Source organism: Babylonia areolata, chromosome 3 (genome assembly GCF_041734735.1).
Source record: "Babylonia areolata isolate BAREFJ2019XMU chromosome 3, ASM4173473v1, whole genome shotgun sequence".
NCBI classification, from domain to species: domain Eukaryota; kingdom Metazoa; phylum Mollusca; class Gastropoda; order Neogastropoda; family Buccinidae; genus Babylonia; species Babylonia areolata.
In genome coordinates this window covers 51,229,991-51,342,380 of record NC_134878.1, presented here as the reverse complement: position 1 = coordinate 51,342,380, position 112,390 = coordinate 51,229,991, and the positions used below count along the sequence as shown (strand labels likewise).

The 112,390-nt window shown below is 42.8% G+C and overlaps 2 protein-coding genes and 1 pseudogene across 2 annotated transcripts in view; 2 read left to right on the top strand and 1 right to left on the bottom strand.

Moving 5' to 3' along the window:
• Positions 1–9,261, top strand: part of LOC143280372 (uncharacterized) — a 43,242-nt gene extending 33,981 nt beyond the window's left edge. The window contains exon 16 of the mRNA XM_076585009.1: positions 5,440–9,261. Coding sequence (XP_076441124.1) covers positions 5,440–8,430 — 2,991 coding nt within the window. The 3' untranslated portion in view covers positions 8,431–9,261. The remainder of the gene's footprint in view (positions 1–5,439) is intronic.
• A 5,689-nt stretch (positions 9,262–14,950) lies between these two features.
• LOC143280371 (sodium channel protein 1 brain-like) lies at positions 14,951–90,162 on the bottom strand. The gene is made up of 26 exons (XM_076585008.1): positions 90,120–90,162; positions 86,810–86,910; positions 80,861–81,052; positions 79,839–80,029; positions 71,317–71,476; positions 61,990–62,263; positions 58,695–58,807; positions 58,344–58,471; positions 56,819–56,960; positions 56,037–56,216; positions 52,612–52,743; positions 47,178–47,351; positions 46,337–46,426; positions 45,793–45,846; positions 41,016–41,153; positions 38,455–38,565; positions 37,902–38,039; positions 30,340–30,478; positions 29,608–29,670; positions 28,108–28,211; positions 27,506–27,768; positions 26,401–26,569; positions 22,999–23,106; positions 21,640–21,777; positions 19,992–20,180; positions 14,951–15,178 (listed from the first exon to the last, which is right to left on the bottom strand). The coding sequence occupies exons 1-26, from the start codon at positions 90,160–90,162 to the stop codon at positions 14,951–14,953; spliced, it is 3,762 nt and encodes a 1,253-aa protein (XP_076441123.1).
• LOC143280221 (uncharacterized) lies at positions 23,474–26,011 on the top strand (annotated as a pseudogene).
• Positions 90,163–112,390: the final 22,228 nt, after the last annotated feature.

Sequence of the window (112,390 nt, the reverse complement as noted above, 5' to 3'; positions counted from 1 at the left end):
TCAGTGAGATAAGATTTGAACCAGTTGAGAACAGCGCCATTGACGACAAAAGTAAAATGAAGACGGGAAAGAAGGATTGAATGGTCTATCGTGTCAAAGGCGGCTGACAAGTTGAGAAGAGTGAGAAGGGAAATTTTTCCTGAGTCGGACGCTAGCAGTAGATTGTTCAGGATATGAAGAAGAATGGTTTCGGTGCTGTGGTCAGCACGATATGCAGACTGAAAACGGTGAAGGAGATTGTTGAAACAAAGGTGGTTGTTGAGCTGCTTCAGGACAGATTTTTCAAGGAGTTTGGACAGGAAAGGAAGGTTAGAAACTGGGTGATAATTTTTCAAAATGTTTGCATCAAAGGTTGGGTTTTTTTCAGAAGAGGCCGGACGATTGCAGTTTTGAAAGTGGATGGAAACAATCCAGTAAGAAGGGATGAGTTGACAATATTGGTGATTGTGGGGAGAAGCTGTGAGACACACTGGGAAAAGACCGAGGCTGGTATAGGATCGAGTTCACAGGATTTTACTGTCATTTCTTTCAGGATTTCATGAACTTCTGTTTCAGTCAATGGATTGAAGGAATGAAGAGGAGTGCCATTGAATTGAGGATCAGGATGAACAGGTTGGAAAGGCATCTGGTCCAAGCTCGTACGAGTATTTTGGACTTTGTTGAAAAAGAAAGAGGAGAAGACATTAGGGAGTTCAGATAAATTGTAGGCAGAAGGAAGAGGAGTCTTTTTTGCAGTACCAAGAAGATTTGACATGATAGAATAAAGAGATTTGGTGGATATGGCATCGAGAACTTGAGAAGAAAAGAAGTTTGTCTTCGCTTATGAGAGCATATGTTTGACTTCATTTATTTGTTTCCGGAAGAGCTGATTGTGGACTTTCAGTTTTGTTGATCGCCATCACCGTTCCAACTGGTGATGTTTGTGTTTTGCAAGTCGAATGTCTTGTGTGTACCATGGGGCGGAAGGCCTATCAGGCAGCATGTGGGTAGTGGGGGTACATGTTCATCCAGCATTTCAGAGAGAACAGTGTTGTAATGTGTGGAGACGTTGGTACAGGAAGAAAGTTTGGAAAGACGTTCAGCAGCTTGAGAATAAAAAGTGTTGATGTTGATGGATTTAAGGTTGCGATGAGTAACAGATTTTTTGGTTCTGGTAGGTTTTGAAATATTAAGCGAGAATACAATAGCAGAATGGTCAGAAGAAAGTTCGTCAGTTACAGTCACTGACGCAATCATGGCATCAGAGTCATGTGTGATGAGCCAGTCCAACGTATGGCCAGATCTGTGTGTCGGTTCTGTAACGAGCTGAGAGAGAGAATGATTGGACAGAGATTGAGATAGGCATTTGACATCAGTGGAGGTTTGGTTGTCGAAATGAAAGTTGAAATCTCCAAGGATGATAAGTTTGCCAGTGGATTTTTCCACAGAATTTTGCCAGGAACGACCTTTTTGTTGCCGTGGGTTCTTTTACATGTGACAAGTGCATGCTGCACTCAGGACCTCAGTTTGTCATCTCATCCAAATGACTAATGTCTAGACCACCATTCAAGGTGTTGTGGATGGAGAGAAAAAAAAATACTGGCGAGTGTGGATTGGAACCAGTACACACAGATGCTCTCACTTCCTAGGCCACCACTCCACTGGTATTGAATGTTTGCAGCTACGTCTTCCAGCTGTGTTGGACATTTTTTTGGGGTCTGTTTCTGTTCACTTGGTTGTACTGTTGTCCAGTCCTGTATCCACTATTCCTCCATACTGTTGTCCATTCCTCTATCCTCATTACTGTTGTCGATTCCTCTATCCTCAGTACTGTTGTCCATTCCTCTATCCTCATTACTGTTGTCCATTCCTCTATCCTCATTACTGTTGTCGATTCCTCTATCCTCAGTACTGTTGTCGATTCCTCTATCCTCAATACTGTTGTCCATTCCTCTATCCTCTATACTGTTGTCAATTTCTCTCCTCTATTCCTTTATGCTGTTGTCCATTCCTCTATCCTCTATACTGTTGTCCATTTCTCTCCTCTATTCCTTTATACTGTTGTCCATTCCTCTATCCTCTATACTGTTGTCAATTTCTCTCCTCTATTCCTTTATACTGTTTGTCCATTCCTCTATCCTCTATACTGTTGTCAATTTTTCTCCTCTATTCCTTTATACTGTTGTCCATTCCTCTATCCTCTATACTGTTGTCCATTTCTCTCCTCTATTCCTTTATACTGTTGTCCATTCCTCTATCCTCTATACTGTTGTCAATTTCTCTCCTCTATTCCTTTATACTGTTTGTCCATTCCTCTATCCTCTATACTGTTGTCAATTTTTCTCCTCTATTCCTTTATACTGTTGTCCATTCCTCTATCCTCTATACTGTTGTCCATTTCTCTCCTCTATTCGTTTATACTGTTGTCCATTCCTCTATCCTCTATACTGTTGTCAATTTCTCTCCTCTGTTCCTTTATACTGTTGTCCATTCCTCTATCCTCTATACTGCTGTCAATTTCTCTCCTCTATTCCTTTATACTGTTGTCCATTCCTCTATCCTCTATACTGTTGTCAATTTCTCTCCTCTATTCCTTTATACTGTTTGTCCATTCCTCTATCCTCTATACTGTTGTCAATTTTTCTCCTCTATTCCTTTATACTGTTGTCCATTCCTCTATCCTCTATACTGTTGTCCATTTCTCTCCTCTATTCGTTTATACTGTTGTCCATTCCTCTATCCTCTATACTGTTGTCAATTTCTCTCCTCTGTTCCTTTATACTGTTGTCCATTCCTCTATCCTCTATACTGTTGTCAATTTCTCTCCTCTATTCCTTTATACTGTTGTCCATTCCTCTATCCTCTATACTGTTGTCCATTTCTCTCCTCTATTCCTTTATACTGTTGTCCATTCCTCTATCCTCTATACTGTTGTCAATTTCTCTCCTCTATTCCTTTATACTGTTTGTCCATTCCTCTATCCTCTATACTGTTGTCAATTTCTCTCCTCTATTCCTTTATACTGTTGTCCATTCCTCTATCCTCTATACTGTTGTCCATTTCTCTCCTCTATTCGTTTATACTGTTGTCCATTCCTCTATCCTCTATACTGTTGTCAATTTCTCTCCTCTATTCGTTTATACTGTTGTCCATTCCTCTATCCTCTATACTGTTGTCAATTTCTCTCCTCTATTCCTTTATACTGTTGTCCATTCCTCTATCCTCTATACTGTTGTCAATTTCTCTCCTCTATTCCTTTATACTGTTGTCCATTCCTCTATCCTCTATACTGTTGTCCATTTCTCTCCTCTATTCCTTTATACTGTTGTCCATTCCTCTATCCTCTATACTGTTGTCCATTTCTCTCCTCTATTCCTTTATACTGTTGTCCATTCCTCTATCCTCTATACTGTTGTCCATTTCTCTCCTCTATTCGTTTATACTGTTGTCCATTCCTCTATCCTCTATACTGTTGTCAATTTCTCTCCTCTGTTCCTTTATACTGTTGTCCATTCCTCTATCCTCTATACTGTTGTCAATTTCTCTCCTCTATTCCTTTATACTGTTGTCCATTCCTCTATCCTCTATACTGTTGTCCATTTCTCTCCTCTATTCCTTTATACTGTTGTCCATTCCTCTATCCTCTATACTGTTGTCAATTTCTCTCCTCTATTCCTTTATACTGTTTGTCCATTCCTCTATCCTCTATACTGTTGTCAATTTCTCTCCTCTATTCCTTTATACTGTTGTCCATTCCTCTATCCTCTATACTGTTGTCCATTTCTCTCCTCTATTCGTTTATACTGTTGTCCATTCCTCTATCCTCTATACTGTTGTCAATTTCTCTCCTCTATTCGTTTATACTGTTGTCCATTCCTCTATCCTCTATACTGTTGTCAATTTCTCTCCTCTATTCCTTTATACTGTTGTCCATTCCTCTATCCTCTATACTGTTGTCAATTTCTCTCCTCTATTCCTTTATACTGTTGTCCATTCCTCTATCCTCTATACTGTTGTCAGTTTCTCTCCTCTATTCCTTTATACTGTTGTCCATTCCTCTATCCTTGATACTGTTGTCCAGATCTCTATCCTCTATACTGTTGTCAATTTCTCTCCTCTATTCCTTTATACTGTTGTCCATTCCTCTATCCTCGATACTGTTGTCCAGATCTCTATCCTCTATACTGTTGTCAATTTCTCTCCTCTATTCCTTTATACTGTTGTCCATTCCTCTATCCTCGATACTGTTGTCCAGATCTCTATCCTCTATACTGTTGTCAATTTCTCTCCTCTATTCCTTTATACTTTTGTATATTCCTCTATCCTCGATACTGTTGTCCAGATCTCTATCCTCTATACTGTTGTCAATTGTTCTCCTCTATTCCTTTATACTGTTGTCCATTCCTCTATCCTCGATACTGTTGTCCAAATCTCTATCCTCTATACTGTTGTCAATTTCTCTCCTCTATTCCTTTATACTGTTGTCCATTCCTCTATCCTCGATACTGTTGTCCAGATCTCTATCCTCTATACTGTTGTCAATTTCTCTCCTCTGTTCCTTTATACTGTTGTCCATTCCTCTATCCTCGATACTGTTGTCCAGATCTCTATCCTCTATACTGTTGTCAGTTTCTCTCCTCTGTTCCTTTATACTGTTGTCCATTCCTCTATCCTTGATACTGTTGTCCAGATCTCTATCCTCTATACTGTTGTTGAGTCCTCTATCCTCTAGACCATTGTCCATTCCTCTATACTGTTGTCCATTCCTCTATCCTATATTCCGCAATACTGTTGTCGAGTCCTCTGTTCCTCTATACTGTTGTCCATTCCTCTATCCTATATTCCGCAATACTGTTGTCAAGTCCTCTGTTTCTCTATACTGTTGTCCATTCCTCTATCCTGTATTCTGCAATACTGTTGTCGAGTCCTCTATCCTCTACACTATTGTCCATGCATTCCTCTATACTGTTGTCCATTCCTCTATACTATTGTCCATTCCTCTTTACTGTTGTCCATTCCTCTATCCTGTATTTTGTGATACTGTTGTCGAGTCCTCTATCCCCTATACTGTTGTCCAGTTCTTAATTCTTCATATTGTTGGCCATTCCTCTATCCTCTATTCTTCAGTGCTGTTGTCCACTCCTCGACCCTCTGTGCCGCCTCATTGCACATTGTGTTCCTTCAACATCCTTTGTGTGATCTGTTCTTCACGTTACTCTCTGTTTTTTGTTTGTTTTGTTTGTTTTTTGTCCACCCTTGACCCTTTTGGGAAGGAGTCTGTGTAATTTGCACAACTGGTTGAGCCAATAAAAAGTAATAAAAGTTCGTCAAGAAACTCAGCTTGAAAGAGTGAGAATTTGAATTGTCTAAATGTGTGTAGTTCTTTTGAAACAACCCCCCAAAAAAACAACAAAAAGCAACGGACTACACAGGCCAAAAAGTGATGTTGAAATGTGACAGGTGCAGACTGGTGGAGAAAGCAGTGCGGTGCCCACCAGTCATGTCTCTGCTGACCTGCTGAAGGCCACAGGGGACCTGACCACCAGGCAGTGCTGCATCACCATGGCTGTGGACTGCCTCCCACTGGTGGTCACTTCCTCCGTCACAGACACCAGGTCCGCAGACACCCCACAGGTGGAGAGCGCTCACAGCAGACCCACGGTGGACATGTCTGTGGCCATGCTGGGGGCCCCACAGGAGAGTGTGGTTAGCGTGGTGGATGGGGGGGTGGGAGAAGATGGGTGTGGGAGTGATGGTGAGTCTGTGAACGAGGAAGACGAGGAGGGGGAGGGTGGTGTTCTGCAGGTGTCGATGGTGGAGAGGAACTACATCGAGAGATACACAGCTGTGGGTCATCAGTGGGACGCCTCCACACCCTGTTGTCCTGGGCCTGCCAGTGTGGGGCTTCACTTGTCAGACTCCCTCACTCCTGTACAGCAACTGGGCAGAGACAGTTCCAGTGCGGCAGGTTTAAACAACCCCAGTGTTGGCAGTGACTCACAGATGACAGCAGGAGACACTCTCCGTTTTGCCCACCATTCAGGTAGTGTTGCTTTGGTGAGGAACCACCCCTGGTCTGGTGCAGACGTGAAGACGGAGGTTGATGGTGGCCAGTGTGCACAGGCAGGGTGTACAGCACAGAGTGAGGCTGAGGCAGCTGTGGTCAGCAGTGTTCCAGAGGAAGGCAACAAAAGTAAGGAACAAAGTGCTGGTGAAGATGGTCATGCAGTGAAGCCAGACAGCAGTGAGAGCCTTCTCCACCGAGGCTTACTTACTCCACCACACAGTTCACAGCTGGAACCAAGCACAGCAACAGGTTCAGCATCCTATGTTCTTCTGCCACCTTCTCCTGGACTTTCTCAACCAAGCTTTACAGCTGAAGATTGCCAGATGGACTGGAGAGAAGAGGAAGATGACCTTGACTTCACAGACGAAATGGATGATAATCCATGTGAAGATGTTGATGAAAGACCTGTGGATGCCCATGCATTGGCCTGCCCTGGTCTACAGCCTTCCCTGAAGTCGGAGTCACATGCTGAAGCTTTCTCTGCTTCAGTGGTGGACAGTGCTACATGTGTCACAGACACAGATGTTGAAGAAACTCCACTGACAGCGTTGGACAGTGCTACATGTGTCACAGACACAGATGTTGAAGAAACTCCACTGACAGCGTTGGACAGTGCTACATGTGTCACAGACACAGATGTTGAAGAAACTCCACTGACCGCGGTGGACCAGGGAGGTGGTGCCGTGGATGACTTGGGACCTGAACGCCCAGAAGACTCCGTAAGTCCAGCAGATGAAGGGGGTCCTGCAAGGGGCGGCCTCAGCCAGGCAACAGTGTCACCAGCTGTTTCTCAGCCCCTGTGTTCAGCGTACCTTCCCCTGACCGGGTGCATGGAAACCAAGGGTCAGGGGCCACAGCAGGGGCTTGAACCACACAGAGCTGAAGGGGATCCCCCCCAGTCCTCACTGACTCCACACAGCCATGGACCCAGGGCTGAACCTGTGCCTAGCGATTTTTCTATTCCCCACAGTCTGTGTACAAGCCCTCCCACTGGAACCACAAGTTATGTGTCTCATCTAAGTCTAGAACGACAGGATAATTCTCTGCCTTCAGATTCTAAGTCTGGAATGACAGACCATTCTTCTAAGTCTGGAACAACAGGCTATGTGTTTCATTCTTCTCTGCCTTCAGATTCTAAGTCTGGAACAACAGGTTATTCTTCTCAGCCTTCAGATTCTAAGTCTGGAACAACAGGTTATTCTTCTCAGCCTTCAGATTCTAAGTCTGGAACAACAGGTTATTCTTGTCTGCCTTCAGATTCTAAGTCTGGAACAACAGGCTATTCTTCTCTGCCTTCAGATTCTAAGTCTGGAACAGGCTATGTGTCTCATTCTTGTCTGCCTTCAGATTCTAAGTCTGGAACAACAGGCTATTCTTCTCTGCCTTCAGATTCTAAGTCTGGAACAACAGGTTATTCTTCTCTGCCTTCAGATTCTAAGTCTGGAACAACAGGCTATTCTTCTCTGCCTTCAGATTCTAAGTCTGGAACAACAGGCTATTCTTCTCTGCCTTCAGATTCTAAGTCTGGAACAACAGGCTATTCTTCTCTGCCTTCAGATTTTAAGTCTGGAACAACAGGCTGTGTGTCTCATTCTTCTCTGCCTTCATATTCTAAATCTGGAACAACAGGCTATGTGTCTCATTCTTGTCTGCCTTCAGATTCTAAGTCTGGAACAACAGGCTATTCTTCTCTGCCTTCAGATTCTAAGTCTGGAACAACAGGCTATTCTTCTCTGCCTTCAGATTCTAAGTCTGGAATGACAGGCTATGTGTCTCATTCTTCTCAGCCTTCAGACAGCCTCCAGGACAGTAGTTTTCCTCACTGTTCTGTTCTCACCAGCACCACGGCTCAAACCAACAACCCTGTCCCACAGAATCTTCCAAAGGACAGAAACAGCATGGAGTTGCAACATGCAGACAGTGCTGCCCTGCCTGCAGCACAGGACAGTGCCATTTGCAGCACTGGTGTCAGTCAGTCCCCCTCACGGACCCCGGCCCATGTGATGACCACACCAGGTCGTCACGGCCCACAGGAAACGAACGGTTTGGATGTTGGACAGAATGAGGATGAACAAAACCCCGATTGGGTGAGGCTAGATTCTGGATACTGTTCATCACCATCTTTTGACAGCATACACCCCAACTTCCACAAACTCAAACTGTGGGAATCTGATGGTGACTGCATGTTCACTTTGGACAAGACAACTGTTGACACTGATAGTGACGAAACTGCAGAGGATGATCAAAGTCCAGAAGACTTGCAGTTCACTGGAACATCGATGTCACCCTTGGGGTATGTCACACTGAAGAACTCTAATCTCACCTCACCTATGCCTGTTGCTCCATCTGCGACATCACCAACAAGCATTTTCCAGCCATCCTGATCCTGTGGCAGTCCCTCCACCTGTCCCCCATGTGCAGCCTGTCCACTTCATGTCTGCCTCCAGGTCATGGCGTCTTGTATTTCTTTGATGGCATTTTTTACTCCATCCCCCCACCCCTTTTAGTTTTCAGTGGAGCATGCTGGGAATGTTTGTGTTCTAATAACCCACTGATTGCCGACATGGTTTAGGGGATCTTTGGCTTGCATGTCTGATTTTCTTCAGAGTGTAGTTGCTGCTGGTATATATATTATGAATCTATTTCCTTGGTGGCAGGCACACTACTTACCCCAGAATTGTTTGTTTGGAAACTGTCTTCCATACTGACGTGTGTATTATATGATGTATGTATGCTGTGCATGAACATTTTCCAGTGCAGGGTGCTTGTATTCTTCAAAACAGATGTTTGGTTGCTGTCCCAGGAGTGTTTACACATGGATGTATTGACTAGTCAGTATTTATGGTGCCATCAAATTAAAATGTTTGATGAGGGTGAAAAACAAAGTTAAATGACGTCACACATATCTGTTATAATATCATGATACTTGAAAATGTTCATTCTGAGGTGATTTTGTGTTCCGAGTTCTTTGCATCACATACCGTTGACTTGAATGCACAGGCACTAGAACTTGATTATTTTTCTTTGAATCACATTTTTTTGGGGGCCACTGTTGTGCCTCCTTCATCAACTGTTCATATTTTTTTCTTTGCTAAAGCACTGAACTATATATATATATATATATATATATATATGTATATACATATACATACATATATATATATATATATGTGTGTGTGTGTGTGTGTGTGTGTGTGTGTGTGTGTGTGTGTGTGTGTGAAATAAAATGATGTAAATAATGCATGTGTGTGAGACAGAGAGAGAGAGAGTAAAATGGTGTTGATTTTTTTAAATGATGTCATTTGTATTTTTTTTCACATTTCTTGATTGACAGTGTAATATATATATATGTGTGTTTCAATTAAAAAAAACTGTTTCTCATTTTTTTAAGCATTGGAATTACCTTATCTTTTTTTCTTATTTCTTATTCATATCTTGACTTACCGTTTCTTCTGTGAATGTGCAATGTTTCCAATTGAGTGATTCAAAGCTATGCATTATATTTTAGTTTTCCATGTAATTATTTGGTTTCATGCACACACAAAACAATATCCAGAATATTTATCACTAAAAATAAACATTTTTATGTTCCTTTTTTATATGATAGATGAGAATCATGGCCTCCTTTGTGAAACCTTAAAGACTAGATGAGGAATGCCAAAATAGCTCTTCCTCCCTACACACACAGACACATAAAACACACACAAAGATGCGTACCCGTGCATGCATAGACACACACACACACATACACACACAGGCGCAAGAACACTCGCACATACACACAACATGCTGCTCACTTGGTATAAACACAGATATACTGATACTGGCCACTGTTCCATCATAAGCAATTATGTCATTTGCTGTAGAATGATGGAAATCCACATTTAAACAACACCTACTTTACTGTGACCCACTAGTGCAGACTCTGGCAGGGAGTCCGATTCCTGTTCTGTGCAAACTACTACCTGCCAGTATGGAGAAAAGTAGCTACGGCCGATAACTTCCTTTTCCTTTTTATATCATGATCATCATGCATTTTTATGAAGGTGTCTTTGTTACTCAGGTCTTCTGTTACTTTTATTTTGATTTTAGTGTTATTTTTTTGTTTTGTTTTTGTTAGCTTGCATAGATCACAGCTCTCTTGTTACCTCAGGGTGGCCTTTAATGTTCATGACCTTTTTTTTACCCAGCCATTTGGGTAGCCATATTCTATTTCAAAGTGTTCACCTGTTCTGCATCTAGTTTGGTAATTTCTCTTCCTCACCATGTAATATGAAGCAGTATTATAAGTATGTACATTACTTGTCTTTTTTTTTTTTTAATCCTTGAAGTAACTTTGTTGATGGCTGTTGTGGTGGTGGTGCTATTATCATAGACTTTATTGGTGATCCTTCTGCTTTGTCCTTGTTTGTTTGTCTGATGGTTTCTTATTGTCCCCCCCCCCCCTCTTTTGGTGGTGCTGTTTTTTCAACATGTAATGTTAACTCTGACTATACTGAATTAAAATAGATAATAAGATTGTTCTGTCATTCAGAGCCGATTCTGGGCATTGTGCTTTTGTGGACTGTCGTGTTGGCTGTTTGCATTTATTATACATTTTCTTTTTTGTGTGCAGCTGACATTTGATGTTGAATTGTTTCTTTTGCACTAGAGTGGAGGGCAGCTGTTTGATCTGGTGTCTTGAACTGTATTGCTGTGCAGGTTTTTAGAACATTGTTATTTATTTATTTATTTATTTTATGGTTGGACAGTGTTTTGTGTTTAATGCAGTTGATTTTTTTTTTCTTATAAGTTGGGCATTCCTGATAATGCACTGACTGTACAGTAAAACGGAAAAAAAACAATCAGAGAAGAGAATGCTGCGTACAAAGTCACAAATTCCAGCTTGACAATAGAAGTTGAGGCAGTGACACATGCTCTCTAGTGGCTATCGTCAATCCATACGCCTGGGAAAGTGGAATGGGGAGCAAAGAGTGACATGAGGTTTCAGATTCAAAAGCTGACATGGCTATACTGCTACAGACATGCAGGTGGTAAGGGAAATGAGCCAGCTGACAGGCTTTCTGGTAGCGCAACAATGAGCAGTCTACATCTGGGAAAATAAGAAATCCTAAAAAAAAAGAGTACCAGGAAAACCAGGTACAAGTACATCACACCACCTTACAGAAAGAGAGGTAGAGAGAGGGAGTGGTCATAAGTCTAGCATGAAAGGTATCATTTCCAAACCAACATTGCTCAGATATCTTCAAAACGAACAGTTTCTCTGGGCATTCCCAAATGCATTAGACTGAGCAATGTGCAAGACGCCATGTTCAAGGCATCAGAGATCTTTTCCCACCCCTCTTGTGTCAAATCAGAGGCAGTGAGTGAGTGTGTGTGTGTGTGTGTGTGTGTGTGTGTGTGTGTGTTAATGTGGGAGATGGGGAATGCAGATGTCTGTGTGTGTGTGTGTGTGTGTGTGGGGGGGGGGGGGGGGTGGTGGTTGGGGGGTGGGGGGGGGGGTGCATGTGTGCGTGTGTCGAGGCTCGTGTGTTTTTATGTGTAGTGTTGGGCCTGTGAACATTTGTTCCTGCTGTTATATCTGGGAGACTGCATATATGTTGCATATCTGTTGTGCATGTGTGTGTGTGTGTGTGTGTGTGTGTGTGTGCGCGCGCGCGCGCGCACCTTTATTTACACATATTTTTATATTTATTTATCGATTAATTTAACTATTTTGTTATTCATATTATTATTTTTTTGTCATTTATATATGTTTCTTTCGTTTTAATTTCTTATTTTAGTTTTTATTTACTATTTTGATTTAACAGTTCAATAATCTAATTATTTATTTACTTTTGTATTTTTTTTTATACTTAATTTCTTTTTATTTGCCCTCAAGGCCTGACTAAGCACGTTGGGTTACACTGCTGGTCAGGCATCTACTTAGCAGATGTGTTGTAGCGTATATGGACTTGTCTGAACTCAGTGACACCTCCTTGAGTAACTGAACTGAATCAAACTGTAATAGGTCCTGTCGCTCCGTGCGTCTCTTGGTGTTCAGTTTAATCTGGTATATTTTCCCTGATATATAAAATAAAGTGTAGTCCATGAACATGAACTGATTTGTTGATTTCCATGTATACTTTTGTTTGTTTTTTGTTGTTGTTGTTGTGAATCTGGTTTCCCCCATGTTATACACAACATTGAACAGTTCGTGTGTGTGTGTGTGTGTGTGTGTGTGTGTGTGTGTGCGCGCACGCGCACGTGTGTTCAAGTGTAAAAGGACCTCCGCCCCCCCCGCCCCCCATCACCTCCCAAAGAAAAACAACAACAAACAAAAAACATACACTGTGACGATCTGTAGGTAGGATTACTGTAGGATTTTTACACGTTCTTAATTTTAGTTTTGTTAAACGGTTCACTACACACATTGTGCAACATCAACGTAACGTTGTTCCATTACACAATGCGTGTTTAATGAATCAGTCTTCAAACTTTTTCAGATAGACAAAAAGATAGCTATCGCTATGTACAGCTGCTATGTTATATCACAAAAATCACGATCAATAGATATAAAACAGAAATGAAATTGATTCGATTTCTAAAATAGCATTCCATGAAACACATGCTCAATTGTGCTGTCAGCGTGTAAAACATGCATTCATTCAAACACTAAAACGAGAACTTGCATGCATAACCCTGCACAAACATCCAGCCACACACGCAAACTCTAATTTACACACACACACACACACACACACACACACACAATATCACATACAACACAAGACTCATCATACGTATCAAACAATTTATTTCTGTTCTGACCATCCCTATATGTGGGATGATCCCGATGATAACGTCGACGTCTCCTCTGCAGACGCATAGTTCTGTTTGTCTTACGATGATTGATATTGGGCAGAAGATGAGTTTATTTTGATTTCCCTGTCAACTCACGTAAAGGAATGATGACTCAACATAAATATCAGCGCACAAAAGGTGCTTGAAACGCCACTGAAGATACAGGCTGATTTCTTGGCTCAGATGCAGCTGTTCGGTTATTGCATTGTAAAGATGTCAGTTTCATATTCCACCCACTGGAACCTCAGCAATGCTGTCACCGAAATGTTAATCAACTCAGAACAGGAGCTGCAGAGTTGGTGGTGCGCAAAGGTTTACTGACGCGTGTATCTGATATTTAATGCTTTCCAACCGTATAAACTACCCTCGCAAAATAGCACCGTTTTATATTCTTAGTTCTTACAAGGATAACATATGGGAATACATTCTTTTATGAATGTACACTCACTCATAGTGAGAACACTTTACAGAGAGAGACAGAGACAGAGAGAGCGAGCGGTTTTATTAAATAGGGTATATATGAATGTTATCCATTACAAGGCCAAAGCCCCATCTGAAGGGGTTGTGAACTTTTATTCAGTACAAATTTGCAACAATAAAACGAAATCGCAATTACAAACACGAGTAAACTGTGAGCCAACTATCTTGAGAACTCCCCTCTCTTTCTCTCTGTTACACACACACACACACACATACACACACACACAGAGTAACGGGAAATAACAAAACGATACAATCATTCAGTATATTAAAAACTTTCATGATCTCAAATGTTCTGTATATGTAGATAGCGATGTTCCAAATTGTGTGTTCGTTTCTGGAAGCCAAGAGAAGACTTCATCTAAAACCAGTAGGCTATCTATAATTGGATTGTATGAACTGGTATCTTCAAAAGCAAGACGACCAAATGTACTAGGAATAAACTGGTATCTTAAGTCCTCGAAAGCATGACACCCAACCACGAAATGCACTTTATCCCCATTTACGGTATTACACACTGGACATTTACTTTTATTTTCAGTATATTACTTATCTCAAAGGCGATGTGCAGCGAAGTCTGATGTACCGAAACGAAATTATTTTGTGAGAGCCTATCTGATTAAATCCATAGTCAAGTACGGTTATGTCCCCTATATTAAACAAACATGTCGCTATTGATTTCACTGGAATTCTAGTTCCGCCACCAAGAGTGAACTAATCTTTGTTGTAATATAATAAAATGATCGTATGCGCCCACGCATTGGTTCTTCCATACCTTAAGTCCCCAGTGTATGACGAACATTTGAAATCCAATTTATTCTTCTTTTATCAGCTAAATTCAACAACATTTCTATGCCTTGAAAGATCATGTTTGGTCTTCCATTCTTGACGATTTTAACCAGTACATAATGCAAGAAATAGAGAAATCACTATCGGAGGGAATAATCAAAACCGTTTGGTGTTTTAATACTCTCATCAAGGTTTTCTTTTCAGACAAAAAAAAAAAAAAAAAAAAAAGTGCTAAAGTTTAGTGAAAAAGAAATGTAACAGTAAAATGACTGCGGAACCTTTTGTTGCTCCGTCACAATTTCTTGTGCCTTTCCTGGAAAGACACTGACATTATAGTTGCTGTGTGTGGAAAGAACTGATTTTCTGGGGGTCTAATTTTGAAGCAAGATTTGATATTGACAGATTGTGCATTTCCAGACAAAATGAATCTGTTAAAAGTTTACCACACGCACACAGACACACACACACACTGACAACTGGAATAGGAGTTCGTTTTCACACGTTATCCCAAAACTGAACACAATCCATTATTTCCATGCATAAACTGATTGGCGTGTATAACGCGTAGACGTTTCTGTATACATCACACAACCACACAAGTGTGTTAACATGTGTAGGTGGATAAGAGCATGCACATATTCAAGTACATGCCTGTGCGCGCGCGTGCAGAGGAACACACAGACAGACTCAGAGACACGCAAACATGCACACACACACACACGCACACAAACACACACACACACACACACACGCGCGCGCGCGCACACAAACACACACACACGCGCGCCTATTTCAAGAGGGTAGATCGGAGGCCCCAGCATGAGTTTTGGGCAGCCTGAGAGAGAACTGGGTTCCCCGCGGCTCCTTGTTGCCGCTCCCTTTGAGCAGCTTCTGAAAGTATCTGGCGTAGGCCAGCGACATGTTGTTGGTCAGCTCTTCCACCGAGCTCGGGTTGCGGCCCACCAGGCTGCCCCTGCGGTGACTGGCCTTCACCGTGATCTTCATGATGGATTGGATCGCCTGGCGGCACGGCCACAGCAACGAGAACAAACAAAAAAAAAAAAACACACACACAAAAAAAAAGGCGCGGGTGGTGGGGGTTGGCGGGGGGATGGGTGGGGATAGGGGAGGAAGAGGGAGTAAGGGGAGGGGTGCATGGTGTGGAGTGAGCAGTTTGCATTTGCATTCTGTTTTGCACTGTTTTGTGTTGTTGTTGTAGCTGTATTTTGTGTTTTTTTTGTGTTGTGTTGTGTTGAACTGTATTGAATCATACTATAATTGTATTGGGGTTAGGGGGTGCACGGGAGGGGTAGTACCTCTAGAGGGGGGGCTTGTCACGCTCTTCCGGGAGTGGTTCGTCCTCTGTTGGTCCCCACCGGCACCCAGCTCTCACCTATGGGTCATAGAAGCTGCTAGCATGCGGCAGCGCCCAACCCCCGGGCAACGGCTTTGACAGGCTGGCTAAACTAGGTGAGGGTAGCCGACGGGTCTCAAACCCTCGGTGAGTTAGGGCTTGTCTACCCAAGCATGTGAAGACTGGATCCGGCGGACTCTGCGGAAGAAACCTTCATGGTTCAACGGAGAGAAAGGCGGTTGCAGCAGAGCACTGTGGAGTGCTGAGGGCAGGATGAGGCACATAGGACATCCTGGTCATCCACTGCATCCGTTTCCATCTCCAGTCGTCTTGACCTCGTCTTGCCACTGCATACAGACGGTCTCGGACAAGAAAGTGAGGTCGACGGTGCGCAACTCCTCACTATAAACAAAGTCATCGCGCAAATCATCAGTCATCCTTCATCCCATACCATCATTTTCCCCAAGCCCTGTGGCGACAGGCGAGCGACGAAGCGACAGGTGTGGGTACACTGGCAGTCGTAGCCGCGGACCTGCACACAGACGGCTCAGGCCATAGGGTCGTTTTTCACCGACTGGAGCAGCGGTGGAGATCGGCAGCCCCCTGAGCGACTGAGCAGCCCTCTTCAGGACAGCACTGCTCACCTCCATGGCATACGGAAGGGGCTAGAAAAGGTGCCCTAAACATTGCCTATTCAACACCACTGATCGACTTTGTCATCGTCAGGGAGAGGGACAGGCAGGACGTACGAGTCACGAGGGCCATGTGCGGCGCCGAGTGCTGGACAGACCACCCCCTTATCGTCTCCAAGCTCAATCTCCGCATCCAGCCCAAGAGACGGCCTCAGGGCATGAAAGCATTCAAACGCCTGAATGTCAACAAGCTGGAGCTAGGCAACATCAAGCAGAGCTTTGCTGACACCCTCGAGGAACGCCTTAAGTCCACCGTGCCGGACAACCAGAATGTGGAGGCAGCATGGGGCGCACTGCATGAGACGGTGTACAACACTGCCATGGAGTACCTGGGGCCTTCTGTCAGGAAGCACAAAGACTGGTTTGATGAGAACTGCACTGAGATCAAGTAGCTGCTAGAAGACAAACGCCAAGCCTACAGAGCCCACATTGAAGATCCCAAGTCACAGTCAAAGAAAGACATACTGAAGAGCGCACGCAGCACCATCCAGCTGAAGTTGCGGCAGATGCAGGATTCCTGGTTGAGCAACAAAGCTGATGAGATCCAGGGCTTTGCAGACAGGAACGACATGAAGAACTTCTATAACGGCCTGAAAGAAGTCTACGGTCCCACCACCTCCGGATCTGCTCCACTCATCAGTGCTGATGGTTCTACCCTGATCACTGACAAGGACGGGATCCTTGAGAGATGGGCTGAACACTTTGACAGCGTACTGAACCGCCCCTCCACCATCAATGATGAAGCCATCGACCGACTCCCCCAGGTGCCAGTCAGTGAGTCGTTGGATGCCATTCCAACTTTGGAGGAGACCCAGAAAGCTATCCGTCTGCTATCCAATGGCAAAGCCCCTGGCTCAGACTCCATTCCAGCTGAGGTCTACAAAGAAGGTGGTATGGCACTGACTGAGAAGCTTCATCAGCTGTTCCAGCTCATCTGGCAGCATGAGGCAGTTCCACAGGACTTCAAAGACGCTTCCATCATACACCTGTACAAGCGCAAAGGAAATCGTCAGGCCTGTGACAACCATCGTGGAATATCCCTGCTGTCCGTCGCAGGCAAGACTCTGGCCAGAGTGCTACTCAACCGTCTCTTAGCGCACCTTGAGCAAGGTCTCCTACCAGAGAGCCAGAGTGGCTTCCGGAAAGAACGCGGGACTATCGACATGGTGTTTGGTGCCAGGCAGCTCCAGGAGAAGTGTCAGGAACAGAACGCCGACCTTTACTCCACCTATGTCGATCTGACCAAGGCCTTTGATACTGTTAGCAGAGATGGCCTTTGGAGAATCATGGCGAAGTACGGATGTCCCAGAAAGTTCATCACCATCATACGGCAACTACACGATGGGATGCTGGCCCGAGTCCAAGACAACGGAGAGACTTCAGAACCATTCCCTGTCTCCAACGGAGTCAAGCAAGGGTGTGTTCTTGCCCCCACCCTGTTCAGTCTCATGTTTTCAGCCATGCTGACAGATGCCTTCAGAGACGCTGACGTAGGCATTGGCATCAGATACCACACAGATGGCTCACTCTTTAACCTCAGAAGGCTTCAAGCAAAAACCAAGGTGAGGACAGACACCGTCAACGACTTCCTGTTTGCTGATGACTGCGCTCTCAACGCTGCCTCCGAAGCTGACATGCAACACAGTGTCGACAAGTTCTCTGCTGCCTGTGACAACTTTGGCCTCACAATCAGCACAAAGAAGACTGAGGTGATGCACCAGCCAGCTCCAGGAAAGCCCTACGTTGAACCAAACATCTTCATCAACGGGCAACGACTGAACGCGGTGGACAAGTTCACATACCTGGGCAGTACACTCTCTCGCACAGTTGTCATCGACGACGAGGTGAATCCCAGACTCGCCAAAGCCAGCGCTGCCTTCGGCAGACTCCATAAGAACGTTTGGAACAGGAGAAGCATCACCCTGGAGACGAAGCTCAAAGTATACAAGGCCATAGTTCTCACCACACTGCTCTATGGATGTGAATCATGGACGGTCTACATACGCCACGCCAAAAAGCTGAACCACTTCCACACCACCAGCCTCAGAAAACTTCTCGGCATAAAGTGGCACGAGAAGATCCCTGACACAGAGGTGCTCACTCGTGCAAACTTGCCCAGCATCTAAACCATCTTGATGCAGGCCCAGCTGCGCTGGGCAGGCCATGTAGTTCGAATGTCAGACCACCGGCTCCCCAAGAAACTGCTGTACGGCGAACTCCAACATGGTAAGCGCTCCAAAAGGCCAAAAGAAGCGCTTCAAAGACACTCTGAAAGCTTCTCTGAAGGCCTTCAACATCAGCCACGACACATGGGAGCTGAATGCAATGGACAGACCAAAGTGGCGTTCAGCTGTCCACAAAGGCGCCAAATCATGTGAGGCCAACAGAATCGCTGCAGCAGAGCAACGCAGACATGCCAGGAAAAGCAGTGCCAGCAAGTCCCCGACAGCCGCTACCATCCCCTGTCCACACTGCGTCAGAACCTTCCGGGCGCGGATTGGCCTGACCAGTCATCTACGCACCCACAGAGCCCAACCCACCCACCCCCAGGATGACTAGATGGTCCTCGTCGATTCCGACGGAAGAACCACACAATTGTATTGTATTACATGGCATTGTATTGTGTCGTAGTGTACTGCATTGTATTGTGTTCTATTATGCTGTATTGTATTGTATTATTTGGTGTTTTTGTGTGTCAGTTGTATTGTATCGTATTGTAGGAGAACGGTGACAGAATGGTAAAGAGGCTCATCTGCCAATACAATGTCCGTGATGGTCTGAGAACGAATCCCGCCCGGACTCGTCTTTTATCCCAAGTTTGACTGGAAAATCAAACTGACCGTCTAGTCACTCGGATGAGACGATAAACCGAGGTCCCATGTGCAGCACGCACTTGGCGCACTGAAAAAAGAATCCGTGGCAACATAAGTGTTACCCTCAGGCAAATTCTGCAGTAGACATCCACTCTGATAGGTACACAAAATTAATGTGCACTCAAGGCCTAACTAAGCGCTGCTGCTGGTCAGGCATCTGCCTAACAAATGTGGCATGGCGTATATGGATTTTTCTGAACGCAGTGACCCCTCCTCGAGAAACTGAAACAGCATTGTATTGCACTACTTTTTGGTTGTGGTGAAGTTTCAGTTCTACAGACACATTTTGGTGGGAGAAATTTTGTCGCGTTTATGAAGGTAACTGGTATGGAGACAGAGACAGAGACACACACACACACATACACACACATACAGACAGACAGAAACAGACAGACAGAGACAGAGACTGAGAGACCGAGAGAGACAGAGAGACTGTGATAGAGAGACCGAAAGAGACAGAGACACCGTGAGACATAGAGGGAGACACAGAGTCAGAGACACTGAGAGGGGCGGAGACAGACAATGAGGCATATAGAAACAGCGAGAAATGACAGAGAATGAGAGTTTTCGAGGAAGACACTGAGAGACAGACAGACAGACAGAAAGACAGACAGACACAGTCAGTTACCGAGAAATGGAGAGGAGACACCATTGCTTTTAGTATTGTATTGCATTACTCTTTTTGTCACAACAGATTTTTGTGTGAAATTTGGGCTGCTGTCCCCAGAAACAGCAACTCACTATAGTGAGATCACTACCGTTTTTTTTTGTTTTGTTTTTTGTTGTTGTTGTTGTTGTTATTTTAGTTTTTGGGTTGTCGCTTTTTTGTTTCTGCCTGCAAGTGTACTTGGTTCTATCAAAGTGGGGGATGGGGGGGCGGGGGGGGGGGGGGGGGGGGTGGTAGTTAGGTGTACCTGTTGTGTCTTGAAGACCTGCCAGGCCCTCTGCAGGGTGCGCGCCGCCACGTCCTGCTTCTTGCGGTAGATGGTGCAGGAGATCTGTGTCATCTTGGTGCGCAATGGGAAGCGGGCCATGAACCGGGTGTTGATCTGCTGCTTCATGGACTGCAGCTCGTCACTCTCGTCTATCTCCGGCAGCACGTTCTGTGAACACACACACACACACACACACACACACACACACACACATACACACACATGTACACATACAGACATGCGGATACAGACACACATATAGACACACAGAGAGGAACACACTCTCACAAAACACATAAATACACACACACACACACACACACACACACACACACACACACACACACACCACACACACACAGATACAGGCATACGGATACAGACATACATAGAGACACACACACACACAGAAAGACACTCTCACAAACACATAAACACACTCATACACACACGCGCACAAAAAAACACCCACACATGTGTGTGCGCGCACACACACACACACACACACACACACACACACACACACACACATACCGGTCACTGTCAGTCCGATTCAGCGATTGTCGATTTCCGCATCTTGGATTTTACCACGTCAACAACTAAACTGTTTGGCTCCAACACATTTTGCAATTTAGCTGAGTGTACTCTCTCTACAGGGTTAGAAATTTAAGCAATCGTTAAACATAACTGAGCCTTCCTTTTCATATGCTTTTTTTTCACGCATGGAGCGGATCTTGGATTCAAACTAATCTGATGTTGGAGCTGAGAGGAGTGACTGACCGCATTATCGCAAGAAAATCTCTTCGTTGATATGTACGTGATGTACAAACACACACATAGGGAGGTTCGATGGCTTCAGAGCCTTGGATCTGAATCCCGGCTAAAATTGTCTCGAGGTGCATGTCGTCGATTTGTTGATACCGCTGGTAAAGCGCTCTTTTACATGTAAACATTTTGCCATCTTCCGGCCGTGAAATGGTTTACACGTCGGGAATTGTGTATCTAAACGTGTTTTAGGAACATGCCAAGACAGTTTTCTGTCGGCTAAAAACATCATGATAAGAAATGAATCATATTCAAAGAAACATATATAGGCAAGTTTTCACACACACACACAAGCACAGAAACAAATACAAATACAGACACACATGCACTGATACACTTGTTGTCGAGTTCAAAAACTTCATTTCCAATAAACAAACCAGTATGCGTACACAAACACACACACATACACGCACACACACACGCGCGCGCGTAGCTCATGGGTTGTTCAGCACAGATAACTAAATTATTCCCTTCTTTCCCTCAGACTGTTCCTGCTCATGTTTTTCCACGAAACTAAAGGCCAGGCACCTGTTTGTTTACATCATAAAAAAACCCCAACAACTTGGATGTGGTGTAGCGTAAGTGGATCAGTCCGTACATTTTGACACCTCGTTGAAACCGAAAGTCCCTCTGCCCCCCCCCCCCTGCCCCATCCGCCTCCCTCCCCCAACCCGCTCCCCTCTCGCCTCTGACCCCCCCCCCCCCCTGCCCCCCGGAACCTCTCCAATGCCCGCCCTGTCCCCCAAAACCCCAGCCCACAAGTCTTGGCCTCGTCACGAGTGGTGTGGTGTGGAACACAGACCCTGACGAGGCCGAGGAGGATGTCCAGGCAGTGGATCCTGTCGCCTTGCAGGATGGGCAGGTTGATGGACACCAGGGCGATTTCGTTCGGCTTCGGGATTCCCAGGGGTGGGTCCAGGTCAGCCACAAAGTTCGACAGCTGAAACAATCAGGTACAGGAATACATGCACGTACGCGCAGAATCACATAACGACACACACACATACACATACATACACAGAAAAAGAGACTAAAAAGAAAAAGAAGAAGAGGAGGAACGAGAGAGAGAGAGAGAGAGAGAGAGAGAGAGAGAGAGAGAGAGAGAGAGAGAACAAGCTATTTTATTGAGGGATAAAGGAATAAGGCTTGTTTTCATCCTGCCCTCAGAAAGGGGAAAATACAGCAGACTCGCAATACAAGAGGGAAAGACGGGGGGTGGGCGGGGAAGGGGGAGGGAGAGAGAGAGAGAGAGAGAGAGAGAGAGAGAGAGAGAGAGAGAGAGAGAGAGAGATTGAAACTTTGTTACTGAGGGTAAAGGAACATTAACACGCACTTACTGGCCTGTTTCCATCCTACTCTCGTTCGGAAAAAGTACAAATTCATCTAGGAAATACACGAGATAAAAAAAAGGAGGAAATGATACATACACATCGCCTGGCAACAACAATAACAACAATAATCATAATAAATAAAAACAAACAAACAAACAAACAAATCAAATGGCACAGAAAATACATAACTCTCCACACACAAAAAAACACAGTGTGCACATGCATGAAAGAGAGAGGGAAGGAAGAAAGGAAGGAAGCGCCAGAGTATGTGAGACTTGTTTTATAAAGATCAATTCTTGGCCGAGGCAAAGTTATATTATATGTGTGACGGTGATTATTTACTGAAACATTAGAGAGAAAGACAGAGACAGAGGGAGAGAGAGACAGACAGAGAGAGGTTGAACAGAACAGAACAGACCTGCAATGACTCGCGAGTGTACACACAATGTGAGCCTGCAGTGTAACACTGTGTTTCGGTTGTGTGTGTGTGTGTGTGTGTGTGTGTGTGTTAAACTTTAAGAAATTCATTTTCGCTGGAAAAATTTTTTTTGTCTATCGACATTAAACATGGTTTAAAAACAAGGAAAACAACAGTTCATTCCACACATACAAAATAATGACAATGCACTTTTGGGAAGGGCATGAAAAATGTCAAGAAGTCCCTTAAAAATCTTTTTCACAAAACATCACTTTTATCTGAAAGAGAGAGAGAGAGAGAGAGAGAGAGAGAGAGAGAGAGAGAGAGGAACAGAGACAGTGACAGACAATGAGAAAGACAATAGTCAGAGACAGAGAGGAGTGCACAGGGTGATGTGGTGGTAGCTTCTTACCTGTGTGTAGGGGATGTACTGGGAGGCGTTGGGATCGTAGCGCTGCCACACGCTGTAGAACATGTCAAAGTCGTCCTCCGTCACTCCGACCTCGTCTTGTTGGTGAGCCTGCACAGCACGCCCACCTCTGTCAGGTGACTCCGCTCTGTCATGTTACACTGTTCTGACATGCAACACCGCTCTGTCATGTTACATCACCTGTCATATTTTACACCGCTGTTGTATCCACACCGCTCTGTCATGTTACACCACTCTTGTCATGTAACACTGCTCCGTCATCTTTCACCGCTCTGTCATGTTACACCCCTCTGTCATGTTACACTGATCCGTCCTGTTACATCACCTGACTCATATCTACACCGCTGTTGGATCCACACCGCTCTGTCATGTTACACCACTCTTGTCATGTAACACTGCTCTGTCATGTTTCACCGCTCTGTCATGTTACACCACTCTTGTCATGTAACACTGCTCTGTCATGTTTCACCGCTCTGTCATGTTACACTGATCCGTCATGTTTCACCGCTCTGTCATGTTACACCGCTCTGTCATGTTTCACCGCTCTGTCATGTTACACCGCTCTGTCATGTTACACCCCTCTGTCATGTTTCACCGCTCTGTCATGTTTCACCGCTCTGTCATGTTACACTGATCCGCCCTGTTACATCACCTGACTCATAGCTACACCGCTGTTGTATCCACACCGCGCTGTCATGTTACACCTCTCTGTCATGTTACACCGCTCTGTCATGTTACACCTCTCTGTCATGTTACACCTCTCTGTCATGTTACACCGCTCTGTCATGTTACACCCCTCTGTCATGTTTCACCTCTCTGTCATGTTACACCCCTCTGTCACGTTACACTGATCCGTCCTGTTACTCCACTGTCACGATACACTGGTCCGTCCTGTTGTATCACCTGTCATGTTTACACCACTGTTGTATCACACCACTCTATCATGTTACATTGCTCCATCGTGTTACACCACTCTGTCACGTTAAACTGATCCGCCCTGTTGCATCACCTGTTCTACCTACACCGCTATTGTATCCACACCGCTCTGTCATGTTACAATACTACTCTGTCATGGTACACTGCTCCGTCATGTTTCACCGCTCTGTCACGTTGAACTGATCCGTCCTTTTACATCACCTGTTACATTTACACCGCTGTTGTATCCACACCGCTCTGCCATGTAACACCGCTGTGACATGTTACACCATTCTGTCATGTTACACTGATCCGTCCAGTTACATCACCTGTCCTATTCACACTGCTGTTGTATCCACACCGCTTTGTCATATTACACTGATCCGTCATGTTACACCGCTCTGTCATGTTTCACCGCTTTCATACTGCATTCGCTCTGTCATGCTACACCACTGACTTGTTACACCACCCTGTCATGTTACACCAATCTGTCACGTTAAAGGGCTCTGTTGTGTTACATCGCTCTGTCATGTTGCATGACAGTCACGTTGCATTGCTATGTCATGTTACCTGCTTTGTCATATTACATTCGTCTGTCATACTACATCGTCCTGTCATGCTACATTGCTGTCATGTTACAATGCTCTTTCATGTCACGCTGTTGTTACATCGATGTCATGTTACATCACTATATGATACACTGGTCTGTCACGTTACATCGCTATCATGTTACGCTGCTATGTCATGTTACACTGCTCTCTCATGTTACATCGCTGTCAAGCTTCACTACTGTGTCCTGTTACACTGCTGCCACGTCTTTCAGCCAAAGCAACAGGTTTTGCACTTGTTGATTCAGGTGAAGACAAGACTTGCTGACTTTGTGGATACTGTTTCACCTTAACTCTGCTCTCCTTTTTTGTCCCTTGTCTTCTGATGCTGCCAGCTTGCATCTCGAATGTACCTTATTTCCGATAAGAAGAGTGCAGTACAAACATCCAGATATAGTTAATTTCCCAGCTGTTCATTTTTGGAAGTGCTCTCGGTTTCTTTTTGTGTGTTATTTTGTGTGTTGTTTGTTCGTTCATTTCTTTCTTTCTTTTTTTTCTTTTCTGTCTGTTGTTGTTGTTTTTTGTTGTTGTTTTTTGTTTTGTCCTTTTTGCTACTCTTGCTCTTTTTCTCTTCGTTGTTCTTGTGAAACAATTAACCAAAATGGAAAAAAGGGAAAAAAAGAAAAAGAAAAAGGAAAAGGTCAACGATACTTAACGACGGTGGTGATTTCCATGATTCAGCGTCATTTTTCCAAAGAGGCTTACTGCACTCGGACAAATCCATATACGCTACACCACATCTGCTAAGCAGATGCTTGACCGGCAGCATAACTCAACGTGCTTAGTCAGAACCTGAGTGCACGCACATGTATTTGTGTACCTTACCTATCGGAGTGGATTTCTTCTACAGGATTTTGATCTGCATAATTTTGTTAGAGGACAACACTCTGGCTGTCATAGCACCAAGTGTGTGCTGCACAAGGGACCTCGGTTTATTTTTATTAAGACTTCTCGTCTCGTCCGAATGATCAGACTCTCAGTTTGGGTTTCCAAACTCGCAAGATACGGGAGACCGAGACTCGAACCCAAACACTCACAAAAACTGTGTTGGCAGGAAAGCGTCCTTAGTATTATGACTCCCTCCTTGTTATAATAAAGCGTAGTGCTTTAATTCATGGTGTCCTTTAAAGTTTATAATATTCTCTGAGGTACAGACAAATTGTACATGTTGGACAGTGAAAAAAACACATATGTACATATACAGGATGCAATCAATGAATGTCATTTTTTCCCTTCTTTTGTTTTCTTTTACGCTTTATTCTGATATGACGTATCGTATCTGCATCATTAAGCACTATGTGTTCGTACATTGTGAAACAACTGAATGGATGAAAATATTTGGAAACGAGACACAAAGCTTCATAAAATGCAAGAGGTGGGGGAGAGAGAGGGCGGCGTTTCCAGTACTTGCATATATCGATCCACATGATATTTTTGCTCACCTCCAGAAACGAGTGTTTGTCGACCCATAAACTGTGTGGTGGAAATGGTGCAATGCTGTCCTACGCAACCTACACCGATTGTTTTATGATCATAATATGCATAATAAAGATCATATTATGATCATGATCTGTCAAAGTTTTAAACACTTCCTATTTTCAACACCACGTTCCGACTTCGATAAATCGTAACAAAATAGCCAAAGACACACGCGCGTGCGCGCGCGCGCGCGCGCGCACACACACACACACACACGAAACACCGTGTTATTACATGGCCTCAAGTTGTGTGTAAACACATTCGTGACAAAAAAAGAAAAGAAGAAAAGAAAAGAAAAGAAAGATAGAAAAGAAAAGAAAAAAGAAGAAAATCTAGACAAAGGAAAAGAGGACGTGGCCACGACGTGCCCCCCCCGCCAGACCTGGTTGTAGTTCTCCAGGATGACGGCGATGTACAAGTTGATGATGAAGAGGGAGGTGAGGATGATGTAGGACACCATGTAGGGCACCGCCATGGTTTGGTTGCCACAGTCCCCGCCCTTCATCTCCTTCACGTGGCCGTCATCAAACCGGAAGTGGGTTTTGTTGCAGCTGCCACAACGTACAGAAAAGTACAACAGCAACAACAACGCTATAGCTTATACACTGTTTTGTACTTGTTTCCGTGTATCACGTTTTCCTTCTGAAAAAACAACAAGTACAACAACAACACAACACACACACACGCACACACACAAAACAAAAACAAACAAACAAACAAAAACAACAACAACAACAAAAAAACAACAATACCGCCACTCTACAGGGAGGCACAGGCCTACATGTGCATGTTATCTATATCCCATTTAACGACTAAAAAGAAAAACATAAACAATAATCAGTTCTTAGCAGCTTCTGCATTCACATGGTTTTATGCACAACGCAGACATTTGATCTTTCCGCAGCGGAAGCGTCATTCAAAAAGGAAAAAAAAAAGGTTCAATATTCTTCCTTCTAACTTCAATCTAAGTAAGCTCGCTCTCTTAAATGTGCATTTAGCATTGCTTTGCATTGTGTTTATACGTATTCATGTTACAATACAAGCTTACGCATAGGCTAACAAAGGAGGCTCAAGTGCAGAAGGGATGAAAGAAAGAGAGAGCGAAAAATCTGTAAAAATGAAAAAAAAAAAGTCCAATGTACAATTTTTTGTACCGGCTTTGTCTACATTTTACAAAGAGTTTCTCCACAGTAAACCTGACATCTGATTTTGTGAGTACGGGCGCAAACGTATGTGCATTCGTGCGCGCGTGCATACGCTTGAGCGCGCGTTTGTGTTTATGTATACGTGTGTGTGTGTGTGTGTGTGTGTGTGTGTGTGTGTGTGTGTGTGTACGCGCGCGTGCGCCCTCGTGTATGCTCCTGTCTGAAAACGCTCGTGCCTCTCCGACAATGTGTGCATGCGCTTGCCTTTACCACCACCCCTCACCCCAACCAAACACACATACGAGGACGATGTGAGCATGGCCAGAGGAGGAGGTGACTCACAAGGGTGGCGCGAGGAGCAGTGGTTCCAGGACGTCGTTCCAGCCGGCCGCCGTGGACAGGCTGAGCAGCAGCAGGGCGGCGCCCTTGAAGGAGCGGAAGTTCATCATGGGCGTCAGCGCCCCGTTGATCTTGATGTTGGAGAAGAGGAACATGCCGAATATGGCGTAGATGTAGAGACACAACATCAGGAGTGCCATGATGTTGATGATGGCGGGCAGCGAGATGACCAGGGAGAAGATCACTTTCCGTAACCCTTTGGCCACCTGGGAGGGAAGCACCATTGGGCGCGTCCATGTAGAAACAGGTCACCAGTGCAGGCAACAGGTACACGAGTATGTACACCCTGGTTCACATCATTATTCTGACACGCAAGCTCACGCTCACACACAAATGCTACACGGACACTTACACACGTAGACGCATTCACTCATATCCGGACACATACACATATATATATACACACGCATCCAAACACACACATACAGAGAGAGAGAGAGGGGGGGGGGGAGACTTGAACACATACAGACAGAAAAAAATAGCAAGCTGGCAGGCAGAGGCAGAACTGGAGAAAAAAGAACAGACCGAACTACAAATTAAGATACCTTGATGATTCGGAGAACACGGCTGATTCGGAAAATACGTATCAGTCTCAAGAAAATGGGAGGCATTACGAAAATACCCCCATCCGTGATAGCGTACTCAGCATCTGAACAGACATGCAGAAAGATGATTGTGTGCTGATGCTGGAATGAGGATGCCTTTTGGTCGTGATTAATCTTTTATCTGTTGAATTACACGTAAGTTCAGTTTAGTATTATCTGTATTTAGCATCATCTGTCTCTAACTAGTATTAAGTATAGTTTTAGTGCAATAATGACCAACACCGACTGAACCTTCCACTATTAACCAAATACACCCAAACAGACACACTGTCTCACATGTCGTAAACATGGTCTTACTGGGAAGGAAGTAGCATCGTTTGTGCAAATGGAATACAAAAACAAAACTGTCACCAAATTTGGTGCCAACGGACAAAGTGTTTCCAGATAAAATGTTTTGGTTACACGTTTATCCCCCCCCCACACACACCCCTACCTACGGGTAACCGAAACAGATTTATGACATAAACATACTTTATTTACACACGTGAGCCAATAAACTAAACATAAACTCTTCTTCTTCTGCGTTCGTGGGCTTCAACTCCCACGTTCACTCGCATATACGCGAGTGGGCTTTTTACGTGTATGACCGTTTTTACCCCGCCATGTAGGCAGCCATACTCCGCTTTCGGGGGTGTGCATGCTGGGTATGTTCTTGTTTCCATAACCCACCGAACGCTGACATGGATTACAGGATCTTTAACATGCGTATTTGATCTTATGCTTGCGTATACACACGAAGGGGATTCAGGCACTGGCAGGTTTGCACATATGTTGACCTGGGAGATTGTAAAAATCTCCACCCTTTACCCACCAGGCGCCGTCACCGTGATTCGAACCCGGGACCCTCAGATCGAAAGTCCAACGCTTTAACCATTCGGCTATGGCGCCCGTCGAAAAAACATAAACAATTTCGCTTTTCAGCTATCAGTTACCCTTTTAAGCTATCGGTTAATATCTCATAATATACGCATGCAAATTAAACCAACTAGGGTTTGGACCGATGATTATCAATTTTGCGCGCATTTTTTGTATCAGAGACATATTTACGCAAGAGAGAGAGAGAGAACACTAGAGAGAGAGAAGAGTGAGTGAGACAGAACACTAGCGCCTCAAATGCACGTCTGCATAATGTGCATTTGAACATGCTCTCTCTCTCTCTCTCTCTCTCTCTCTGTGTGTGTGTGTGTGTGTGTGTGTGTGTGTGTGTGTGTGTGTGTGTGTGTGTAAAATGGTTGCGGTGGGCTCATCATAATTATAGGGTCAGCGCCTGTTTGTATATTTTCTTGCTTACGTACAGCCACTTTTTTTTTCAAAATGGGGAAATGTCCAGAACACAAGAGAGGATGGAGATGTGTTTGGTGATTCAGCACTGTAATAGTAACAGTATTCTTGACAATGACTTTCTCCAGTACTGACTGACGATAACTGAAAGGACGTCACCTGAGTGTACTCTTAGTGGCCACTTGAGGCCCCGGTATTGGTGTATCAAATGCACCGTCACATCTGGAACACACACACACACACACACACACACACACACACACACACAGCAGAAATCAGGATTACACAGACGTGATTTTGTTTACACACATGATCCAAAAATGAAGGGAAGGAATGAGCTCAGATGAAATTGAGAAGCGAAAAGAAACATTTCAGATTAAAGACATGATAAATAAAAACAGATAAATGCGAAAAGCAATCCTCAGCTACAATTAATATCTCTATTATATAGAATGATACGAGGGGAGGGGATACCTCACTCAACTTTGGGGGGGGGGGGGCTTTATATAAGTAAATTGCCAGTTGTTTATTAACATGTTCATTTGTGAATGGCACAAGCATTGGAAGTCTCAAAAGAGATGGTTGCCTATAATATTTTAAAGGTATCAGCTGATTTCTCAGATCGCATAACATAGGACAACAAAGTGCATTTCATTCTCTTTCGCACTTTTACATAAAGGGCAAATTAGGTCACTATCACTATGTTTCCTGTAACGATAATGATGCACAAACAAGTCTGAAATTCCTAATCTAAACCTTGCCATAACATATTTCAAATGTTTGTCCACATTCATAGATAGATAAACTGGTACAGTATGTGTCAAGAGAGAGAGAGAGAGAGGTGGAGGGGGGTCGGGGGTATGGAGTGGAGGGGGGTAGGGCAGCACTGACCGAAGGTGGTAAGGATGGCCACAGTGAAGTCATAGCAGTTCCAGGGCAGGGTGAAATAGTACTTGCGCAGGCCCACGAGCTTCATGATGGCCTCTATGATGAAGAACACGCAGAACCCAACGTCCAGTACCCACAGCACCTGCCACCACTCTGACTGTTACCACAGCAGCAATCATGATGATAATGATGAAGGTGATGATGATGATGATGACGATGATGATGATGATGATAACTGTAGTGATAATGGTGATGATGAAGAGCACGCAAAACCCCACATCCAGCACCCACAGCACCTGCCATGGATGTCGCCACCACTCTGACCGTTACCAAAGCAGCAATCATGATAATGATGATGATGATGGCGATAATGATGATGATGGTGATGATGATGATGATGATAATGATGATAACTGTAGTGATAGTGGTGAAGATGAAGAACACGCAAAACCCCACGTCTAGAACCCACAGCACCTGTCATAGATATCACTACTACTCTGACCACTACCACAGCAGCAATCATGATGATAATGATGATGGTGTTGATGGCGACGATGGTGATGATAACTGCAGTGATAGTGGTGATGATGAATAACACGCAGAACCCCACGTCCAGCACCCAAAGTACCTGGCGTCACTACCATCCGGACCGTTAGCACTGCAGCGATGATGATAAATATGATGATGGTGATGATGAAGAAGAAGAAGAAAAAGAAGAAGGAGATGATGATGATGATGACGATGATGATGGTGATGGTGGTGGTGGTGGTGATGGTAATGATGATGGTGGTGATAATGATGGTGGTGATGATGATGATGATGATAGTGATGATGGTGGTGGTGATGATGGTGACGATGATGATGACGACGACGACGATGATGATGATGGCGATAACTGCAGTAATAGTGGTTGTCATGTCCATGATAACACTAATAAGCATTGCTCTCACTTAGTCTTCCAATACTGGGATTTGGTAAAAAGACTGATGTTTTGTACAAGAATAGGAGAGGCTCCACAATATGGCGACAATACAAGCTGAACTCACAACTTTGTGTCCAATCGAGTATCTGTTATTTGGAGACCACGTCAGCCAGGACAGGGCTCAAGATCAACAAGAAGAAGACCGAGCTGATGAAGATCAACACCACTGCCAACACACAAGTCACAGTCGGTGGAGAGCCCATCAGGGAGGTGGAATCTTTCATCTACTTGGGAAGCGTGGTTGACCGACAGGGAGGCACGGACCGAGACGTCACAGCCAGAACCGGCAAGGCAAGAACAGCTTTCATCATGCTCAAGAACATCTGGGCATCTGGAGCAATCAGTATGAAAACCAAACTCCGCATCTTCAACTCCAATGTGAAGTCAGTTCTGCTCTACGGATGCGAGACATGGCGGACAACACAGACGATGCAGCAGAAGATTCAGATATTCTTCAACACCTGTCTGAGGCGCATCTACAGGATCCGATGGCAGGAGAAGATCCGAAACGAAGATCTGTGGGAGCGAGCGGGACAGGAACCAGTGGCCAAGCAGATACTGCGGAGGAAGTGGGGCTGGATCGGACACATCCTCAGGAAGCCAGCGTCCAGCATCACACGCCAAGCCCTGACCTGGATTCCGCAGGGAAAGAGGAAGAGAGGCCGGCCTCGCAACAGCTGGAGGCGAGATACCGAGGCAGAGATGAAGCAGCAAGGGACGAACTGGACTGGAATGGCCAGAACAGTCCAGAACAGAGTGCGATGGCGAGGGGTCGTCGATGGCCTATGCTCCACGAGGAGCGATGGGCATAATGAATGAATGAATAAATGAGTATCTGTTATTGTGGTGACTGAGTGAAAGCATTCACACACTCATGTGCATATTTCAGTTTCACATACAAACACAACACTGGCGACGAGGATAACGAGGTGAGTCCGCTGGTATTTCGTTTTTTTTACCACGAGATACACAAAAACGTTATCAGCGTCGGTTAGTCTTGGTCAACCATGTCTGACATACCACCTTTTGAGAAATTTGCCGTGCATGGAGAAGCGAATACAGCAGGCACCAGGTGGGCAAAGTAGACTTCTTAGCTAGAGATTTTGTTCACAGCATTAGATATCACATCGGACAGCAGAAAAAAAGCTTTGTTGCTCCATTATGGTGGTGATGAAATCTTTGAGATATATGAGACAATGACAGATGAGCAGAAGGTATTGGTGCGGCGACAGAAGGTGCCAATCCTGTTCCCAATGAATATGCAACACTCAAAAAATCCCTTTCTGGCTATTTCACACCAAAGCAGAACTCAGCCTGTGAAACATTCACATTTTGCCAACTCAGGCAAAAGGAGAAAGCATGGACATGTACCACATAAGGTTACGGACAGCAGCTGCAAACTGTGATTTTCATGACGTTGACAAAGAGATTCTAGGTCAAATCATACAAGGTTGCACGTCATCCAGAATCAGGCGCAAATCTCTAAAGGACAATTTAAATCTCACAAGGATTTTGGAAGAAGCTCGCAGTTTTGAGCTCTCAGAAAGCAGAGCTGCAACCATTGAAAATGCATGTGCTGCTGCCATGACAAACAGCGTTCAACACGAAGCCATAAACGCTGTACGAGGTCGTCAACATCATCGTGGGTCCCAGAGACAACATCATGGTTTCAGTCACCCAAATCATCATACCAGTCGCCGTGACAGCCAGTCTGCCCCCGCAGCCACTTACAACCACACCCACCGACGAGGTGGTTCCTCAGGTCATCGAAGTGTCATCAGTCATCAAGGTCATCGCAGTGGAAATGACAAGGAACATTTTTGTCACTATTGTTGTGCATCACAGATTCTCTCCAAAAAACATGCCCTGCAAGTGGGAAAACATGCTCAAAATGTAGTAAAAAGGGACATTTTGCTCGTGTCTGCCGTTCTGGACCCAAGCTGGAAAGGCAAGTCAAATTTTCTGCCTCAGGTGCTCCATCACACACGTCAGATGAGTTTGTTTTGTGTGTCAAAGTCCTTGCAACATCGGCTACATCCAAAGTCCCACCCAAGGTTACTGCAAGTGTGAAAGACACGAATATTGACTGTGTGACTGACACAGGTGCCTCTGTCAACATTATTGGTCAATCAAGCCATGCCTCACTTGGTTCACAAGCCCCAAGACTCCAACATCCTGCACCCAAGATTTTTGCGTTCAATTCAAAGACCCCTCTCCCTGTTCGTGGATGGTTCCACGCAAAAATCAAGCACAAATCCACAGAAATTGAGACTGCAGAGGCACGGAGGAAACTCCTGTCATAAAATATTATGATGATTTGGCTATTGAAGATCCGTCCAATTCTGATGCTATTGATTTCAGCGAAATTTAAAAGTTCTGTTCTTGGTTTGAGGAAAACAATCTGGATCTCAATGTATTGAAAACAAAAGAAATGTTAATAGATTTTCGGAAAGACCCCTTGCCTGTAGCTAACCTTGTTATAGATGGTCAAACAGTGGAGAGGGTCAATGAATATAGATATTAGACAATAAGCTGACTTTTGACAGAAATGTTGATTCCATTCATAAGAAATGCCAATCTAGAATTTTTTGTTTACAGAAACTTAGAAATGTTGGTATAAATTCAAATATTCTTCAAGGTTACTATCGATGTTGTATCGAGTACGTGCTCACAGTTTCATTTTTGTGCTGGTATGGAAGTTTGGGAGTGAGGAGTAAGCGTGTTTTGAACGATGTCATGAGTGTATGCTGTAAAATTGTGGGAGTGAAACAAGCCAGTATGCAAGAGGTGTATGAAAAGCTAGTGGTTAAGAAAAGCAGGCAGATGGCAACTGACGACACCCATAGTTTAGCAAAGTACTATGAGCTACTGCCATCAGACGACGCTACAGAACTTTCAAGTTGAAATCCAGAGCTCTAAAGACTTTTATTCCACGTTCAATCCACCTTTTAAATTCTCGAGAAGTGTGGTGTGTGTGTGTGTGTGTGTGTGTGTGTGTGTGTGTGTGTGTGTGTGTGTGTGTGTGTGTGTGTGTGTGTGGTGTGGTATGTGTGTGTGTGTGTGTGTGTGTGTGTGTGTGTGTGCGCGCGCGCGCACTCATGTGAGACGTGTGGAAGTCCGTGCATGATAGGTTGTACCTTGTTCTAGTTGTGTGTGTGTGTGTGTGTGTGTGTGTGTGTGTGTGTGTGTGTGTGTTTACTGAGTTTAAAAACGTGACAATTGGTTATTATGAATGTGCAATATGTAGGATGAATAATGTGTAATATGCAGGATGAATGTACAATGGAATATGCCTAATGTTAACGTTCATATTCTAAATATATTTTTGTTAATAATTACGATGTAATGATTAATTGTAATGTTTTTAAAGCGAATTTGTGAAATGCTTTTATTTGAGAACATATGTTTATTACTCCTGTTTAATTAAGTAATCCGAGTGTGGTGGGTGGGGGGGCGGGGGGGGGGGGGTAGATGGGGGCGGGTGTGTGCTGATTATTTGGTTGTGGTTTTCCGCACCTGATGCGACACTAAAAACACACAATGATCATGGAGTCAAGCTGAACTGAGACAAAATATAATGTGTCTTCTCAGTCAACTAACTCAAGTTCTACGGCCACGTGTTTGGAGAAACTGGTGTCTCCCCAGATTCGGTGAAGATACAAGCCACTGTTGACACACCGCCACCCACACCAATTGCAGAAGTCCGGTCATTCCGTGGCATGACACAGTATATGGCCAGATTCATTCCTGGCTATGCAACAATTACAGAACCGCTCAGAAAATTGACCAAGAAAGACGTGCCATGGCAACGGAGAGATCAAGAACAGCAAGCTTTTGAGAAACTGAAACAAACACTCGCAAGTTCCAAGGTCATGTCATACTTCGACCCTTGCAAAACAACAGAGATGCCAGCCCAGTAGGCTTAGGAGCAATCCTTGTTCAGGAAGGCCGTCCAATATGCTATGGAAGCCGAGCTCTCACAGAAACCGAACAGAGATACTCACAGACAGACAGAGAATTCAGTCCTAGCTGTTGTGTACGGAGTAGAACATTTTCACCTGTATCTGTTTGGCTCATACTTCACAGTAGTCACTGATCACAAACCACTCATCCGGATCATGAACAGCCAAAAGCCTATCACAGCAAGAATGGTGAGATGGCGTCTACAACTGATGCCATACGACATGAATTTGGTCTACATCCCAGGACGAGATGAAAAGAATCCTGCAGACATCCTCATGAAACACACCAATGTGAGAATGCTAGTGAAGCATACATTGCCTACATAACAAAGAATGCTGTACCAAAACCAATGACACTGCAAGAAGTCAAACTAGTCACTGAAGAAGATCAAGCACTCCAGAAGTTGATGCATGCGATACAAACAAGCCGCTGGGACGATCCAGAAATTTCAGGACTTGTCAGATTTCGCGATGAACTCTCTGTCCATGATGGATTGATTCTCAGATAACATCGCATTGTCATCCCTGCTACTCTTCGTCAAAAAGCGGTAGCTGTTGCTCATCATGGTCACCAAGGCATTGTCAAAACCAAGTAGTGCACCCGTGAGAAGATCTGGTTTCCAGGATTTGACAAATTGGAAGAGGACACAGTCAAATCTTACATAACATGCCAAGCATCATACAGTGGTTCTAACTCCCGAGAACCACTTCAACCAACCCCACTATCCTCTGAACCATGGAATTCCCTTGTCATTGACTTTGCTGGCCCTTTCTCGTCCGGCGATTACCTGCTCGTGGTCATAGACGAGTACAGTCGCTACCAGAAGTGGAAATCATCTCTTCAACATCTGCAAAAGCAATCTTGCCCAAGCTTGAAGCAATTTTCTCTCGCCAAGGAATCCCCATCACTGTCAAAACAGATAATGGCCCTCCATTCAATGGTGAAGACTTTGCCAACTTCATGACCAGTTTTGGGATACATCACAGGAAGATCACACCCATATGGCCAGAGGCAAATGGAGAAGCAGAACGCTTCATAGCCACTCTGAACAAGAACATTCGCTATGTATTACTGAAGGCATACACAGCTGGAAGTCCATCTCCTTCCTTTTCTTCGGCTGTATAGAGGCACTCCCTATGCCTCTACCCAAATGTCCCCCTTTAAAGCCCTCACTGGCAGAAAGATGAAGATTGGTCTGCCTACCATACCTTCCAGTCCCACCATCGCCACCAGCATCCACACAAACATCTGCGTACGTGACCGCATCAGCAAGCAGATGTGTGACTATGCTGATGACAAAAGACACACCTGTCCCTCAACACTTCAACCTGGTGACTATGTTCTAGTGTACCAGAGATAGAAGAACAAACTGACACCTCCATATTCCCCCCCCCCCCCCCGCCCTAGATCATTACCCAGAAGAAAGGCAGCATGGTGACAGCACGCCGTGGTCAGAACACTTCCATCACCCGCAACTCTTCGCACTTCAAACCTGTGCAAGGCATGATGCCCACACGCCTTGAAGAGGAGGAGGAGGAGGAAGAAGATGTCAACACCAGCGCTGAAGCTGAGGTGGACGAGCCGCATCGCACTACCCCTGACTCTGCAACTGCAAGTGCCGACCCTGATGCCACTACGAAGCCCAGGTCGCTACAGTCAGCTGTCCAGACACCACCCAGGTCACTACGGTCTCCTATCCAGACACCGAAGACAACGCTCAAAACTTTACGACCAACACCCGCAACACTACCTGGCACAGGCATCACTGTCTCTGTCACTGCTACTACCACAGCAATCCTGATGGTGATGATGATGACGATGGTGATGACAGTGACAATGATGATGATCATTGGTTCACACATCTCAATTAAGAAAATGAAGACGATGACGCCGGTGATAAAGTTAATGATGATGGAGAACACGCAAAATCCGTCGTCCAGCAATTTTCTATAGGTGTTCTTCCTCAATCGTTCCACCTGAAGGCATGATGTACCATGGGCCACTCAACAGATACGAGACAGTAATAAAACAAACAACATATTCACAATATGAAATGACGAGATGAAAATGTTTCTCCAAAGGTTAGATCAGTGTGAGCTCTACCATAACAACCATTTTAGTAAACACTGGTGCATACTGAATGTCCTTGAAACACACAGTGATAATATCTTTCGTCATTGTATTTGTATTGTATTATTCTTTTTTGTCACAACAGATTTCTCTGTGTGAAAATCGGGCTGCTCTCCCCAGGGAGAGCACGACGTTACACTGAGAGCACCACCTTTTCTTTCATTTTTTTCTGCATACAGTTTTGTGTTAGTTTGTTTTGTTTGTTGTTTTTTTTCCCCTATTGAAGTGGATTTGTCTACAGAATTTTGCCAAGAAGAACCCTTTTGTTGCTGTGGGTTATTTTCACGTGCGCTAAGTGCATGCTACATCTTGTGATGAAGCACAAAAACTGAAGAAGTCAATCCTGTAGGAAAGAAAAAAAGAAGCCCAAACATGAAGGAGAAACACGTGGGGAACATTTTAGTCCTCCAGGAGGAGCTGTCTTCGCCAACACATCCTAAATCTAACCTCATCCAGTGACTGACATGGAAGGACTGGACAAAGACGTTACCTCATACCAGACGCAGGTCAGCTTGTATTGGGAGTACTCCACCCCCAAAACAATCATGTTGAGCATGACTACGCTCATCAACACCAGTTCAAAGCGGTCACTGACAGCCAAGTTGTAGAACACCATCTGGAATCGTGTCTGCAATGGCACCATGCAAAGTCATACACACAACATTTTCCAAACTGTCCGTAGCTATTCAGTCACATCACAGAACTTAGAGTACATTAACATTTATTAGTATGTCCTTTGCAATTCAATCACATCATACAACTTTGGTTACATTAACATCTGCCAAATGGTCCATCAATTTTTAATTCCATCTTACTACTTACGGTGCATTGATATTTGCCAGTTTCTTAGCGACTATTCAACCAAGTCAGAATACTTAGGGTACAGTGACATTTGCAAAATTGTTCATTACTATTCAGTTACATCATACAACTTGTGGTGCACTGACATTTGCCAGATTGTTACTATGTAATCACTTCATACTAGATATCATTCAATGACATTTACCAGTCTCCCCCTTACACATACAAATTGACGCCCTTACCCGGGGTGGGGGGATGATCTTCTTTGGTTTACGGGTGCTCATCTTCTTCAGGGTGTTGTAATAGTTGCGCTGGGTGGTAGTCAGGAAGCCGTCCAGGTAGCTGCCCTCGTACTGCAGACACGCCCACATAACTCACATCATGTTACAAAAGCAGTCCACCACTATCAAAATCCTCTGAAAAAATTTTAAAACAAGACCAACGTGGGATGGAAATAACTAGTTTGTGTGTCAACGTGTCAGTGTACTTTCACCAAGTCTTAGTCACTTTTACTTTACTGTTTAAATGTACTTGGAATGTTATTTGATGTCAATGTTTTGTCTTCACAGATATGCATTATGTTATGTTGTTGCTAATTCCTAACCGAGTGGTAACCTTTCCATTGTGATTCGTGTATATGTGCTTTCCACTTGCATCTCTGACGATGTGCTCGTTTGTGTCTTTTTTAGGCACTGTTTCCTTTTCATTTCTTTTTTTTATCCTTACAGTTATAATAAAACAATAGAAAACCCTTTGTGACTGGCCTCTAGATGAACCTGGCTTGTGTGTGGATCTGTCACTCCTGTAATTCTTTAATCCTTTTATCCTCCACATCCAAATTCAACCCAAAACAACATAAACATCCTGTCTAACAACACAGTTCGTGGTTACAAAATTGGCATAATCTCTCCCTGAACGTGTGCACAGAAACACAAATCATCCAAATATTTAGCTCAACAGTCTTGTTTTGGAGTGTGACCCGAAGCTGTCTTTGCAGCTCGCTTGGTCAATATAAATAGCTTTGAGGCATTCATTGGGCATAGTTAATAAGTATTCACCGGCCGGGCTGCCCGGCCCATTTGTGCATCCCCCAAGGCAAGCTTCTCACTACACTGATGCACTTTCTTCTTTTCTTCTTCTGTCTTAGTATTGTAACAAAACAATAGAAGAACCATTTGTGACTGGCCTCTACATATCCTGGCCTGTGTGTGGATCTTTCACCCCTTTAATCTTTAATCCTTTTATCCTCCACATCCTAATTCAATCCAAAACAACAACCGCAAACCTCTACCACCCGGGTCACTTACTGACAAAAAGAAGATTAAAGATGGTATCATGGTCTCTAGTCAATTTCGAGGACTTGGCAAGTCAAAATACCGAATTTGATATAAATACTGGAAGGAAGACACGAGTTCTAACAGGTTATTCTATTCCGTCAGTTAAAGACACTTGTAAGCCCACATTTTTCTCGCAATCCCATGATTTCTCTCACTTCGAGGGAAATCGTGGAAATGCGAGAAACCGTGGTCGTTCCCCTCCTACGTTTTCTCTCAATTACGAGAAATCGCGGAGGACGCCCTCACGATTTCTCACAATGTGTGAGAAATCGTGGGAAGTCCTGATCTTTATCAAAGATATTTTCTTTGTCATCGGAGTTGATTTGTCTTTTCCCAATGCAAATCTAAGAGAAAAAATGAGAGCGAGAAAAAGAAACGAGAAATGGGGGGAACGACAACGACGATCATGATAATGACAGTGGCATTAGCGAAAACATCAAAAATAGACGGTGAACGTGATGACACAGTACTGGTTAAAAAAAAAGAAGTGTGAATGTCTGTGCATGTCTGTGAGTGAGTGAGTGAGTGATTGAGTGAGTGCGTGAGTGAGTGCGTGCGTGCGTGCGTGCGCGTGCGTGCGTGCGTGTGTGTGTGTGTGATTGTGTGTTTCCTTGTGTGTGTTTATTTGGCTGGTTGATTTGGTCTTCTTTCACTCTGCTTTTAAAACATTTTCATGTTCTAAGTATCTTCTATAAGACTAAGAATCTATTTTCAGTGCAGTCTCGCATGCGAAAGGATGCTGACACAAACAGATGAACAAATGAACAAGCATGAAGTGAAGAATATTCTAAATAAATGTGACATAAAAGTTTGCATTACATGATGCAACAAACATCAAAACTATTTGGTCCTCCCTACGTGAGGACAGAGCATTGTAAAATACCTTTTTTTGCTATCCCGCCTTTTTCACTTTTCTTTTTCTCTCTTTCATTTTTCTCTGAGATTTACATTGGGAAAAAACAAGAAACCAACGCCAATGATAAAAGAAATATTTTGGATAAAAACAAGGGGGACTTATTACGATTTCTCACAATGTGTGAGAAATCGTTGGGGCGCCCCCCGCGATTTCTCGCAATTGAGAGAAAACGTGGGGAGGAGTAAAAATCGTGGGATTGCGAGAAATCGTGGGCTTACAACAATGACAACTGACATCTCACTGGACTAATCAAATGATTTCAGTGGTCTCATTCACACCTACCATCCCACCACGTATAGTACCAACACCATTTGCTATTGTCTAGAATATACCAGCAAAAAAGTTTACCACACATACACACACACACACACACACACAAACACACTAACACAGAGGTAACCGAGACTGAGTAATTTCATAGACTCACTGTCTTTACTAACTCACCAGAGCAACAACAACAACAACAAAAAATCCACCCAACATTATCTGGTGTTCTGTCTTGCAAAGACCGGTCATCACATAAGATGCGTCGTCATGCTCAATGTCTGACCTTTTTCTTCAGCACGTTGAAGTTGTCAATGATGACCCCAATGACCAGGTTGAGGGAGAAGAAAGAGCCGCAGATAATGAAGGCCACAAAGTACAGGTAAGAGTACGGCGATGCTTCGAAGCGCGGCTGTACGTCCACCTGCCAAGTGAAGAAACAAGTGTGCTGTCTGGTGGATACAGCGTTGCATGGTGGTGATCCACTTTCTTCTCAAAATAATGGGTACTTTTCCCCACCTCTTTTCTTTTCTTTTTTTCATGCGTTGGTCTTTTTTGGCTCGCGCATGTGTTTATACAATGTATGGGAGGAGACAATTAAGAAAGCACCGTTTCGAATCCATGTATGGAACCTTGCCACATTTCTGGAAAAAAAGTCTACTTGGACAAAAAGTGGCACGGCATGTGACACCGATTTGCTTGAAAGCCCGAGTTATCAGTTGGTCTCTACATTTTTGTGGTGTGTTTATTTGTTTATCGTGCTCTGTTCTGGATATTATTTATGTCAATGTGCGCGTCTTATTTTCATTTGCTCTAAGACTAATTTGATATTTTATATTCGTCATATTTGTGCATTCATTTACAAACTGGCACATATGAATGCTGTTCACTTGACCCTGGTTGTCGTGTCAGCGACCATCTTCGTCCTGCCTACGATACTCACCGCCTTTTGGCACGTTTTTCACGTGTCCAGCCCTCTCATACCGTCCGACCTCTGCTCTCGTACTGCCACTGTCACCATGGTAAACATCAATGACATCAGAGCTTTGCTTAGAATGCCATGGCATAAACACTGCAGACTACACGATGACAGGACACGGCGCATCATCAGCTTGGGCATCGGCAAACTGAAAACGAAGAGAGGAACCGGAGCGGGCCGACTTCGCCGTTTGTGGGTCTCTGTCCCCTGCACTGACCGTCCTCCTGTCTCCGATGTCAGCCGTGCTGTTGCTGTCACTGTCACTGACAACGTTACATCTGCTGACCTGTTTGGCATATCCTCTGACATTGTTCCCGCTGTGTGTGACGTCAGCACTACTGACAGTACCCCTGATGTGTTACCTGTGTGTGTTGACACATCCACTTTATGCGGCGCTGTTTGTGCTGCTTCCAACCTCAACACACGTGTTCCTGCTAACATTTTTACTTCCCGTGACATTGTCCCCTCTAATGACAATATTCCAAACTGTAATGTATCTCCCGTGATAGCCTCTGCTCCGCTTCCTACTCCTGCCACACCTGTCACAACTCCCGGACCTTTTTCTTCCTTTCCATTGTCCTCCACTGCTCAGTCACCATCTTCTTCTTCCACTGTCTGTCTGCCTGACTCACCTGCTTCACCATTAGATTCCTCTCTCCTTACCTCTGAAATCTTTCATGCCTGTCTGTTCAATGCTTAGTCTGTCTGCCCTGATCAAAAGACTGAATATTTCTGATTTTATTTTTGAAAATAACTTTTGATATCGTATTTCTTACCGAAACCTGGTTAAAGTCACAAGGTCACGAACCCAAACTTAAAAACTGCCCCCCCCCCCCCCCCCCTGGATACTAAACTATGTCACTTCCTCGACTGTCTCGTGGAGGTGGCATCGCCACTGTCTACGGAGACATCTTGCAGTCTTCCCTCTCCTTCACCCACAACAACGCCTTTCCACATGATACCTTCGAAATGTTAGAGGTCACTCTCAGTGTTCCCGGTCACTCATTCATCTTCTGTTGTCTCTATCGTCCTCCTCCTAGTCGTAAAATAACCTAACATCTTCTCTGTTTCACGATGAGTTCCGAACACTACTTGATTACTACAACCTTCGTTCTGGTAAACTTATCATCCTCGGAGATTTCAATTTTCGACAACCAAACTTCCACTGATGTCAAAAGCCTATGTCTATCTCTGTCCACTCATTCTCTCTCTCAGTTCGTTGCAGAACCGACACACAGATCTGGTCATACGTTGGACTGGCTCATCGCACGTGACTCTGATGCCATGGTTGCGTCAGTGACTGTAACTGACAAACTTTCTTCCGACCATTCTGCTGTTATATTCTTGCTTACTATTTCAAAACCTACCAGAACCAAAAAAATCTTATCGCAACCTGAAATCAATCAACATTAACACAGTTTCTTCTCAAGCTGCTGAACGCCTTTCCAAAATTTCTTCCTGTACCGACGTATCTACACATTACAACACTGTCCTCTCTCAACTGTTGGATGAACATGCACCCCCACTACCCGCATGCTCCCTGACAGACCTTCCGCCCCATGGTATACACAAGACATTCGACTTGCAAAACGCAAACGTCGCCAACTGGAAAGACGATGGTGATCAACAAAACTGCAAATTTTTCACAATCAAATATTCCGAAAACAAATAAATAAAGGCAAGCATATGATCTCATCAGCAAAGACAAACTTCTTTTCTTCTCAAGTTCTCGATGCCACATCCACCAAATCTCTTTACTCCATCATGTCAAATCTTCTTGGAACTGCAAAAAGACTCCTCTTCCTCCTGCCTACACTTTATCTGAACTCCCCAATGTCTTCTCCTCTTTCTTTTTCAACAAAGTCCAAAATATTCGTACCATCTTAGACCAGCTGTCTTTCCAACCTGTGCATCCTGATCCTCAATTCAGCGGCACTCCTCTCCATTCCTTTAATCCATTGACTGAAACAGAAGTTCATGAAATCCTGAAAGAAATGACAATAAAATCTTGTGAACTCGATCCTATACCAGCCTCGGTCTTTTCCCAGTGTGTTTCACAGCTTCTCCCACAATCACCAATATTGTCAACTCATCCCTTCTCACTGCAACGTTTCCACCCACTTTCAAAACTGCAATCGTCCGGCCTCTTCTGAAGAAACCCAACCTTGACGCAGACATTTTGAAAAACTATCAACCAGTTTCTAATCTTCCATTCATGTCCAAACTCCTTGAAAAAGCTGTCCTGAAGCAGCTGAACAACCATCTTTTTTTCAACAATCTCGTCCACCCATTTCAGTCCGCCTATCGCGCTGACCACAGCACCGAAACCACTCTCCTCCACATTCTGAATAATCTACTGCTAGCGTCCGACTCAGGAAAAATTTCCCTTCTCACTCTTCTCGACTTGTCAGCCGCCTTTGACACGATAGACCATTCAATCCTTCTTTCCCGTCTTCATTTTACATTTGGTATCAACGGCACTGTTTCAAATCTTATCTCACTGATCGATTCCAGTCTGTCATTGTTGATCATTTCCAATCTGAACCCGTTAAAATCGAACAGGGAATCCCACAGGGATCTGTTTTAGGCCGAGTGCTCTTCACACTGTACACGGCTCCTCTCGCTGAAATTATCAACCGCCATGTCAGTCATCATTCTTATGCGGATGACACTCAACTCCAGAAGAGTGATACCCATGAAAAATTGTTGTCGCTCTTGCAAGAAACATCCAACTGCTTCCTGCACATTCAAAACTGGATGACTAAATAATTTACAATTGAACGTGGACAAAACTGAAGCAATGATCATAGGAACTAAACAAAAACTGTCTTCCATCACAACTGACACAACCAAACTTGGCAGTACATCCATCCCTCTTACCAGGTCAGTCAGGAACCTCGGTGATGTCCTTGACAATACACTGTCCATGCAAAAATTTATCAGTCAGACATGTCAGTACTGCTACTATCAACTGTGGCGTATCAGTTCCGTCCGGAAATATCTGTCCACCGACGCAACATCTAGACTTGTTTCTCTCATTCTCTCTCGCCTTGGCTACTGTAACTTGTTTGGTTTGCCTGGTTCATCCATTCAGTCCCTTCAGTGCATACAAAACTCTGCTGCCCGACTCGTCCTCAGAAAGAAAAGATCTGAGCACATCACTCCTTTTTTGCAACGTCTCCACTGGCTTCCTGTCTCACACCGAATAAAATACAAGATCAGCACTCTATGTTATAGATGTATTCACAAAACTGCCCCTTCCTATCTTCGTGGGTGTCTTCACCTCTACACTCCATCTCGCTCACTACGATCGACTTCGGATCCACTCTGTTTACGCATACCCAGATTCAAACACTCGACTGTTGGCCGCCGTTCTTTCTCTGTCTCTGGACCTTGCAATTGGAATGAACTTACTCTTTCGCTTCGTCAAGTCTCCACACTCAACTCTTTCAAGTCTGGCCTTGGAAACCACCTCTTCCCAAAATAGCCTCCCTTCCCTGCCTCTTCCTTGTCTTTAGTTTCTCCAGTTTTAGAGTTATGCATGCGTGTGAATGACTGGTGCGAAAGCGCTTTGATTCGTCTCTGCACAAGATTTAGCGCTATATAAATACCATTATTATTATCATTATTAATTTCAAGTGAATGAATCGCGAAGAGAAGGTGCTGCTGCAATACAACGATATTGCGTTCTGGATGTTGGTTTAATTGCTGTAAGAAAAAAAAATCCAAATCTGATTTGCAAACACAACCGTGTAACTGTATAGTATATATATATATTACACATTTCATTTCCAAGATTAACCTTTGGTATCCCATTCAGCAATCCTGCCTACAGAATAATCATCCACTCGAAAAAAACCATAATTATAACTCAGCGCCTCTCTTTCTCTCTCTCACTCCTTCTCTAATATACACATGCATGCACTGCACGCACGCACCCACACATATGTATGTACACCCGCCCCAGACGCGCACGCAGATACGCATACACACAGACAAAAAAACAGACAAACACACACACACACACACACACACACACACACACACACACACACACACACACACACACACAACAACAACTCACTTCTGTAGCATCCACGGCATCATGCATGATCTCCATCCAACCTTCAAACGTGGCCTGAAGACAAACGTTTTGGGATATATACTGCACCACTTTTCGTTCCACACCAGTGCACGCACATAGTCACGCACACAACAAGTACGCACGCGCTTTTTGACAGAGGTGTGTGTGTGTGTGTGTGTGTGTGTGTGTGTGTGTGTGTGTAGATGTGCACATGCACTAGTGTATGTATGCATGTTTGCATGCATGTATGTATGTATGGTTGTATATATGGTTGTATGTCTTTGAGAGAGAGAAGGGGTGAGGGACAGATGGACGGTTCATTTGCAGTCACTGGAAACAGAAACGGGAAAAACAAACAAACAAAAAAACACCTACTAAAGCCATGGAAGTTTTAGAGCCGACCCACCGATCAACCCATCCCACTGACCTAACAGCTAGTTATCAATAAATCAACCAGTCATCATCTACTCCAAAGAACAACTGATTGGCTGACAGAACTGACCATGAAACCAGACTGGTCAGACACACACAAGCTAACACTCACGACTTGGAAGAGAGCCAGAAAGCCGCTTGCTGCGTTGTCAAAGTTGATGTTGGAGTTGTACCAATACCAATTTGGGTTCTTTTCACATTCCTTCCTGACAAAATCGGATTCGCGATGATGATGATGACAATGTTAATAACAATGGTAAATAGATGATCATACATTTTGTTTATACACTAATGAAATGCAGCCCTACCCATGGGAATCAAGGAGAATGACTTAATAGATTATTTGGAATCAATATAAAATCACAATTTACCTATTCTTGTCCACAATACATTGAGTGGTGTGTTATGTACATGTTAATGTTTGTGTGTATGTAGATATATAATTTATGTGCATGCGTGTGCTTGTGAGTGCGCGTCTGAATGTGTATTACACAAACACAGACAGATAAACTGAATGGCGAACATAAATGGATCGTGAAAGGGAGCGGGGTCTTGGGTTCGATCTCGGTAAAGGCACCTGCTTGGTCACGTCAAGGGTTCCTGGTCAACACACGTACAAACATGCAAGCGTCGAAATCACCCTCATGCGTGTACATAGGTAGAAGATCAAATAGGCATGTTAAAAATCCTGTTATCCATGTCAGGTTTCAGACTTGTAATTCCACGAAAACGGATTATGGATGCCTAAGCAACGGGATAAAAATGGTCAAGCAAGTAAAATCCCATTCGCAGATTCGACAGCATGTATGAGGCATACCCCACGATGTCAAATGACACAAACATACTTGATACAATCGAAAAAGCAAATAAGACCAGTTGAAGAACCGATCTCGATTTGACAAACAGATTGCACAGAAGAGACAAGTGACAAAACAAGCACAAAGTTTAATTACTGGCCTGGTTCTGACGCTCTGGACCCTATTCTGGCTGTGCTTGTATATGCACTTATAGAACTTGCCCCTGAAGAACTGCACGCCCATGACGCAGAAGATGAGCCAGAACAGCATACTGACCACGAAGACATTCAAGATGGCTGGAATGGCGCGCATCAGCGAATTAACCACGATCTGCCCAAAATAAGGTGACAATGAATGCGTGCCATTCCGCAAATTCACCATCTCATCAAGATTAAGACCATTAGTAAAATGAAATTCTCAAATAAAACTCTTGCATGCAAAAGCATTATGAACAATAGAGACCAGGTCTTTATGGCTTTCGCTTGACACATATTTTATCCACCACAAGAATTATGTGATAACAAGAAAGGAAAAGCTTTAATGAGTCATATACGATTTAAAAAAGAAGTTCTCCTCCGAAACAACAACAAACATCCGAGGAGTGCTGAGCGGCAACCGGCAGCCGAACAGTCGTGAATTTCAGAATGAGGTCACCGTCAATATCACTGTGACTGGTCCCGAAACCTGGTTTGGTCGTAGGTGGCTGAACTGCTGAACGCAAAACCAACATTCTCCATTCCTTGCGGTTGTGGGACAGCAGGGCCTGACTTTCAGAAAGCTCCTCTGTCCACTCAGTGATATTATCTACCCATTTCTTTTGCAGTCTGCCTCGTTTCAGTTCCTCATGAACTGTTCCCTTAAGGATGGTCTTGGAGAACCCATCAGATCTTGTCATGTGGCCACACCAATTCATTTTCCTTGTTTTCTGCGGTCAGTAGGTCTTCATTCTGAGCAAGGCGATGTTTGATGGTTTTCCAGACTTCCTTCATTTGTTATGTGGTCTTTGTAGGATATGCCAAAGAGTCAACTGAAGCATCTAATTTCCGCTGCTTGGATCCCTCTGAAGCTCCGCTGTAAGAGTCCAAAATCCACGTGCACAGTAGAAAATCGAGAGAACCAGAGCTTGCATGAGCTTCAGCTTTGTTTTTGTCTCTCCATATGACCTAATTTGGACTAAGATCAATGTAAGCGGACAACAGCTTGACACCGTAAAGCTGTGTAAGTACCTTGGCACCATCATCAGAAATAAAGGGCCCGAGACCAAAATGCTGGCAAGAGCTGTGCAGACTGCAACAACACTGGCAGAATGATGTGCACGAGATCAAACAGACTCGTAGAAATCACGGAGTTAATCATTCGAGTTCTGACTGGCATACAACTCGGAACGTTCGAAGTCGTGACTGATTTGTAGTTGGTAAGTGTCAAAACTGTCCAAAAATATCAGTTTAGAACCCGTTAGCTCCACCATTAGAAACTATGTTTTGTCGAACCAAACTTTAAGTATTGGAATATAAACATTTATACCATTGTCAGGTAGGCTTGTCAACACTAATCAACATTTCATTGCACTGGCAAATGTTAGGATCGAATCCGAAACCGACACTTTTTCTGGAATATGACACTTGTCAACCAAATCAAGTAACCGTTAAGTATAACATTATGTATATGGAGTGAAGATACTGTCATGTATTCTCTAGAAGAGAATGAACTATAATAATAATAATATTTTATTTGTATATAGCGCTATAATACAAGCACAAGCAAGCTCTAAGCGCTTTACAATTCAGTACCTAAAACGAAACAAGAAAGCATATAAAAAGTAGTAGAAACATAAAACAGAATCATTAATATTATATAAACACAATGCATAAAACTCACAAAATAACATAATCTCGATACAACAAATGTTACACTCCAACACTCACACAAACACACACACATAGACACACATGATTAAACCGCTGAGATAACAGCAATTTTCGCTTAAAATACATACATGTAAAAAGAAGCATAATTTTAATCTGCATGCCATAGATTCTGTAAAAATTGTAAAATAAAGTTTTGGATAGAAAAGGTAAAAGGGGTAAAAATCGGGTCATTCTCCCTTTCGAACCACTCCATCACGGTCCATCTACCCACCCCCATTCTTTCTACTCACCCATCACACACCATCACATTGCCATGGGCCTGGGACAACAGCACTATCTGTGTTATGACAAGTATTTTTTGAAGAGATAAGTTTTAAGATTTGCTTTTAAGGTAGATAGATGAGTTGTTTGTCTGAGAGCAATAGGCAGAGAATTCCAAGTTGTTGGGCCGAGGACGGAAAATGACCTCTTTCCTCAGGAGTTAAGGAAATATCGGGGAACAGTTAGCTAGGAGGAATCAAGAGATCTCAATGTTCTGTTTGGCAAGTACGGGTTAACAAGCTCAGAAAGATATGAGGGTGTGGTATCACAATTCAGGCACTGAAAGCATACACAGGCAACTTTATATGCAATTCTGGCTTGAACAGGCAACCAGTGAAGTGTCCGCAGGAGAGCAGTAGCACTCTCAACTTTTTTAGGACGATCGAGCTGCACTATTCTGTATTTTCTGGAGCTTGTAGAGTTTGTCATTGGGAAGGCCAGCTAAGAGAGAATTGCACTAATCTAGGCGGGATAAAATGAAGGCAACAGCAAGTTTGTTGGCAGCATCAACAGACAGGAAGGGGCGGATTTTACTAATCTTACGAAGCTGAAAGTGAAGAACTTTACACAGGTGGTTCACATGAGTCTCCATATCCCCTCCCCAGTCCAGTTCTAATACCCAAACAACATACACACATACCGCCCCCCCCCCCCCCCCCCCCCCCCCCCCACACACACACACAAACAAAAATTCACATCTATTTCTTAAAATCATATCTATAAAACACTTTGATACACAAAGCGGGTTCAGTCACTCATCTGTGAGAAACACTTGACAATTAACAGACAGACAAATGAAGAAATGAATGTATGAACACTAATTTCAGTACGGCTTTCTATGGTCACAAGACGATTTGTCTCACGATTTACGAATGTACTAGTTCGTTCACACACATAATGGAAACTGAAGCATCACGATTACGAACGAAGCCTGAAAAGCACGATGGCGGGAAATAAAAGAAGTAACAATTCTTGAAGAGATGATAGAGAACGACGATGAAGAAGTAGAGATGAGATGTATATGGAGTGATGACCTAGAGGTAACGCGTCCGCCTAGGAAGTGAGAGAATCTGAGCGCGCCGGTTCGAATCACGGCTCAGCCGCCGATGTTTTCTCCCCCTCCACTAGACCTTGAGTGGTGGTCTGGACGCTAGTCATTCGGATGAGACGATAAACCGAGGTCCCGTGTGCACCATGCACTTAGCGCACGTAAAAGAACCCACGGCAACAAAAGGGTTGTTCCTGGCAAAATTCTGTAGAAAAATCCACGTCGATAGGGAAAACAAATAAAACTGCACGCAGGAAAAAATGCAAAAAAAAAGAAATGGGTGGCGCTGTAGTTTAGCGACGCGCTCTCCCTGGTGAGAGCAGCCCGAATTTCACGCAGAGAAATCTGTTGTGATATAAAGAAATACAAATACAAATATATGTCGGTAAGTAAGTATGCACAAACACTGAAGGTGCTGAAACGAAGTCTCAGAGGATGAGATTATCACACATACGTTGCAGACACAGAGACTATACGAGATAAAATCTTCACCATCCGGATATACGGTTTAATCCGAAAGACTTATACCTGTATAGTTGGAATGACAGTCATTCCCTTAGCCACATCGGATCCACAATTCACTAATACTAATATCAAGGTTAAAAGTTCGACAGATACGAACGGAAACTATAAGCAGTTTAGATATTACTACGTTACTATATTATATTACTGCCTGAAAAGAATATTCGCTTTGGGCATGTGGAAGTCATTTGCTTGCGAGTTGAGTATACGGGGTTCAGTCCTACTTCTGCACGCTTTTTCTATTTTCAGGTTTATAATATTAACTACAAAACACATATTAACAATAATTCTCACCTATCGTTGTTCGTATTTTCTAGAATTCTCTTTGTTAGACACATTTTCTCCGGTCTTCTACTGCTTTCAACATCCGCTCTTTTTTCTTTCAGTCTCTTTCTTTCTACATACACCCCGCCCCATAGCTTGAGAAACGTTACATTTGTTTGCATATTTATGAAGAAATAAAATCAAGTTTGTCAACTTGTCACAAGTGAGTCTTAATGGCCTTGCCTCTCTTGTTGAAGCTTTGCATTATTTGCCGTTCGAAGACCAAGCTGACTGTTGGATACTGATCGCCTCTTTCAACAGTCTAGTTGTTTGTCACCGATAGGTTTTCACCAGCTAATACACCATTCTTCTATTTTGCAGACTTTCTGTCTTTTTTTTCTGTCTTTTTTTCTTTTTGTCTGGAGAAGAATCGCCCAATGATGGGTCTGTTATGTGCTGCGTCTCATGTCAGCCTCCTTGTTTATTCTTAATTTCTGTTACATCAGCTGCAGGAACATCTTGATGAAAACGGCCAGCTTGAAACTTGTCAGTCACCTTATCGGAAAAGCCATAGCACAGAAACATCCATTCCTTCGGTCATAGATAGTCTCCTCTCAAACACAGGGGCATGGGAAGGGGTGGGGTGTGGTGTTATAGTGTTCCGGTACGCGTGCGTAAGTGTATAAGTATGACAGTATATCCGAACAGAATTCTCTGTCAGAAACATTTTAATGCTTATGCAGTTCTGTTTTTAGTGCAGTTGATATTCAGTGCCAGCGTATGCATATATATATATATATATATATATATATATACGTGTGTGTGTGTGTGTGTGTGTGTGTGTGTGTGTGTGTGAGGGAAAGACGTTTGTGTGTATGAGTGTGTGTGTATGTGTGTGTGTTCTATGAAAAGCATTTTGTTATAATCTAAGCCTTATCTGCCTGACAGCTGTTATGATCTGATTTATCTCTGAAATATGCCTTTTGATTTGTATGAACACATTGAATGTTTTTCGTTGACAGAGAGCGGTTGAAATGTTGTTGTTTCTCAGGCATGTTTACATTCCGTTGGATGATGTAAGGCGCTTTGAGCAGCACTGGTACTGGATATCGCGCCACGGAAAAAAATATGTATTATTATTATTATTGCCAAGAATGCATTCTCGTTATTTTCTTACATATTTGGAAAGAACTGACTTTTAAGCCAAGTTTGGTGTCGACAGTTATTTCCAGACAATTCTAATATAGACACACACATGCATAAATACACACATCAACACACAGACGGCCAATAAAAGAATCATTACCACACATACACACACACACGTGTGCGCGCGCACACACACACACACACACACATACACTGACAACCGAGTCAGGGCTATTTTTGGACTGTTTAATTAACTACGTTGGCCTAAAACGTAGGACGCCTTGGTTTACAAAGGACAGGAGACGTGCAGTAAAGAATAAATCAGTTTCATGTTTATTTCAGTTCACGCAAACATAGCACTGAAGAGCCGTCTATGAACTCATGGTTTCAGAGTGTGTCTACATATTGCCTTCCTTACCTTCATTCCCTCAATACGACTGATCACACGAAGCGGACGGAAGGCCCTCAGAGCTCGGAAGGCAGTGAAATCAGCGAAACCGCTTGTTTTTCCACCTTCGTCCTCGACGCTGATCACCCCCATCACAGACACCTGCATGACCGTTTGCTATCTTATAACACGAGTTCGTGTTTCTTTCTTGAGTGAATGTGTGAGGTTGTTGGATTTCTGTGTATGGGGTGGGGTGGGGCGGGGAGAGGGAGGGGGGAGGTGTAGGGGGAGGAACGAGGGAGAAGCTGGGGGTGTGGGGGTCTAATTTTGTCTCAATGGCACTAATCTAAACCTGTTCATTCCGGATCCTCTATTAAGCTCACACATGTATTACAGCCAGTAGTGCACAGAGTGCCGTCATTACCGGTACCGTACTGCTGTCAAGACACAGACCCACTTGACAAAGTAGTCATGTTTCGGTCCTTAGTTGAAATGTCTTGGTGTCGATCGTAACTTTCAACGCTTTATCAAACTTCATCCCGCTGCCATCTGTTCTCGCCAAAGCATTTATTTTTCTTAACTCGCACACACACACACACACACACGCACGCACGCACGAACACACACACAAGCGACAAGCGCATGCGCGCGCACAGTGTCCCCATTCACATTTGCTACAACATATTGCCTTGGGATTTTTGACTCACTTGTGTAAACAAAGTGAGTCTATGTTTTAACCCGGTGTTCGGTTGTCTCTGTGTGTGTGTGTGTGTGTGTGTGTGTGTGTGTGGTAAACTTTAACATTGACATTTTCTCTGCAAATACTTTGTCAGTTGACACCAAATTAGGCATAAAAATAGGAAAAATTCAGTTCTTTCCAGTCATCTTGTTTAAAACAATACTGCATCTCTGGGATGCGCACAAAAAAAAAAAAAATGAAGCCTAATTATATGCAAACTGCATTTACTGTTATATTTATATTTTTTGTATTTTCTAAACTTGGCACTTTGATCTGATATTCTGACCCAACAACAAGAGCAGTCATTATTATCATTTTTTGTTCAAACAGGAACTTCTTTTGCTAAGCATGGAAGTTTTATTTATTTTGCAAACATTCTGGTGCAGATAGTAAAAAAGGGAAATTAATCTGTAATTAATGCTAGGGGAGTTAATTTGCTTTAACCTGATCTTTCTCATCTTAAACATTACATTTTGAAATTATACTCAATACATAAAAAGGTTGGATTTTTTTTAAGTGTATCACAAGTGAGTCTTGAAGGCCTTGCCTCTCTTGTTTCCTTTGTGTTACTGAATTGTCTTGAATGAACTGACTTTATGTGTAGTTACCTTCCTATCCTCTGGTTATGGTTGTAGCTTGAGACGAAACCAATCAAAACAAGTGGTGAGAAAGGTTTTTATGTGTCTTCGACAGTATTGCAATGTTTAAACCATCCTACCCAACTCTAGAGAGGAATGGAGGGAAGAAGATAGAGAGGGAGAGAAGAAGAAGCAGATAGAGAGAGAAAGAGAGAGAGAGAGAGAGAGAGAGAGAGTGTGTGTGTGTGTGTGTGTATGTTTAAGAGAAAGAGACAGAGACACAGAGAGAGAACTTGTGGACATCCGATGGCACGTCCGAGGACAAGTGAGATGAAGGTTTTTGTCGACACGACCGATGGTGGCTGTTCAAGCTGATTCTTGAGAGACACAGCCTGGCACACAGAAGGCAACAAAATCCACTGGTAGAAGGGCTCTTGGCAGCTGATGCTGTCCTCCGTCTGCGCTTTTCCTCTACAGCTAGCCTTCATGCAGCAACAAAGGTCTCAGTGTCTCGGCTGGTAGTTGATCTCCAGCTGTCTTATCTCTGGCGATGTTTTCCCAGCCCTTTTCTGGAATGCCATCTGCATTGAGTTGTTGCTTCGGTTGGTCTTTGTAGCGTTTTAGTGGGGCTCCTCTGTCACGTCTGGCTTGGCAAAGCTCACTGTAGAAAACGGCCTTGGGCATTCGTGTGTCCTCCATACGTGATGCCCCACCCATCAAATTTGTCTGGTCAGTAGCATAGCTTCAATGCTGGTGGTTTGGGCTCGCTCAAGAACTTTGATGTTTATCATACATTCTTGCCACTTGATGTCCAAGATGGTACGAAGGCATCGTTGGTGAAAGCGCTCTAGGAGTTGCACTTATTTTCGGTACAATTCCAGGCTTCTGATTCGTACTGGAGAGTAGTGAGAACTACAGCTCTGTATACAAAGATTTTCGTTGACAAGCGCAGCGAGTGGTTGTCCAAAGCACGCTTCTTTATACAGCCAAAGAAGCTTCTAGCTTTAGCGAGGCGGTTATCAATATCCTTTGATACTGTGGCATCACAGGAGACGGCACTCTAAAAATATGTAAAGTGCTCAACTGCGTTGAGCATTGATCCGTCAATGTTGATGTGTGGAGGGTTGTAGGTACTGTATGGTGGTTTCTGATGGAAGGCCTTTGTTTTCTTCAGGCTAACTGTGAGGCCAAAGGCATTCTGAGTTGCGTTAGCAAATCGATTGACGACTGCCTGGAGAGATCATTCGCTATGTGCAAGGACTGCACAGTATCCTACAAAAAGCAGTTCCGTTTGTAGTATATGGCATATCATCCATTCTACTCACTTGAGGAAGCGTAAGTTTAAATGTGGACCTGCAAAGTGATCAGTGTCGCGGATTGATGAACGGGAGAACGCCGGTTCGAACCCCACCAAAGACGAATACTGGTATTCTTTTTCGGCCGGTTGCCGGCTCCTACCAAGAGTTGATTGTGGTGTGGGCGCAAATTGAAAGAACTAACCACAGTGACGTTGCATCAACTTCAGGACGCCTCCACAGTAGAAGCAACGTCATCATCATCATCATCAAAATATATACAATGTAGGAAAACATGTCGTAGCAACCGATTTATCTTCTGGTTGATCTTCCACTAGTAGAGTATACTGTGGTTATGATGTCTGTGACTTGATGAACTGACCTAAATGCTGGTGGCTGGACTTCATTGAAATTTTTTTTCTACTTCAGTCGGCCTCCACTGCATGACCCTCTCGCACTCGCCGGTGGTTTTCTGACCGCGTTTTGTCGTGGCATTTCATGGTATGACATTCTCCATCAAGAAACAGCTTGAATATAGACGTTGAGCTAAACATTTGGTATCGGTTTGAAAAAAAAACCCATGTCTGCTCCCACTGTCGTCTGAGTAGGCATCTGGAAATTTGAGAAAAATTCTTGAAGACATTTGAATGAATCCACAGCATACTGGCTCTGGCTGGGAGCTGTTAAAGCAAAGACAAATACTCTGGCTCCAAAGGAGAGGTTCGAACCCTCAACTTCCGAGTCATTAGCAGGTGACACCGACATAATGCATGGAAGTTTTGTTTGTTTGTTTTTTTGTTCAAACAATCAATCTTATAGACAAACAATGCATAGGCAACTGACCACGACGACGATGAAGTCGATGATGTTCCAGGCACTGGTGAAATATCGGGTCACACCATAGGCCATCCAGCGTATGATCATCTCCAGCGTGAAAAGCACGGCAAACGCATAATTGGCGTACTTGACGATGTCTTTCAAAAGGGAATGTTTAGTTTGCTGGAAATTAAAATCTTCAAAGGCCTGCACGAAACAACACAATACAATGAACACATTATAACATGGTGCAAAGCAAGGGACGGGAAATAAGGTTGGAGAAGGAAAAGAGAGATTAAACAGGTAGAGATCCGTCTTGTCCCTCCACCCCCCCACCCCCACACCCCCCAAATGGAAACCTGGGTTCCAAAGTGTAAAAATGTGCGAAGAGGTGTGTAGCGTGGCTGATGAAAGATAGAAGAAGACTGAAGAATGTACCTGGTGATTCACAGAACATGGAAGGCAGAAGTGTGATGTCGGTCTATGTCTCATAGAAGAGAGAAGACAGGTCTGATGTACAGTACACAACAATACGATGCAATACAATGCACTGCGATACACATGTCTGTTCAAACACACACTCAAGAATCATATAAACGTAATCACAAGAATATACAAGATTAAGCAGATAGATTAAAAGAAAAGAAAATGTAATCTGCATCATAAAATCTAAGATCTATTTCGAAATACGATCGCTCTCTGTCTTTTACCACATCCACAGTACATTATCATATGAACAAACAGGCATAAGAAAAAGATATGAAAACAGAGGGCATGAAGTAAGTCTGTGTAAAGGCAGAAATACTCACCAGCATTACGCTGCTCAGAATGATAACAAACATGACGATGTACTCAAAGAAATCTGTCAGCACTCGCTCCAACACTGCGTTGCGGAGCGCGGTCCATTTCTTTCCACATTTACTGTTGTTGAAGCGGTCACGCAAGGAAGACCTTTACACACACAGAAATAAAATGTGTGTGTGTGTGTGTGTGTGTGTGTGTGTGTGTGTGTGTGTGTGTGTGTTCATTTATTTACTTATTTTAGCATTGTTGTTATGTTTTTGTTGTTTTTTTTCTTTCCCACGAATTTACACACATTGTGAGGTCATGCAATTACACGGCGTTTTGTGCGTGTGTTTGTATGTGTGTGTGTGTGTGTGTGTGTGTGTGTGTGTGTGTGAGACAACGTGAGGCCATGTAATAACACGTACTCTGTGTGTGTGTGTTGTGTGTGTGTGTGTGTGTGTGTGTGTGTGTGTGTGTGCGTGCGTGCGCGCGCGCGCGCGTGTGTGCTGTGTGTATGTGCGCGCGCGCATGAATGCATGCGTGTGCGCCCGGGTATGTCTATGTATAATCATACGTATGCACCGCACATAAACACAAACTTAGGCTTTGTGTTTTCACCAGTTCATCTGTTTTGTATCTTTGGGGACTCGGTTGTTCACCTGTTTGCGTGTTCATTCAACTATCTGTTCTGTCTTTATCCATTTTTTTATTCATCAGTTTATCTTGACTTTTATTTCAAATGATAATTCCTTCCTTCTTACCGCAACATTTGTGTGTGTGTGTGTGTGTGTGTGTGTGTGTGTGTGTGTGTGTGTGTGTGTGTGTGTGTGTGTGTTTCTCTCTTTTCTCAGGACTACTTTCACCGACAACTTTGGGAATCCTCTGCAACGTGATGTTGTCTCCCTATGGAACGTAATGATTCATCAGTCACTGTTGCCTTGACTTGTGTCAAACAGCACACCGACAGCCGACCAGTAAAGCACCTGAGAAACTAGCGGTTCAAATCTCGTGCAGGGCAGTGCTTTTCTTTCTTTCTCCCCGCTCCATTTAGACAAACTCGTGGTCTGTGTGTTTGCTGCTGGATGAAAAGATAAACTAAGGCGTGTTTCAGGTATTTTTGCGAACGTAGAAGAGGCCAAGAAAACACGACAGTTGTCTAATCTGTAATTTTGCAGATTCCCATCTGTATGCACAGGAAGGGAAATGTAAAGACGATGACTGGAAGACTCATTTGTGTGAGATAATAATGTGAGACAGACAGCGAGAGAGAGAGACAGAGGGGTAGGGGGAGGAGGGGAGAGAGACACAGACATGGATATTTCATTCAAAAACTACCATGACCCCTCAATAAAGGGTTGGTTTGAAATGAATATAGATGGAATGTTTGATACTGTAGGCTATTCGGTGATTAACTGCAGACAGAACTACTAAGTTTAAATGCTTTATATGACAGATGTAGGAGGGAAAGTAGAGAGACAGAGAGATGCAGACAGACAGGCTGAAGGAAGCAATGGACTGCTGTGATGTTTGGCCAGCAACAGAACTGACATTCTTTTGAGAATGAACTTGGGAAGACAAGGAGAAGGCCCGTCCTTGTCTGTATCATCCGTCCCGTCTTCAGGGGGTGTCACAGGCTTCACCTTGATGTCACTGCTCACCACTGTGCCCTTGCGAGTCTGTTGTACAGATGACAATCATCCCCTGTCACTATCATAAGAGTACAAAACTGGTTAATACCACAATAAACGGTTTCTGTACTGTATTAGACTGTACTGTACTTAATTAAAACTGTCACCACACCGCACCCAAACAATCACCTACACAATTACATACACCCCGACCTTTCCCCCGCTCTCCAATTCGTCCACCCACCCACCCACACGTTTTCTGACCACTGACCCTGGTTTCCTTGATGGAGACGTAGATGGAGGAAGCGTTGCCACTGACGGCGGGAGACCTTTCAACTGAGGTTGTGCTGGGGTTCAGTTTTGAACTCTCAGTGGTGCAGCTTCCTGCAGCCACAACAACCACAATAACACCAACAGTCACCATTACGCATAACAACACCAGAAACAAGTCAGCACGTCATGGCCGTACTCACTATATGTAGAGAGTAATCTACAAATGAAATAGATGGCTTATGATACTGTGGATTGATATGTTTCAATGTTATAAGTGCAAAGCTCTGTAACACAGCACAAAAACAATATCAAACTCCACGAGTGTTTACCTGCAAAGACTCTTGCTCCAACTTCCAAAGTATTTATATGTCGCAGACTCCCCACATAATGAGATATAATCTCCTCATATAAAACAATACATAGTACACAATTGTGCATGATGGCACACAACAGCACATGAAAACAAATACGAAAAAATCTGTGTACACCGAGACAATACAACGAATTGTAAATGTGAATCGTCACACCACTGAAAAAAACGCAAAATATGTCCCGCTTCCTACCTTCCCACACACGCACACAGAACACACACATACATACACACGCGCGCGCACGCGCGCGCAACACACACACATACACACACAAATACACACGGATACACGCAGTAGACACCCACCCGCAAGCACACACACACCCCGCCTGGAAACATCAATAAAGAAGGGAAAATGAGGGAAGGTATGTGTTTGTGTGGAGTGGTGGGGGTGGGGGGTAGGGGGTGCTACGTCACATGATAAGCCATTGTTTAACAGGTCAGTTTTGTATTTTGTTTTGAAAGGGGACAGAACTGGTGAGTATCAGGGAGGGAAAAAAAAAGAGAATTCCAGACTACAGGAACCGAACACTTGAAGGCCCTTTGACCAAAGGTCTTTGAAGTGACTTGGGGACTCGAAAAAAGGGCTTTTCTCCAGAAGATCAAAAATAACGGGAAGGGGCGTAAATGTAAATGACAGAAGATAAGTAAGATTACTTGTGTGCAATAAACAACTGGCTTAATGACACACGAATGAGCCAATACAAAAAAGAAACAAACAAAACAAAACAAAACAAAAAAAACCAAGATACAATGATCACGATTAGATAAACCAGTCATTATGTTGTATTGTATCAAATCTTATTAATTCACTTTTTCAAAGTCAATGTGAAAACGGTTCCATGTGTTACTGATAATGGTGTGATGTTAGAACAAGCAATACGCGTTATACCAAGTACCGGCATATAATTGTTGACACTTTGCTTACTTAATATCTGTCAAACAATACAAAGGAAAAAAGACAAAAACCGTATGATGATCTTCATCATTTGTAATGCTTTCGGTTTTTCACTGCATGTCTTGTCGCTGAGAAGAATGTTAAGTGTGATAAAGTAACTTCTTATCGAGTGTGTGAACCCTTATGCGATTTATATCATCGTCGTATTTTCATGAGAAACATGTGAAACTGAGGAAGCCCCAATTCTCATCAGCAACATCTCAAACCGGAACTATATTTTTGCCCGTCCGGTTTTTGAAATGAAGTGCGTTGTTACCAATTTTAAAATTGTCAATGTTAAAGATTGTATCACTCGTTGTCACAACATACTATTCTATTTTGTTGCTGTGGGTTGATTTACATGCGTTAAGTGCATGATACACATAGGAAAACGCTTTATCGTCTCTCCGAATGACTAGCGTCCAGACCACTACTCGAAGTCAAGTGGAGGGGAGAAAATAGAGGTGAGTAGGGAATTTTCGCACGTCCAGATTCTCTCGCTTCCTGGGCAGACGCGTTAGCACTGGGCCACTCCTCTGCAGTTAGACCAGCCAGACAGATAAAATCTTGTGTGTTCATAGCGCTTAAGTAGCTTAATTGATGATATTTTGGTCAGTATGTAGCAGAATTATGAAATAAGCTTGACGACTTTAAAATTTGTAACTTTCGCAAACGAAAACAACTGAAACTCGGCGATGGCAGTGATCAGAGACACGGTGCTATGTGTATTTTATAACAGAAAATAATGCTTAATTTTAGCGTGTACTAATTGATATCCACATATTCATACATACTTGATACTGGCTTCCGAACATCAATGTGAGCACGTATTTTCAATATGATAGTTTGGCTTTTCATTCGTTTAAGAAACAATCTATTTTGGGCTTTATCCTGTTTGATTCTACGCTTATGTACAAAGTATCTAGTATACAAAATCAAAAACGTCGTCTGTTTTCAAATGATACCAATTCCAGTCATATACATTTAAAAAAAAAGTAATAATGATTACAATGATGATGGTGTTGATAATAATTAGTGTGCCTACTTATCAGGCAAAAACTCACCATTTCAGTAGGCTCTACGCGCCTCATACGAAACAATACATGTACAATAGTGCATAATAGCATTTGACAGCAGATGAAGTAAATTCTATATACAAATTGACTATACTACAAACTGCAGATACGAACCATCACAATAAAATAGTACAAAATGTTTCCTACACACACATACATACTACGAGGAGATTTCAGCTCTATCCATGTCTTTCCTAAAAGCTGCTTGGGAAATGTGACAGAATCGCATGCAATGATGTGCAAAGAAGTCCTATTTGACTTGTGATTCCAGTCTTCAAAATACTTTTGTGACAATGACAGTGGTGGAACTAACTTGGGATTAGGCTCAATAAACCACCATACACAACTTTGGGGTGAAATTGTGCAAAGAGGGGGTTGGGTGCTTACAAAGTACTTTCCAGTAGGCTACATGACTGCCAACCAGGCATCCAACCGAGAAAACAATAAAAGTTAGCCAATGAACCACCTAACCAATGACACACCCAACAAGCTGCCTGTGATCCATGATTATGGAACCTTCCTGATGACTTTAAAATAAAATTTTTTTTAACAAACTGTAACAGCTGATTTTTCGGGTTTATTGAAATAGGAAACAGCACCGTATAAACAGCAATGCTGTTGCTTAAGTCATCAGAATGCGGACTGGATGTGATAGATGTTCAAGATGCTCGAATACGGCCTAAAACTGAACCAGATGCAGATGTGAGAAAATAATTAACAGTAAGGTACCTATCCAATGATGAATATTCTGGTAATCTGTTAGAATTGTCTTCTCATGACTAAACACCTACCACTAGGATGAGCCATTGAAGAGTTGCTGAGCCGGTGGATAATGACCAATAATAAGGATCCTTGTGATGAATAATCTGGTAAAATGTGAGATATTGTCTTCCTATGACTGAACACGCACCATCATGATTAGACCCAAGAGTGCTGTCGTTGAGACGTTGAGCAGAGATGGCTTCGTTGAGCTCGGGACGATGGATGATGGAGTCCCTGTGGCTGGGACGATGGATGATGAGACGGATCTCCCTCTCTGGATTGAAAATATGGATTAGCCATTTGAACTTGGCCTTGAAGCGCTGCTTGGCTTCCCTCAGCCGTTTGGCCTCTCTAGTGTCTGCTGAGTTGATAGTGTTCTCCCCAAAGGAGTTCAGCAACAAGGCCAGGAAGAGGTTCAGAACCTGAGAGAGTCACACCTGATGGTAAGCACGTCTCATGCATGTGTGACCACAAAAAAGAATAAACAATATATGTAAATTTGTTACTGACCTTCTACTTACCAAGTGTGTGCATGTATTTGTGTGCGTGCATGAACACACATCGTGAATGTATCGTTCGCAAAAACAGTGTGTTGTAACTGCACTAGTCCAGGCCTGAGTGGTGTCTTGCTGCATTGCGCACATACTGTTTTGTCTGTTCGCAAGATTTCACTTTCTTTTAGGTCATATATATTGGCTCATTTTCAAATAACAAGCATGGAAAATAAACCTGGACATTCAGACATATTTGTAACTGTATCATCAGTGCTTATGTTATAGTGTGGCGGCAATGTCACCTACATCACCCTCATCCTGTCCCCTTCCCTCCCCCTCTCTTCACCTCACCTCCACCCGCCACCCAACTCAATTTCTTTTCTCAGTTGGGTTCCTTAAATGAAAATCCGGCACTTCGTGATAAAGACATAATAATTAACATATATATACAATAAGCCCTAACGAACCCATTAAACGAGGGATCCACTTTCCCATTTTCCCAGAGACTGGCGCTTAGCGCGCAGTGCGCTGGTTTGGTTGTTCTCATCGCCCATGGCAGACCAAAACCTGAAGTACGGCTATACTTAGCGGCAAAAGTCAGATTTTTAAAACGAAGGTGTTATGCCTTTTTCTTTCTTTCTTTTTAAATTTTTAAAAAGTTATTTTTATCATTTTAAAATCTGCTATTGGAGTGTTGTAATCAACACTAGGGTATTGCTATTGTGTTTAATTTTTAGATGAAAGTATTATGTAACTGGAACTGTACAGTTTACAAAATGAGTGAACAGATAAATGAATAAATAGATAAATGAATAAATAACGTAAGAAAGAATGACAGACAGAGGGAGAGAGGAAGAAGAAGAAGAAGAAGAAGAAAATTAATAGGAGATTGTTTGGTTTGTACAAGACAAAATAACCGTAATTATTTTACGGACTATTAGTAGCTATTGACAACCCTGAGGGTTGCATATTCTGTAAGGAAGTATGGTTAAATTGATTTCTTCGTACTGGTGTGTATGATTACAGCATATAGCAGAAGAGGCCTTCACGGTCGACAGGGCTCTGAACAATATGAAATTGAAACTTAAAAAAATGAGCTCGCCACGACTGTCTTGCTTTGTTCTCAGAGACAGTTCTGTCTTGCCAATGCAGACAAGTATGTGGCTGCTGTGATCCGCCACAGTCCAAGTCGATGACTGACGACGTGGTGGAAATCAACTGGAATCTTTGTGCATTACGTCAAACAGCATCACAAGAAACTTTGATCTGCCCAACCAAGCGAGAATGTGCTGGTTACGCCTATGTTACTGAAACCCTTGCTGATTTTAAAAGATTAGGGCATTGCCCAAATCCTGTTGATCTGTCTTTGTTTGATGAAGGAGATGGGTATGAAGCAACGTTTCAACATTTTGCTAAGTGGCAGAAGAGGTGTAGAACAGAGGAAAGCTGCGACAAACTCTAAAAGGAGACTGAGAGCACAAAAAAAAAAAAAAAAAAAAAAAAATAAAAGAATTCCAAATCCAGTGCTAGTCCTGTGAACACAAAGAACCTGTTTGGTAACACATCCCATGCGAATAAATGAATGCATTTTTTTAACAGTGATGAGGGTATACTGCAAGAAGCCTGGACTTAGGACTTGATTACAAAGATGAGAAACTGTGCAGAAGAGCTTCAGGATAGAAGTCTTTTAGTTAAACTTGCTTCAGGGGACATGGTAACAATATATGTGTACCATACACATGCTTACTTAACTCTATATACTTGTTGACAATCTGTTAAATGCACTCACGAGATAATAATGAAGACATGGATGATAATATGTCTTAGTTGTGTAGAATATACACGTATGGACGGGCACAATCAGGAATCGAGCAAACTGATGTACATTCAACACGTATCAAACATAAACTTCGCACAGCTCTTCCAGACCCCATTGCCACTTTACAAGGCAGAGAACTCTCCTAATGTTTGACAAAGACCTCGGTGGCACCATCAAGAAACATGCAGTTATGATACAGAAGCCTCACATCTTGCAAAAACCGCTGAGCTGGTAAGAAGTGATCTGCTGTTGCCAGATAGTTCATTCAATGGCAAATTCAGCCACAGAAAGTCAAGAAAACTGTGTACATTTCACCCTAAAGGCGCCCATCAGCATGATGACCAACGGGCCAGGTTCCATTGAAGAATTAACCACTCCACCCCAGATTCAAGCTGTTCTAAGCATATCACAGATAACTGCATATAACTGCAAAAAAAATCATTAAAAGCAATATCACATATCCAGCGCAACAGGACACAGACACCACTCCCAATCTACTTCAGCTTTAAAGTTCATTGTCAGACAAGAAAGAAAGGGCTGGCTGAAATCCTTCATAGCCTTGGCCTTGGGATCTCATTCAACCATCTGTTGTCTATTTCAACAGATATTGCAAACAGTGTATGTCAAAAATTTGAAACAGATGGTGTAGTTCTTCCGCAAAGAATGATGACAAATATTTACATAGTTGGAGCGGTCGACAAAACTGACCACATCTCAAGACTGACAACAACGTGAGACACCTTCCATGGGATATTTGATGCAGAATAAGCATGAAGACACAGAAGCAGTTATGTACCTCACACCCCTTACTCAGCAATCGGTGTCCGCCAGAATTGAAACAATGCCTTCCCTCCCTGTCAACTACGCAAACGTGCATCCAGCTGCTCTGACCTCCAAAGATGTCTAAATACCACCATGTAACGTCAATGCAAAACCAGCCGTCAGACTTGAAAACAAGACGCACAACACTGAAAGTGAATGGTTGGAGTACTGCAAAGGTATCAGCATAGTGAGCAAGGACGGAGGGGCGGATGAAGACATCAAAAACTGCATCAACAAAACGAGGCATGCCTTCAACACCCTGAGGACCCATACAGGAAAATACTGTTCTCAAATGCAAAAAGGGTCTTTCAGTCTTAAAAGCAAAGGCAACCAAAGGTATTGAACAACGCCACCTCTTCCTGCTATACCAATCACTCGTCCTCAGTGTGATCGACTACGGACTTGGGCTAACAACACCGTCTCAAAGCAACCTCCTAAAATTAGAAAGAGTTCAAAATGAAGCTATGAGGCTGATCCTTGGAACAGCACAAGACACGCCTACGGAAACCATTTAATACCTGCTTGACCAGACCAGAAACAAGTTAGAACAGGTTAAGACCTACTTCAGAGCATTAGAAAACCCTCAAAACCCACTGAGTGACGCAGTCAAAGAACCAAAAGGTAGCCGTCTAGGACGAGGAAGATCATGGATGGGGCAAGCAGAAAACACAATCCAGCTAGTATGCCGACTACAAGACCTGAAAGAAACAAAAGAATGGGAGAAAACCCCCGAAAACCTCAACAATCTATTCACCCACTCTAGGAAGACATTGTGGGGAATGGCCAGTGGGCAAAACTGATGCGGAAGTGAAGCTACTCACAGAAGAAAACAGTAAAGAAGAGGACATCATCATACACACAGATGGCTCAGTCACCAAAGACCAGTCCAGTTGGGGATTCACTGCGAAATAAAATGGAAAAACAATTAGGGAAGAGAATGCTGCCTACAAAGTCACAACCTCCAGCCTGACGATGGAAGTTGAAGCTGTGAAACATGCCCTCCAGTGGCTATCGTCTATCCATATGCCCGGAAACCAACATGCCATGATTCTAACGGACTCAATGAACCTCATACAGAAAACTGAATATGGAATGGGAAGCCCAGAGTGGCATAAGGCAATGCGCAACTTTCAGATTCAAAAACTTACATGGTCATAATGCCCGGGACATGCAGGAGTTAAGGGAAATGAGCGAGCTGACAGACTTGCTGTTAACGCAACAACAACGAGCGGCCTACATCTAGGAAAATCGGAAATCCTCAGAAAAGTCAAAGAATATCAAAAAGAACAGGTACAAGGTCATCACACCATCGATCGCCTCAAAGAAATAAAGGTAGAGAGAGGGAGCGGCCGTCTAGCATGAAAGGTAGAGCACGATGGTTTGCAAATCAAACAAAAATCGGCATCATTTCCAAACCAACATTGCGCAAATTTCTTCAAAACGGAACAGCGTCTCTGTGGGCTTTCCAAATACAATAGACTGAGCAACACACTAGACGCCACGTTCTTGGCGTGTGTGTGTGTGTGTGTGTGTGTGTGTGTGTGTGTGCCGTGGAAGCTGCAATACGTAGCCTAGAAATGAGTGTGTGGAGGAGTGGGAGTAGAGGGGGTGCAGGGTAATGTGTGTGTGTGTGTGTGTGTGTGTGTGTGTGTGTGTGTTGGGGCTCATGTACGTTTATGTGTATTTGATTGTGCTTTCATATCTGTGAAACTGCATGTTTGGTGTATATCTGTTATGCATATGTGTGCGTATGTGTGAATCTGTGTCTGCATGTTTTACATTTGTTTGCTTATTTATCATCATTGTTGTCTTTTTTATCAGTTTATTTTATTTTATTTACATATCTATTTATTCATTTATCTATTTTTATTTTTATTTATTCATTTATTTATTTATTTATTTATTTTTTGTACGCTTATACCGTTATAGTTGACTTCAAGTGTTTGCGCCTTATAAATAATATTATTAGTAGTAGCTCTTTTTAAAAAAAATGTATTTATCTATTATTTATTTATTTATTTATTTACTTATTTCATATTATTTTATTCTACTTTTATTATCTTATTACTTTTTTTGTTTGATTGTTTGTGGGTGTGTGGGTTTTTAAAAAATTTTTTTTTTTAATTATTTATTTTATTTTATTCTTTAAAAAAAATTTTCCTCAAGGCCTGACTAAGCGTGTTGGGTTACGCTGCTGGTCAGGCATCTGCTTGGCAGATGTGGTGTAGCGTATATGGATTTGTCCGAACGCAGTGACGCCTCCTTGAGCTACTGATACTGCTATACCCTGCGGCCAATTTGGAACTCTACATCTCTTTCCACTCACACCAAACAGGATCTTCAACATCAACGTCAAGGCAGTCCTCTGGTATGGCTCTGAAACATGGCGAACAACCAAGACGAACACAGGCCTTCATCAATAGATGCCTGCACCGTATCTTAGTCATCAGATGACCAGAGACCATATCAGATGCCTGCCTCTGGAGAAGAACCAACCAGGTGCCCATTAGTGAGGAGATCAGGAAGAGGAAATCAAGCTGGGTAGGCAATACCGTTCGAAAACCTCCACGCGACAACACAAGACAGAAAGAGGCGAGCGGGCAGACCAAAGCAGACCTGGAAAAGAAGCTTGGAGGATGAGATGAAGGCACAGCCGGATGGACATAGGCCCGGCTAAAGAGAGCAGCCAAAAACCAAGTTCGCTGGAGGAGTACTGTTGCATCCCTATGGTCCACAAGGAGTCAAGAGGCAAAAATCAAATAAGCAAGTCACTGCAAAGGTGTCATTGAAGATGAACTTGAGATCGCCACTGGTACACTTTCCTGGTCAGATTTCCATGCTGCACATCATGAGTATGTAGACAGACATACTAGCAACATTGGCCTATGCAATCAGAAAATGTGCACTCAATCGCAATGACAAAACATGTAATGGACGATGTACAGCCTGCAGTGGAGCATCCAGGGCAGCATGGAATCATTGGACCAACCTGTGTATCCCCTGGGCAAGAAAAAAACAAACGTGAATCATAATACTTTAACAAAATGTCTACAGTCACCAGTGTGCGCAACGGTACATTAAAATTTCTCCTTATCCTCCCACATCGGACTGCTGTAAAGGACTGCAGGACAGAAGGCAGTCAAGCATCAGCGACAAGACCCACCACCCTTCCTTGGAAGCACTCTTAACGCTTATGAGAATGAGAAAGATTTTTACTATTCTGCAATCATTGTTGGTCCTCTACACATTGAATCTAGTAAGTACGATATTGTCTGTCAGTGCTGAAAGAATGGCTTTACAAGCAAACTGAGCGCACATGTTTGCAGTGTTTGGTGAATGCTTGATATGAACCAAAAACGTATCCAAGCAAAAATGTTGTAGACATGCGTGTGGTGCCTCTGGAAATTGGCAGAGCTGACCTTGATTATACTTACATTCGCAGATTTACGATTGATTTTCTTTAATTGCAAGTATATCAGTATCATAAAAGGTCATATCTTAAGAGACTGAAATAATTTGCAAAATATCAACTCATGGCAGAAGAATTTTAAAAGGAGGCTTAGTTGCTATCATAAATGGCACCCAAAGTTCTAGACGCATCTTTTTTCCCCTCCCTCTCTTTGTGTGTGTGTGTGTGTGGGTTTTTTTTTTTTTTTTTTTTTTTTTTTTTTTTTTGCTGTTGTTGTTGTTGTTGTTTGTTTGTTTGTTTGTTTTTGTTTTGTATATTTGGTTTGTTTGTTTTTGTTTTTTTGGTCAAGGTACAGGTAGCGCAGAGAAAGATGAAAATTATGTACATGTTCCTTAAAATGTATGAACAACATAACATTGAACAGTGAGATTAAATAACGACCAGTTAACATCTCTGACACTGTGACCTTTTTCTGTTTTTATTTTATCTTTATTATTTTTGTCACGAAACACCCGTGAAGACATTTACATAACATAGCAAGTAAATAATAATAATAATAGTTAACATTCGGAGGCCACATTATGGACATTTTCACGTGCGAAATTGGGAAAGAAAACGAAATAACCGAGGAAAAATAAGTGTCATTTCTTTTGAACTCAGTTTAACCTACTTTAGACGCTCACCACGCCCACTTCCGGTGCAGCGATAAGGTGGATCCCTTGCTTAAATGAACCACAAATGAATATGAAATAAGAAAAACCAAACAGAATGTTTCTACCATGAAGTGCAGCTTTCTCCTGTTTTACGGACTTAATACCCTCTCTCCGCTCCGTCCAAAGCCCAGTCTTTGGGGTCGCGCCGACATCACACAACCCTCTACCTTCCACCCTACCTCACCCCCACTCCCTGTTCGGCTGTTCAGTGCGTCTGCCGTCACCCGGCCCAGCTGAGGAAACACGTGTGGTCATGTGATGCTGCAATCTCTGTGCTGAAGGTGATAACTTAGTCGTGTTGGGAAACCATGTTTTGTGTCAGTGAACATCCAGTGTAACAGATCTTGTGGCTGGTGGAAAGAAAGGGGTTAATGTGTGAAAGCTAGCCACTAGGTGATTGAAGTACTGGCCTTAAAATTTTAAGATTTTCTGACCAGGGTTTTGGTTTTGTGTTTGTGTTCCAGGTGTGATGCTTTAGGTGTAGGGTGAACTTTTTACCGTGTGCTGCTTTATGTAGGCGTTGCTTATGCCAGTAGGAACTGCTTAGTGTGTGTACTGGTTACCCATGTTATTGTAAATTAAAAATAAACTCTCTATAAAAACCACTCCATGTGGCCATGCTACTGGTATAAGGAGAGAGAGAGAGTGAGTGAGTGCAAGTGAGTGCAACATCATAATCGATCTAGCACCACCCTCTCTGTTCCTCTCTTTTGGAATCGAAGCTGTTCAGTTTTTACATTTATATTACATGATTATTATTTTATATGACAGTTTACAGGCATTAGGTACTCAGATCAGTTTTCCTGTTTATATTTTCACGCAATATTGTACAAACCTTTGACAGACCACTATAGAAATTTCTTTGTTCTTTGGAAGAGTGTACTGGCGAATAGTTAGGCTGGCTTGCACAGGCAATCAAATTCAAAACCACAGTTTACTCGCATGGGCCATAGTCAAGAGACCATCGTGCCTGCGGGTAAATGTGCGCCTGTGGCAAGGCAAACTGCCCGAAGGTTAGCAATGTCCGGTCTCAGAAACACAAGAGCCTACCCACGGATCTACAAACCCGAAGGCAATTTACAGTTACTACTGCCAAGGGTGACTGCCCACAAAGCAAAGGTAAATATGGCTAATCCTTTTTTTTTTTTTTTTTTGCCTTGGTTTTGTTGCGGAGTGACCGTGTTTTGAATACGGTCATTACATTCCATATAAATTACACATGTAGCTGTGAAGTGAGTGCACTTGCAGACGATAAATTATGGAATGTCCAAAGTTTGCAGATCGTCGAAATCCGATCATTCCAAAGAAATATTTGAATCCGAACTCCAGTATTTTATGTTATTTTTCAATTAGCAGAAAAGCAGGGAGGACAATGTGTCAGAATGTGAAAGTGGCCCCTACATTTGACAAATTGGTGACTCTAATCAATGCTTTGCCACTGAAGCTTTTCTTTATTTTATTTTTTATCTATTCTTTTTTTTCTTCTTTTTTTTTCCTTTTTTTTGTAATTGTCACACTGTGGCGTTGTGCGAAGTAAAAGAGCATGCGCAGAAGGGAATCCCCGGGATGTTTACTTATTTCATCTCTAGACCACGGGTTAGCTGCCTGAGTGCACTGTGTGTGTCTTGAATACGAAGATAACTTTGCCTTCAAGGTTAACTGGAACCGCGGGTCCCTGCCCAGTCAAGTGTAACTTGCCTTCAGGCAAAATGATTTTTGTCTTGAATACGGCCCATGGTCTCGTCTCTGCAGTCGAATATATTGTGCATTTAGTTTCGCTTAATTAGTAGGGAACTTCACTGTCATTCTGGAAGGTTGTTCAAAGCACACATGTCGATTGACATCCACTAATACTGATTTAAACATTGCATAAAAGTCGAATACTGTGGACTATCCGCATAAATACGTGAACCGACCCATTGCAAGATTTAAATACCGAGATAAGTCATATACACAGAATTTCTTCCCACCTGTCTTGAATCCTTCTGATGTAAGCCCCTGTTTTCCACTTCTCAAACTGTAGATTCCGACTGTTGCATCCCCCTCAATATTAATCAGTTTGAAAATTGGCACACCTGCGTACTCTCTCTCTTTCTGTCTCGCCCCAACCCCACCCTCACACACACACACACACACACACACACACACACACACAAACAACAACAACAACAACAAAACAGAAAACACTGGCATACACACCGACCCACACATAACTCACCACAAAGTTGCCGAAGATGAGGGTAGGGAAGAAGACCAGCGTGCAGAGACCGTTGGGCACCTCCTTCATCCTCATGCAGTCCATCAACGGTTCGATCCATTCCCCACACAGCACACGGAACATCATCATGAAAGAGTGGTAAAAGTCCGTAAAGTTCCACCTGAAACTCACATACACACACACACCGGAAAACGAATACACCTTTGCAACTCTCTCTCTCTCTCTCTCTGTGTGTGTGTGTGTGTGTGTGTGTGTGTGTGTGTGTGTGTGGGTGTGTGTGTGTGTGTGTGTACGCGCGTTTTTGTCTGCGTGTCTCAATAAATAAAGAAGGGGGAAAAAAAAGAAGTCCATATATCCCAATATCTATGTTCTCGTTCTCTAATTTGTTTCAGCATTTACAAGTTGTTTTTTTGTTGGTATTACTTTACTTCTTTTTTTAATTTAAAAAAGAAAGAAAAAATCTTTTCATATTTTTTTTTTTTAGATTAAATTCTGTTATTCATTTTTCTTTTAATCTTATTTACTTTTTTTTTAAAAATTTTATGATGGCAAAATATATTACAAAAACACTAAGTATGCACATTTTCATGAACTAAATCTCACAAAAGGTTTAGAATAAAATAAATAAAGAAGAAAAGATAGCAGAATGTAAATAAATAAATGACAAACAAAATGAATTTATCTTTACATATGTGAATAACGTGTATGAGTATTTACAAACCACAAGTAATCACCATGGTAATTGGTATCAAGGGTTTTTTGAACGAATCCAGATTGTGGCATAATATATATCACAGGAAAATACCTTTGCATACATTCACAAACAGCAGCAGAGTACCTCAATTTCATGAAGCATGAAAGTGTTTCTTTCATTGTGTTTGTGTCTGCAAGTGTGTCTATACCCATATCTGTTGATCTGTAAGGATTGTCAGGATGAAAAACCTTTTTTTCTCCACTTACACAGGCCTCACACAACGGACATCCTGGGAATCTGTGGGAACAGAGAGGAGTGCAATCCCTGCTTACTGCACCTGCCACATCAGTCGGCCTGTTCTCTTCAAACTGCTGTCCAGATTTAATGCTATCATTTTGTCAGAACTGTTATTAAAACAAATGTTTCCATGGTCCTGGGTTTACTGTTGTGTGCATGGATGTGTGCAAGCATGCAACTGTGCGTGTGATATGGCATATTAACAACATAACACCCGACAAAGGACCAGCTGCAGAAGTAATACGACTACAGGGAGTACTCCAAGGAAACATATTAAACCAAACACTGTTTACTTGATGAACTAATGATCTACACAACTGTATGCAAATAAATTATCTGGACATAACCAAAATATGTAAACCAGAATTCCATAACACTGATGGTGTGCTTACTGTCTTCATTTCAAAAGCAGGATTTCAACACGATAACTGAACTGTAAATATATGTACCATTCATACTGTTTTCATGCGTATTTTCATTCAGTTCATGGTCAGCATCTCCAGGATTGTGAAGGGAGACTGTGTGGGGAAAAAGTGAATGGACCGTGTGCAGAGAACAGTGGGTTGGCAGAAATATTTCACAAAATACGACAGCAAAAAGATAAAAATGAAATGGCCGTTTAGAAAGGAGGGTGTATATATATATATATACATTCTGAACACCACACATATATAACTGGGCTACCATTTATGACAGAAAAATTACATCCAATAAAAAATAAAAATTTGAAAGTAAAAAAGCTACTGCCATCGAAAAAAAAGTTTTAAAAAGTCATATTTACTAGAAAGATGCTAATATTTCATGTACATGTGAATTAAATATTAAATCATCAATACAAATATTTGAGGTAATTTGTTATAATAATGATACCATTTTTCAATGCCCAAGTCCATCTTGCAGATGAAGGAAGCACTGGTGTGAGGTCAGGAACTGAGATAACAACTAATGGGCTGAAAAATGATTCCTTGTTCTACAGATTTTAGCACAATTAACTCGACACTTCTACTTTCATTCAGTTCAGTCTTCCACCTTCTTTCAGGTTCAATTTTTCACCTTCCAACTCATGTCTTCCACCCTCTTCCAGCCAAGTCTTCCACTGGTGGTGTGGTGGTCTGTTGGAGAGCACCTAATCAGGAAGTGGGGGTCCCAAATTTGAGTCAAGCAGGGACTGGGATATCTTCTCCTCCTCCACTGAACATTCAGTGGGTGGTCTGAGTGCTAATTTTTCTGTATGTATGTATGTATGTATTTTTTCATTGCATTGAAGGTTATATTTTCGCTTCAGCATCATAACCATGACAATTTTCCTGTGACAAGTTACATATTATACAAGCATGGTAATAGTTAGCAAGGGTATTTTCACAAAAGAAGAAAAACAAACAAAAAAAACCCAAAAAACAAACACAAAAAAAACAACAACAAAAAAAAAACAACAACAGCAAAACAAACAAAAACAAAAACCACCATACACACACGAAAAAAAAAAGAAACAAACAAAAAAACCAAAACATTTTCACTTATAATATTACACCTCGATTCCCAACTGGCTACACACATTTAACAGTCAGATGACATAGTTCATATGAGACGTCAGAGAGCTACAACAGCCCCATTGCTACCAAGCTGACATATGGTGAAGGTGTTCTAATAATTGTAAACAAAATCCTTCTGTTAGCTAATTGTGTCAAGTTATTTTGAAACAACAGTGCAAGTACATATTATTTGTTGGGTACTGATTCTTTTTGCCAAATAAAAAAACAAGTATCCAGAAAGAAAAGAAAATGGAGTCAGGGGTTTTCAATGAGCAGGTTTTTGTAATAACACCAGCTGGCAGATAATTCATTTAGTCTAAAATTTATACTTTCTATGTGCTTTTCTATTTTGTATCTGTAGGTAAGTAATGTTCTAAATATAATCAAATCAGGCTGACTATTATCCCATGTACACTTATAAATGTAGGATTTAGCTACCAGGATAATAAAATCAAATACCACATAAGTTTTGATGTTTCCATCGCATCCAATCAAAACCAGGTTTTCGGTTATCTCAGACTGGACGTTAGTTCACAAGTTTCATTGAACATAGTCTGAATACGTTTCCAAAACAACTGCGTAACACGGCATTTCCAAAGCATTTGATCAATATACTGTCTTTTTAATATTACAAAAATTACAGTTATTGTCATTCATTATCCCCATTTCTTCAAGGATTCTAATCTGAAGCCATTTTAAGTTAATATCTTTTAATCTATTTCATCTTAAGGAAACAGTCTTTCCATTTGATTTCTTGTAATAATTTTTCTTCCCACCTCCTACAACATTTATGCTCTTGTCCACTGTCACACATGATGTTGTAATACAGCTGTGTTCCTTTTTTTTTTAACAGAATGTAGTGTTTGCAGTGCAGAGTGTTTCTCTGCTATGGTATTAACATTTATAGGTATGTTACACTTTCGCATGAATTTTTTTTTAACTGACATTTTTATTCCAGTAAAGGTCACAAAATCAACTGTTAAATCATACTTTGGTCTGAAGTCTGTGAAAGGTTAGCATTGTCCATTCTCTCCAGTAAAGTCAGCAACTTTTTAAATACCTTTTTCAATTCAGTTTTTGTAAGAGAGAATACTATGACCAACTCTAATTCTTTCGTTAAAGAGAATGGGTTCAGCAAACATCTGACTAGGATTCTGTATTTCAGTTTTATAATAAAATCCATCATATACATTAAAAACTTCTGTACAAAATTTATTTTTTGCTTTATACTTTCCTAATATCTTTGGTCCATAATTTTCCATATTATCAATAAAGAAATTTCTTTAATGCCATATTTTTTTTCCATTTATGGTTTGTCTATTTTATTTTTCTAAGCCATGTTACTTTTAAAGAATGCAAATATGTTTTCAATTCAGGAAATTTTAAACCACCGTTGCTTATATTTTTCGCTACTGTTTTTTCTGTTTATTCTATCCTGTTTATTGTTCCATTTTATGTTCAGTACTATTTATTACAATTTATTTTCATTATTCATTTATTCATTTTCTCTAATCATTATTGCAAGAATTTCTACAGACAGGATAAAAAGATAAGGAGAGATTGGGTCACGCTGTCTACATCCTCTTTTAACAGAGAACCATGTGGATGCATGTCTATTAGTAATTACAGCAGACATAATATTAGTGTAAAAGGTACTAATCCACTTGTTTATGCTTTCCCCAAAACCAAAAGCCTTCAGTACCTTAAACATAAAGTTCCAATCTAAAGAGTCGAACGTCTTTTCAAAATCTATATTCAAGAGCAGACCAGAAAGGTTCTTACCATTTAGATACTCTATCAAATCATAAATCAATCTAATATTGTCTCCTATATACCTCTGCCAGGAATAAAACCAGTTTGATCACCATTAATCAGAGTAGGTAATACAGTTTTTATTCTATTAGCTTTACATGTTGATCCTATCTTATATACTGTATTTAAGAGGGATATTGGTCTCCAATTTCTTATATCTTCCATTGCTTTGTCTCCTTTTGGAATGCAGATTATAATGCTTTCTTTTTGTGTTGGAGTAAGTTCCCCCTCACTTATTAAAATTAGCAATGTTTGCATCGTTGATGGGTCCCTGGTACACATCATTACATGTCAGGATACAAAAAAACACAGACTTTTTTTTATGAACATGGGAACATGAGAGGCAAAGCCTTCATGGTCACAGTGATTCCTACGGTTAAAGAAAAAAAAAGAGAAGGAATACACCGCTCACAAAAAAAAGAAAAAGAAAAGTTATTCAACCTGATGTTGTTGGAAGCATCTGTCCATGCTAAACTTCACGTGGCACACATTACACTATATAATGCTTTGGCCATGAAACTTCCAGCAGGAGTATACCTACTTCTCGATGGCTTTTCGTGACGTTATGCAACGATCTTCACTTATGTGCATTCATTTGTTTGCGCTCAGTAGAGTCGATCGTGAAAAAAATAGACTTTCTGCCGTAATATAAACAATAATCACTCTGAACAAGCCCTGTTCTTCGATAAAATTATGAGCGGCAGATCGAACGCGTTCTCCCACACCGAACATTTCTATCAAGACGTCGTCTTCTCCGTCACTCAAGCCACATTGACCACAGATGTGCACACTATTTACGTAAGAACTAAAATCCGATTGGTGAGAAATGAAAGCTCAAGTCCAACGCTTCGGCGACTCCCAACATTCAAAGCAATTTTTCATCTCCATCAAGATAGTCTTCGGTGCTTCGAAATCTGCCCCCCTAAAATCCCCTCGCTCTTCCCGAAACCCTTCCATCCGCTCCTCTCCGCCCCCCCCCCCTCCTCCCCCCATCCTCTTGCTGTCTTCTGATGGAGTCACGTTCATCAAGTAGGTAGCCTATACTTTGAGAGAAAGACACTGAGACAGACAGACAGAGAGATGGAGGGAGGGAGAGAAACTTCAGCATGTAATTTACGTTTAATTCTCTCTCGCTCTCCAACATTAAATTGCACCATGAAAACACTGAAATAAACGTGAATCACGCATGAGTTCATCTTACTGTTTTACAAGCTGTTACATGCTGTTAAGTTTTTGTTGGCTCCATATAATCGACTCTTATCGTCAATGATCAAATTACAGACTGGTTTCTTAGAGAAAGGGGCCGTAGACAGAGTGATCCACTTTCTCCATATTTGTTTATTTTAAGCGTAGAAATATTAGCAGTTATGATAATCATAATGGAAGATAAATAAAAGGTATAAAATTAATAATAAAGAATATAAAATACATCCATTTGCTGATAATGCACAGTTGGTGAATACTGGGGATGCTGTATCCTTTGAAAAATCTATTCGAGTAGAATAGTTTGGCAAGTGTTCAGGGCTTTTCACGAACGCACGAAAACACAGGCTATGTGGCTAGGAAGTAAAAACAAATTAAAAAATAAACTATATGCAGCGTATAAACATTAAATGCAATCCAGGTGTGATATTTCTTTTCATCCATATTTATTTCAGATAGTTTCCCCGCATAATCAGTTTTTTCGCAGTCTTTAACATCATTTGTTTAATTATATTCCTAGTATCTCTTCGGGATACCATGTCTTCGTAGATTTCAGGAAAGCGTTTGATACAGTGAGGCATGAGGCTTTGTTGGCAACTATGAGGAAAGACATCAGCCTTAATATCATCAGAGTTATCCAACAACTATACGACAAGGCAACCAGTGCAGTCCTCCGCAACAGTTCCATCGGAAACTGGTTCAGGACTACAGTTGGAGTCAGACAGGGTTGTCTGCTATCTCCTACACTATTCAATATATTCCTGGACACGTATCATGTCGGATGCATTGGAAGACTATGACGGCACCGTCACCATTAGAGGCAGAACTGTTGCAAATCTTCGGTTCGCCGATGATTTTACATAACCACCAGGGCATACAGAATGGAAATCAATGTAGAAAAGACCAAGACCAAGACGAATAACATCAACGCATCAGCACTGATTTCAAAGTCAACAGGCAGTCTTTGGAATCTGTATCTAAGTTCAAGTTCCTGGGTGCAATTGTCACAGATGAAGTCTGCGCAGACTTCAGCAGCGCTCACTCGACTGAAGCCCGTTTGGAGAGACAAAAACATCACACTCAGATTGAAAGCGAAACTTATGCGCTCATTGGTTCAATAAATGCTTCTCTATGCTTGCCAAGTGTGGACTTTCACTGCCAACCTCCAGAAGATCCAAGCCATGGAAATGATATGCTTCCGAAAGCTACTTGGTATCTCCTACACTGAGCACGTCACCAACACTGAGGTCCGACAGAAGCTCATCCAAGCCATTGGACCCCACGATGAACTCCTAACCGTCATCATGAGAAGGAAGCTCAAATGGCACGGACATGTCACAAGATCGGACGGGCTCGCAAAGATTATTCTGCAGGGCGCCGTATCAGGCAGTAGGAAGAGAGGGAGGCAAAAGAAAATGTGGCAGGACAACGATCTGAATTTCCCAGATTCCCAGACAGCTGCAAGAGACAGGAACCGATGGAGAGAACTGGTTTGGAAATCACCGGCGGTACCCCGACGACCCTTCACTAGGTTACCTAACAAAATCATTGAATGGTCAGTCCTATATCCATAATCAATATCTGCATCTTCAACAAAAGAAACTACTTGATCTTAAACGAGAAAAGAAAAGAAAATCCAAACTAGCTTGTTGTAATCGATTAGTTCTTCTTCGTGTGTATCTGTGAACATCTTGGTATAAATCCTTCCAGATATCGTTCAATTATAGTTCGTTAATTGCTTTTTCTACTATCTCTCTATCCTTTGGATAGTTAACATTTGATTAGCTTTAATAGTCTCTCGCTGGTCGAATGCTTAATCAAAATCTCTGTACTTAAGTTCTTATGTCAATTGTATATGTGTAATAAAAACTGGAAATTAAAAAAGAAAAAAGTTATAAAAAAAAAGTTGGCTCACCTGTGAGAGAAAGCGAGCGGCGTCCCCCAGAAAGTGTAACAGGGGAACTAATATGCCTTATCTCAATGCCAAGCTTTCTCGCAATGCCAAGTCTTCTCGCATGACAAGCTTTCTTGCAATGCCATGCTTTCTCGCATTGCGACAAAGTGAGGTAGTACCCCTGAGACATCCATTTTGTTGGGGGAGGGGCGCCCCACGTTTTCTCACAGGTGAGCCAACAAAAACTCAAAATAGCTTGTAAATCATTTCACACGAAATCTGGCACTACGACGATCAAAGGGCAGGAAAAAAGTTTTGCTTTTAAATGATAAAACAAAACAAATGACTATTTAATTTGGTATTTGACGACGAGTTTACTGCTTAAGTCGATCCAAAACATACATTTACTCACCGTCAGAAAAAAAGTGCAGAATTGAAAAGTTGTGCCGGATATCGAATGTAAATGAATATTACCAATGAACACCAAAGCTGGACAGTACAGGTACATCGGATCGGCATATCACTGTGTAATAGCCTAACAACTTATACGTCCGTATCTGTCTATTCCCGTTATTTCCTCGAATTTAATTCTTTATCACTTCAGAACAAAAGTAATTATCGCATGATGATCGATTCCAAAAAACGGACTTTGAGGCAAGATAGTGGGTGTAGAGTTGTAAATTGTTTCACCAACACGACTGTTCAGAAGTTTATTTTAGCTAATCCAAGACCCTCTTTTGGGCATGTAACAATGAGGTCTATGATGAAATTCGTGTCGTCCACATATCTCTGCCCCTCTCTCCCTCTCTCTCCCCAGATGTCACATTTAAAAAGGCCTCTGTGTGTCTGGTGACAGCGATAGTGTTCTGAAAGCAGAAGCGTTTTGTCAACGTTAACAAAACAACAACAAAAACAACAACAACAAAAAAAACACCAAAAAAACCCAACCAACAACAACAACAACAAAACAACGAAAAAACCCCCCCCCCAAAAAAACAAAAAAAAACCACACACACAAAAAGACACACATTACCTTACAATTTCAAAACTCCTCCCACCCCAAGCCCCCGCCACGCGCTAGCAGGTATACCTAGGAATGCCGTTGGGGAACTGGAACTTGTTGTACTTGTCATGGAACAGCTGCAGGCCAATGATGGCGAAGATGTAGAGGATGATGCCCAGGATGATGGTCAGCTGGCCCAACGCCGATAGGGCGCTGCCGATTATGGTCAGAAGTGTGTTCATGGCTGGCCACACCTGGGCTAGCTTCAGTATTCGTAGCTGCCGGCACACACACCCGCATGTGCAAATACATGGACACATAAATTCACCAGAATACAGAGAGAGAGAGAGAGAGAGAGAGAGAGAGAACACAAGTAACCAGTGGGAAGAGTCCTTGTTAGTCCACACTTTCTCACAATCCTGAGGTTTTTCGTACATTGGTTTAACGAAATGCAATTATTTTTATGGCCAAGTCTGGGCTGAAAACGCCATCCGTATCAATCCCTGGCATTCCCTTCTCTCTCATTTTCCTGTTTTGAATTGTAACCCCCAGTCGATAATCAATAATACAATTTATGTTCCATAGCTTGGCAAACAGTAAAAATTCACTCGTTTACACACATACTTCGTGTAGTATGAGTAAAATCTGGGCAAAATGTGAAAATCCGCCGATGTTTTGAATGGTCACCACAGCAAACAGATTCATACTTAACTCAAAGCCTGATAGTATCTTCCAAAAGATCATAATGCAGGCAGACAGGCAGTTACGCAGACTGAGAAAGAAAGCACAGTCAAAAGGGGACAATGAGAGAGGCAGAAGGAGCACAGGCAGCCAGCCATGAAGGCAGGCAGACTGAGGGAGGAAAGGAGGGGCATAAAAAACAACCAAAGACCAGAATAAGGAATAAGAGGACAACGACAAACAAGGAGCAGCAGCGGCAGGATGTAAACATAAAAACGAAATTGTTCTGCGGAAGAGGAAAACAACGACGAGAACGAGACAAAAAAGAAATGAAGAAAATGATCAACAAGACCAAGATCTATCGTCAGAGAAAGAGATGGAACAGGAACAAGAACGAGAAGAACAAGATGGTTGCGCCTTAGCCTTACCAGCCTGAAAGCGGTCAAGAACTGAAGCCACTTGTTGCTGTCACTCGTCATGATCAGTTGCAGGCAAAGGCTAATGCTGCTGATCAGAGAGATGATGAAGTCAAAGCGGTTCCATCTCCTGCTGAAATAGCTCTTAGGGCCAAACCCTATGATCTTCAATACAGCTTCCACATCGAAGATTAGCGTGAACACCTGCCAAAATCAGCAACCGTCTTCTTGATTCAAGATCATGATTATTATGACGATAATGATAATGATGAGCACAATGTTTACGAAAATGATAAGTACACTGATAATAATCTTCACGAATTAAAGTGATTCCGTTTCGGTCAAAACGTCGTCAAGGTTAATGTCTTCCAAATATATATATATATATATATATATATATATATATATATATATCCTCCTTAGATACATACATATATATATATATATATATATATATATATATATATATATAAGGTCAGGTCATTAGATCTGCTACTGGTAACCTGTAATCCAGTACAACCTGTTCAGGGTCGGGTTGCCGGCGACTAAACCGGCACTCCCACCGCTCCCTTCCGGGACTGGTGAGGCGGGTGGCTAGACACACTTATGGAATTATAAACGAGATCCATAAAAGGGCGGCGGCTCAGGAGAGCCACCGACGGCCATCTAGCTCCACCGTGCTGTGTGCATGCCACACGCAGTTGGCCCCCGGGGTGTGTCTACCCATGCATGCGAAGTCTGGATCCGGCAGAATGTGCGGAAGAAACCTATCGGTTCAAGGGAGAGGAAGGTGGTTACAGCAACGCACTGTGGAGTGCACAGAGCAAGATGAGACACCGAAAGGATATCTTGGTCATCCACTGCATCCGTGCTCATCCTCCAGTCGTCTCGACTTAGTCTTGCCACTGGAAATTGGTGAACCCGGACGAGAGAGTGAGGTTGACGTTGCGCAACTCCTCTTCACTTTAAACAAACTCATCGCGCAAGTCATCAGTCATCCTTAATGACCTTTCATCCTTCATCCTTTCACCACCCCAAAGTCCTGTGGCGACAGGCGAGCGACGAAACGACAGGTGTGGGTACACAGGCAGTCGCAGCCGCAGACCTGCACGCAGGCGGCTCAGGCCATAGGGTCGTTCTTCATCGACAGGAGCAGCGATGGAGTTCGACAGCCGTCTGAGCGTCTGAGCAGCCCTCTTTAGGAATGCATTGCTCACCTCCCTGGCATGAGGAAGGGGCTAGAAAAGGTGCCCTAAAAATTGCCTGTTCCATATCACCCTGGCCAGCATACCGCGGCTGGCGGGGACCCTACATCAGCGGTCGAAACAAAGAGAAAGAAAAGAAAAAAACAAGGATCGTTCCTCTCACAACTGGTGCTTGGAACATAAGGACTCTCCTGGACAGAGATAACGCGGACAGACCCCAAAGGAGAACGGCACAAGTTGCATCCGAACTCGCCAAATACAACATCGACATCGCTGCCTTGAGTGAGACTCGGCTTGCAGGCGAAGGCGAGCTCAATGAATGGGGATCTGGATACACCTTCTTCTGGAGTGGACGAGGAAGCGAAGAGCGACGTGAGGCTGGCGTTGGTTTTGCAGTAAAAACAGCACTTGTCAGCAAGCTAGCTGGAATCCCAAAGGGATTCAACGATAGGCTTATGACCGTGAAACTCCCACTGGCATCTGGCCAGAAGCACCTCACCATTGTCAGTGCCTACGCCCCAACAATGACCAACCCGGATGAAGTGAAGGCGAAGTTCTACGAGGACCTTCACTCTGTCATTGCTGCTATCCCGAAAGCAGACAAGCTCATCATTCTTGGGGACTTCAATGCTAGAGTTGGTTCTGACTACATCTCCTGGGATGGAGTGATTGGAAAGCACGGCGTGGGCCACTGCAACCTAAATGGATTGCTTTTGCTTCAGACCTGTGCACAGCACGAACTGCTGATAACCAACACAGTTTTCTGCCTCCCTGCCCGTAACAGGACGTCATGGATGCACCCTCGCTCAAAGCATTGGCATCTCATCGATTACGTTATCGTCAGAAAAAAGGGATAGGCAAGATGTACGTGTGACAAAGACCATGTGCGGCGCCGAGTGTTGGACAGACCATCGCCTTGTAGTCTTGAAGCTGAATATTCGAATCCAACCCAAGAGACGTCCTCAAGGCCAGAAGGCTCCAAACGGCTCAACATCGCTAAGCTGAAAAACATCACCATCAAACAGACCTTTGTGGAGCTGCTGGAAGATCGTCTGGAATCCGCCTCTCTGGACAACCAGAATGTGGAGTCTGACTGGAGGACCCTGCGCGAGCTGATCTATAGTGTAGCTTCAGAGACCCTGGGACCCATGACCAGAAAGCACAAAGACTGGTTTGATGAAAACTGTGATGAAATCAAGCAGCTTCTGGATGAGAAACGCCGTCTGCATCAAGCCTACCTGAGCAACCCAAAGTCCACATCAAAAAAGGATGCGTACAATACTATCCGCAGGACTGTTCAGCAGAAGTTACGTCAGATGCAGGATAAGTGGCTGCGCATTCACAGAAGAACGACCCTATGGCCTGAGCCGCCTGCATGCAGGTCTGCGGCTGCGACTGCCAGTGTACCCACACCTGTCGTTTCGTCGCTCGCCTGTCGCCACAGGACTTGGGGGAATGAAAGGATGAAGGATGAAAGGTCATTAAGGATGACTGCTCTCTGCACTCCACAGTGCGTTGCTGTAACCGCCTTTCTCTCCCTTGAACCGATAGGTTTCTTCCGCAGATTCTGCCGGATCCAGACTTCGCATGCATGGGTAGACACACCCTGGGGGCCAACTGCGTGTGGCATGCACACAGCACGGTGGAGCTAGATGGCCGTCGGTGGCTCTCCTGAGCCGACGCCCTTTTATGGATCTCGTTTATAATTCCATAAGTGTGTCTAGCCACCCGCCTCACCAGTCCCGGAAGGGAGCGGTGGGAGTGCCGGTTTAGTCGCCGGCAACCCGACCCTGAACAGGTTGTACTGGATTACAGGTTACCAGTAGCAGATCTAATGACCTGACCTGACATAATCCATCCAGTCTACATAAACCATCAAATATACCATTTCAGTGTGAAAACAAAGAGGCAACCACCATAAAAAAAAAATTAAGAAGCAGAGGCAGAGGAAACAAAAGAATGGCGCTGAACAGGAAGCAAACTATTCAGCTCCATAGTGGAATGCTGACACACAGAGAGCCTGGATAGCAAATCCTGCTGCTGTGAAACTTTGGTAAAAAGAAAGTATAAAAGCCTTCTCCTGACAAAGAAATTGAGACAAAACCCCCCCAAAAAAACCCCAACAAAACAAAGCAATTTGAATTAAAAAATCAAGAAGCAAAAACTGATAATTGCAAACAGTTTTGCGAGGCACTCAGCTATGACACAACTTTCTGTTGCCAGTTCTATCGTCGTATGGAAGGGAAAACCAGCACAACAACAACCACAGACAGGTTAGATATTGATGGAACCAAACTAAAGACAAATGAAGAAAAAGGATCCACTCTTCTCAAACGGTTCATACAACAGAGTGATAAAAAAACCACTTAGATAATAATAAGAAATATATGGACGAGTTAAACCAAAAGCTTGTGCAGGCTGGACCTGATGATGACATCACAATATATGATCTGAATGAAGCAATAGCAAAATGCAAGAATGAAACTGCTCCTTGCCCAGACAAAGTTCGCTACTTGATTAACTAGGAGCTATCAGAAGAAGATAGAAGCAAACTTTTCAATCTATATCAAAACAGTTTCCACAACGGACATGTGCCGGAGGATTAGACACACAGCTTCTTTAAACCCATACCAAAACCTGGGAAGGATCATCGTCTGGTAAGCGGCCACTGGATCCTAACGATGCAAAATATTGTTGGAAAGCTCATGGAACCCATAATAGCAAGGAAACTTGCAAGGGATCTTGAACAGAGGCACATCCTCACTCCAGATCAAGGTGGGTACTGTAGAGTGTACACGGGAAAATGCGACTACTTTAAAAAGCAGTAGCAAATGACCCGGAAGATTCTTACATTAAATTCTAATTCACACCTCAATGAGTTGATGTTTAAGTATGGAGTAAGCTTTACACTACCAAGACGGATAACAGCAGCACTTCAGGAAAGAATCGTGGTCCTACATCTCGGAATTTGGATGTTTGCATCCTCTGAACTTTCCATCGGACTGCCACAAGGAACTCCGTTCTCTCATGGCCTATGCAACATCTACACGAAAAGTAGGTAGGCCCGGCCAGATTTTCATATTCGTAGCAGCAGCCTCACATGAAAGAGTGCAATAAAGTAAAATGCCACACCAAATTTCAAAGCAATATACCAAACAGTTTTTGAGATATAGAGTTTTTGAATTTTAAAAAAATTCCGCGATTTTAGCCAATCTCACAAATGACATTTTGGAACCCTTGTAGAATTGCCACTAATGCATTATCATTGTCAAAACTCTTCATATATGAGCTATATAGTACGTAGAAGACTTCAGAGGTTTTTTAGTTGGCTGTTAATGTTATTGGCTGAATGGCAGTGTCATAAAGTCTGAGGAAAATGCTTATTTTCTGCATGTCCGATCCTGCAGTTTTGATGGTAGCGTTACTAAAATGACTGAAACTCAAAAACTATTACATCTACATAAACATTTAAGATATTTTCAGGTTCAGGAAAGACTGTAAACTTAAAAGACAGCAAATGTTGATAATAAATCTTGATAAATGGCAGCTTTTGATAAGATTACAAGAAAAAAAAGCTTTATTTAAGACGATCGGGATAATGTGCTCCAAAATGTGCTAAAAATGATTCTCAACAAATGATTGTTCAGGACTCTCTCTCTCTCTCTGTGTGTGTGTGTGTGTGTGTGTTTCAAAATCAATATGTATGCATCACTTTATGTAATTGTTTTCTTGTTTATGCATCATTATCGACTATTAATGAGCACAGCTGATCGCACCAGTTCTTAAGTACATACATCCATGCAGTACAACAAATGCATGCTCCGTATCAGTGCTGAAGTATAAAAAGGTTGAAAGGAAACAACAGTCTTACAATACAGCATCAAATGTACCCCTCGAATTGTTCTTTTGATTAGGTTCTCTCTCTCTCTCTCTGTGATGTATACTCTCTCTCTCTCTCTCTCTCTGTAATACATATATTATTACACACACACACACACACACACACACACACACACACACACAGAGAGAGAGAGAGAGAGAGAGAGAGATTTCTCTCTCTCTCTCTCTGAAATAAAACAGAAGTAAGAAAATAGAGTTAGTCTGTTGTGCGATCACAAAGTTGAACAAGACCAACTGAACTTCTCACTGAAAAATTCGTCTGCTATTTTGACGGAGTTCTCGGCTGTCTTTCATTGTCGGAAAGAAAATTGTTTCACAACAGAAACGATGATATTAACTAAAATTATGAAACCTATCATTCAAATACTTATGAAAATAAGTAATGTAAAGTTGGTTCCAAATTTTTTTTTTTTTAAAGTTCTCCCCGTATTTGAATCAAAACCTCAACTACGTTGAGCTCTTTGACAAGACTTCCACGAAGCCGGGCATTGAAACCTCAGATCTAAAAACAGATCTAGTTGATCAGTGGTATAAAAAAATACGAGGTCTCCATTTTTTCGTTAAACATACGCTGCTCCTTAAAAGCTTTCTGGTCATTTAATAAAGCATTTTAAAGAGGAAAGAATGAACTTTTCAGTGGTTGGTTTGACTAGGAGATTTAATTTGCCTGAAAATGCAGTAGAGCGTCAAGAAAAACAGATAAATTTTTAGCCTCTTTTTTTTCAGAAATCGAGTAAAATAAATCAACTGGAAACTTAGCCCACGTAAAAGGAGAGAACATGATCTTTTATTTGATAGGTCTATTAAGTCGATTGGTTGTAAGGAGCAAAGTCCGTAACCAATTTTTGTCACCAACCCTCTCAGACCAGAAGCAGACGTCGGCAAACTTGTTCACCGGGCTGCGTTTTGAAGAGCGAAGGTTACTCCACTTCGGGCGATCAGTTTCACTCACACTGCCTTGCACACAAAAAAAGAAACACTTAGAGGAACGAGCAAAGGTGGTTTTATTTTCTGATTTATCTTTCAGCTCGATGAATGCAGTGTTGCGCTTGCTAGGGCGAAGTGAAAAGTGATAAAAATACGATCCGTCAGCCATAGCTACACGGCATTACATAGCGGCCGGACCTTCCCAAGAAAAGGCTTGCAGACCTAAATAACAATGACGTGGCTCGGGTGCTTACTCTTGCGAACAGTCTTCAAAACTTCGAAAGATGCTCAAGAAAGAACTTACAGCCGTCCAGAAACAACTGAACAATATCGCCCAATGATGCAAGGACACAGGAACTTCTATTAATCCAGCGAAAGCCAAAACATTGCTTTGCACTCTAAACAACAAAACTGAGCAAATCACCACCAGCTGTCTCGTTCGACGGAATTCAGATCAAGAAAACCGACGGTCTACGCTACCTAGGAATACGGTTCGACAGGATGCTGACCTTCAGAAAACAAACTGGAAGCACTGTTCTAAAATGCAAAAAGGTTCTTTCAGCGTTAAAGCCAATGGCAGCCAAAGGTATCGAAAAAAGCCACATCTTCCAGCTATATCAATCACTCGTTCTCAGTGTGACAGACTACGGACTAGGGCGAACAACATTCTCTCAAGGCAGCTTTCTATAGTTAGAGTTCAAAATGAAACCATAAGGCTGATCTTTGGAACAACCATGCGATACCTGCTTCACCTTTTCATTGCAGGCCCGAAACAAGTCAGAACAGGTAAAGGACTAATTCAGAGCATTAGAAAACAACCCTCAAAACCCACTGCATGATGCAGTAAAGGAACCAATAGGCAGTCGTCTAGGACGCGGAAGGTCATGGATGGGACAAGCAGAAGATACAATCCAGCTTGTGTGCCAGCTAGAAGATTGAAAGAAACATAAGAATGGCAGGAAAACCCGGAAAACTTCAAACGTCTCTTCAAAACAGCCATTTCACCCACTCAAGGAAAACATTGTCAGGAATGACCAGAGGACAGAACTGATGCAGAGGTGAAGCTACTCATAGAACAAAACAGCAAAGAAGAGGACATCACCAAAGACCAATCCGGTTGGGGATTCACTGCAAAACAAAACGGAAAAAAGGGAAGAGAATGCAACAACACGAGCGGTCTACATCTGGGAAAATCTTAGAGCCAAAGAAAAGTAAACGAGTACCTCAGAGCAGGCACAAGGCCATCATACCATTGATCACATCACAGAAAGACAGAGAGAGGGAACGGCCGTAAGTCGAGCATGAAACCAATATTGGCATCATTTCCAAACCAACATTGCGCAAATTTCTTCAAAACGGAACAGTGTCTATCTGGGCTTTCCAGAGTGCATGATACTAAGTTACCCGCTAAACGCCATGTTCATAGCATCAGAGATCTTTCCCCGTCCCTCTTGCGGCAAATCGGTGGCAGTATGTGTGTGTGTGTGTGTGTGTGTGTGTGTGTGTGTGTACGCGCGCGTACGTGTGAGGAGAGTTCTTGCATACGTCTGTGTGTGTGTGTGTGTGTGTGTGTGTGTGTGTGTGTGTGTGTGTGTGTGAGGAGAGCTTTGTGCGCGTGCGAGTCCATGTATGTGTATTTATGTGCGTGTGCTTCATGGGAGCTGCTATTTGTAGGAATGTGTGTGTGTGTGTGCGCGCGCGCGCGCGTATAAGTTTGTGTGTGTGTGTTGTGGTATTGTGGGTGTCACGGACGTAGCGCATAATTATTATGGCCTCCCGTACACTGTTGTCGCTCAGCCATGACGAACATGATCACACATATTCATATTTCACCTCTTTGTCCCCCCCCCCCTCCCCCCGTTTCCTTCTCTTCCCCTCCAATCCATGCTATTCTCCCTGTTCTCTTGTTAAATTAGCTTTTCCACGTGCATTTAATATTCCTTGCGCAGACACGCTCTTGAAGTTATCACTTCGCTCAGCTTGGAGCTGAAATCTCACCAAACACAAACATGAGAAATTCATTCGCTTCCAGATCTTTAGTTACGGCGTCTGGTCGCCTTGAGTTCCAATACTCTGTTGGGTGGGTGGGGTATCTGTTCATTCAGGTCCCCCCAATGCATCCCCCTCCCTGAGGTCTCTCTTCATTGAGAACAGAGTGAAGAGGAGAGTTCCGAGTCCCAAATGGAACTGGCAAAGACCCTCAAAGTCTTTTGCGCCATGTTTTTTTCTTTCTTTCTTTTTCTTTCGTCCTGTCTCTTCACTGGCCAGAGTGTGGCACCCGGACTCGTCACCCGGTCTCTGCCGCACGATATCTACTCACTGTCTTACCAGCTGCTGAGGAACTGTTCAGAAACTAGCTTCTAACCCAGAAGCTGTTTCGTCATTTTTATACCAGTTATCATATAAGCTTAATACAAAAGTAACCTCAGTTATTTTTTCATTTTAATACTATTAGTTGTTTCATTTTTGTGGTTGGCTGGCCGTACTCGCGCCCTTATGTGTTTGTTTTGAAAGATACGTTTAATCTCTTTTCGTTATGTCACAGAATAATATAATTTTGCGCAAGTATATGGAGATCCAGTCCTCTCGCTAATATTTTTCTTTCGCTTCGTGTACGTTTTTTTTTCACACACAAAGACGCGTGAATTCTTACTGGGTAGGATCTACATTTTTTTTCTCCTTGTGATTCATATATATAGGTCAACACAAATATAATCTAACCTCCGTGAACAAAAATGTTACAAAAAGTTATTTTCTTTGTATTTTAATCATTCTTGCTAAAACCTCGTGGTTGATTCTCGTTTATTTTTTGGTGTTGTTTTATTTTGCATCACCTTTTTTTTTTCTCCTCAATAAAAAAACAAATTCAAGTTCAATGAATTTTCTCTTATGCTGGTTGTCTTTTCCTTGCTAGTCACTTTTCTTCCAGCTGAAGGTTGGACTGGGAGGAAGTAACTGTTGTATGAATGCGTGAAAATGTTATTTTCATCAAGTTTTTTTCTTTTGAAAATGTAAATAAATACGTAACCGACCTGAGGCACAACAACAACTTGTGTACATGTTTGTTTTTTTTATTGTTGAGGTCGTTACCAATACCCCCTCCTTTTAGTTCCATTCAACCACAACCTCAAATGCAATTTTTAGCTAACATTTTATGTTGCAGCTGATGACTGTTCCCTTGATACTCTTCTGAAGTCGTTCTGTAATATGGAAAGGACCATATCCCGTCGAAATCCGACCTGAGGTGGCCTCCATGAGACTGTGCCGCCGGATCCATGGCATGACAAGGATGAGTGGACTTTGTGTGGGAATGGGTTGAGGGAGTGTAGAACTCTCATTTCTATCTGTGGGTTAGTTAGAACATGTCATTTTGTTCCGTACTTTCTGCCTCTTCTTTCCGACATTGTGTGAATCCTTTTCGCGCGCGCGCGTGTGCGTGCGTGTGTCGGTACTTTTATGTGCAAGTGATGGCCCTGTGTACATTAATTTTTTGGTTATGCTTTCATATCTATGAGACTGCATATGTGCGTGTATATATGTGTGTGTTTATTTACATTTGTTTGATCATTTATCAATATTATCATTATTGTTATCCACATTATCATTCCTGTTTTTATCTCTGTGTGTGTGTGTGTGTGTGTGTGTGTGTGTGTGTGTGTGTGTGTGTGTGTGTGTGTGTGTGTGTGTGTTTCAATATTAGTTTCTTTTTCTTGCAAAGAAAGAAAAAAAAAGTATTAAAGGATAGGACAAATTACAACACTGAAGAAAAAAGACCGAGAAAAATCCGTGTAACATTTACAAGGAGTTTCCAGACCATCAGACTGGGAGGCCAAAGACACTGACTACGGGACAACATCCCTAAACCAGTTGAACATCCGGCATCTGGAAAGTAGAATTTAATCAGTTTGCTGACATTACGACACTTACTAGTGAAAATCACATGATTTTTTTCTAAAACGCTTAATGAATTTCCTGATATTCCAGGATTGAAATAAAATATAGAAAGACAGATATACGGTCAGGAAGCAAAAAGAACTCAAAGGAAAATGTTCATTTCATAAAAACATGGAATGGAATCCTTCAAAATTTGAAAAACGTGGACTCTGGATAACAAATGATTGTACACAAGTTATGGAAAGGGATTCAGAAGATACGTTCCTTGAAATTAAAAGCCTATTCAAAATATGTCTACAGAAAACTATCACCCCTTTAGGAAGACATGCTGTACTGAAATCGTAAATGTTATGAAAACTTATTTACCTCTGGATTCTACTTCAGAACCCACAGGACACTCTAATGAAGTAATTACGAATTTGTATGGAACAAAACAAACAAAAAAGCTAAAACACACATGTAAAAACATATACAAACAGACAAAATAAAAAATAAAATGTGCTGAGAACACAGAAAAAGAAAAAAAATCATTATTCCTAACACAGAGGCATGTATTAATGCATTCAAAGTAGCGTGGATTAGAAAGGTAATCGAGTGGGAACTCGAAGTCGATAGCAATTGTGTGATTTCTAAGCCCAGAGATAAATGGTACTCACAAATTTAGTCTCAAGTCATTTGAAAAAGGGTAAACTGGAAAGATGCTTTTCAGCATGTACAGAATTTTATAGAAAGGTCGATTCACAGAATGGTTCACGAACAATTAGTGAAACCAATGTTTTACAATGAAAATGTTAAGATTAATCTGAATGTTTTCCCTCACAAGACAATATTGTTTTGGTGAAAGATCTGGTGAATAACAATGGAAAATTCTAAAGTTACACATTTATCTAATAGAACAAAAGCACAATTTTTGGAATATGTAAACTGGCTTCAATCAATTAAATACTACAAAAAAGAAAAGAATACAACAAAATCTGACCAAATAAAAGTGATACATTTCCAAAAGCAGCGCAGTTTTACTCAGTGTGTAAAGGGATAATCAAGTTTTGAATTTGTTTTTTAATATAATTAATCATCAATAATCATTGATAGTTTTGAATTCACAACCCTTGAGGAGCATCCAATTTTTGTGTGTACCGTGTCTGCCTGCGTTTCTTTTTTATTTTCTGCTTTATGCATTGATTTGTTTTTACGTATATATTATGTGTCAGGTCGGGGCATAGCCCTTGCTATTGGTACCATGTAACCCAGTACTACCTGCTGCATGTGAAGTCTCCCAACGACGGACCAGGCGGAGGAGGAAACCTTTCCCAACGGCTGTGAGGGCGGAAGAGGATGACCAAAGGGCATGGGGAGCTCTTATCCTTGGCTGGAAGTCCTCCTAGGAGACGGAACTCTGAAGAAAAAACCTGCACCTGCCGAGGCCGTCCTACACGTGGCAGTATCTGCACCTGTGGGACTGTGAGCGTGTGAGAGTCGGTAGGCGAGAGAGTGGGGAAGGGAGTGCACAACTCCTCCTCACCAAAAAAAAAGTCACCTGTGTTGATCAGGCAACCAGGCTAATGTCGGAACGACGAGCTAGCCCTTCATCACCCAGCTTTCCCAAGCCCTGTGGCGATGGAGAAGTGGTAACGGGGACATGCAGAGGATGCTGCTGGCAGTTCCTAGTCACGACTCTGCACGCAGGCGGCTGTGGGGTAATGGTCGTCTGCCGTAGACTGGGGCAGATGCGGCGCCCGTATCCTCCAACAGTGTCAGAGCAGCCATTTTTAGGGACAGCACTGCTCTCTCCACATGGGGAAGGGGAAGTAAAAGGATCCCTAAACAAAGCCGCACCTACTTGGACATCCAACACTAGCGGTCGAAAACAACAGAAGAAAATAACCAGGAGTCATGCCATGACTCTGGGTGCCTGGAATGTTCGCACCATTTTAGAGAGAGACGACAGACCAGAAAGGCGCACAGCGCTCATTGCTAGAATGCTTGATCGCTACCAAGTGAAAATAGCAGCCCTGAGCGAAACCAGGTTTGCCGGTGAAACCCATCTGGAGGAAGTTGGAGGGGGCTACACCTTCTACTGCACTGGGAAGCCAGATGGCACCCCAAGAACCTCAGGCGTGGGCTTTGCCATACGAATCAAACTTGCACGACAGCTTGACAGCCTTCCACGTGGGATAAACGATAGGCTGATGACCCTCCGTCTGAAGCTGTCAAAGGATCGTTTCTCCACAGTCATCAGCTGCTATGCCCCGACAATGACCAACCCTGATGACATCAAAGAAGCTTTCTACGAGGAGCTCAGCCGCACCATTTCAGCGGTAGACAGAAAGGACAGGCTGATCATCATTGGGGACTTCAATGCCCGCGTCGGCGTGGACTTCTCATGGCCAAAAGTCCTAGGACAGCAAGGTACTGGCAAGTGCAACTCCAACGGACTGCTTTTGCTCTCGCTCTGCGCGCAGCATGGACTGACCGTAACCAACACCCTCTTCCAACAAGCAGACAAGTACAAGAACACATGGATGCACCTCCGCTCCAAGCAATGGCACATGCTGGACTATGTGATTGTCCAGCAGAGGGACAGAGATGATGTTTCCATTACACACTGCATGAGAGGAGCAGTCTGTTGGTCGGACCATCGCCTGGTACACAGCAAGATGAACATCAGACTTGCACGCAAGCTCCAAGCAGCCAGGCAGAGACCCCCTAGGAAGATGAACATCCACCGCCTCCCTATCACCAAGGACGTACTACAGCAGCAAATCCAAGCAGCTCTCCAAGAAATTCCTGCATCGACTGATGTAGAAGAGGTATGGAGCACCTTTAGAGATGCTGTGTACACAGCAGCAGCTGACACACTCGGCTTTGTACAGAGGAGCCACAAAGACTGGTTTGACGAGAACGACTCTGGAATCTTCAAGCTCCTGAACACACTGCATATACGGCATCAGGATCACATTTCTGATAAAGATTGCCAGAGGAAGAAGAACCAGTTCTCGCAAACCAAGCAACTCGTACAGAAGAGGCTGCGTGAGATGAAGAACACCTGGTGGGAGAGAAAGTCCGAAGAGTTTCAGTCCGCTGTTGATGCTCACGACATGAAGACCTTCCATGATGGTCTCCGAGCTGTGTATGGGCCGAGAATCACAGGATCAACCCCTGTCCGAGCCTTGGACCAGACCACTCACCTGACAGACAAGAAAGACATCCTTGCCCACTGGGCACCCTCCTCAACAGGGACTCATCCGTATCTGACGAGGTAATTGCAGCCCTCCCACAGCTACCAGTCAGTGACTCGCTAGTTGCCCCTCCCACCAAGGCCGAGACCCGGAAGGCCCTGAAGCTGACAACGTCAGGAAAAGCACCGGGAGCGGATGGAATCCGGGCTGATATCTACAAGTATGGAGGCGAGGTGCTGACTGACAAGCTAACCGTCCTTTTTCCAGTCTATCTGGGAGAGAGGAGAGGTCCCACAGGATTTCAAGGATGCTTCAATTGTCCACATTTACAAACGGAAGGGAGACAAAACATCCTGCGATAACCACCGTGGAATCTCTCTCCTCTGCATCGCCGGCAAGATCTTCGCCCGCATCATACTGAACAGAGTGGTTGACCATGTCTCCAACACAGTCATCCCTGAAGCACAGTGCGGCTTCCGCTCAGGCAGGGGAACATGTGACATGGTGTTTGCCGTACGCCAGATGCAAGAGAAGTGCCGTGAGCAGAACAAGGAGCTCCACATGGTCTTTGTAGACCTGACTAAGGCCTTCGACACGGTGAACCGCCGTGGTCTGTGGAAGATCCTCCTAAAGTTCAGCTGCCCAGACAGCCTAATCCAGCTGATTGCGTCATTCCACGATGGCATGCAGGCGAGAGTACAGGAAAATACTGACATGTGTCGGATCCGTTCCCTGTGGTAAATGGAGTGAAGCAGGGCTGCGTCCTGGCTCCCACACTGTTCTCCATTCTCTTCTCTGCCATGCTGATTGACGCCTTCCAAGACTGTGACTGGGGCATCTACATTCAGTTTTGCACAGATGGCAAACTTTTCAACTTGCGGCGACTCCACGCCAGGTCCAGGGTGTTTGAGGTACTGTTGAGAGAGTTCCTCTTCGCTGATGACTGTGCGCTTGCTGCACACACCCATGGGGACATGCAGTTCATTATTGACAGATTCTCAACCCCCTGCAGGCGCTTTGGACTCACCATCAGCCTCAGCAAGACCGAGTCCATGTACCAACCAGCTAGCTCACAGAACGCCAGTGCCTCCCCCCCCCCCTCCCCGCACCCCCCACCTGCAATCAAGATCGATGACTCAGAGATCAAGTCAGTCAACAAGTTTTGCAACCTGGGCAGTACCCTATGCAGCAACGGAGCCCTTAATGCAGAAGTTACGCTGCGTATCGCCAAGGCCAGCTCCGCATTTGGCAGACTCAACAAGAGGCTGTGGAACAACAAAGGCAACAGGCTCAGCACCAAAATCAAAACCTACAGAGCTTTTGTCCTGACCACCTTGCTGTACTGCTGTGAAACATGGACGACGTATCGCCGTCACATTCAACAACTTGAGCAGTTTCACCAGAGATGCTTAAAAAAGATCCTCGGCATAAAGTGGCAAGACAGGGTCTCCATCCCCCAGCTACACTGGACAGGACACGTTGTCCGCATGACAGACAGCAGGATCCCGAAGATGCTTTTGTATGGCCAGCTGAAGGAAGGCCACCGCGAACTTGGAAGACCCTGCAAGCGCTTCAAGGACACCTTGAAGACAAACCTCAAAGCCTGTGACATAGACATCGCTTCCTGGGAAACTGATGTCCTTTACCGCTCTCGCTGGAGGAGGATGTGCTCTAGTGCATAAAAACGTTTGAAAACAAGAGAACGCTGGCCATTAAGGAGAAGCGTGAGCGAAGGAAGCAGGGCTCAATTTCTGGAGACGTTTTCCCTTGCAACACCTGTGGGAAGTGCTGCGCATCCAGAATCGGCCTCTTCTCCCATATGAGGGCACACACCGACAGATAAGCCTGCCTGCCTACTCATCCGTCGGTCCGACGGGAGACTCCATCATCATCATGTAAAAATGTATACGTCTGTATGCTCGTTGGCTTTTTCATGCTTGTGGGTACGCATATATGTATATATGCGCATCTATCCTATCTATCTATCTATCTAATTCTATGCATATAATAAGAATGTGTGCACACGTTTAAGTATTTTTTTTGTGTATGGCCGTATGTTTGTTATTTTTCAAGCATGAACATGTATTTACCATTTCATGTATGTTATTTGTCATTGAAAAAAAGGGAAAAGTCACGAATGGTGTTCCACTCTGAACATTTTGATCTGAATATCGTCTTCTCCGTTATTTGAATCATGGTGACGAGAGATGCGCACACTAATAAAACGTCTTTTCTTCGCGCGCGTGCACACACAAAAAATTGTTATTGTAATTCAAAGAAACGCCCATGAGAGAAAATCTACGAATTTTTCTCTCCAAGTGATCGCTGAAATTTGCAACTGGTTGCTCCACTCAGAAACCACGTCATGCTCTGTAGGAAATGCGAAAAATTCACATCACATCACATGCGTCGTGTTTGTTTAGTTAAACATAGGCGAACCTTAAACTGTGAGACAAATTGATTTGTTTATTTCGATAGTCGTGTGGTGAATATTCTGCACTTACTGATGAGGGCTTTGCCTCCATCTCCTCATTTCAATCTTGAAATTATATTTTCGATAATTATTGATGAGATACACATCATGATATGCATAAAAGAAATGTGCAAACAAACGAGTCATTGAGGGTGCATTTACCAACAAAACGATCACAACGAGAGTAAAACATGTCTTTCTGTACTTGACTTGCGCTTTTAACTTGAATGCTTGGGGCGACTGAATTTTGTGGAAAAGAAATTAATTTCTCATCACCTTCACCTATCCCATAACCCAGTCGAGGGTCTTCGGGTAGATGATTTCCAGACCAGTTCTCTCAATCGGTTTCTGTCTCTCGCAGCTCTCTGGAAAACTCAGCCGATCCATTCATCGACGTTTTCCTGCAACATTTTATTTTGCTTACCTCTCTACCTAGCGCCTGGTACCCTGCGGAATGGTCTTTTCTAGCCCGTCGGATCTTGCGAAGTGTCCGTACCATTTAAGCTTCCTCCTCATGATGACGGTTAGGAGGGCATCTGGGGTTCAATGGCTTGGGTGATCTTCTGGCGGACCTCGGCGTTCGTGACGTGCTCAGTGTAGGAGACACCTATTAGATTTCGGAAGCATCTGATTTCCATGGCTTGGATCTACATCTGGAGCTCGACAGTCCATGTTTTGCTAGCATAGAGAAGCATTGATTAAACCATAGTGTGCTCAAATCTGGTGTCCCATTACTTGGCAGAATTCAGCTGCTCCTGGCAGATATAAATATCCATGCAGAAGTTACTATCATAACTAAAAATTATAAATGACTTTTGTTAATCAGTTTGTTACAATGTAAGATGAATTACTAAATTTTGAGAAAAAGAAACGACAAGCGAAGGCCTACGTGTGATCCCTGCAGATTTAAAAACTGCAAAAACGGAACGTAAAACCCGGGTGATTGGGGAAGGGGGATGGGTGTACCAGGACATACATACATAAAGGCCTACCATTTCTTACATTTTTGTTGACGATGTGAAACTAGTGTTTGCCGAGCAAAACGGGTACCCGTTATGCCGCCGTCCCGCTATGCCGCCGACCCGCTATGCCGCTATTCCGCTTTATTCCCTTTCGCTTTTCATCACATGCGCGTGAAAAGTGATATATGACAGTAGCAGTTTTCACAAATGACGTATATTATGATGTAAACACTGAATGACACTAAAACTCGCCATTTAGAGGCGGGCTCGTGCAAATGCAAACTAAATGATAAAAAATATGTATTCAGGACAAATGTAATACTTTCAATTTTCTACATTTTTAATGAGAAACAAAACCAATAACAAGCAAAAATAAAAAAGTGTGCTAGAAACGAATTTTAAAGGAAAGTTTCTTGTACAGATCATTTCTCCACTAGTATCTATAGCCCAAAACAAGGAAATGGATTCGCGAATGCATACGTTTGGACCCAGTTGCGCCATTTGTGACGTTACTGTGACCCAAATGTCAAATAAAAAGGGAGATTATTAGTATGGCTTGCCCATCTTGTTTTGTCTTTTTTGTGACAAAAGACAATCCGTAAACGGGTCGGCACAACGGGACGGCGGCATAGCGGGTCGGCGGCACAACGATACGCTCACGTAATATAGACGATTATCACTCCAGTCAGGTTCAGTTCTTCTGTCAAAATAATGATGGACGGAACGGACGCGTTCTCCCACATAACATATATCCAGATCAAAGTTTCGAACTTTCCCTGACTTCATCACTGCTGTCCGGCTTCGATAATTCGCAACAAACACTCCACACAAGATATATGTCCGGTCATCTTCTATTTTGGGTACTTTTCTTTTCTTTCGCATGAACATCAACATCTATTATACATTGTGTAAACTGCATAAGTTGATCCAAATTTCGAATTAATGCTCAGCGTCAAAAACCATCTTTTGCAGATTTATTGAACTGCTGTGCTGATTTGTGTTGGTCTAAGACAGACGGGCGCAATAGCCGAATGATTAATGCGTTGGACTTTAAATCTGAGGGTCCCGAGTTAGAAAGGGCGGAGATCTTTCCTATCTCCCAGGTCAACATATGTGCAGACCTGCTAGTGCCTGAACACCCTTCTTGAGTATGCGCACGCAGAAGATAAATACGCACGTTCAAGATCCGTAATCCAAGTCAGCGTTCGGTGGATTATGGAAACAATAACATACCCAACATGCACACCCCCGAAAACGGAGTATAGCTGCCTACATGCGGAGTAAATAAACAAAATAGTTGTACATGTAAATTGTTACATGTCTGTATGAGTGTATGTGTGCATGACTGAAACCTAATTGAACGATACAGGAAACGAATGATGAGGGCCCAATGCCAACTGTCAGTCGATTCTACCCAGGTGGACAGCCTGTTGTGCCAGTTACTCCTTGTTTGTAAAGGTCTTCGACCGAGGCGCTGTGTAAGGATCCATATAATCAGCTACATCGGATCAGCATTTCATTAATATCCATATAATATGGACGTTTGCATCTGCATAACCTGCTGTTTATATATAACCTATTCCAGTCTTTTCAATGAATTTAACGCTCAAATACTTCATAATAAATGTAGCTAACATGCATAACGATACACACCCAAAGAGACGGGTTTTTTTCATGCAAGAAGGCTGGCTAAGCAGTGCTGTCGACTAGAATTTTCAGCATTTGCATTCAAAGTAAATTAATACCATCATTTGTTATATCGAAGGCAATAATCACGACGACGTCATTCTGTGTGTTCTGTCCAGAATTCCTTTTTGTTTCGTTTTGACGCAGACATGAGCTAGAAAGTCATGCTCTCTTATCCCGGCAACACAAATTCAGCAACAAATCGGAAACAAACCGGACGCTAAACAAAATGGATAATTTACAATGAAGAACTACAGTTTCCTCTGAAACAACTGCACCCCGATGACTGGTATGCGTGGACACTTTTTTCCATTTGATCCGATTTTAATGTTGACAAAGTATTTCCAGCTAATCATTAAAGTTTATCAAGGACACAGACACACAAAGATAACTGAACATAGGTTTATTACATTGGCTCACACTGTTATACACTTGAGGCAAAAATGTAAAGGTAAAATGACAGTGGAAACAGGGTTTGCTTCTTGACCATTTTGATGCCTTTCCAGAAGTGCATTGCCGTTATAATTAGAATGAATGGAGAGAACTGATTTTTCTCTGTTTTGAACTACATTTTGTGTCGACAGACAAAAGTATAACCAGAGGACAAGAGAGGCAAGGCCTTCAAGACTCACTTGTGATACACTTTTAAAAAAATCCAAGCTTTTTATGTATTGAGTATAATTTCAAATGTAATGATTAAGATGAGAAAGATCAGTTTAAAGCAAATTAAGTCCCTAGCATTAATTACAGAGTAATTTCCCTTTTTTACTATCTGCACCAAAACGTTCGCAAAATAAATAAAACTTCCATGCTTAGCAAAAGAAGTTCCTGTCTGAACAAAAAATGATAATAATGACTGCTCTTGTTGTTGGGTCAGAATATCAGATCAAAGTGCCAAGTTTAGAGAATACGAAAAATATAAATATAACAGTAAATGCAGTTTGCATATAATTAGGCTTCATTGTGTGTGTGTGTGTGTGTGTGTGTGTGTGTGTGTGTGTGTGTGTGTGCCCATCCCACAGGTGCAATATTGTTTTAAACAAGATGACTGGAAAGAACTGAATTTTTCCTTTTTTATGCCTAATTTGGTGTCAACTTACAAAGTATTTGCAGAGAAAATGTCAATGTTAAAGTTTACCACGGACACACACACACACACACACACACACACACACACACACACACACACACACACAACCGAACACCGGGTTAAAACATAGACTCACTTTGTTTACACAAGTGAGTCAAAAAGGACTTTGTCAAAGGTTTCCATGGACACGCACACAATCACACATACATGCATACACATATACAACCACAACACAAGGCCATTACAGACTCATTTGTTTTCACAGCTAAAAACAACAACAAAAAAGATCCTATAGTATGGTCAGACCAATGTCCAATCATTAGATAGCATAAATTTGTTGCTCGTGACAGATCTATGCATCATGTAACTTCCATACTATGTAGAAATTCGATTCCAATTGAAATGATAAAATGATATCTATTGACTGAAGTGTCATTACGCGAGATAAAAGTGTTACCGTTTCGTAAGGAAGAAATGGATATGGATGGATGTGGATACTTATATAGCGCCTATCCTCGGTCGGAGACCAAGCTCACAGCACCTTACAAACACGGAGTCATTTACACAATAGCCTGCCTACCTGGGTAGAGCCAACTGACGGCTGCCATTGGTCGCTCACCATTCGTTTCCTGTGTCATTCAATCAGATTTCAGGCACGCACACCTACACACTCAGACAAACATGTAACATTTAACATTTTACGAGTATGACCGTACGAGTATGACCGTTTTGTTTATTTACCCCACCATGTAGGCAGCCATACTCTGTTTTCGGGGGGTGTGCATGCTGGGTATGTTCTTGTTTCCATAACCCACCGAACGCTGACATGGATTACAAGTTCTTTAACGTGCGTATTTGATCTTCTGCGTGCGTATACACACGAAGGGGGTTCAGGCACTGACAGGTCTGCACATATGTTGACCTGAGAGATCGGGAAAATCTCCACCCTATACTCACCAGGCGCCACCGAGATTCGAATGCCGGGACCCTCAGATTGAAAGTCCAATGCTTTAACCACTCGGATATTGCGCCCGTCAAATAAAAAATGTAATCGTAAAACGACTGTGGAGGTATTTGTTTGCTTCTTTACGATTAGTGTGGCTATTGCTGCAGTGCATTGTCATTATAATTGGAATGTGTGAAAAAACGTACCTTTTCTATTTTCAAAGCCAAATCTTGGGTTGACAGAGGATTTGCAGAGAAAATTGATTTGTTTAGATTAACCATGAGCATGCACACAGAGAACTGGAACAGGGTTATTGCATAAAATCACTTTGTTTCCAAACGTGAGGCAAAAACAATACTGACCTGTCGGTTAAATACCTCCCAAAGATACGAAAAAATAACTACCCAACCCATGATCATTACTGACGAGGAGAAACGGAATAATTCAATTATGATTATGGTGTCAATGTTGAAGTCTTGGACTGGTGAATTATGCAAGAGTGTGTAATCAAAACAATGGTTTTTCTTTTCTTTTCTTTTTTAATTCCTGCTTTGAACACATTAGACCACCACTGGCTGATCACTCAGTACGCCACGATTCGTATTTACTGATTCGGTTGCTCGTTCCTTTTAGACAATAAAACATCTGTCAATGTCAAGTAAAACGTGGAGTATCTGAAGTTACTGTTCAGCTAATTTCACCATTATTATTAAACAGAAAGAAGCTTGAAGCTTGTATGTAGCAGATTTGCATATTTGTAGACAATAACATGATTATGGTGCACCCTAAGTGTCTATTCTTGGTCTAACATTATTTTCACTGTATATTAACATTCTGCCTCTGTATTTATAACCTTTTGTGATTCATTTCCAGACTATGGCGCAGTTTATTCCAAATACTGTACTGACATCAAAATTACAAGAAATTATCTCCCCCGAAAACGGAGTATGACTGCCTACATGGTGGGGATAAAAACGGTCATACATGTAAAAAGCCCACTCGTGCATTACGAGTGAACGTGGGAGTCGTAACCATGAACAACAACAACACAACAACAACAACACAATCAACCAATTTGTCAGATGAACTGAAATTAATTGTGTGTCCTAATGTACAGAAAAGTGGCATGTATATGCGTACTACCGAGACAAAAACTTCAAAGCAAGTCAATAGATACATTTCTAATTTCTGGAGTTAAATTTTCAAGTTGCAAATTCACATAATGCACTACGTACCTTCATTGACAAAATTAACATTGGCTTGACAGTATTGCACTTCCTGTCAAACTAATGAAAAGTAAGCCTCTCGTTTGTTCTGTGTTTGTAAAATTTCGCGATAACTCAGTACTATGACGCCTTTATCAAGCCTGTTGTCGGGCTTAGCCAATCAGTGAAATGCCCAGTTTTATGTGCTGAATCATACCATGGCCAACAAAGAATGCCCCATGGGAAACCATGGCAAGAACAGTGGCGGCGGACGAGTGGTCATTTGAGTTTGACATTGAGTGTATCTAATCAATATGAGTATAATACACAGTATTATGCCTTTTATGGTAATGAACTGAACCATGTCAAACTAATGATGAATTCAAAATAAAGGAGGGCAAAGCCTTACTGGTTTGTTGGAGAGTCTCAGTAACAGTAACAGCCCTTTTTTGCCGCAACAAAAGAATATACCCTTGGAACCATCAGCCCTGGTCCTTCGGAATTCCACGAGGTATGTATTGATGTAGGAAATCTCCGCACGCCAGAAGGCTGCCTCTAAAGCATTCTGAATAAGCACAGAGTGCTGACAAGCCGCCAAAATGGCAATGGCCCACACCTCATGTGCTCTTGGATTCAAGTCGCTATTATCTCAGTGGGACTGAGAATTTGCTTTTCAGAATGACCTGTTTGAGAAACCCAAAGACAATTGGTGCCAGCAGCAAAATCTTTCTTGTAGTTCTCATTGTTTGAAATGAGAATACGTCTCTGAAAGGAAAGTCCGCTGTGAGATCTATCCTAGTAGTATTTGAGACACCTGACTGGACACAGATACTGATCTCAATCTTCTTAAGATAGTATGACAGACAAGGTACTAATCCTCAAAGGCACCTCTTGGTCTCGATTCTTAACTAGAAATTATGGAAGACAACCGAGTGTGCTGGAACCGTACCTGTGGAAAGCTATGTCCTGAGGCAATCCACTCAGACCATGCGTCTGACTCCAACATCAGCCAGTGGCCAGCAAAAAGGAGGAAAGTCGTTCCGAGGTTAAACACATCAAAGGGAACAGAAACCATGGGCTCAAACAGTGTTTTTCCAATCTTCTTCTTTGCCTCTTCATAGTGTCAGTCCAGCCCGCCTGACGTTGTCCTATCCAAGTCCTGTCTGCTGTCATGGAGCTTGTTGTGCAGCAGGGTTGGTGTCGGCGACACAATGTCTCTGACCCCATTCAGGAGGGGACAGTTCTGAAGAATATTTGTGCTTTTCAAATAAGTCCAACATGGGAATTCTTATCTGGTTGCGGGATTCCTTGGGTGCTAAGGATTTATTTTTTGTCTTTATTCTGTTATGGCGAGGAATATCCCTGAGTTATCCACGTAACTACATAATTAGTAGCATAAATATCGTGTTCATGTGTATAATGCGAATTTTGTGCTATGTGAAAATTTGTTAATTAATCGAGAATGTAGTTATAGAATTCAAACGTTTCTTTTAATCTAAACTAAATAATTCAATATTTTGTTCATAAATCAACATGTATGAAAAAATAAGATAAAGGCGAGGCTTTTGCTAGGCGCTAACGCCCTTCCAAGTCTGCCGTCCTGGTTTCGGGTTTCTCAGTGGTGTCTGCTCTGCTCTCCACTCTTTTCCGGAAAAGTCGGCACGGTCGACGTCAACGACGGCGGTAATGGTTGGCGCCTTAAGTTCTGGAAGTTGGGGGAGACCCCTGGAGCGACGCAGGATGTGCTGCGTGTTGGTGAAGGATGGCCACCAAAGTTATGTGACGTTTTTAACTTTTCAAATTTCGTTTTGTCACCCTCAGTGATGAAAAACGTGTTCTTACCCAGTAGAGTGCCTATAAGACGTCCACTGACATCCTGCATATGTTCCGATTTTTCCTTCAATGGAGTTTGGTTCAATTCACATAAACAGACTCTGAACACTTAGTTTGATGTGTCTGGATTATAAAAATACTATTTAAATGAACTTACATCAGGTAGCTTTCTACTGGATAATAATTTGCTAACCGACCACGTGATATGCGCGTGGAAAAGGAGGTTGCATCATGTGCAAACAAATGCATTGAAACTTGTCTGATGATTGGTTTGAAAACGAAGGTGATTGACAACGATAGTTATGAAACTGACTGCCCATTTTATGGTAATTCAGGCCGTCCATCCAATCAGACAGCGTTTTTGAACAACTGGCTATGACTGACAGAATGCGTGCAGCCAGTGTTTGAAGAAGGGGAAGGAGAGGGAGAGGAGTGATGTAAGACGATAGGTCGAATGCCAGCCAGAGGTCATCAAGGCGGCGTGGCTTTTGGGAAGCGTGTCCTCACATTTCAAAGCAGACAGAAGGCAATCGACAACCGCCAATGCCCCACGATTTTCACGAAACGCGCCGCTGAACCTGCACTGGGCCATGAAACACGTGCTTTTTGTTTTTCATGCTTTTTTTCGCTGACTCAGTGGGATGACTGATTTGAAGAGGCAAGCTGGCTGCACAGCAGACACTTTAATCGGTCCACGTACAACTTGAAAGGGGTGAAGGTTATCAAAGAACTTCACCCTCTCACTCCCAAACGCTCTAAGCTGTCAAAAAGCTTGTAGGTTCAGTTTCTGGGATTGTGATTGACCTTTTACGTTGACTTTACTCACTTTTGTCATTATTGGGACAGTGATGTCTGCAAGTGCTGTGATTTGTTTTCATAAACGTTTTGTCTGTTTTAATTTCTTCTGCAAGTATAATCTGACAATAGGCTTGCTACTTCTAGCTGTATTTTGTTTCTTTTCTTTATGGATCTCATTATGTAGAGGTGGAAATAGACTTTTTTGTTGCACAAAAATTATCTCGAATTTACATGCCTGAACTGTTACCAGCAATCAACCTAATTGGGAAAAAAGCCCAGAAGCAGAATCTACACTCATTTTCCTTCACAAAAACGTTTACTTTCTTTCTGTATCACCCATAGCTTTTGTGCTAGAATTTTTGGTGATTTATTACCCCCGAATCCTCAAAATTCCCTGGCAAGGGGAAAGCACTTTTTAAAAAAACAAAATTCTCTGGCACTGAACTGATTAAATTAGTTCTCCTAAAATCAAGTTCATTAACTACTGATGATTATAAATGATAGCACATTGCATCAAAAATAAGAATACAACAAGGCTCTGTTGAAGCACAAAGTTACTGGAGCTGCTCCTCTTGGTATTGTAGAAGCTTTCCCATAAATATCAACAGACACTTTTTATAAGCTTTCAATACCTCTTTGAATTGATCTCTTTAAGTCAAGCCTTTTATACAGTGGTGGTTCATTCTTGAAAAAATAATACCTTCCAAAACTGATCAATAGTAATGCTAGCTTCAGAAGCTCTCAAAGAACACTAATTTGATAAAACCGATGGAAAAAAAAAAGACGCAAATCAGCCAATATGAAAATGCCTCTTTCAAAACAAAAATTGTTAGAATCAAATGTATTGCACTTGAGAATTACGAACTAAAAAGATGATGCATTTTTCGCAATAGGTAAATTGTATCTTTATCTGTGTGGATGTCTAGTTATTGTGATGTGTCTTTGCATGTATGTACGTATATTCATATATATATATGTGTGTGTGTGTGTGTGTGTGTGTGTGTGATGTATTAGTTTATTAGGGATGTATGTAGATGGCACCAACCAATGGCGACAAGGGGATAGTAATATATGTAGTCCTGTTTATTTTGTGTTTAATTCTATATGTGTTAGGGATACAGCTGCGATCCTTCAGTGTGACCGTGACACGCTGCTGCCTGTTAGGGAACAAGTAGGTGAGTCCAGTGTGCTGAGATCTCACTTCAGCTCACTCTATCATGATATACAACCATCCACCATCAACACCAACCAGTCAACATGCAAGGCTCAGCCCGCGAGCAAAGGCGGAAAGCAAGGTGGGGCCCTTTCAAGGTTACACCAACGAAGTTTTCCCCCTCCTCTACCCAGTATGTTCCTGTCCTACGTTAGTGACGAACTTTACATGCAACAGTCAGACGAGGAGAGACTACAGAGAGTGCTCTGTGTTTTGTTTCACTGAAACATGGCTCAACCTGGACAGTGCCATTCAACCACCAGGGTTCACTGTCTACTGAGCTGACCTCACTGCTGTATCAGAGGGATGGTGGTGTGTGTTTCCTCGTGAACACATGCTAGTGTTCCAATGTCAAAGTGCTATCGCGTGTCTGCTTCCCTGACGTGGAGTTTCTAACCATCCAGTGCCGACCCTTCTACCTCCCACGCAAAATTTCTTCAGTGACGCTGATTGCTGTGAACATACATCCCACAGCAAACCTCTCCGCCGCACTTGGTCTGCTAGCAGACGAAATTAGCAAATGCGAGACAGTTGGCTTGACTCCACCATCATCTTTGCTGGTGATTTCAAGAAAGCCGGCCTCAAGAAAGAAATGCCGAAACTGTACCAGCAAGTGGACTGTCCAACATGTGGTGACAAGGACCTCGACCACTGCAACACCTCCATCAAGAAGGTTTGCCACTCGATCCGCCGTGCGCCTTTGGGACAGTCCAATCACAGCCGGTCTACAAACAAAAACTAACAGTCGTGAAAACTGTCAAACAATGGGCGGCCCCTGCCTAGAGACTTTGCAATACTGTTTCGAATGTACAGACTGGAATATTTTTAAAAGACTCTGCTGGGGACTTAAATGAATATACTGACACAGTGTGTGATTATATTTCTTTCTGTGAAAGTGTGTGCATTCCAACAAACAAAAATCAATATTTCCAAACAACAAAATTTGGTGTAATGGGGTTGTTAGGCAAAAACTAAAGGAAAAAGAGAGAGCTTTTCACGAAACTGATGATATAATAGTCCACAATAATAAGGTAAAAAGAAGTGTTGAAAAATGCATTAAGAAGGCAAAGTTTTTGTATTGGAAAAAAAATAGAAAAAAATGTGTCGCAAACAACTCGAGGAATGTGTGGACCATGCTGCAGAACATCACTGATTAAACCAGTCGACAGCACTGACAGAACTCTCCCAGACAAACTCAACACATTCTACTCCAGATTTGACAAACCATTGCCTACTTCTGACGTGGCTGCACCCAAAATCACCCCCACTCCACTTTTCAGTCCAAGAGAATGAAGTCCCTTCAGTCGTCTGAAAATGAGAAAAGCCGCTGGCCCTGACAACATTTCACCAGGCCTTTTGAGGAAGTGTGCAGTCCAACTATTTAGTGTCTTCACTGACATATCTAATATATCCCTTCAATCATTTGTGGTGCCACACTGCTTTAAGAAATCAACAATCATTCCTGTTCCAAAGAAAGCACAGCGTCCCGTAGCCCTAACATCAGTTGTCATGAAAACATTTGAACGCTTGATTTTGCAATTCCTAAAAACCTGCATTCCTCCATCTTTTGATCCCTTTCAGTTTGCCAAAAGAGCTAACAGATCAGTTGAAGATGCCATTAGCACAGGTCTCTACCATGTAGGACAAAACCCTGTCTCGCGTGCACCTCGGGGATCAGCTGCATAGCACGAGACATAAATTCAGATCCCCAAAACCCCAAAACAGGCGTGGCAAAAGAGGTGGGAAAAGATTGTGCTTAGGTAGCAGAATGACAAAAGCAGAGCAGCTGTCAAAGAAATTCTTTAGAATCGGCAGTTGGAATTGTTCCAGCGCGAGAATGAGAATCTCAACAATTGAGAAATTGGCATATGATTTTGACATTTTATGTCTCCAAGAGACCAGGACAAGTGCAGACAGACCAATACATTTTGAGAATTTCACAGTCTTTCAAAGGAATGAAGGAAGAGGAGTAGCAATCATACTGAACAAAAACCTAAAAAACAAAGTTTCCACCATAAATCTAGAGAAATGGTGTAGCAACTCATGTGAACTAGAGGGAGTGCGTCTCGAAAAACCTGACGGAATTCACAAAAGCATCGTGCTCATCAATGCCTATGTTCACCCAGGAACCTGCACAAGAAAAGAGGATTGGGCCTTTTTAGAGGAAATAGAGAACGAACTTGGAGACTCAGTCATTATCTGTGGAGACCTCAATGCAAGATCGAAGCTATGGGACCAGCGGAACACCAACCCACAAGGACTCACACTTGAAGGAATGATAGGGGAAATTCCTCTTAGCCCATTAACAACCACATCCCCAACTCGCCTTGGAACAAGACAAGGGGACAGTGACAGTGTGATCGACATCGCTCTAACATCTCCAAAATTCAGAAATGAATGCAGAGACGCTTCCACACCAAGGCAGTGACCACCTCCCGGTAGTTTTCAGTCTACAGAAACTGTCAGATAAACGCTGTATGAAACCGCGTGATCCATTTCAGTATGAAACCAAAGAGACAACCGTCATCGAAAAATTAAGATGCAGAAGAAACAAAAGAACGGCACTGAACAGGATGCAAACTATTCAGCCCCCATGGTGGAATACCGACACAGAGAGAGCCTGGATAGAAAAACATGCGGCTGTCAAACTTTGGCAAAAAGAAAGAACAAAACCATCTCAGACAAAGATACTGAAACAAAAATGAAAGAAAAAACTAAACAGTTTGAAACCATTGCTCAAGAGGCCAAAAATGACAAGTGGAAACAGTTTTGCGAGGCACTCAGTTATTACTCAACATTGAAAGAGTTCTAGCAATTTTATCGTCGCATGGAAGGGAAAACGTGCACAACAACAACCCCAGACATGGTAGACACTGACGGAACCAAGCTTAAGACAAACGAAGAAAAAGGATCCGCCCTGCTCAAACGTTTCATACAACAGAGTGATCAAAGAAACTTAGATGAGAAAAAGAAATATGTTGAGGAGTTAAACCAAACCCTTATGCAGACTGGACCTGAAGATGACTTGACAACAGATGATCTAAACGAAGCAATAGCTAAATGCAAGAAAGAATCAGCCCCTGGCCCAGACAAAGTTCGCTACTCGGACATCAAGGAACTATCGGAAGAAGACAGAAGCAAACTTTTCAATCTATATCAAAACAGTTTCCACAATGGACATGTGCCGGAGGACTGGACACACAGCTTCTTAAAGCCCATACCAAAACCAGGAAAGGACCATCATCAGGTAAGTGGCTACCGGATCCTAACCATGCAAAACATTGCTGGAAAGCTCATGGAACGCATGATAGCCAGGAAACTTACAAGGGATCTTGAACACAGGCACATTCTCCCTTCAAATCAAGGTGGTTACAGAAAAGACAAGTCCACATGGGAAAATGCAGCTGCTTTTGCATATGAGGTGTATGAAGGATTTCAAAGGAAAGAAGAAACACTAGCAGTAGCAATCGACCTTGAAGATGCCTACAATAAAGTCCAGTATGCACACCTCATGGAGCTGCTACTAAGGTATGGAGTAAGTTTGACACTGACAAGATGGATAGCAGCAGCGCTTCAGGAAAGAACCGTCGTCCTATGCCTTGGAGATTGGATGTCTGCACCTTCTAATCTATCCATGGGACTGCCACAAGGGTCTCCGCTCTCTCCTGTCCTCTACAATGTCTACACGAAGGGCCTTGCAGACTTAAACAACAATGGAATAGCTCGGGTGCTTACACTTGCGGATGATAGCCTGGTCTTCAAAACTTCGAAAGATGCTCAGGAAAGAACTAAAGCCGTCCAGAAACAACTAAACAATATTGCTCAATGGTGCAAAGACACAGGATCTTCCATCAATCCAGCGAAAGCCCAAACGTTGCTGTGCACCCTCAACAACAGAACCGCGAGCAAATCACCACCTTCTGTGTCATTTGATGGGATTCAGATCGAGAAAACTGAATGCCTACGCTACCTAGGAATACACTTCGACAGGATGCTGACCTTCAGAAAACATACGGAAAATACTGTTCTCAAATGCAAAAAGGGCCTTTCAGTCTTAAAGGCAATGGCAACCAAAGGTATTAAACAACGCCACCTCTTCCTGCTATACCAATCACTCGTCCTCAGTGTGATCGACTACGGACTTGGGCTAACAACACTGTCTCAAAGCAACCTCTTAAAATTAGAAAGAGTTCAAAATGAAGCTATGAGGCTGATCCTTGGAACAACAAAAGACACGCCCACAGAAACCATGCGATACCTGCTTGACCTTCCCTCAGTGCAGGCCAGAAACAAGTTAGAACAGGTCAAGACCTACTTCAAAGCATTAGAAAACCCTCAAAAACCACTGCATGACACAGTCAAAGAACCAAAAGGCAGCCGTCTAGGACGAGGAAGATCATGGATGGGGCAAGCAGAAGACACAATCCAGCTAGTATGCCGACTACAAGACCTGAAAGAAACAAAAGAATGGGAGAAAAACCCCGAAAACCTCAACCATCTATTCAACACAGCCATTTCACCCACTCTAGGAAGACAGTCAGGAATGGCCAGAGGGCAAAACTGATGCGGAAGTGAAGCTACCCATAGAAGAAAACAGTAAAGATGAGGACATCATCATATACACAGATGGCTCAGTCACCAAAGACCAATCCGGTTGGGGATTCACTGTAAAACAAAATGGAAAAACAGTTAGGGAAGAGAATGCTGCCTACAAAGTCACAACCTCCAGCCTAACGATGGAAGTTGAAGCTGTGACACATGCCCTCCAGTGGCTATCGTCCATCCATACGCCCGGAAACCAACATGCCATGATTCTAAGCGACTCAATGAACCTCATACAGAAAACTGAAAACGGAATGGGAAGCCCAGAGTGGCATAAGGCAATGCGCAACTTTCAGATTAAAACACTCACATGGTCATACTGCCCGGGACATGCAGGAGTTAAGGGAAATGAGCGAGCTGACAGACTTGCTGGTAACGCAACACCAACGAGCGGCCTACAAATAGGAAAATCGGAAATCCTCAGAAAAGTCAAAGAATATCAAAAAGAACAGGTACAAGGCCATCACACCATCGATCGCCTCAAAGAAATAAAAGCAGAGACAGGGAGCGGCCGTAAGTCTAACATGAAAGGTAGAGCACGATGCTTTGCAAATCAAACAAATACCGGCATCATTTCCAAACCAACATTGCGCAAATTTCTTCAAAACGGAACAGAGTCTCTGTGGGCTTTTCCAAATACAATAGACTGAGCAACACACTAGACGCCACGTTCTTGGCATCTCTTCCCATCCCTCTTGCGGCCAATCAGTGGCAGCCTCTGTGCGTGTGTGTATGTGTGTATAAGTGGGTCTGTGTTTTTGAGTGCGTTTGTGAATGCGTGAGAGTGTAAGTGTACACAAGTGTCAGGAGAGTTCTGTGCATGTGTGTGTGTGTGAGGGGGAGGTGGGGGTGCAGGGAGGAGGTGGGGTAGAGGATGAGGTATGTGAGTGTATGCATGCCTACACTGTGGGAGCAACAGGATATTGGAACGTATATATTATATATATATCTTTGTATATATGTGTGTGGGGTTCGGGGTGGGAGATATGGGCGTGTGTGTGTGTGTGCTTGTACAAGCGTTCATGTGTGTGTGTGTGTGTGTGTGTGTGTGCGTGTTTGTGTGTGTGTGTCGTGGAAGCTGCGATACATAGACTAGAAATGAGTGTGTGGAGGAGGGGGGTAGAGGAGGTGCAGGGTAATGTGTGGTGTGTGTGTGTGTGTGTGTGTGTGTTGGAGCTCATGTACGTTTATATGTATTTGACTGTGCTTTCATATCTGTGAAACTGCGTGTTTGGTGCATATCTGTTATGCATGTGTGGGTGTATGCGTGAATGTGTGTCTTCATGTTTTACATTTATTTCCTTATTTATCATCATTGTTGTCTTATTTATTTAATTATTTATTATTATTATTATTTTATTATTATTTTCATTACTACTACCTTTTTTTATATAATTATTATTTATTTATTTATGTAAGCTTATCTTTTTTTTTTCCTCAAGGCCTGACTAAGCGCGTTGGGTTACGCTGCTGGTCAGGATCTGCTTGGCAGACGTGGTGTAGCGTATATGGATTTGTCCGAACGCAGTGACGCCTCCTTGAGCTACTGAAACTGAAACTGATCTACCATGTCCTCAGGCATCTCGAAAATCAGGTATGCTAGGATCCTTTTCATTGACTACAGCTCTG

Bases quoted from the DNA above. Each gene is read 5' to 3' on its own strand.
- LOC143280371 (XM_076585008.1), bottom strand. From the start codon at position 90,162: ATGCCATGGATCCGGCGGCACAGTCTCATGGAGGCCACCTCAG. The intron at 86,911-90,119 runs GTCGGATTTCGA...TTTGTGTGCAAG, and splicing joins TCTCATGGAGGCCACCTCAG to GCAGTGTGAGTGAAACTGAT. The intron at 29,671-30,339 runs GTCAGTGCTGCC...TGTGTGTTCCAG, and splicing joins GGCCATCCTTACCACCTTCG to ATGTGACGGTGCATTTGATA.